Source organism: Prionailurus bengalensis, chromosome C1 (genome assembly GCF_016509475.1).
Source record: "Prionailurus bengalensis isolate Pbe53 chromosome C1, Fcat_Pben_1.1_paternal_pri, whole genome shotgun sequence".
Taxonomy (NCBI): domain Eukaryota; kingdom Metazoa; phylum Chordata; class Mammalia; order Carnivora; family Felidae; genus Prionailurus; species Prionailurus bengalensis.
In genome coordinates, this window is record NC_057345.1 from 165,435,335 (window position 1) to 165,579,513 (window position 144,179).

General features: G+C 40.9%; 1 long non-coding RNA gene and 1 other non-coding gene across 2 annotated transcripts; one reads left to right on the top strand and one right to left on the bottom strand.

Moving 5' to 3' along the window:
• Nucleotides 1-15,265: 15,265 nt before the first annotated feature.
• LOC122481497 lies at nucleotides 15,266-114,514 on the top strand. The gene is made up of 4 exons (XR_006296867.1): nucleotides 15,266-15,711; nucleotides 17,390-17,479; nucleotides 103,147-103,366; nucleotides 114,181-114,514. It is a non-coding gene; the product is annotated as an uncharacterized LOC122481497 (long non-coding RNA).
• On the bottom strand, nucleotides 61,727-61,833 carry LOC122482292. The gene has a single exon (XR_006297090.1). It is a non-coding gene; the product is annotated as a U6 spliceosomal RNA (small nuclear RNA).
• Nucleotides 114,515-144,179: the final 29,665 nt, after the last annotated feature.

Consider the following 144,179-nt stretch of genomic DNA (forward strand, 5'->3'; position numbering starts at 1 on the left):
ATTCATTCACTCAGCATCAGGACACAAAGATGCAGAGTCCAGAAGTCATATCACAGTATCAACATGCTTTACAAGGCGTGGCATTAAAAACAGTGAGCGATGAAGGACACAAGAGGTTTGAAATCTATAGAACCAGAAACTAGTGTCATCAATGGCTAATGAAAATGAAAGTTCTTTTCTGTCAGGCATACACTCAGTGATGAACCATATATCACTCTTCATAAAGCTATTGTTTGAGTTGAATTTTTGTGTCCCCCCACCCAAAATTCTTAAGTTGAAAACCTAGTGCTCAGTGTGATGGTATTAGGAAGTGGGGCCTTTGTGATATGATTAGGTCATGAGGGTGGAGCCCTCACAAATGGAATTAGTACTTTTATAAGAGACCTTGGAGAGCCTCCTTGCCTCTTCTACCATGTGAGATGTGAGATCGCAGTGAGAGGAGGTCCTCATGAAGAAGTGAGCTCTCACCAGACACTGAATCTGCCTTGACCTTGGACTTCCCAGCCTCCAGAACTAAGAGAAATAAATGTTTGTTTTTTAAGCCATTCAGTCCATGATATTTTTGTTTCAGCAGCTCTAATGGGCTAAGATACCCCCCAATTTATTTTTTCTTTTCTGACAAGAATGTGTGAAATAGAACTGATCATGATTCTTGTATTTGTGCAAACGTCTAGCCATATAATAAACAGAGATATGTCTGTGTGCAATGCTTATTGAATCCTAGCTATCACTAATAAAAAGTAAATTTAGTTAAACCAAGGTACAGCAAAGATTGAAAAGTCTTTTTATCCTTTCTATAAAAAATATATCACAAAATCATTGCCATATAAAGAAGTTATCAAGACTGCAGCCAAATAATATAGGAAAAATATTATAGAGGTATGCCGGGCAATTAATTAATAAAAATATTGTGCTGTTTTTCTGGATTTTATGATGCATGTGGCATTGGCAAGTTAAAAATGTGTAATCTGTGGTGATTTCTTTTCTCCTTCTACATAAATACTCACTTTTATTTTGAATAATTTGTGAGCAAGCATTGACTCTTTACTGACTTTGCATTGTTCAAGAAAATAGGTGGCTCAGTCGGTTGAGCATCTGACTTCAGCTCAGCTCATGATCTCACCGGTTCCTGAGTTCGAGCCCTGCATTGGGCTGGCTGCTGTCACCCTGTCAGAGCAGAGTCCACTTTGGATCCTGTGTCCCCTTCTCTGATGCTCCCCCACTCATGCTCTCTCTCTCTCTCTCTCTCAAAAAAAAAAAAATTTAAAACAAAGAAAGAAGGCAGGGAAAGATAACTAAGACGTGGTCCTTTTTTGGCCAAATAAAATGTGGCATGTGTATACTATAGGACCACATGCAGCCATTGAAAAGAACATGTTAGGTTTTAAAGGTACTATATGGAAAATCTCCATGTTTGAGTGTTAAGTGAAAAAAGCAAGGAGCAGAACAAGCATGTATGGTGTGCTGTTTCTAAAGAAGAGGAGGAGACATGCATGGTTGTATTCATATAGGCAAACTCTGGATGAATACACAAAACACTGGTATTCTAGTCTTTAAAGATTGTTTTAACGACTGTAAGAATTCGAGTCCCCAGAAAATATGGATCCACCAGGCCCTGGCTATGTGATATAAGCATATTAATCTTACTTAAGGTGCATCATAGCTGGGCATAATAGAATATATTCATCCCTTTTCCTAAGGAGCAAACTGAGCCTCAAAGAGGTTAAATCACTTTCGTAAAGTGAATTGGCAAGGCCTGGATTCACACCCCGATTCACAAATCTTTCATGCTCTTGTGTGATTTCTTTTCTTACTCAAGGCTGCCTTTGATGTTTTTGACAGGTCCCCTCTGAGCTTTCTCCTACAGCCCTCACAGGAGATTTCCCGTAACTTATGACCTCTCCCTCATTTTCAGCAAACATTTTGTTGTTGTATTTTATTTCACATGGCAAGTAGAAGTGGGAATTTCTCCAACCCTTCCCCTCCGTCTGCCCCCTTCTCCTCATCTCCTGTCCCCTCATCTTAAGGGGGTCAGGACACCCTTCTGACCCTCCCACAAGCTAAGGGTCCTCCTGACTCCACCCACTCACTCACCTCTGTCAGTCAGCCCCAAGACTTGCAGAATTCAGCTCCCAACACCTCTCACCCCCTGTCTCTCCTCCCTTCCCCTCTGCTCCATCATCAGCTCAGGCCCTCACCCTACCTGGCCTCCTTGGTCTTATTCTTCTTTAATCTGTTCCCAACTGTGCTGCCATCTGAACAGTAATCTGATCCTGTTACTCTCCTGTTGAAAACTGTTCAAATCATTCATTCATTCATTCATTCATTCATTCATTCATCTGTCTGATGAATCCTTACTCAGATGCTACTCTGACTTAGGCAATGAGGATCAGCAGAGAACAGAACAAAGTTCCTGCCTCATGGAGCTCACGTTCCAGTGGGGGCTGGGAGAGACAATACATGACATAAGTAAGTTAATATATATGTGTGAGTATAAAATACAGAAATATCTATGTCATAGAGTGATAAATGCTAGGGAGGAAAATCAGCAGAGTAAGGGTGGTAAGAAAGGGTGGGGGGAAAGGGAGTTTGGCATCTTATACATAGTCTGGCTTTGGAAGACCTCACTGCTAAACAAAATTTGAGCAGGAATTTGAATCAAGTGAGGGTAGCAAGCCACGTGTATATGCAGAAGGGCATTGTAGGTGAGGAAATGTCGGTAAAGAACGTGGCTGCTATGTAGGGAAATGGCAAGAAGGGTAGAATAGTGTTGCCCAGTGAGAGGGGGGCACGGAGCAACGGCATGGTGTTGGTGTAACATCACCGAGGGCCTTTGGGCCACTGAGATTACTCTGGTTTTTAGTCTGAGTGGTCAGGAGAGCTGCAGGGGGGTTTTGAGCAGAGGCATGATATGATCTGAGTTATAGTTAGCAAGATCACTCTGGGTGGTGTGCTGAGAAGATTTTGGTGGGGCAAGAGTGGAAGCAGAAACAATCAGGAGGCCATCAAAATGGAGGCAAGAGACGACGGTGGCTTAGACCGGATAGTGAGAAGTGGACAGATGCTGGATATCTTTTGCATGGTTCTCCATATCCTTTAAGAGCAAATGCTGCCTGCGCACCAGTTTATACAAGGTTCTTCATGATCTGCCTGCCCTATACCCCTCAGGTGCCCCAGGGCTTTGCACCCGGAGTTGCCGGCTACTTTCTTCAAGGTGCAAACAAGTGACTCCTCCATTATGCCCCTTCTTCCTCCAAATCTAAGGGGACTATTCCCCCAGCTCCCTGTGCTTAGCTCCACCCCCCTGTGTCACAACTGTCTCTTTAGTGATCTGTTTCCCTTCCCCACAGTGGACTGTGAGCCTATCGAGAGAAGGAACAGTGCTGTTCACCACCATCCCTGCCTTTTTAAACCAGTGCTTGGCACATAAGAGGTGCCCAATAAATACTGTGTCATAGGTGAATATGTTCATTAACCTGGTTTGGCTTTAACTTTCTAATTCCCCAAGGAATAGCCCTCGAGCAGGCTCTCTCAGTGTAGGGACATACAGGGACAAAAGCCCTGGTGGGACTTACCTTTAGAACCTGCCACTTCGGGGAGCTTCTGGAGTAAGGCAGGGTTTAAGCAAATAAATTTTAAAGAATTAACCGTATAGGCAAAAGGAGCGAAGAGTTGGTTAAAAGAGCAAAAATAAAAAGAGTTACTATTTATAGAGTACCTACTGTGAGTCATAGCCTCTCCTAGTCTACAGAATCAGAGACTACAGTGGAGACTTATGGGGCCCTGTGAAGCCAGTTGACTGTGATAAGAACTCACCCATCCTGAATGGGCAGCGGTGACAAGCACGGTGACAATGGCATTTGAGAAAGAATGTGGAAAACGGTAGAAAGAGGTGGGGGCCCTTTGCCCGTGCTCCGTGTCACCATATGCAGGCACTACAAAAGCGCCCCATTCTTGGCCGACATGACTGCTGAGTGTCCTGAGCGGAGTTCGCTTCTGTTAGTCTTCTCCTCAGGGTTTGTATCTCCTTGCCTCGAACGCTTCATCTGCATTGCCTCCTCCCTGGCGCACCTTTTTCCTCTAGCTGCTGTTACTATAATTAGCTTCACGCTGGCCAGATCAGACAGCCTCTCACCTCAGCTACACCGCAGACATCTTGCTTCCTGCCCCCGCAGACATCTTGCTTCCTGCCCCGAGGCTCTTTTAACAACCAAGGCGAGAGAGATGCCTGCGGAAACCTGTTCGGGAACACACAACCTAGAAGTGCCAGAGGGCAAGGCCTCACAGGCAGCTCCTGATCGGTGGTTACGGGAGCTGGCCCAGGCAGGTAATTCTTAGGTACATTCTTGCAGTTTCTCTGAAGGTCCTGGTGAGGGTGAGCTCCAGTCACCCACAGGATTGACCAACTGGACAACATAAACTTTCCTCGACTTTCCCTCCTGTCTTATTGCCTGCAGGGTCTCACTCCTGTTTCCTGGGGTTGCCTCCACCAAAAGCAACCCACTGCCTTAGGCTCTGCTTGGAAGTGGCAGTTTGGGGTAAAAGGTCGATGGGAAATCCTGGCTCGGAAACCCATGCTTAGTACTATTCAGTCATCTGGCCATTAGGGCTCCATCTTGAAGCCACATGACACATCAGCAGACAAAATTCAGAAAAGCCACAGGGCAGAGAAAGCAAAATCATTAGAATGGCTGCCCAAAGCACCTTCTGTAACAGCATTTGTCTTCACTAGATGTTCTAAAAGTTACTTTCCAGCATCAACAGGTCAATCCATTCCTTTTTTCTGTAATATGGACACAGACCCCACTGAGACCACCTTTTCTCAGAAACAAATGACCTCAAGCTGAGGATCCTTGTAAGGTGATCTGCCACCTTATTACCTGATAAATGGCCTTTCACGTGAAGATATCACGGATTCTGCCACCAAGAATATTTTTAAAAGGAAATATTTCTCACTGTGAAATATCCTGTGAAGGCAGTTATCACAATTTTGCTATAAGCTGTTACAGAAAACAACTGTTTTAGAGTTGATGCAGCATTATTTTGTCCAGGCTTTTCATTTCTTAATTATTCAAATGAGGCGGGTTCCAATAGTATTAGTATTGTGTTTCTAAAATGTAGTATTTTCTCATAGGAATTTTCCTAGGGGTCAGGAATCAGGAAAACATCTTCGAGTTTTGTATAAGATGGCTTTGTGTAAACAAAAAGAGAGATAGATTCCAGAACTCACAAATACAAGACTGCCTTATTATCTCGGTGTGTCCCTTTCATTAAAAAAAGGCACACGGGAGCAAAAGTTACCATAACGTCAAAATGTTCATTAATGTTATTCATTTATTTATAAAATTAGCCATCACTTAAAGGTGTCTTTCCCATTTCATGCTAGACTTGCCAAGTCCTCTGACAAAATAATATAAATCTACTGCAAAGTGAAGTTGCAAGTCTTGTAAAAGACGCGGGATTTCGTGAAGTTGATACAACGATGTTGACAATTGTGTGAATCACACACAAAGCTACTGACAGATGGGAATGGAAGAAATAGAAAAATTAGCTGTAAGTAAAAGGGAAAAAAAATCAAGAGGAATGTTGATGGGGTAGTAATTCATCAGAGATGTTTGAAAATCAAATGAGTCAGAGGGCCCCTGAGAAAATAATGAAGTTCTAAAATATTTTACTATTTTTATGAGAGTAATGAATATCACAATGTGGTATTATACTATCATAAATTTGGTAGAAAAATCATGTGAAGAAAATCTCCCGTGTGTTTCATTCTTGGTTCTAAAAAGTAATTTATGCAATTATAACTCCCAACTTAAAATATGACGAAGTTAACCTCTTTTAATAATTTTTAGTTTTGTTTTTCAAAGTCAAGTCTCATTCAAACCTTACCCAGGCTCTGACATTTTTAGTTTCTGCCTTAAATGGATTCACTTGAAGATTTTCCCCATTACAAATGATTCGGTGTGTTAAATCATAGAAGCTTGGATCAGGTGTCTCAGAACGTGGAAAGCATTTTTGAGTAACCACCTGCCTTTATATTCTGACTTTGCAGTTGAACATCTGAGAAATTGGATGACACAGCTGATGATTAGGGGCGTGGCAGGCAGAGAGGAAGGGACAGGGTTCTAAGACTCACGACACCCATACCGTTTCCTTACACTACGCATGTGCGACTTTGTCCAAACCACCTGGCTCCTCTGCATCTCAGATTAATCATACTTGACACGTGATGGCTGAGAAAAGGTGCCATCAAAAATTTAAATATGGTCAGTTACCCTTGATCATTTGGGTTTCTGGATTAGAATACAAGTGCAGATAATTGAAAATAAAAACTATGAAGGCTTAGAAATATTTTAGCTCTGTTCTGTTTAAAATACATGACTTATCCTCAAAATTACACAATACTTAATTTTTACTCTGAACATTTTGAAATGGCTTTTGGCCAAAAGCATTAAAAGTCTGACTCAATAATTTCAAACAACAGATAGCCCAGAAAGCATTTATGTTTAGCTTTCCAAAACTTTAGAGAATATTTCTGGTGGTGAATTAATCTTTTTAAAATATATTTCATTTGGGAAAAATGTTAAAATTGGTTTATCTTTCTTGAGTACAAATCACTAATAAGGGGTGGCTGAGGAAGTCAGTTTTAAATTAAAATTTTGTCTTAGATGATCTACCGAGCCAAGAATTTGCACATGGATGTTATGAGTTGCTTGTATTCCAAATTGTAAACCCATTTGTTTTCCAGAAAATTCTCAGGTGCTTAGTAAAGTAGTGTGAGGTTTTTCCAAATTTAACATTTTTAGGACATCAAGAAAATCCTCAAAATCTAGAGAGAAAATTTTAGACCATTAATAAGTAAAAAATACTTATTATCAATAGGGAATACAAATGGAAAAGAACTCATCTTGTTATTAATTTCATTATCCTTCATTCCCTCCCCTCTTTCCTTCCTGAAATTACAGCTGGTAAACAGATGGTAGGCACAAAAGTTGCAGAAATAAGCAGACACACACACACACACACACACACACACATCCCCTCAATGGGGGGACCTATTTGTTGGCGTGACCAGTGAGGACTTCCGGCTGAGGGAGACCCAGTTGTCAGGCCTCAGTCAGGGCGCTTGTGGAGAGGGAAGTGTTGAAGATATATTAGCTCTGCACCTGTGTCTCCCAGCAAAAGACCTTGGTAAGTCACACATTCTAAGTCCCAGCATAGTGGAGGCTTCTTTCAATTCCTATGTCCTTGAATTTTTCTTCAGGTTCCTGGGAGGCAGAAAAGCCTGAATCGTTTGGAGCAGGAGAGTGACAGGATCAAATTTGAAAGACTGCTCTGGCAGCAGTGAGGTGAACAGACTCTGCAGGGGAGTGGGTGGGGAGTGGGTGGGGAGAGATGGAAGAGGGAGGGCGTAGGGGTGGAGAGGAAACAGGGAGACTAATAGCTACCTTTGGCAGTGGTTGAGGTGAGGGGGATAGAACCTGGGCTAGAGAAGTGCCCAAATTCCAGAAAAATGGAGCTGAATCAATAGGACATGGTGAATTGGCAGTAGGAGGCAGAGGGAGGCATCAGGGAAAACTCCCCACCAAACCTTTGCTTGGGTGGTGGAGTCATATGCAGAAATGAGAAGGTTGAAATCGGTGGAAATTTGTAGGAGAAGATCAAGAGATCCATTTTGGACATGTCAAGTGTGAGATACCAGTAGAACATTCAGGTAAAAGTGTCAGGCCACTCAGAGCTCAGAAGAGAGGTGTGGAGTGCTGGAGGGTACTTCGTGTCGTTCAAAGCACCGATACACGTTTAATCTCATTTGATCATATAACAATCCCTTTATGAAATCAACAGAGCAGCCATTGTTATCCTATTATTTCGCAGACGGGAAAATTGAAATAAAAAGATGTTCATAGACTTGGCCAAATTCGTGTCCCCAAATTCCAGAGGCATCCTCTGAGACATAATCTTTTGGTCCTATTCTTCCATCTCTAAGTTTTATCAAGATTTTTAGTCTGATTTAAGGCTTCTTTTCTAGTTTTTTATAGGTGGAGCAAGAAGCAAGTTTTTCTCCCTTTGCAGACAGTCCCAGACTCCACAAGTATTAATAGGGTGCAAGTCAAGTTTATTGCTGTCTCTTGTCTTGAGGTCCAGTGAGAAAAGAAAGAGGATGATCGCTGGCTCAAAAGGGGACTTCAGGGCCATCGATTCCATCAACCCAGACCGAGGGGGCACAGCAGAAATGGTGGCAGATGTATAGACTGTGGGCTTTAAAGAAAGCCGGTCCTTCTGTGTCCAATGTAGTGACAGCTGTACCATCCATTGGGTCCCAGAAGAGACAACAGCAGACCCATAGACTAAGAGCCTGTTCTGCTGCTGTAGGTAGTTCTAGACAAGTCTCAGGCTCTCCCTCTTATACGGTAGCCCAATGTGGTCCTGACTTACTGAGTGTCAGGGCATCCAAGAGTTCAACCACTCAGGCATAAAAACCCACCAGTTCTTTTAAGACATCTAGCTAAAAGCCAGTCACATTCAAACTTATCTTTGGTGCTTATAAGACACCTCTGTTATGATCAAGGTGCAATAGCTTCAACTTTTGAGGGAAAATCATATGACAAAAGAGAGTCTCATGAAAAACACTGTTTGCTAAGTGAACCCTATGTCCCCAGGGAGGTGCATGTGGCAGAAACAGTACTAAGGCTTCAGATCCCTTTGCCCGTTGTCTCTGGCCAAAGCCCCTCTAGCTTTAACAATTTTTTTTCTGTGCATATTTGAACATTCCCTCCTCCTTTCAGCTCCAACATACCTTTTTCTCCTTTTATTAACTTGACATTAAACATGTCTCCTCTCAGCTGCTACACACACTCTGTTTTCAGTAGAAGGTGAACGTGGTTGCACTTTGGGTTCATCTAACATCTTGAACTATTTTTCAGATGTTGTGGGTAAAGCCAAACCCTAAATAACTTTAGCTGAACACTTTCCCCTTAATTTCTAGCCTCAAATGTATTTAAAGGGAAATATATTCCACATGTTTCTGATTTCATTTATCCCTAATTCCTCAAGAGGTTGAGAACACGGTTAAGGTTCCAGAAGCCTCGTGAACCTTCTTTCCCCCACTCAGTCAAATGCATCTTTCTCAGGCTTAGAAGTCCACTTTGAACCAAGAGTCAGTGACTTGTCACAGTTTTCTTCTGAAATAGGTTTACTTTGGAAATTATGGTCCAAAAAATGTCCACAGTTTTCTTCCTATCTCCAATTTTCCAAGTCTTCTTTGGTCTATGTATTTAGGGCATTAAGAACTGCACACACATGCAAGATTTACTTTTGACTTAATCTTTCAGATTTTACTTAGTTTCCCCTCTAGGTCCAGTGCAGTGCTGAGAGAGGGGCTGGGGGGTGTGGATTATAATAAAATTAATTTTGAACAAGATGCTTTCACAATGTCTGGACAGTCAAGGGAGGTATCTGTGGATAGAGGACAGGTGTGAGGACAAGAGGGCAAATGAGAGGTCCTGAGACCAAGTGGCTCCAGGGGATCAGGGAGAGAGGGGGAGGAGTCTAAGGGGAGAGTGCTGGCCACACCAAGGGTTGGGAAGGATGGGGAATAAAACCTAGGAGATTGGTATAGTGGGAGCAGGAGTCCTGGCTCCCCAGATAGGAGCAACTGTCTTTTGAGATTACAGGTTACTGTGGCAATAGGAGGGGTCCACTGATGGAAGTCATTTTTCACCTATCAGCTTATTTTCCCAGCAAAGCAAAAAGCAGGCAGAGAATTTCTTCAGAACTCACATCCCCATAGGTCACTTGGGACTTGGGACATGCACTGCAAAAAAGTTAGACGAACTAGGTTTCTCTTTCAAAAAGATATTCCTGAAAGAATAAGCAAACTCAAGCAATAGCACTAGATGCTCTAATGAGTCAGGTGGCAGCTATCTCAAACACACACACACTTAAGAAACTTGGGGCGGGTGGGGGGACTGAGGAAATTCCAGGAAAGAAAAGGAGAAGCCCTTGAAAATAGGTGGGGTTCATTTCCTCCATGCATAGAGTTTTTCCCAACCGTTGCCTCAAGGCTCAGTGTTTCTGGTATTAATAATTCACAGGAAAAGGTAATGAAGTCACCCCAGCCGACTCAGGAATGGAGGTGATTTAGAGCCTGAATGAAGCCCGTACCTTACAGGGAGTTTCCCCTCTGGCGTTGTTATACTTTCCCCTAAAACACCCTATTGCATTTGTTCTGACTCAGGTGTGGTTTCATCGATGATACAGAATATATTAACGTTTTGCAAAAGAATTACCACCTCAAGCTTGGGACAGCTGCTTATAGATCAATTCCATTTCCACAGCCAATTTCTGTTGAGCGTGATTATCTGAAGGCAGCTCTTGGCCCATGTATACAATTAGCAGGGTGAAATGAAGATTTAATCACTCAGGGTTCAGTTGTTTAGTTTTCAGTATACCTACAATTCCAACTAATCATTCTAATGCACCCTACTTGGAAGGGACCAGTGTATGTGGGACCTGTTCTCATGGACATGCTTCAGGTACTTGAGGGCCAGAGATGGTGTCCTTCTATAGGGAGTGACTCAGGCAATGTGAGAAGTCAGGGCTGTGGCCGTCTTACCCAGAATGGCCCTGACATAGTGAGTGTGGACTTGGAGCCATTGTTATTATTATTATTATTATTATTTCTAATGTTTATTTTTGGGAGAGAGAGAGAGTGTGTGAGCGGAGAGGGGCAAAGAGAAGGAGACACAGAATCTGAAGCAGGTTCCAGGCTCTGAGCTGTCAGCCCAGAGCCCGATGGGGGACTCGAACTCATGAACCACAAGATCATGACCTGAGCCAAAGTCAGATGCTTAACTGACTGAGCCACCCAGGTGCCCCAGCATTATTAAAATTCTATATTTCTCTGTCCTTACCCTGGTCCCATATGGTAGAAAGAAGGGAACCAAGACCAAAGACCAGGCCCCCTGGCCAAATCAACGAAGTGAGTTCATGACCGGAAGGGATGAACGCTGTCAGCCCCTGCCTCTAGCATGCTGCTTATTTCACTGCCTTAGCCCCTTGCTTTGGGTCCTGATGTTCCCCGAGAAAACCTGCTGGCCTACCTTTGCGGTAACAGAGCCATCTTAGTAGAGGGTGACTGCTTTCTCCCATTTGCCCCCAACAATGACAGCACCCTGTGACAGCAAACAGAGACGCCCCCTCCCTCCCTGCCTCCCCGAGTCCCGTGGCTGTAGAGCGGCCGGCCGGGGCTGACTCTGCTAAAGCCCATGCGGCCTCTGGGTAATGTTACTTGACTTATACATATTTTATTATGTTTGGCTGTTGGTGATGTTTAGATGAAAATTATTTCCAGATTATAATAAAGGCCGCCCTCTATTAAAGGAGTGTGGTTAGATCACTGACCATATTAACATCCTCAAAATTGGGAACTATATATCAAAGCATTGAGGAAGCAGGGGTTTCAAAGGTTGGGGGCGACACGGGGAATCCAACAACCCACATGTAGTGTTCTTGGCTCAAAAGAACTGCTGAACCTTGGAAAAGATTTATACCACATTTATTATGATGCTGCAGCATCACCAAGGATATAAACCAGTCATTGGCACTCTCTCAAAGAACACATCATTGTAACTCGTTATAACAATACTGCTGTGATATGTGCTCGTAATATTTATAAAGGCTAAGCTATGAAAACAGTACATGCCAACTGTCAGCAGTGATGTATCATTTTAAAAAAAAGAGAACATATACGACATAATGGTTTAAATGAACTCTGTAAAAATATGCTGCTCTGCTGAAGCCGTTTGGCCGACTGGACCTCCGGTGTCAAGCACTGCTTTCCAGGATTCGCTGCAGCTTGGCCTCCGGGAGCTTTCTCCTCTTCCTGTAGCTATTTTCAGAAATTCTGCAGTGTTCTTAGCAAACCTTCCCCCCTCCAGTATCTGGTTCCTTAGTGCCTAGCAGAGTGCTCTGCTAAGAATGCTTGCAATCGACATCTGTGGGCTGATTTCATTTTTATGCAATGAGGGATACTTGTTGGCCAGTCAGAAGGTGGGGCAGATGCTTTTGCTTCCTTGTGCAAAGAAAAGTGATTGAGGCCGGCTTGAAGGGGCAGTCGTCTGGCTGATGCTGTGGCTCCTGACTTTGGGCCTGCTGGTAAGATACTCATCGAGCTTTTCAGAAACCAGTGTGATGTGAGGAGCCAACAATTTCCCGGTGAGGTGGCTATTGCTCCACAGCGGCAACCACGGGAGCAAGGAAGAGAAGGGACATTTAATAGTCCACCCGGGAACTAACTATGGGGGATTGGCTTGTGAGGGGTGGGTAAGGCGCTTAGTCCATAGATTATTCTATTTGGTAAAAAGCCAACATAGTTGGTGAAATCCCTCCCACCACTGCAGAAAGGAGGGGGGGGGTGCAGAGAGAGAAGAAAGAGTGACTGCTCTGTAAAATCTGAGCTCAGAACATGTCGGCACAGAGCTTCTTGTAATTAGTTGATCAGCAAAAAATGCGGAAGAAGACCATCCCCTAATGGTGAAGAAGGTGAACAAGACTGATATTGTTTCCTTTGACTAGTATGTGCTAGAGGGCCCAGATATGGAGGTAGTTAAGATACCAAGCATAGGAAAAACTCTAACTGGAGCTTTACATGCATGTATGAACACATGCATATATATGTAAATGATCTATTTAGAGAGCTATCCATAGTGCAGGTTTATTTGTCTCAGCTAAAACTTTGTTCTTTGTCTTAGCCATAAAAGTCTTGAGTCAAAAACAACCTATGGTATTTTGAAGAAGCAATACTTAAATGATTTGGGATCAATCAACCCTTACAGTCAAAATACTTTGTCCAGAATTATTAGCTGCTCTTCCGGAATGATGACAGACCCTCTCCTGCTTTACAGAGCCACTAGCCTTAGGTGCACCAGTCACACAAATGAGATGCAAATGTACCTAGAAGGGCGGTGAGGTAAGAGGATGGAGGAAGGGGGAACAGACTGAGTGGGACCATGAGGCCCTGCCATCGGGTGGGGCTATGGTCCACGTGAGAACCTGGCGGGACTGGGACGGAAACCACTTATGGAGGTAGTCGACCTAGGAGATCAGAGAGCTCAGAGAACATATTTCACAGGCTTGTTCTGGAGGTTTTAGCTATGGTGATGGCCTTGCTGGCTTCTGGCTGATTAGAATGCAATGACCTGGTGACCCCTCGCTTCAGCAAGGTACCATTCCATTACAGAATTCCTAGAGAAATTTCCACTCCTGCGAGAGGCTTCTCAGCAGGGAAGGAAGCTGGGATTCGTGCTTTGAGGACTCTGCAAGTTAAGACGTTGTCTGGGAATGTCATGTCACTCCGGAGAAAGAAGGGCCCAGTTTCTCACGAAGCAATCATTCCTGGAAGCTGACTTGCTTTATCCATGCTCTATCAATCTGCCACCTTTGAGGAGACCTAAATCTAGTCCAAACATTTTTATAATGCTATTTGATAGTTTCAAACCAAGTCATATTTTATCAGACCCACATTGTCATAGTTCCAACAGAGAGGCTAAAGAACTGCCCTCTAAACATGAAGTTTAAAAAAAAACCTGTGTTCCTCATTAGCCACAGACTTTAAATTTCATCACTGGAACCTTCTCAACTTAGACAAACACTAGGTGAAACAGCCTTAATCGCGGACATTCTCACAACTGTTAAAATTTGATGTGCGTAACTGAGAAGTGGTCTTGCCACAAAGTTGGGTTTGTGTCTGTCCGTTGTCCTCAAACTCCAAAACTAACACAACAGTGAAAAGAGGACAAAATACGAACAAAAAAAATTAGAGGCTCAGAAAAATCAGCTACATCCTGGCAGGGTTTGTTACTGGAAAACCTAAGGATTCTAAAGTCTAAGAGCCTCTTCTTAGTGCAGGAAAATGGTTTCCTCTTGAACAGCAAATGATCTCCCCCCATAGTTCTCCCTGGTTGATTTCCATGCTGGGTCTCAGAGGTGACATTGCCTTCTCACTTAGGGAGCATTAACTGTTTTAGATGTGACCTCATGTAACAGTGAATTATCAACATTAGAAACACAAAAGTCGGAAATGGAGATTCAGCTGGATTAAATGCTGTGTTATTTCACTCTTCCTTTAAAAATTTGTATTTCGTGTTCTTCACCCCATGATTGCATCGTGTGTTTAAATAAGGAACGTTCCTCTGCAAATTCCTGAACAGAGATACCTGTTCTAATTTTGGAACTGGAAGGTACCTTGATCCAATCCTTCAATTTTACGAATGAGGAAAAGAAGACCAAGTAACACACCCATGCTCGTATGAAAGAAATGGTTTGTTTTAGGAGTTAAGGGGCTCAACGTAGGTAAAATGAAATGAACTAACCAAGTACCTGCACCATTTCCTATTGTTCCCTGAATGGAGTTTACAATTCAAAGCTAGTGTTTAAAACCTGAGTGACCAGACTCCTATTGCTTCTCCTCCACTTCCAGACTAAGGGAAGTAGGGCTGAAAATGTTCTTGGTGACCTTTATTCCCAGGGTCACGGTCAGTCTTCCCCTCTTTGGTGTCATCAGCAAATGTCCAGAATTGGCTCTGACTGTAGAAGGGCACAGGCTTTACAATTCTATAGGAATACTGGGCAGTCTGGCTGAAACGGAGAGGAAGAAAGCACGACAAGTGAAGAAAGTGGCCATGGTCCCAGGAACTTGCTCAGCGTTGCTAGCTGGGAAAAAAAAACTGTGTTCTTATCACTTTTCCCAAGCCTTTGATCACGGAATGTCTTCTGGGATAGCCTGACACTCCACAGATAAGCTATTGGAACCCTCTGAGGGAAGTGTTGGCTCCTTTCCCCAGGAAGGAGGATCCCTGGGAAGACCAGCGCCTGCCTATCTGTCACGTTAGTTATACCTACAGACCCATCTGTCTGCTGCTGAAATGAGTGGCTCGCTCTTCTTTACCAGTCCACAACCACCCAACGGCAGGGACCCTCTGAAGGACAGTGCCTCTCCCAGGGGACTGCGTTCAGCTTAGACTTGCTGCGTTGAGCTGCCCTTTCTCCCTCCTCTTGCTCTCTAGTTCTATTGTCTCTCTCTCTCTCTCTCTCTCTCTCCCCCTACCCCCCACCCCACCCGCACACACGCTGCCCCACCCCCTCTATAACCCCCTCTCGCTCGCGCTCTCCCCAGGCTTTGTTTGGCGTCTCCCGCCCGCTCCGTCTGCACCCCCGGTGTGTCCCCGTCCCCATCCCCTAGGCGCGCAGGGGGACGCCGCCGGCCAGGAGGGACGGGACCGCGTCGAAGGCCGGACGTGTGGGAGCACACGGAGGCGCCCAGCCCCAGACAGCGAGAGTGCCCGCCGAAAAAGCCCGAACGCGACTCGGACTGCCAAAGACGCGGGTCCTTCCCACCGCCGAGGGCCCGGGCGCGTCCCCCCGCCCTTCCCGGCAGCCGCCCGCGCTCCCCCGGCGCCGCGGCGCGAACAAAGGCCGGCGGGCTCGCGGCGCTCCCCCTGGCGGCGGCTCCTCCCGCGGCCCGGCGCGGCCTTCCAGGGCTTTCTCTGCCGCCCCGAGGACGCCGCGGCGACCCCCGCCGCCCAGACGTGCGCCGGGCGCTGCGTTTTCGCTCGCCGCCCTCCCAGACGGTGCCCGTTCTGACGTACTTGTAATCCAGTCAGAAAAGAAGCCATTCACGAGCCCACATAGTTTCCTCAGTGAGACAAAGAAGTGAGTGATTCCCGTCACTTAGGGGATGGGAAGGGGTTCAGAGTTCGCGCTTCCGTCCCTGCGTTTGGGCGCTGCCTGCGGAGGGGTCACTTTGTCATTTATTTGCTGGAGCTGGAAGCGGGGGCTCAAAGGAAACCCTTGAAGATTTTTTTTTTTTTTTCCTGGAAGGGTGTCAGAATCTACCGGATCGAGGCACGCATGCCACTTGTCAGAGCGGGCTGTGAGAGCCCGAGAAAGAGTCATGGAGGAAAAAAAAAAAAAAAAAAAATCGAAACACCAAACAGAAAACCCCTCCCACCCGGTAACCCCTTTGAAAATGCTGACCGCTGTTACCAACGCCCCTGCGGAGGGTTCTCGTGGCTAGCGAAGGGATGGCCCCGGGGACGGTTCAGAAACTGTCCCGAGCAACCTGTGGGGGTCAGTCTCTGGGGGTATCGGAGGTGCCCCCCCCCCCCCCCCCAGTAACCACCGGTGGAGGAAGAGCAGAACCTCCCATCTGCGGGGTTCTGGCTTGTGAAAATGACTCCACTTGTTTTTTTGGGGGGGGGGGTGGTGAACTTGAAAGTGTGCAGCCCAGATGGGAGGTTTAAGATCCCGCTCGGCCTGACACAGCTGTGGTCTCCAAGTTGCCTTTGGACTGAGCCGGGCCACACCCACAGCTGCAGCCAAGCAGTGCTATTTGAAACCCCCCCAGGGCCAACTGCTGTGAAAAGAACAGTTTATTACACAAAATAAAACAAAATGCCAGCTCATCTTTACAGTTTCACGGTCTGCCTTGGGGAGAAGAAAAGGAGTTTTAGTTTTCACCCCTTGTGCACCAAGTCTTGGGGCCAATTCTGGGAAGATCTGGAAAGTTCGCCCGTGTGCTGTTGACTCACTGTCTGACCACGGGCCTGGCGTTTCACTCAACTGCTTCTCTTTTTTGGGAAACGAGGAGAATGACATTCGCCATTCACCTCGCCGTTCGCCATTTACCTCGCCGTTCGCCATTTACCTCGCCGGGATGCTATAGAGTGCCCTGGCCAGGAGGCTAGATTCAGATGACAGGACTGATATCTTCGAACCGTTTTTCTCCGTCATTTCGAGCAAAGATAGCTGAGATTGGGCCAATTTATTTGCCCCAGTACTAACTTTAGGAAGCCCATGCCACTGGACTCCTGTTTTTCAAGAGCAAGCTTTCAAAGAAACAGATGAACCTGCCTTTATAAAATTGAGATATTTGAAGCAAATATTAAAGTTTTTCTCCTCCGAATGCGACACAGATAAGAGACAGTGAAAGAATCTTGTCAAATGAAGCATCAGAACAATTGGACTAAAGATGAAAAGTTCTCTTCCCATAATATTTTGCTAAGTGGGCTAAATGTTATTTATTTAGTGTTAAGAGGAAAACAGCCCCCTTGTCCCTTTATTATCTCTCAGGCCTCCACTATACTGAATTGGACTCTTTGAGCCTAGAAAAACTAGTTTGCACCCTACAATGGAGAATCCAGCCTGTGAGTGGGTATGAGAGCATTTCTATGGTACTCAAGAATCTGAGAGAAACATGAACTAAGTTGATCAACCAGATGTTTTGTCTACACAATACTAAGCATTAAGATGTTTCCCCTATACGTGGGTACTTGGTGTCATATAGATGAAACACTTGGATGGATAATTGAGTTTTTTTTTCTTTGTTCAGATATTTATGATATGCTGAAACAGCTGAAGAAGTGTTCAGTTCAAAGCTTCAGAGGGAGGAAACAGAAACAGGAGAAACAGGAGACAAGAGGTAAATAAAAGCAAGGACCAGGACCTCCCCTGGCTTCTGTGGGGTCACAGCCCTCTGGGTGCACAAGCAGCGGGCACTTTGTGTGAGGAAAAAGGCACTGCTTCCTAATGACAGCAACTCCATGCCAGAGCATGTGACTTTGCTGTCAGAGCATGGACTGGATTTCAGCTGCATTCTTCCCTCAGCTCTAGGCTTTTGTGCAGTGCACTAACCATGTAACTGTACTTTGTAGCCCTGCCAAGTCATCAAAAAGAGTAGGAAGGATGTTCAGTATTAAGGGACAAGTGGACATGAAGAAAGAGGGATAAGAGTTTTACTTTGCTCACAGGTTTTCCCAATGTGCACAATACAGAGGACACCCCTGCTAATGTCAGTTTTGGCCCAACCAGGAAAATATTTGCACCCCCCGCCCCCGTTGTTGGTATGTGTGAATGTTTGTTTGTTTGTTTGTTTGTTTATTATTTTTAAGTTAAGGAAAGGCTTGCAATTAATTCCAGCCATGTATTTACTGCCTTTTCTATGTGGTACCGTGTCTGTCAAGTTTTCACTTCCCTGGAATTTTAACTCCCATCTCCCTCCCCACCCCACTCTCATGTCTGTAACACAAATGCCTTTTTAAATTTTTGCTAGTTTAATTAGCGCATGAATTCATTTTGATTGATGAATTGATGTGGCTTATTGGCATGAAGATTTTCCTTCCCTCCCAGCACTGTGTGTAATAGAAACGGCTTGTGTGGGGGGTGACACCTGCTTTGATGCCGCAGGCATTCTGTTTGATGCGGAAAGGCCAGCCATTCAGCTGTGATTCTCTAGTCTCTGGGGAGATATTTTTTCATAGCTGTTGGTGGAGTGGGGGGAAGGTTGGTGGTGAGTAGGAGGAGAGAGTGGTGTGGAAAGTGATGGCTGAGAAACAACATAGCTAAGAATTTAATGTTTATATTTTATTGGACTGATTTTGAAATAGTCATTGTTCACACCCTGGACCCAGGAGGAAAGGAGACCTTGACTTTCTGCCATCAGTAGTAAGGCATTGTGAATTAGCACGGCGAGTTGAAAATTTCCAAAGCCTCTTGCCAAAGAATTAAGCTGAAATTAGCACACAGTTGGTAACAATTTGATTTCTGGTCTCACTTTAATCAGTGAGGATTAATGGTTAAAATTTTTATTTCTAATCTCACTTTAGCCTGACTAACAAAAGCTGTCATTTTCATGAAAACTGCTAAATGAAGAGGGATTTATAAGCTCTCTGAGAGAATAAAAGCTAAAGTGCTAAGGCCCACTTTTCAGACCATAAAATTTTCAAATTCCCCCAATAGTCCCTCACATACTGCTAGAAGAGCTGGCTGCTGCTGGGTTCAGTGATGTTTATTGCTGGACAAAGGTGGTGGAAGAATTTGAGTGCATTCTTAATGGCTTCAGAACTCCAGATGAAATGCACTAATCTTCTTGGGGAAAATGAATATTACAGAGCAGAGTAGGAAGTAGGATTTGAATTGTAAAGATATATGTATACATATACATATACATATACACATACACATACATACATATACGTATATACATATACATATACATATACATATGTATCTTTTTCCTTTTCCTTTTCTCACCTGAGTAACACCTTTCTGTGACCTCCCCTGCCACTTGGGTTCACAGCAAAGTTGTACAACTGGTGGAGTCTGTTCTCACTCTACCAAAATTTTCCCTGAGTCTCCTTTGAACAGTTTCTCATTGACTCCCATCCCCCTGGAGACCTGCGTTGTAGACCCTTGTTGAGACTTTACCCTGTTTTATCACCCCACTTTCCACAAAAACTGAGTGTTGTTACAAACGTTTATGCACTCATTTCTCACTTTTTCATTTTGAGGCTCTGCCCTCGCATCCCGTTTGTGACACTGTACCCACATAGTGCCTTGTATGCTGAAGGCGTGCTCAAGTCAGAGTTCGAGGTGCAATGCTGGGGTGCTGGGGAGAGGATTTTAGCATCACATGAGTAGTGGAGCAGATGATCTTCAAGAGTCCCTTCCACCCCCCAGTTTGATGATACTAAAGCCTTACCAGAAGGGGCAACTGGCTTCCTCACTCCTTTTCTCTAGTTTGATCAAAACCAAATATGAGCCTTTTCTCCAAGGCTTAATTATCTTCTGATAAATACAATCCTTAGTGACTGGGTTGCTCCCAATGATTATAATGTAGAACGAACAGCTCTTTAAACAATGGGCTGGGCAATAAGAATGAATTCTCCAACATGAAGCTCTAAGAACCATCAGCTCTCACAATTCTTTGTGGTTTTTTTCCCCCCAGCCATATGAATTCTAAAGTTCTCTTTTTATCAAAATGAGTCCAGTATCGGTTATTTTGGATGGCTTCCTCTACCTCTAATGAATTAACAAGCATCTGAGAATTTAAGTGGTGCCAGGAAACCTTGAAACACCACAGTCCTAGCTCACGGTGGCCTTAATCTTTCCAATGAGGCTTCTACTAAGTGGGATGCTGTCCAGCATTGTCAAGCAGTGCTGGATAGGGCGACCCACAGAGCTGCCTTCACAGTTTTCCCTCACCCACCTCAGGCCACACATGGTTCACCCTGCTAACTGTCAAGGTCATGGTCTTCACCACCTGTCCACTACGTGGTCTCCCTGTGGGAACACAGGTCTTAATCACTTGAGGAACTTGTCACATCCTCTGCCTCCCATCTTGCTTTGAGGGAACCCTTCTGTCCCCTGGATTGGGCCTCATCTACCTCCTCTAACTCTTGGGGTCCCTATCCATCTTGTACAATTGAACTCATCTCTATGAACCTTGGACAAGAAAAACCTCCCTGTTCTTTGTTAATTCTTGCAGCAGAGGAAAAGCCACAACTGTGTTAACTTGTAGAGGATGAGGATAAATTGGGTAGATTAGTGACACCCTTCATTTCTACTGAAATGAAATCTGTATCTATCTATCTACCATCTATCTCCATGTCTACATCTATATATTTAAGGTTGATTCAATATGGGACTGTAACTTCTTTGAAAAACACTATTCTAGTCCACCTTGTTCAATGGTACCATACATGTGTTGCCTGGGGTTTCATGTGATTGTATGCAGCGGAAACTTGACTACAGTAGCTTAATACCAAACGCGGGTTCACTTTTCTTATGCAATAAGAAGTCTCAGGATAGGCAGTCCAGGGCTGGTGCTATTGCTCCCATGTCCTCACTTCCCATGCTTAGTGAGCTCCTTTCATCCATATAATTTAAAGTTGGCTGCTTCCAGACAGGAAGAAGGGAGTCAAGCAAAACCTTTCTCTTCATGAAGCTTTGTCTTTTTATTTAGGAATAGGAGTCTTTCCTGGGGACCTTGCCTCTATCTGTGACCAGATCCATGAACCCTAGTTATATGGGAAGCTGAGTAGATATGTTAATTTCCCAGCCCTTCTGGTAGAGGGCAGAGGAAATCGAGGGAGGACGTAAGGGATGGAGTGGGTACTGAGTAAGTCATTCTGTAGTACCTGTCAAAATGCATGACTTGTCCTACATTATTTTAAAAAAGAAAGAAAAACCACAATTTGTATCTGTGTGTGACTGTGACTACAAAGACACATGCCTACCCAAAGATTACAGTTGGTGTCATTTTTGAATTAAATGATGTCAGTGAAGATTGACAGCAGATGTTAGGTCATAGTCAAGGCACAGATAGTTGGGAGGGGGTCCTTCAAGGAAGATAGCTACAGTCAAAACCACTGTTTGCAAAGGTGGGAGAGAAATGAGAGCTCTAAGCTGCAGTGAGTCTTGTATATTGTCCTGGGCGTCACAGTGGGGGAGTGGAATGGGGAAGTGCCAGTGGGAGAAAGAAGGGAGAACATCCATCATAAAGGCCCCATGACCCTGGCTATATGCTCGAATCACTTGGGAAAACGGTTTTTAATTACGAACATTTTTTAAACCATTTACTCTTAGAGAGAGAGAGAGAGAGAGAGGGAGAGCACAAGTGGGGAGGGTCAGAGAGAGGGAGACACAGAATTTGAAGCAGGCTCCAGGCTCTGAGCAGTCAGCACAGAGCCCCGACGTGGGGCTTGACTCACAAACTGCTAGATCATGACCTGAGCCGAAATCGGACGCTTACCCGATTGAACCACCCAGGTGGCCCAGGAAACTGTTGTTAAAAACTACTAACTCCTGGGACCCATCCCCAGAGATTCTGATTAAATTGGTCTAGGATGTGGTCTGGGGATTAGGATATTTCAAAGCTCCCCAGGTGAGATTCTGATACATAGCCAGGGTTGAAGCTCACCGTGCTATATAATTCTGAAACACAGTACCTGACCTGTCTTAGAATCATGCTTGCTCGGTCGGGCCTTGCCTGATGCCATAGCAAACAGTGAAGGATGAACCTGCCTGAAGGAACCCTGGTTGCCTATGCTGCTGGGATGCTGTTGGGCATCAGCCTGCATCCTCTTCATGAGATGCCACAAGAAAAATGCTCCCAGGTCTGTTTCAGGAAATGTGATTCTCCTGTACATTTGGTTTGTTTCTGTCTTGTTGACATGCTGAATCTTATAAATGACTCTGTTTCCCTCTTTATTTTGGCTCTGAGGAAGCTTGGGAGCAACTCTATATTACCATATGGTCTACATTCCTCTCTGCTGATATCACTCTTGGAGTTGATATTTTCTCATTTAAAATTTTTATTTAGGCTCCTTCAATTTTCAGAAATCATTTCCTATTTCTCTAAGCTCTCTTCAAACTTTGGTAGAGTGGGGGCAAAGGATTAAAAATAAATAAATAAATTTAAAAAAGCCTAATCCCTCACCATCATCCAAGCAAAACTTTTTTAACCCTTCTACCTGCAATTTTTCCAACGTTTGAATCTCTAAAATTTTACTTCTTTTCAAAGTTGTGCTTAAAATTTATTTTAATCTGGTTTCATCTGTATAAAACTGTTCTTAGTTGGAACTTGGGTGGTAGTATCCCAGAGAGTAATTTATTTCTGGGTCTTCACCCTCAACGAATGGCCTTAATTCTTTATGGGAGTACTTTGCTTTTGGAAATTAAAAATATTAAAATTCAGGGAATTGGACATTCTGTTTACACTAACAGAGCTACTCAGCAGATAGTGTAATAGGTGTTGTTAGAGAATGGCTGTATTTGTATTTTTGCCTCCCATAGTTTTTTTCCTGGGTTTATTTTTCCAGGATTTGTTTTTAATGAAAAGGAAAGCAGGATATGAAAAGGATAATGAAAAGGATAGCAGTCCACAGTGAGACAAAGAACCAGAAAGCAGTCCTTATTTCATTTCACAAAGACAGCACTTAAGCTTTGATTTTCACTGTTGTCCAATATCAGTTATTTGTTTACCAGACATGCTTTAGATAGCTACAGCCCATTTGCAAGTCACTTATTTTGTACATTATGGCCTAATGTCTGGCAAAGTGTTTCCAAGTTGCCTATTATCATAAAAGTTAAGAACTCTGACAGAGATATTAGGAATCATAATGATATAATATTTATGAGGCAAACTACCAGGTAATTTCTAGTGATGGAAAAATAGCTAGCAAGCATTTTCAAAATAAGTTTGCTATTAGTCAGCCATTGTTAACTCACGTATAGTTAGAAACAAATCAGATGTCCGGGATTAATTTCTAAGCCCTTGCTATGTATCTTTGGGGAGCACACTTAACCTTTCTGGATTCCAGAGCTCAAGGAGGACAGTTTAAATAACATGGGTATTTTAAGGTTCAACTAAGAAGACAGAGTATTGAACTCACTGTTTAGTATTCTGAATTAAAAAAGGATAATTAAGAACAGATGCCAGATTCCTCTGCTGTTGACTTAGATGCTAATATGAATATGGCCCTGAGGGGAGGTAGCCTTCCTTGAGCAGACCACAGGATCCCTTGCATCTCTTATTTCTTTTTAAAGGCATTGGCTAGTAAGAAAGGACAGATGTGGGCAGAAGGGAGGCATTCTATCTTTTTCCCTCCCCACTTTCCAACCTCTCAGCTACCACCATTTATATGTATTTTGGGGAGGAGGGCACTAGGGGTGGAAAATTTGGTTCCTGCACTTCCTCCCCCAACTTTTTTTAATCATAGAAGATTCTGGAAAGTAGAAAACTGTAATAGTAAACATTAGTTTTCAAAGTATGAAATCATGCTCTGAAAATTGTAGAAGTCTCCAAAGTATATAGCATGGACCATGGCCTTTGTGTAAATTAGATTCCTAGCTTTCAGGGCAGGGACCGTTTCTTGCAGAGTTTTGTCCACCCCTATCGTCATCTCTGGTAAGCCACAATATTTGTTCCAAGCACTGCAGCTTCCCGTTGCCTGAGAGTTCTGTCAAGAGGAAAAGCAGTAATTGTTACACTGAAGTTATTGCATTTTTGTGACACTAGCAAAATGACTTGCCTTATAACCAAAACTAAGAAGACAAAGAAACCCTTTAAATTCCAAAATCCTACCCAATTCCAAATAACATTTTTTTTCAATTGCAGTGTGATGTCCTAGTAGTAATTTGGTAGCAAAATCTCTTTGAGATTTTTCCATTGCATTTTCCCCTACCATGTACCAAGGGAATGTAGAGAGACTTCAACTCAAGTAAAATAAGTCCTCTGCTCAGGCTCCATCCTCTTGCCTCTTATCTTGCCCAGAGCTTCAGGTTTCTGGGTTTTCTATATTAAGGAGCCCAGGAGGTCAGAGTTTCCAGTGGTGAGGCTGCCTAGATGGATAAATGTGGATAGAACGCCCCTCTCCTCTTCCCCCTCCCTGCTAGGTTAATTCTGTCTTGGGGCACATGTTGCTTTGCTAGTCACCGAGACATGACTCAGCCCCTGGCCAACCCAAGCCTAGATTTGAACACATGGAACCAGAAGGGGGACAAGATGGCCACTTAGCTTCCCTGGCGTCATTAAGAAACACGTGGTATATATGGTGTGAGATTTGAAGTGTACTCTGGGAGAACTGCAGGGTGTGGGGTGGTTCCTAAAGAGAGGAAAATTACACCACCCTCTGAAACAGACAAATGATTTCTCTTGTGCAGATTATTTGCACAGGATGCTTCCTGGAAATCTCTGATGGCATGAGAGTAGCAACTGCTAATGGACACATCCTAAAACCCACGGTCTCTTTGGGTTTAGCTTTAATACCTTGGAGGTGTTTAGGTATAAAGAAGTGTCCTTTCTACGGCTGACAATGACCCCAACCACCAGTGTTGCTGGAGCATCTGAATCTATTTCCCAAGCACCATGGCATAGTAGTTATGAATTTGGCCTTGGAGCCAGATGCGGTAAAAATGTGAATCCTGGAACTGGGAGGTGGGGTCAAACTACACCAGAATGTGGAAGGAGCAGCTCCCCAAAGGAAAACTGAGGTTCCCAGAGAGGAAGGAGTAGCAGTTCTGGAATCGGTCAGTCTAGTTCTCTCATATTCTAGTGCTCTAAATTTGAACGTGTTATAGAGCCTCTGTACGGGTCAGCCACAACATAGGGTTAGTAATATCTTTTGGAGTGTGTTCTTGAAAGTACTCAATGAGATCAAATTGTCAAAATGTATATAAAGTACTTGGGACATAGCAGGCTCTCAAAAAAGGGCAATAGAAAAAAAATAGATCTAGCCTATCTTTCTCTCTCTCTTCATATTAGACATTTTCTAAGGTTCTTTGGACTTAGTTCCCCCTTTCCATTTCTTTGAGCCACTGAGGTTTCCTAAACTCAACATAAAGAGCCCCTTCCAGTTATAGCTTCGAATCTGGCCAAGGAATGAAACAATTGTTTGTATGTGTTTATTGTTGTGGTTATGATTATTATTAATTTGCCATCAAAAGAAAGTGCGTCCTTAATGAGTCAGTCCGCATCTGACTGCATCTCCGCATTTCCAAATCAAAGCCCTGAAATGTACAACTCAGCTTGCTGGGGAAGCCTTTAGAGTTTTGTTCGTGTAACTCATGCAAAAAAATGTTCTCCACGATCTGCCTCCCTAATAATTCTTGAGGGTTGAACTTATACTCCGATAGTTACATCTGGTTCTATAGTTAACAAATAGGTCAGAAGGAAAGGGAGGAGTGAAAAAACCATCCAGGCCCCCGTCCCTCGTTTTTTTCTCAGTGTGAAGTCATTTGCTTTTCTTTCTAACCCGTACCAAGTCCTCAGAAGTTGAGCCAGGCAGATGGTGAGGTTATAGCTTGGGCAAAATGTGTTCTAATGTTATCAGCTTTAAAGGAGCACATGGAGCAGAGAGGAAAGATGGTTTGTGGTATTTTTGTTTATTAAATTTGATGGTTGGATTATGACATTTATATTTATTAAATGTACAGAATCTCATCCATCACTGTTGACAGTCAGAACATGTCCTCTGCGGTTGGCATAGCTGTCTTTTCCTGCAAAGAGATCTAACATTTATTCTTATTTGGGAGACTCAGAAGAGGTGGAGAAGAAAGGAGATCCGCCCTTCAGTGCCACCACCCTGGGGAGATGGGAGTATGAGATAAGTGTTATTGTGTTTGATTCTGTCATGTTAAGACGCATTTTCCTTGTTTGGGTTGTGAGCCGGTTTTGATGGTGCTGTGGAGAAAACCTTTGGCAGCATGGGAGCAGCAGAGCCAGGGAGCCCAGTGCAGGAAAAATACATAGAAAGAGGGCTCTCAGCTTTGCCCCATTAAAATCCTGGCATCGGCAACAGTTGAAGAAAATGTCTCAATGGCTTTGTCTGGTGGCTAGAGCACTTTAGCAGCCAGGCATCTTCATTCCACTCTGGATTTTATTACCTACCAGATGTGGGCTTCTTGGATATTTTATTAGAGCACCAGGTGAGCTGATGAAAGGACAGCACTCCAACTGCCTTCCAAATGACTCCCGGTTCGCTTGAGTTTTGTTTACACGTAAGAGGAGACAGGAGCTGGCAAGGCTTAGAAACAAGAAGGCACTGTCACCCACACAGTTTCTCAGTAGGTCTTGAGGTGAAGGAGATGGTGTGCTGGCTTAAGGTTTACGGATCTTTTCCAGAGTATAACTTAAAGATATTTTTACAGCCAATGTGCAAATGAATGAGACACATGGGTTCAATCTCTTTAGCCACATATGAGTTCACAAATAAAAGGTTCATTTAGGTTTGAGCAATCCCAGTACATTTGGAAACCAGTTAACTCAACATGTTGACTGCACAGCCTGGAAATCATGAATTATAAGTATCTAAGATACTAACCTGGTGAAGAGATTAAATCCTTTTCCTTTCTCCCTTCCCACCTCCCTGCCTCCCTTTTAGGAGTTCTAACTCTAATCAATAGTGTCCTAGTTGACATTTTCTAAAGCAGGCCCATGTGCAGTTGCTGTGTCTAAGAAAGATTTCAAGCAGTAGCAAGCACTTATGTAGGCTTCACACAGATTTTGACCGTCAGGTATTTCCCTTCTCTTCAGTTGATTTAGGACCTGGGAAATGGTTTATAAGAGTACCATATACTAATCTCATTCTTTTTTAAACCAGGAAAGTAACTGTTCATAAGTATTATAAGTCATTAGTAGAACATCTTTTGGGTACAGCTCTCGTCTATGCATTATGGGGGATATTAAACAAAGGTAAATGGCAGTTTATCTCTAGAGAGTTTAAACAAAGCATACCAAAAGCCAGACCTCTACGAAGAAACATAATTTCCTGTTAGATAGTGTGTATGTGGGTGTGCACACGCGCGTGCATGCGCGTGCACACATCTGATTACATAAACAGACTGTAAACATTTCCAGGGGTGGGAGAGAGTGCAGGTCCTGGGTGTTAACAAGGCAAAGGTCATGAGTGCACTCCCCACATGGACCACTTGGCTCTGCTCCATCCCACTGCTACAGAGGGCCCCTCGGAGCGGGAGCTGCAATCCCTCTGACTATTCTGCAGTTCACGTGAGTGAAGCCAGAGTCCATTTATGGAGGGGGGTGGATACCCTAAGTCTTTTCTGTCTCTTTCTTGAATGAAAGCAATACTGTGCAAGATACGATTTTAATTGCACGTACAGTATAATTCTAATCTGCTACTTGAACCAATGGAGTGAATATTTGTGAGCACATACTATTGCAACCTGTATATGCATATATATTTTTTTCTCATTTGATTCTCACAACAAGTCTCTGAAGTAGGGGTTTAGCATCACCACTTAACTGCTAAAAGATCTTAAAGATCAGGTATGTAGTAGGTTGCTCAATAAATATGTGTCGAATGAATAGATGAATGAAACTCATATTAAAAATCTTGCTTTTGCTCGTAGCCGTAGAGTAGGCAAGAGGCAATGGTAGGATTGCAGCATAGTTCCTGTGGCTCCAAAGCTTGCTCTCATCTTGGCAGTGCACAGGAGAGATAGTGCTAGTAGGTTACCGCACTGCCCAGGAAACAGAAGCACATCTGAGAAGATGTCTCCATCTCCCCACCTGAGTGTTGTGTTGAAGACGTAGCCATAGCTGTGGATCTCCCGGCAATTCCTTCTTCAACTGGAACCCTGGCTATGGAATAACAATCAAGAGAGTACTGTGCTGGGAGCTGGTCTTCTTCTTGGAAAGACTTGCAGCAATGCCAGGTGAGGGGAAGGAGGTACTGAGGGCGTGGCGGCAGAGGTAAGTGTTGTGGACCCAGGAGCAATCCTGAAATCTTTGATCTGTGTTTGGCTCTGCTAGGGACTAGACTTCTGACAAGCAGATTTCAGGGTTCTGTAGGTTGAAACACAGCGATTCCACACTTGGGAGGGAACTGCTATTTTATTGCCCCAATTAACTGCTTTATTTGTTTATAAATTCTTCCCTTTTCTGTTTTATGATGCAGTTGTGGTGTGTTTAATGGAACTGCAAGATTAAGACTGGCAAGATGACTGCATGTTATGTTTCCAAAGCTAATAAATGGTTTGAATCCAGAATGTTTGTGGCCCTTTCCAAAAATATTTGGTTTCTCTAAAAAGCAACAGCTGTTGGGAAATGGATGGAAGTTTTTACTGTAGTGTGTATAGCATTTTATTTAATGCTTTTATTCCTGTGGGGAATTTGACTGCCTGATAGCAGATGAAACAACAGGGACTTAGCAAAATATAAAAATTCATGATGTTAAAAATCAGCAAGTTGGATGTTAAATTTAAGAGTCACACAAGAAAACTAAGGATCTCTTTCTAAAAATACTTCTTGCTGAGTGGAAATTTTTGCTTCTGTGAGAATAAGTATACATTTAAAAAATTCATTTTCCACTAATATTTCTATCGTATTTTGTAGTTTACAAAGCACATATATATTTAAAATTTAGTTTTACTACAATTCTACTAAGCCGCTTAAGGATAATGATTTTCCTTTTTATAAATGATACAGGTAAGGCCTGGAAGGAAGAAGAAACTTGCCTAAAGTCAGGCAATTCACCAGCAGTATAACCAGGGTTAGATAGAATTTTGCAATGACTTGTTCAGGAATCTTTGTCATATTATTGCCTAATTATCAAGTAGTACCATTATAAAGTGAATGATATTTGGACAATGTCATCTGGCCAAGATATCATTGCTCCTCCAGATCTTGTGGCCACAGCTACAAACCCATCACTCTCCCTGCTCCCTTATCCCAGTGGTGGAAACATCAAATGGTAAAGTGTGATCTTGTGCTCAAGTCTGGCAACCAGAGGTGGGGCCAAAAGAGCTCTCTTATGCCTGAGCTGCCCATGGGATTCAGGCACTATGTCCCACTAATACAACACATAGGGAATGGTTCGTCCCACACAAGAGAGAAAGTTAGATGCTGGATAGAGCAAAATGGAGTGATAGTGCACCTGCCCGATAAGGCAAGTACATACCAAATTGAACGAGGCAGACCAAAATGATGAAAGACGTTTTTTGCTCTCTCCCCCTCTTCTTTCTTCCTTTCTTTTATTCTCCCCCAATTATCAACCAAAAGGATTATGAGAGAAAACTACAGGAAAGAGTTTTCCAATTTTTGTGACCCAAAGAATCACTGGGGAGCTTAATGAACATGCAAACCCCAAGGCCACAGCCCTGAGAGTTTGATTTCATAAATGTTTTTAACACTTGTCAAAAGCAGAGGTGGTTCCCTAAACTAAAATAGCTTGGATATTCTACAATGTCCATCCCATTGCTTTTTTTTTTTCCTTTCCAAGGTTTTGTTTAAATTCAAGTTAGTTAACATATAGTGTAATAATGGTTTCAGGAGTAGAATTTAGTGATACATCACTTACATATAACAGTGCTCATCCCAACAAATGCTCTCCTTAATGCTTGTCACCCATTTAGCACTACCCCACCTCTCCTCCAGCAACCCTCAGTTTGTTCTCTGTATTTAAGAGTCTCTTATGGTTTGTCTCCCTATCTTGTTTTTATCTTATTTTATTTTTCATTTCCTTCTCCTATGTGCATCTGTTTTGTTTCTTAAATTCCACATATGAGTGAAATCATATGGTATTGCTTTTTTAAAGACAAACACAACAAGCTGGTGTCCTAAAGGCAATCACTCCTGACTTGGGCAAGCTGCTAAAATTGTAAGTCTGGAGTGGGGTTCAGCAATCTGAGTTTTTAACGTGATCCGAGGTGATTATGACCCAGGTGGTCTACAGACTTCATTTTGAGAACCCCAACCTAATGAGTCAGAAGGTTCACATAAGGCAACTCTGCTTAATTGATAGCCAGACAAATAATTCAGCTCAGCTTTGACCCCTATTTCTGTGCTCTATTAAATGGGCTTAATCTCACCCCAGACTGGCAGGCTTTGCCTTCCTTTGTTGCTTCCTAGCTTCTGTAGGGAAGTAACCCCAGGCATCAACACCATCAGCTGCTGTGGCCCCTGCCTTGGCCGCCAGTGGCATCGGTGACTCAGCAGTGAGTCAGCTCAGGGGAATTGACAGATTCACTGTGCTCCAGTGGAGAGAACTGGACCCAAAGGAAAGAAGTTTAGTGCTTTGAGTTTTATGTGTGAAACCTGCCACTCTGCCATGTGAGGGGTTGAAGGATTGGTGAGAATAAACAAAGAGGAGTAAGATAATGTAATTCTATCTTTCGTTACTTTATGATTTATGTAGAGTTCTCTGTCCTTCAGAGAGTTTCTAGAAAATGATGGATGTACAGTGAAAGGTCCTGGGCAAAAAAAAAAAAATTAGATGAAGAGCAGAAGAGGAATGGATGAAACCATAAGAGACAAGAAAGCATGCTTGGGTTTTCACAACATGGTGTGTCCTCTTGTGAGATTCACTGTGGCAGCTCGAGGTCATGGTAATGCCCCCCAGCTCCCAAAAGAGGGAAATTATAATATCAGATAATGATAGATTGTCAAATGTACAGTGGGTCCCCTGAGTTGATTATGAAGTGTGAGTCCAGAACTGTTTGTTTTATAAATTTAAAATCCCGCAAAATTGTTATTATCACGGAAAATAAGCACCAACAGCTACCATATACAGGTAACCTGTGATACCACCCTCTGCTCCCAATTCTCTTGATTCATATTGTGCCTTCCAATGTTGTTTCTCTAAAAATTGTTCTAGTTCTTCTGGCATGAGATGGAAAGCAGAGGGCCAGGGGTCCAGGCCCTGTGCCCATCTCCTGGGCTTGACTGGCAACTTGCAGTGTGACCTTGAAAGACTCACTCAACATTTTTGGTTTCAGTTTCCTCATCTGTAAAAAGAAGTGGTTGAACTAGTAATTTCCATACCCCTTCTACATCTAACATTCTGGATTCCCTTAATATATTCAGGATACTTTCAAAAGAACTTGCTCCCCTTTACACGAAAGACAGAATAAAAGGCCACTATTTAGAGCAAATGAGATCTTTATTAGACATGAGGACAATTCTTCTAACAGTAAATGGGCTAATGGGTTTGCTCTCTGTATTAATTTGCTAGAGCTGCATAACAAAGTACCATAGACTGTGCAGACTGTATGGTTTAAAGAACAGAAATTTATTTTTTCATAATTCTGGAGCCTAAAAGTGTTAGTGGGGTGGTCCTTTCTGGTGCCTCTCTCCTTGGCTTGTAGATGGCTGTCTTCTTACTGTATCTTCACCTGGTCTTCCATCTCCGTGTATCTATTCTAATCTCACTTTCTTATAAGGATACTAGTTAGATTGGATTGGGGCCCACCCCAATGACCTCATTTTATCTTAATTGCCTTTTTTAAAGATCTCATCTTCAAATACAGTCACATTCTAGATACTGGGGCTGGGACTTTAGCATATGAATTTAGGGGAGCAAAATTAAGCCCATAATGGTTTCCAAACTGTGGGATCTTAAGGAGTATGGAGAACATTGCCTTCCTTGGCTGGCTTGGGTAAAGCCCTAGATTAGATGAACAAAGAGGAGGATTCGATGAACTCTTAAAGGTTTTTCCAATTCTAGGAATTTGTGATATTGTATAAAGCTCCTCAAAATCAACACCTCCTTACCAGGAGCATGAATTAAAAAGGGGGCACAAAGAGCAAGGCTGCAGGAAAATAAAATAAAACAGTGAATGATTTGTACTTCAGGGAAAGCAAAGATGGAAAAGAACTTTGAAGCATTTTCATTTGAGGCAGTTTCATTACATCATGAGGGCAGAGGTGCTTTATCACACAGCCATTATTGTTTGATCTGTACCTGTAGGTGAACTTTTAGAGAGAATAAGAGTCTATTTCTCATAAATCCCACTTGAAGCAAACACAAAAGCAGGATCCTGCTGAGGACAAAGGAAAAATTCATGATGCAATTGCGTGTATCCTCATGGGTACCTTTTATGGCTGAGAAGGGGGAAGAAGAATTCCTTTCCAACATCACTATGAAGGAATACTTACAGATTACTCTTTCTGATTATTTGGACAGTAAAAGCAAGTAATGAGTCTCACACCACAGATCTCTGGCTTTTATTGCTCCAGTAATCCATTTGTTTCCTTAGGTATGTTTTCAGCAGCACAGAGTACTGGAAAGAGAATAAATGCTTACTATGTTCTGGTGTTCAGGACTGCATCCAGGTCATTCCTCCCTATGGCTTCTTATGGCCAACAGTCCACCGATGATCAGCACCTTTGTTTTCCCATTGGGTGAAGATGTACATGGTATTCACAGTGAATTTCTCATTAGACTTTCGAGGTCAACTATCCTCATCTGCAGAAAATTATACATCTTCCTCAAGGAACTCTAACTACTCCCCAGTGAAAATGTATTTCTTTAATAAAAAAAATAGCCCACTGTATCCAGCTTTAAACACACACACACACACACACACACACACACACACACACACACACAGAGTTTGGATGATTATCTTTGACATTTGCTTGTTTGAATATCATTAACTTTTCTGGAAACCATTTTTTAACCATACTTTCAGCTCACTCTAGTAAGGAGCCATGGGCTCTATATCAGTTTTCTATCACTGCTATAACAAATGGCCACAAATCTAGTAGCTTAAACAACCCAGATTTATTCCCTTACAATTTTATAGGTCAAAGGTCCAAATCAGGTCTCACTGGGCTTAAATGAAAGTGATGGTAGGGTTAGGGGAGAATCCTTGCCTTTTCCAGCTTCTAGTGGCTACCCACAATTCTTGGCTTATACCCTCTTTCTCCTTCTTTGAAGACAGAAAGGCTATATCTTTCTAACTCCTCTTCCATAATCACATCTGCCTCTGACTCTCTGATTTCCTCTTTTAATTTTCAGGGGACTGGGCCCACCTGGATAACCCAGGATACTTTCCCTATCTCAAGATCCTTAACCTTAATCATATCTGCAAAGTCCCTTGTGCCATGTGAGGTTACATAGTCACAGGTTCTGGAGTTTAGGATGTGGCTATCCTTGGAGGGCCATTATTCTGCTTACCACAGCCTCTGACCATTTTAGCTGTGCATTTCGACTTCTTCATTTGGAAAATCATGGTAAGGGATGCAATTTCAAGGCAGATTCTTCTTCTTGAACGACTCATTTTCCCTCTTCTATTTGCTCAAGGTGCAGTGATGTTTCAAATGATGGAAGGAGAGGGAGAGGGGTTTACACTTAGAGCCCCACCAGATAGGGTGTGGAGTCTGTCAGAGATCTTTTCCTGCCCATGCAAACATGCAAGCCAGTGGAAATCTTGATGTCACTTCAGTCATGACCTCTGAGGTGAACCAAATATATATGTGTTTATATATGTATATTTTATGTATTTAGGCAAAGCCTTGCCTGAGTCTCCTTGGCCCCCTGAAACTGGTCAGGTGTCTCTTGGGTCTCATATCACCCAGTCAGTACACCTCCATTAGAGTACTCATCCCACTCTATTGTATTTGCCTGTTTTCTCATCTGTTGAGCTGAGCAACTGGAGGGCAAGAACTCTTGAACTCCCTGTGCCTGGCACAAGGCCTGGCACATGAGAAGTTTAATAAGCATTTGTTGAATTCATGAAAACTCTAGAAAAAAGTTTCTACTCAAAGTTTTTCAAGCCCAGCCTCTGAAGTAAGTGGGTGGCCTGGCAGACATATTAGAGATAGAGTAGAAATCTGAAGACAATTTGTTTTCCTAGAGTTTTAATATTGGATTAATTAAATTATAAAAATTCAGAATTGTTGCTGCTGCTGTGGTTGTTGTGAAACAATTAGGCAGACAAATTATATATATTCAACAATTAAATTTTCAACACAATATTAAAACTTACCAATGGTAAACCAGGGATGCAACATAGTGTTCAGGAAAGCACTGTAATCTAGGACTTAGAATACTTGAGTTCTGGTTAAATAAGTAGCTGTGTGATTTGGAGTAAGTCATTTGCTATCTCTGAGATCCTGTCCTTATCACTAAATGATTCTGTTTGACACTTAAGAGATACTGTCCTTATTGCTAAATGATTCTGTTTGACACTTAAGTGATGGCCAGGTGCTGAAATGCTGTCAGGGTCTCTTTTTTCTAATGTGATATGACTCAGTCTTTCCTAAAGTGTGGAATATGGAATGAGGACCACGAGGGGGGTGTAACATGATTTTATAGGTGCATGAATGAATATTTTAATTTTAACAACTGTTAATTGAATTCATTGAGCTGAATAAATGTACGAATTTATTGAGCTGAACACCATAACATACAATTAGGAAATAGCATTGTTTTTATTCCCTTACTATCTTGCTGCTTGCTCTGTCAGATCTTTCTTGTGCTGCTGGATGATATTCTAGACTAATTTCATATTTTTTTTTAAGTAGGCTTCATGCCCAGCATGGGCCCGAGCAGGACGTGAACTCACAACCCTGAGATCAAGACCTGAGCTGAGATCAAGAGTTGGATGCTTAACTGACTGAGCCAACCAGGCACCCCTTATAACTTTTTAAATTCCTTTCAGATTAGTTTTTTCATTAAGAAAACAGTCTCATGCTCACGTCTTAAAAATTCCAGTCACACAAAAATACAAATTTCAGTCTCTCATCCAATTCAGAGTTTTTATGCTCCACCATCTGACCCTTGATCCTGAAGACTATTAGTAGGAAAAAGGAGTGATGTTTTATTTTGCTCACTTTGACTCTCAGATTCCAATTCACAACATTGCTCTGGCTCCCAGAGTCAAGGCTAGAAGGAGGAGGAGGATTAGAGGAAAATAGAAAAACTGGCTTGTTTGGAGCTGTTGTAAGCTTGTGATCAGTGCCTTCCTAATGACAGGCCCAAGCTGGCCCCCACTGGGCATATTTTTGGAGATGTTTCCACCACCCTGATAAGACCATTCCTTGATGAGCTGATGGACTCTTTCTCCAACTTTGTCTGACACTCCTTTGGCTTCTGTCTTTTGGCAGTGTATCCCAATTAGCCTTTTTCCACTGGGGTTCTCTCACCTCAGCAGGTAGATCTTGGGCAGCAACCTTTCAAGAGAGCTCTAACTCCTGTACTTAGTGGCACAACAAACATGTGACGCATAGGCATTCACATATCTTGCTCTGTCTGTCATTGATAGAAGTGCAGTTTGCTCTGCTTGGCCCTCTCTCCTTGTACTGATGTTTGGGGCAGCACCAGCTAATCTCTTGCTTTCTGAATTCTTCAGTTTCTCCAAGTTCCAGGGAACACAATTTGGGGTTCTCCCAAGAATTTGCTAATGCTTTGGAGCTGCCCAAAGCTTGCATCCAGCTAGGGGTAAGAGGCCAGCCTGTATGTGTGACAAGTATCATCAGTCTCTATGAGTAGTTTTCTTGAAGCTCTGTTTCTTTGCTTAAAGTGGAGGGAAAGGAGCCTTGAGGAAAGAATCAAGATTCCATAACACTGTCTACTCTAATGGGGTATCTCCTCTTGATGAATCTTCAACCTTCTTTTGATAGTCTTAAAAAACCAGGTTGGCCACCTATTGACACCCTGCTTTAGATTGCTGGGGTCATTCTCATCAGTTTTTTAAAGCTTTGAAGCTTTAACCAAAATTCTGAGGTCCCAGAAGATGTCCCCTTTTGTCATGTCTCTATTAAAAGTATATATAACTTATCAAACCTGTGATGTTGTAGACATTATTGTTGAGGATTAGAATAGTTACAAAAAATAAGAATCTTTAAGAAAAATTAAATAATTAATAGCATAAGTGGCTCACAGATATGGCAAAATCCATCATGGTTATATTCTTAAGCCATCGTGTTAAGCAGGAGAAAGGCTGAGGCAGCACATTCTCTCTCTTTCCAGCCCAACGGTGACAAAAACAATGCTTATTCAGTGTTAAGACCAAATTTTTACTCCATTGGAGCTAATCTACGATGGAACATTTCCTTTATCAAATTCATAGTCAGTCCCTCGAAGGTTCTGAGTAAAAGGGAGAAGATGCTAATTTCTAAGAGAGCAATTTGTTTACTCTGTCAGAGTCAGAAATTATTGTAAAGTACAAAATAAGTGCTAAATAAAGCCCTCTATAAATAATTGAACTACAAAAGAAAATAATTGAATTTTTAAAAGTTTGATTTAAATGGTCTTTTTTCTTGATTACTTAAGATAGTATAAAGCGACATATTAAAAATATCAAGGAAAGATTTAAAAACCTAGATTTCCATGAAAAAGAGGCTTTGTAGGTGAAAGAGCACTGAATTTGGAATAAAAAAATTCCAACACTGCAATCTACCTACAGATAGTATGATCTTGAGAAGTCCCTTGACCTCCCTGAGCCATGTCTTTATGGAATCAGACCTCAACTCTACTGAGAATGTGCAAGGATCAAGTAAGATAATGTATGTGAAACAGAGAACAATCTAGAGTCCGGTACAGTGCTTCGTCAGTCAGTAGATGCTAGATATTAATTAAATTTTTTTCATTTAAGTGTAACATACATACAATAAAATGTACCAGTTTTAAGGTACAGTTGATGTGTTTTGATGTTTTGACAAATATATATCCTCATATGTCTGACACCACAATGATGTTATAGAACATTTCCATCACTCCCCAAATTCTGTTGTGCCATGTTAACGTCACTTCCCTCCCATTAAATCCTTGCTTTACTCTTTTATACAATTTTATATAAGTGGAGTCATGCAGTATGTAGTCTTTTGTGTCTGGATTCTTTCACTTGGCGTAATGCTTTTCATATTCATTCATAATGTTGCACATATCAGTGGTTCCTTTTTGTTACTGAGTAGTATTCCATTATGCGGATACATAACACTTTGTTTATCAGTGGACCAGTTGGTAAGCATTTGGCTTATTTCCAGTTTCTGGCTATTATGAAGAAAGTTACAATAATCATTTAATTACAAGTCTGTGTATGGGTATGTTTTCATTTTTGTTGGGTAAATACCTAAAAAGTAGGATTGCTGGGTTGTATAATAAGTCTGTGTTTAATCTAAGAAACGGCTACACTGCTCTGTAAAGTGGCTGCACCATTTTCCATTTCCACTATCCATGTATGAAATTTCTAGTTGTTTCATATCCTCAGCAATACTCAGTATTGTAGGTCACTGTAAATTTTTTTAATATAGTGGCTGTGAAGTGATACCTGTTTTAATTTACATTTCCCTCTCGATGAATGATATTCAGCATCTTTTTGTATGACTATTTGTCATTTATATACCTTCTTCAATGAAGAGTCTGTTCAAATTTTTTGCCAATTTTTAAAATGGGACTGTTTTCTTACTATTGAGTTCTAAGAGTTCTTTTATATGTTCTGGATAAATGCCTCATTGAGAAACATGCTTGCAAATATTTTCTCCTGGTCTGTGGCTTGCCTTTTCATTTTCTTAACAGAGTCTTTTGAAGTGTAAAAGTTTTGGGTGGTTATCCCATAGAAATAGGATCGATTCCTGTCCACCAAATTTGATTTAGGTGTTGAGACCACGCCAGGAAGGTAGGAAAGGATTATTATGCAATAATGAGACTTTCTGGGGAGAGCAGGGCAGGCTCCTAAGAAGGAACAAAAATGGCTTGAGAGAGCAGGGAAAAGAGGCTGGTTTTGTTTGTACTGTGTTTAGGGAATGGCGCTGGAGTGAGGGTTCCTGTGCTTGAGAGGCAGGGCTTGCATGTTTTGAACTTCCTTTTGGCAACAAAGGTAGGAGTCCCTGGGCTTTCTTATCAGCTAGCCCAGATGTGGGGCAGAAGGAGAAGGTGGAATGGTGGGATTTGAAAGCTGTCAGCAGTCAAAATCAAACATCAAAATGGAGTCAGGCTCTTTATTACAGTTTAATTTTTTATGAAACCCAATTTATTGTAGCTTTTCTTCTGTGGTTCACTTATTTTTGTGTGTCTTACCTAAGAAACATTTTCCTAATTCAAATTAAAATGTTTTCCCTATATTTTCTTTTAGAAGTTTTATCGTTTTAGATATTACATTTAAGTAATCTATTTCGAGTTAATTTTTGTATATGGTGTGAGGTGCATTCTAGAAATTTTCCCCCCACAGGATCAATTCTTCCAGGATCTTTTTACTGAAAAAGACTATCCTTCATCCCACTGAATTGGCACCTTGACACATTTGTTGAAAGTCAATTGGCCATGGATATGAGGATTCATTTCTGGATTCTGGGTTCTATTTCATTCATCTATATGTCTGTATTCATCGCAATACCACACCATATTTACTACTATAGTTTTATAATAAGTCTTGAAATTGGGTAGCATAATTACTCCAAATTTGTTCTTCTTTTCAGAATAATTCCATTTCCTAGATCTTCATTTGCATTTCCATATTACGTTTAAAAATCATTTTGCCAATTTCTATTAAAAAAACCTGCTGGGATTTGGTTGAAATTGCACTGAGTCAATAGATCAATTTGGGGGAGATTGACATTTTATCAACACTGTGTTTTCTGATAAACACGGTTTATCTCTCCATTTATTTAGGTCCATTTTAAATTTCTCCCAGAAATGTTTTAGAATCTTGAGTATATAGATTTTACACACACTACATTAATTTTTTCCTAAGACTTTTGTATTTTTTGATGCTATTATAAATAGTATATATTTTTAATTTTAGTTTCTAGTTGTGCGACTTTGTTTCCAGCCAAGATGGAGTAACAGGGCCTGGATCTGTCCTCTCAACTGAAACAACTAAAAAGCTGAACAAGATATATAAAACAATGGTTTTTAAGCCATGGGATGTCAGGCAATGGAAGACAGTGATTTCTGGGTGATAGAGAAAAAAATATAATAAGGTGAGCCCTATCACTTCTAAGCTCATCACCTGGAGAGTGTTTCTAGGCCACAGCAGAGGAGGCTGCAATTCAGACAGAGTCCTGAAGTCTTCTTGAGTTGAAGTAGAAGTGGGAGTTCAGGGAGGCCAAGATAGAGTTTGTAGATCAGTGTATTGGAGAGACTAGAACTGCACCAAGAGACTATGTCAGAGGTCTACAGAGCCCATAACTCTACAATTGACCACTGCATGTTGCAAAGGAAACTATCAGAGGGCAGGGAAAGAGTCACTCAAAAAGTGTAGAGTAAACAATACTTAGAACTCACATAGTGTCGATAATACTTTTGTTCCTACTGGTCAGAGGAGAAAAACCTCATAAAATTCATAAGCCCTAAGCTAAATGCCGCTTTGGGCCTTCCTAACACAGTTTAACAGCAAGACCCAAATGGATCGAAATGTTTCCTGGTAGTATAAATACATTAAAGAACTAAACTCAAGAATATTTGAGAGTGAAAAAAAAAATCCAGTACTCAAGAAGGTAAAACTCACACTGTCTGGAATCCAATAAAAAATTACCAGATATACCAAGGAGTAGAAAAAAACGTGACCTATAATTAAGAGAAAATTTACCCAATTGAAATTGACCCAGAAATGACCCAGACATTAGAATTGGTAGGATAAGGACATCAAAAGTTTTTATAACTCTATTTCATGTGTTCAAGAAACTAGAGGAAAGATGAAAAATGTTAAGTAGTGACACGAACAATATAAAATAAAATACCCAGTTGAACTTCTAGTGATAAAAATAATGCCTGGGTGGAGAAATTTATTAGAGGGAATTAATGGCAGATTGAACACTGAAGAGGAAAAGAAATTAATAAATTTGAAGCAATAAAAACTATCCTACATGAAACTCAGAGATAAAAAAACTGAAGAAAAAAAAAACACCTAAAACAAAAACAGAGCATCGGTGAGCTAATGAGTCCTAATAAATGTGTTATAGATTTCTTGAAGGAGAGGAGAGAGGGGAGAATATAAAAGTATTTGAAGAAATAATGGTTGAATAAATTTTCAAGTTTGATCAAAATTATAAACCTACAAATCCAAGAAGTTCTAAGCACCCCCAGCAACAATATGGACGAACCTTAAAATAATGTTGAGTAAACGAAGCTAGGCCAAAAAGGGTACATAGTCTATGATTCCATATATTTAAAAATCTAGAAAATACAGATTAATTTATAGTAACAGAAAACAGATGGGGGTGGAGAAAAGCCACGGAGGGGTGAGAGAGAGAGATTACAAAAGGACAAAGAAAATTTTTGAGAATGATGGATACATTCATTGTCTTGATTATGGTGGTAGTTGCATGTATATACACATACACACACATGTATAGACATATATGTATGTATAAAAACTTACGTAAAAACTATATGTATATGTAAAAACATATATATGTAAAAACTTATAAAATTGTACACTTTTTCACATTGTACACTTGAAATATATGCAGTTCATTATATATGAATTGTACCTCAAAAAGCTGTTTAAAAGGTCTAATAGTTTGTTGCTAGTGTATAGAACTACATTAGATTTTTATATATCTACCTTGTATCTTGCAACTTTGCTAATCTCACTTGTTCTAGTAATGCTTGTTATTGGTACTATTATCATCGTTGCTGTGGTTAAAATCAACAGCATATTAAAGGAAATATTTAATGCATGTGCTACAGCTTTGCAAACTGTGAATAAAACTATTTTAGCTGTAATAGAGAAATCAAGCTTTTAATTCAGTTGCCTAAGCAGAGGGAGTTTTTCTGTAGATGACTGAGGCCTGGATATGCTGAGATCCTGGTGATCACATGAGAATAGTAATGTACACAGGACTCTAAATACCCAAGGGCCAGGCCACCATCCTTCTCTAACAATCGCAGGAAACGGACTCAGATCCTTTTTCCTTAGAGCTCGTGTGCCAGCTCCTCTGGTGGGGAAGCCCCTGCATCCTGTCTGTTCGGTATTTGATGCTTGGTGATAACAAGCCTGTGCTCTCCAAGAGCTGGGAACTGCCCAGAACAGAAGTATTTATGGGTTCCCTGGAAATGCCTCCTGAACGCACCCTGGGGCCTGGCTGGAGAGCTTTCCCCTCACAGGCATGCTAGCTGCTGCTCAGCTCTTGGGCTCCTGTCAACACCAGCAGAGCAGGGGAGAGACTTTTCTACAGAACCCAGTTCATTTTCCTGGCTTGCTATCCATAACCTTCTACAAAAAACCTCCATCCACTGGGCCTGCCACCACAGTTCTGCTGTTCTATGTAACAGGAGTTAATGTTAGAATAACAAATCCTATTTATCCTTTATGAGGAATTAATTATTCAATGTTGGTAAATATATTAAGGGTTTTCCATGGGCTGCCAACAGCAGAGGATTATGCTAGAGAGCAAATAGGATGGAGCTGAAATCCATACATTTTATGTTCCATTGTTTTCTTAGCATTATGAACAAATAATATTTCATATGGACATCACATTTCTTTTTAGTCCTGTCAAACATTTGATGTGCATTTGAGCTTTTTCTTGCTCTGTGGATGGCAATGTGACAAGTTGGGCTTCCAGCTATTCCTCAGGGGCCCAAGCTAAATTCACATACCTCAGTTTCTTCTGCAGCTCTGATTTCCCCTCTTATGGAACTCATCTTTGCTCCAAATGTCTTCTTTAGCAACACAGAAACTTTAGTAATGGGTGAACTCATTTTCTCCAAGTTCAGAAATTATTCAGACTTCAAGGATTTTGGAATTTAAAGGGGATTCTTGGTTTCTGCATCAGGTCACCCATAACACAGTGCAACTTCTGTTTTTAAGTGGGATAAAAACCCTTTTAAGAAGCTTATTGAAAGGGCTCATATGATTTTGTGGACATCAAATAGTTTTTAAAGGACAATATTTTGATGGTTTAATTATAAGAAAATAGGAAACATGCAGATTAAATTGACCCTAAAACACACATGGTTTTAAAAATTAAGGGCAAAGAATTCTGGCAAAATACATTTTTTGAATCTAAAACACATGAACAAAATCAAAAGGCCTGATATATTCAGATTATAGCAGTTGGACTAATGTGATATGCCATATAGAATCCCAAGGAGACCACAGGCCACTTCTCCATGCTGCTTCTTGTCACTTGGGATTCAGTTTCACACATCATTTTTTGCCTCTGAAAACATACTAAATCTTTTCCTCTTGTGTGTGATTTTTGTTTTTGTTTTTATTTTTTTAACGTTTATTTATTTTTGAGAGAGAGACAGACACACACAGTGTGAGTAGGGGAGGGGCAGAGAGAGAGAGAAAGACACAGAATCTGAAGCAGGCTCCAGGCTCTGAGCTGTCACTACAGAGCTTGATGCAGGGCTTGAACTCACAAATCTCGAGATCATGACCTGAGCTGAAGTCCAACGCTTAACTGACTGAGCCACCCAGGTGCCCCTTGTGTGTGTGTTTTTAAGATTATAATGAAGAATATGTGCTCTTTGAATTCCTCACACATATAAAGTTTTCTTCCAAGTAGTTAAGTTTCTCACCCAAAGGAATTTGCTGTTTGGCTTCTTAATTGTCAAAGATGGCCATGCTGAGTCACGTAATTAAGAAAACCCAGGGTTTATCTTCCCCCAAATACCTCAACAGGTATTTTAATCTTTTCTAGCCAAAGAAACTTTTCATCAAATATTCAGTGGATTAAAGGGCACCTGCTCTCGGGGGGTGGGGCTGGTGTCTTCTTCTCTCCTAGTGATCCTTCTCTGGAGCAAAATTTTGGGATATGTGGCAGATAACAAATTTGCTCATGGTGTCTGTTTTAGTATGTTTGGTAACTTTTGTGTATGTACTTGTCATTGTCTTTAAAAAATTACTGGTGGGAACGTTTGGGACTTTTCACAAAGGCACATTCTCCAGAGAGGTTTTGCTTCTGCCAGACACTTGTGGGCATTACCAGTCCTCTACCACTTTCAATCAAGTTCAGAGTTTGAGGTTCTTTGAAATTTCCAGGGAATGCAAATCCACACAAGGGTTGGCCTATGGGTGCGACATCTCTCCCCTCTCCCACTTTTCTTCCCTTCTCCACAAATTGGCACAGCAATGGCTAGTTCACTTCCGATTGACATGTTCTTTGAGGGTGTAGTCTTTGGGCTCCATTTAATGTGGGGAAGGATTTTCCTTGGGCTCTGCTCTTGCACTGGCCCTGAGCCTTGCCTTTTGTCTATCTCTGTATAAGGCCAACAAAACTCAGAAATGTCTTCTGGATAAAAGCATCTGTGATGCTCAGGTCTTGCTTTCTTCTGTAGCTTCCCTTTTCCCCTTAGATTTTGTTCTGGTGGTTCCTTGTCAGCTTATTGATACATTTATGAGACTTTTTATATTAGTATTTTATCCAATATTTTTGGTTCTTTTTCTGCAGGAAATCTGGTCTGAAAAAAATCTATTCTACTATTTCTGGAAACAGAACTTCTTTAGATATAAAATTGAATTGAGTGCCTGGGTGGCTCAGTCGGTTAAGCATCCAACTCTTGATTTCGGCTCAGGTCATGATCTCACAGTTGTGAGATCCAGCCCTATGTAGGCCTCCGTGCTGACAGCATGGAGTGCTCCTCCCCCGCTCATTCTCTCTCTTTCTCTCTCAAAATAAATAAATACACTTAAAACTTGAATTGAAAGTTTCTAAGCATCTGATAGTTTAAAAATCCTACCTCAAGATACTGCATTAAGTCAGAGTTTCAAGGCTTAGAACAAGAAGACCAATTTTGGCTTCTATACTGGTTGGCGATGTATGTTCTACCATTTTACTTGAATAATATCCTGTGTCAGAGATTTCTTGAGAATCCTATTTATCTGAGCTCTACACCAGGTAGTACATATGGTGGTATAAAATGTGATTTATTTTCATACAGTTCTAAGGAATTTGGGATGCGGTCTATTTTTTTTTTAAGTTCATTCATTTTGGGGAGAGAGAGAGAGAGAGAGAGCGAGAGAGAGAGAGAGCAGGGGAGGAGCAGAGAGAGAGAGAGGGAGACATAGAATCTGAATCAGGCTCCAGGTTCTGAACTGTCAGTGCAGAGCCCAACGCTGGGCTCGAACTTATGAACGATGAGATCACGATCTGAGCTGAAGTCAGATGCTTAACAGACCGATCCACCCAGGCGCCCTGGATGTGGTCTATTTTAAAGGCTAAATTTAATTGGCCTATCCTTTAGCTTGAAGGGAAAAAGCAATATATGTTGAAAGTGAGTTATATGACATCATTAACTTATCCTCAGTAGAAAACTAACTCTCTGATGAAAAAAATAGTGTCAAATTCCCCAATACACAATTTCCCCACTTTGACTGAGCTGGTGTTAAACTTGGCTTCCATGCTCTACCTTCTGTCATAAAAATGAAGAGTCAGAAAGACAGATGCCATATGATCTCACTTGTATGTGGAATCTAAAAAAAACAAAATAGAAACTGAAATGGACTACGGATATGATGTGCAACATGGTGACTAAAGAACAATACTGTATTATATATTTGAAAGTTCTAAGAGAGTAGATCTTTAAAAGTTCTCATCACAAGGAAAAAACTTTATGTGGTAATGAACGTCAACTAGACTTTGTGGTGGTAATTTTATGATTCTGATATATATATATATATATCTGATATGTATATCTATATATCTATATATATCAGATTGTTATCTTGTACACCTGAAATTAATGCAATGTTATATGTCAATTATATCTCAATTAAAAAAAAACAGAGAGAAAAAGGCAAAGATAGTCCAGCCTGATGTTGAGTGATGTGAGCAGAAGCTCAAATGCCCACAAAGAAAGGAAAATTCAAATAGAAAAAGAATGCTCTTTTGCATGATGGTTCTTCATCTGATAATGGGCTTCTCTGTGGGCTCACCCCTGACTATGCCGGGAGTTCACAGAGCAGCTTCAGGGTCTGGCAAGCAAGTAAATGCTTTGTCATAGGTGCTCAGTGGAATATGAAGAATGAAGGAAGGAATGAGTAAATGAACAAATGAGCAGAATGTCCTATCCTTCCAGGTTGGCAATGTTCCCTTCTGTGCTTAAGAGAGCATTTGTCACCCTATTACTTTGTGAAATGCTCTGGACTTATGGGAAATAAATCTTTCTTTCTTTACAATTCATGCCCCATGGCAGTATTTTTTCGAAGTGTGGCCCATGGACCATCTATACCTGGATTACCTGGGATATTGGTCAAAACTGCAGATTCCCAGGACCCACTTCACAGCTACCAAATCAGAATTTCTGGGGACAGACTCATGAATTCACACTTTTAACACAACCCCAGGTGATTCTCTTGTACAAAAAAGTTTGAGGAGCTTTGTATTATGTGAACATTATCACATCAGTAATAATTTATTAAGCAATCACTATGTTCATTCTATATTTTAGCCTCTAACTCTATCAAAATGATCTATGGGAAGTCTGTAATCTATTTTATCAGGTTGTTTGATGCTTTCCAGTGTTGAATATATCTGTTTGCCTTATTGTCACAATTTTCTTTATTTTAAAAAACCCATACACACATTGTGCCATGATGATGTTTCTATAGAATGAGAAAAATAGGTAAAAACATTTTCCTATAGACTCTGGACATTTAAAATCTGAAATATGATAGTATGGACATTGAAGATGGACAGTGCAGAATTTAAAGAGAGAGGAAGGGAGTTGTTCCTTTCAGTTTTCTATAGTTTGGAAATTCCTCCAAATAATAATTCATTTAAGCAAGTTTTGTCTTATCTTTGTCCAGTATGGCTTCATATAATGTATGGAATTTCCTAATTAGCATTCCTTTCATGAATTGACACGGGATGAGTCCAAAGTATTTGGCTTGACTAATTCTCTTTGCTAAGGAAAATCCCATGGCTGAAAATAAACTGGTATTTTTGTTTTGAAAGGAAAAAAGAATTTCTGGAAATAGGTCCATGATCCTAAAAAGTAAGCTTGCGTAAATACTGCTCTTTTTGCCAGGTTCAGGAAATTTCTAATGCATGATAAAAAGGATCAGGTGACACACTGAAGGGAGGGATTTGAAGTTAACTGTTGCATGTGAACAGAAAGGCTCTCCCATTTCAACATAACATGCCATGTAAAAGAAATGTGGATTAAAAACGCAATGATTTAGTGCAGTACATCCTTTGTTGCAGACAATAGGTAGGCAATTGATCAGTTTTTTTTTTATAAAACGGGGCAAGTCTCAGCTGAATTTCAAACCTCATGTTAAAAGCAATAGAAATACAAAGCAGTACTCATATACAGATCCTGGCAAAGAACCACATTGTGGCGGATTTACTACTTCCTTGGTATAGGCCTTAGATTGGAAATCAGCTGAACTTGTAGGTTTTGAGTCCTCATTCGTCATGTATGGTGCTGGCCTGCCAAAGTGAACTGTGTTGCTGCACAAACATGAGGTCTCCAGGAAAACAGGGTTCTGACACAGGCACACCCACGCTGAGCCAGGGAAATGCTTCAGGCGTGCCTTGCCAGGGAAATATTAAAAGCTGATTAAAAGAAAGGCTTCCAGGAGCCTTGTGAAGAAGAGGATATAAAGGTGCACCATTCTGGATCATTTCAGGCTCTTTCACCCTTAGATGAGAAACACTGTAGCTTCCCAGGTGGTGGGTACTCCAAAGAGTTCATTACACTTCTAAAGATAAAAGCCAATTTTACGAGACAGAGGTGAAAGGATTAAAATAAAACATACTATCCTTCAGTGTATGAAGGTGCATTGGTGGATCGTTGCCTGGTGTCGCTGAGAATCTTGCACCCAGCTATGAGGAATATGTTCATTTGTCCAAAAAGAAAAAAAAATATATTTGGTGATCATTTAATAATTGCTCATTGCTCTAAATACAAAGAGTCTGATTTAGCTTCAACTCTCCCCTCTCCAAAGGCAAATAGAAGATAGGTTTATAATCATTTAAAATGAAATCTCCAGGGCAAGTTATGCATACTGCACATTTTATTAATGAAGAGGAAAATCCAAGGCATTTCCTGCTGCAAGTTTCAATTGTGTGAAGGCCAAAGCAACTAGGAGTTGTGTATTACCAGGAGGAGTGTAGCTTGTGTACTCAAATCAACCAGGCGTCCATAGGAAATGGGCGCCATTGATTAGGACTATTCTCTCACCTGAAAGCATCTGGTGGTTGGAAAATTTAAACATAAAAAGTCCATCCACCAGCTGCCAATTCATCTGCAAAACACACAATCTACTTCACATGTAAAAAGGGCAAAAGGAGAATCCTCAAATGGGGTAAAACAAATCTCACCATAGTTTCAAACAGGCCAAGTAGATCTTGCCTTTATCTCCTGGCCTGTCTTATATAAAGATGCTGCCCCTGGTTTATGTCTTTGGTATTCTCTTTCATCTAGCAGTATTTGTGCTGTGTCTTAAGAGCTCTTCCGAACCATAAGTAGCATATTAATTAATTATTGGGTTAGTGTAACAAATTGCACATCAGTGTATTTTATAATTATTCTCCAATTAGATTTGGTTTATTGAGTTAGAGGAGGAGGAGAATGGGATTTCTGGTTAGACTAGAGGGAACAGCATGCAGGGTTATGTTCTGAATTGGGAAACATTTTGAGCTTTCTTATTAAATAAAATCAAGCAGTATGTATACGCACAGCAGCTGGAAGCGTGTCGAAGGAGGGTGAGTCCAAAAATCGGATGCCATGTTCCTTCTTTGCAAGATTTCTCCAACTTTTGCAAAGTCTGGTGTTCAAGTATAAGGGCCAAATACTGTCTGGAGAAGATAATGCTTAAAGAGGAAAGAAAGGGAGTTGACATGTTATTGGCATGGGGTCAAAATGCAAGGGGTCAGGAATTTAGACTATTTCAGATGGCATAATAATTTGGGGTCTGGGGTATAAAGGAAGGGAAACAGAGAAATCACTGTGGACATCATCATGTCCAAACTGTAATGTGCCACAGAGATACCGTTGAAGAAAAAAAACATCCCTTAAACATTTGGAAGTATCCCACTTTTGTAATTCCTGGTATATGTTCAGTATGTGTACTCCTTAAATCTCTAGATACTAATTTTGGACCCTTTTCAATTATAAGCTTTTCTTCCCTACACCAGGGATCCTTCCTCAAACAACATCTTTTGCAATCCCTATAATGCTTTATCTAGGACATTTGTCAATGCCTTATATATTCTGGCCACTGACTCCTTTAAAATGTCACCCTCCCTGTGTCACCTCCAGGAGCCTCTTCTCAACCACTATCATCTGCCCTTTGAACACTCTTAATGCCTTCCTGGGCATTTGCTCAGAGCATAGACCACTCGCTGCTTGATCCTTTGGCTCCTCTCCACTTATCCAGATACTATCCAGCCTTCAAGGACCAGACAATCACTACTTCTCTCAGGAAGCCATCCCTGCTTTCTCTACCCCTAGAGCCCATGGTGCTTCTTTCTAAACCATTAGCTTGGCAATTTACTGACTGCCATTATATATATCATTGTCTTATATTGTCATTAACATTTCAAGGCTCTATGCCATGTCTCTCTTACTGGACTGCTAGTCCCTTGAGTGGAGAGGTTGGTTCTTCTAGGACAATTCCCACTATGTAGTTTGGACTCAATAAATGTATGATGATGAATTTGTAAACAACAACAAAGTTCTAAGAAATATTTATTTCACTCCTTTCTATTAATATTAGATACATTAAATTTAATTTTTTAGATGCTAAACTAAAAACAATAAATTATTAGCATTTAAAATGTATTTAATTTCTATTAAGGAGGATTCAAGACATGTGGAATATTTTATTTTTTTTGGCATAATACTTGTGTTTTCTCATAAAATTAAATAGAATATTACCTTAAATAAATTACATACCTCATCACACTCATATATCTATTCTTTCCCAGTTACCTTCAGAGAATAACTGATAAACTTGCCATGTGACATAAATAAGAAAGGCAGAGGGAGACAAGGGTATCATATTGGCTTTCTGGGGTCTCCTGACAAAAAGGTCCCAGGTTTGGCCTCTTTTCTTCAATTGACACTCACCTATTACTTCTCCTCTCCTTTTAACAGGTTAAGGCTAAGCAAGAAAGAGTCCAGTGTGATGTTTCATTAAGTCGCTGAGCCATTGGAATAGGCTGAGCACCTCTAGAGGGAACTAAGTGGTTAATTGCATTTCATGGACCCAGCCAAACTAAAATGCAGCTCGTTCACCAAACCATCCTTTTTCCCCCCTTTCTCTGGATCAGTCCCAACTCTAATTAAAATATAATATTCTCCTTATGTGATTCCTTGGAAAAGTTTGTGGAATGACCACATAATACAGAGCAGGTTTTCCAGATGTTCCCTGTCTTGGCTGGTATTCGCATGCACAGCATCTCCACCCCCAAATTTTTCTTTTCTATACTTACCATATGACCTCCTCTCCCCTCCCTCTTCTCCTCTGCTGTCCCTGATATACTGTGCATAACTTCCTGAGTCTTATTGTTGTGCCTTCAGTGTATAAGAGCCATTACTGAAGTGCAGTGGGCCAAGAAAAAAGTAATACTTGCCTCCACAGAGCACTTTAATGCTATTTACAATGGAAAAAACAACTTTGAACTGCTTCCAAAATAACAGGCATTAAAATCACTTCTGTTTGCAGTTGAGATGGATTTTGTAGTAACCTTTCCAAACCTGCTTCCTCTGAATGTTTTTCAGTCCATAGAGTGGCTTTCTCAGTGAGAATTTAAAATGGTGCCCACAAAAACACTTGACATATGCCTCAAAAGCTTATTTTCCAACATTCACTCAAGCAGTTTCTTGTGAAATCAGGGTTTGCAGTCACACAATCTCAATGAATATTATACAAATGTGGTGATATTAGGAATCACTGTTCCAAACTGTGAGTTAATAAAAGGGACCAGTATGACATAGCCATAAGGTTTAAGCCCACTTTTGATAATGTGATCACTTAGCACAGTTCCATACGTTCAATTTCCCACACTTTTTCCCACACATATTTTTCACAAACCTTATATACCCTCAGTCATTTGATCTGTGTTCATTAAATGTGAGGATTTCTCAGTGAAAGGTTACAAAATGGCATGCTGTAAGCAAAACCCATAGTTAAAAAAATCGGCATACTTCTTTCAAAATTCATGAATTAATAGCTAATGTTTTAGCTAAATAGCTAAAGTTGGAAATTTTCCCTCACAAGTTGGGATTCCTGGCTTTTCTTTAGTGAATTTAGAGATTTTTAAAAAAACGTTTATTTATTTTTGAGAGAGAAAGACACAGAGCATGAGCGGGGGAGGGGCAGAGAGAGAGGGAGACACAGAATCCGAAGCAGGTTCCAGGCTCTGAGCTGTCAGCACAGCACAGCACAGGGCCCCCTGACGTGGGGCTCGAACTCATGAACCGCAAGATCATGACCTGCGCTGAAGTCAGATGCTTAACTTCTTAACCGACTGAGCCACCCAGGTGCCCCTAGAGATCATTTTGATGTAGCATCATTCTGCTGGCATTTAGTCTAGTGGCTGCCTTGTCACATGGGACAGAAGCCATCTGCTCGCTGGACCTTCTGAGTCCAAGCATTCTTTCCCATCACCTACCTGATTTGACTTCAACACTTTGAGTCAGAATGTTTTCAGTCCAAGATTTTTAGAGACAGAAATTAAGCCAAGCAAGACATGTTTCAAGCCATATGTTATTATTATTATTATTATTTTAAATCTAAATTCTTTCTCTGGAGTATATTTCCCAATTTGTCTATATTCTTGACACTGTTTTCCTAAGTAAACTGAGTCCATCATGCAGCATAACCTCATAGTTGAGAGCAAGGGCTTTGGAGTCATGTAGTCTCGACTGGTTTCTCACTATGTGGTATTGGTAAAATTGCTTAAAGTCTTCGTGCCTCAGTTTTCTTAACTCTAGAATGAGAATACTCCATAGCCTGGTGATTCTCAACTGTCCTGTGTGTCAGAAGGCTTGTTAAAACATGGATGGCTAGTCCTATCCCTGGAGTTTCTGATTCAATAGGTCTGAGGTGAGGCCTCTGAATTTACATTTCTAACACGTTCCTGAGTAATGCTGCTGGTCGAGGAACCTCCAGGCACTTTGAGAACAACTGCCTATTCCATTGGGTGAAGATTAAATGTGATAGTTTTGTAAAACATGGTACAGTGAGCTAGCCATTTGATGGAAATAAAAAGTTATATTTAATTTGTTAGCGATCCATAGCTTAATTCTTTGTAAAACCTGATGAATTACTGCATTTTAATAAATACCATCAATTAATGGATTCTAGATATGAATAAACTGTTTCGTTTCTGAAACCTATATATTTTCATACTGCAGAAGAGAAAATCCACACCTTACCTTATTTTGGTTTTGTTCTTTTACCACTGTAAGGGAAGAATTAATAGATTTGCCTAAGGCATTGGAAGGAAAGGTGAACAAGAAGGAAATCATTTGAGATTGCCATGAATAAATCACCTTCTGTTCTCACATTATCTTCTCTGTGCTCTTCCTGTGCTCTCCTGGAATCTAGACCCAGCAATGGAGCACAAAGCTATCCATGGTCTTGCATGGAACACAAAGCCATCTGTGGTCCACTGGCTGTTTGCTCCTTCCCCTGTCCCTGCATTGCCTCAGTGACGAGCAATGAGAAACAGGATGGCCCCACATCAGACTAAAAAAGTGCGGGAGTGAGTTCCATGCAGATCTAAAATCAGTGGACAAATAATTTCCTCCCTCCCTCCCTCCCTCCCTCTCTTCCTTCCTTCCTTTCATCCTTCTTCCTCTCTCCCTCCTTCCCTCTTCCCCTTCCCTCTCTCTGTCTCTCCTTCTCTCCCTCTTTCTATCCTTCCCTCCTTCCCTCTCTCCCCTTCTTTTCTATATTTGGACATTAAACATCATAGGAATATGCTAGGAACATAGCATGTGTTTTGCAATACTGGCAACTAACTGACACCTATTTCAAAAAAAAGACCCTAGAACCCAATCCAGCTTGCCTGACTAAAAAAAAAAAGTTCTAGCATGGTGTTCAGATATATTTCACTCATAAAAATAGCCTTGGTGCATATGCAACAAATAGACACTATATAAATAACACCTGGAGTGTAATGCATTATACCTAATTAAATATTTAAGAACTCCTAATTTTTGAAAAGCTTGACCAATACATTATACTCCACTTTCTTCTGTGGTAGACAAGGTGGGATTTCACTGGCCCTCGATATGGGAGAAAAAGGAATGAGTGTGAAGTGCAGAGGCTTGGGGAGGTGTAGGGAAACTTTCCTCTAGGATTAGGCTTGCATAATGAACTTTGTTATCAAGGAAGTCTGTGGAAACCTCTTTTCTGAAGTTTTAGTGAATGCACAAGTCTGTTGCCTCTGGTTGATCTCTGGAAGTTCCTTTCAAGACTCTGATTTTGTGAATATTTTTGGTGTACCGGACTGCTCATGCTTGCTGGCCCTCCAGATGCTTATAAAGCACTGCATGTTCTCTCCACTGCAGAGCTAACTGCCATGCAGTCTTTTATGGACAGTTCTCATAAAACACCTCCTCTAGAGAGGCAGACACCATCAGAGTCAAAAGTGGTTGTGACACAGAGCAACCTTTGAGGTACAAGCTCTCAAGTGGTGTTTAAATTTAATACTGCATCATGATTCAGGATGCTAAATCAGTATGTAAAAAAGGGATCAATACCTAGTAAAACTACAAGCAAGGCTGGCATGGACCACACAACTTCTTTTTCCATCTAAACCCTCCCAACTTGTCTCCAGGTCTTCTTGACACTGCGTCATTTGACATTACTTAGGCTATAAAACTTTATACATTCATAATGGGCAACAATAAGACTGGGCAGTTATTGTGGCATAAAATGGAGAAAAAAGTTACCAGACCGTCAATATGGCCATCATTTTCTAGCCAAATGCTTTATTAATGATAAGTTAGCAGTCCCAAATTAACACAGATGTGATCAAATATCAACTCCATCGGTAAGTTTTCATTATGGGCTGTTCCTTCAGGCTCAAAATGAAAAGACTCAAATACTCCAGAAATCACTTCCAAATTCTGAATAATGTTTCATTTGTAATACGTAAATAGGAGGCATTTTAGGAACATCTCAATAAATTTCATCTGGAGATTTTTCTTAAGTAGACCCAGCTGGGTTGGACGACTCATAAAAATAGATTGATTTTTCCTGGTGCCATTTACAGATAGGCCAGGAAAAAAAGCCACAAGAAGCACTTTACTGCTGACATTTTGAAGATCTTATATCCTATAGCTTATTTGACATCATCAGATGATGCAGAGTATTAGGAAAGTATGGGAGAGTGGTGAGAAAATGCAACTGGAGAAACAAGGGCGTATTTGTATCAAAAAATTGGAAGGAAGAGAACGAATTCTTGTTTTCATTGCACCGTTCACCCCCCTTTCTTCCTGCTTGGGAGCCAAGTCAGTGAACAGCTCTTTACAAGACATGGAAGCTTAGAATTACATTACTTTAAAGTATGAGGGCTTCAGAACTGTGGCCTACCGGCTAATCAGTATCTTTTTCACCCTGAGAACAAGCAGTTTGGCAGATCTCTTTTCTAAACTAACTGACCCAAAGAGTTCTCCCCTCAGTGGTTTAGGCCCCTCCAAAGAAAGAAATGGTGCAGTGCAACAGTGGTGATGCCGGTAGTGAGAAACACACCCAGACCTTAGTATAAGATGCTTCTAGGAGACTTGTCCTGTGTCCTGTAATGATAGTTCAAGTTATGTGTTTTGACCTGTTGTTGGATTCAAACACGTGTAATGAGTCATAGAATAACGGGATTTTATTGTCTTGGAATTGGTTTGGAGCAGTCTCTCCACCCTCTTCCCTCCTTTATTCAGAGACATACCCAGGCCCTCTCTGCCTCCCACACCAGTACTACCTCAGAGCATCCTTCTCTCAGGACCCGTGTGCGTGAGTACTGAGCATACTCCCACTGCGCTGCATGGGCGGGGTTTGTGGATAACCTTCCAGACATGGTTCTAGCCCTTTCTGATGAAGCAGTAACAGCCTTGCAAGAGTTTTGCCAGAAAAAAAGGAAAAATGGACTGGACTTCACAATCAACCAGACCCAAGCATGAACAGACCCGTTCTCAGACCAAATCAACCTTTCTATTCCCGTCCTGACAACTATAAATTCAGAAGTCGCCACCACATAAAGTGCTTCATGCACAAATACTTGAACTCTGACTTCCTTTCAACAGCCTTAATGGTGCTGCTTACCATATCATTGTAATGTGCCCTGGTGTTGTAATGTCATAAATGACAATCTCAACTACAATTGTAGCCCTAGCTGCCAAGCCCAACTCCACAACACTTTTGTCATCTAACATGTGGCCCTGACGGGGCACACACAAGGGACCTCCCCTCAAAGCCTTCCGCTGTCCCAAGCTTTCTTTCTCTATTAAAATAAGGAGGCCTGCAAGCCACCACTGCAAAGTATAGACATAATTAACCATCTCTTCTGTTCAGCGGTAACTTATATTCCCAAAGAGGAGGAAAACAGAGGAAAAAAGAAAAACAACAAGGCCTAGAGACCCACGTTTCATTTGGAACACTAGGGGTTCTTGGTAGAGATCATTAAAGTGTGGTTTGAAATATTTTCCTTTTCTCATCAAGTCACTAGCCCTGTAATTGATGTCATAAAAAATATCTGTGTTCAGTTGCAGTGGGTTTCTTGGGTCCCTTCAAGTTATCAATTATTTACATCCCAGTGAAATGAAAGGGAGCTGTAAAGCAAGGTCCTGAAATGCCACCAAGGAGTCTGAGGGTGGCGTCGTTAATCTTGTGCATTGCACCCACGAAGAGGGTGTTAGTACTCTGTTTTGGAAAGTTCATTTCCCCCTCTCTGTCATACATTATCTGTGTGGATTTTATTGCTTCTCCTCATAAATAGTCTCATTGGGCTTTTTGTTTGTTCATATCTTCCACAATTTATACTCTTAAGGATGAGAGGAAAAACACCACCAGTTCCTTCAGCTAACACGGGCCTCTTTTCCCTGGATCTCCGGGGCTTTATCCATTTCCTCCCTTACTCTTGTAGCATCCAGGGGGTTTTGTTCACTTACATAAGTTCGCCCAGTCCAGATTTGACAGAAAATTATATTTGCAAATGGCAGGAGTTTCGTGGTATTAGGAATCTTTTTCCTTCTCTTATTTTCTCCTGCTTTAACTTCCCCTCCCCAAACTTTCTTTCCCAGGACCAAATTCCATACTGTTACTTGTCTTGGGGTGAAGCAACAGAAAACATTTGGTGATAGGTCTGAAGACCCAAACTTGGGCCATCATCTCCTTTAGTGATATATAAAGGCATCATGGTTAACATACAACCTTCCCACATTTCAATAAAGGACTTTACAGGGATTGCAGGTAAAATCTGATGCTGCACTTTTTTGCCATTTCATTATTTTTAGGCTTCTTTGGGATTGTGCTTTTATAGACCCCACTGTAACAACTTGAGACAGTAGATGGGATCAGAGTTACTTCTAAACCCTAGAGTGCAATAGGCTTTAGCTTTTCCATCACTCAAAATGCAGATTTGAATCTACACAAATCTGTTCCTAATCAGCCCATTTCTCTGATCTACAGAGCATGAATTAGCTTGTTATAAATGAGGTGGCAGGAAAATGCCTGAACCCTTTTGAGAGTGGCAGCAAAGCCCTTTCCAGGATTGAGGAAGGTATTATATATATTATTATTCTCCATCTGGTCAAAAGGGAAGTTTTGAGGAATTAGGGGACATGCTGGTTAGACAGGACTGCAGCCACGGTTCCTTCTTAATGCTGTAGTTGTGTGTTCTATATTTACTGTTCCCTAGATATTTAAACATCTAAATTGGCATAGGAGTGTGAGGAAATTCTGCCAACATCCGGATCCTGAAAACCTCAGCAACTTGATTAACTTTGGAGACTTGCAGTGCAATTTGCCAAGAAGCATTATGCCATCCATCCCAAGTTTCACAACGCACTGTAGCAACGTAGATACCTAATATTTCTCTTTCCTTAATTTCTTGAAAAGAAAAGACTGTTTAGAACGTAAGGGAATCTGTTCACTTAATGCTCTAAGGAAGGAGAGAGGGACATTTCTGCAAAGTGATGAAATGCAGCTTACACAGTTAGGTGCCTGGGATGAAGGACCCAGCGGTTATGTGGATTCTGCTCACTGGTGCAGGAAACTGGAGGGGCATCACAGGGCTGAGAGCTCTGTGTTTCCTGTTCAGAGGGAGCAGAAGGGAGCCACAAAAAGAGGGAGTGGGGAAAGAAACAGGTGGGTAGGAGTACAGGGAGGAAAGAAGTCCTCTCTAGCTTTCCCTTGATCCCAACCAAGGGCCAATACTTGACAGTTCTTTTAATAGAATGTGGTCTTGTCAAGGACAAAGCAAGTGTTCCTGAAAGAAGCCTCCACGCGTGATTTCAAAGCTGAAATAAACCACTAAGCGGATAAACCACTCAAAATGTTCTGAAATGTGAAGAGAGAGGGGCTTGAATTTATAAGGAAGAGAATGGGTGCAGATACACCCGAATTAACTTGATTTATTCTTAGCTCTACAGGACCAGTGTTTTCTATTATAGGTCATGATGGATGCTTTCATTTGTATTGACCTTAATGTTTTCCAAAGGGTGTTCACACACACATTTTGTCTCTTGTTCTTCAGGTAGATGGCCTGGTGGGTGTCCTGCTTCCCAGTTTAAGGCTCAGAGGGGTAAGGGAGTTGCTTGATGTCATGCAGTCCCCTCTTGGCTCATATTTACATCTGCTCTGGAGCAGAGGCTCAGTTTTCATAGAGTTCTCCATCCTTCCCTCACTCAGCAGGGCTCAGTGCCGGTCCCTGTTCTCGGTGGCAGCTTGGTAAACACGGATTGATAAATTAATTGGCAACAGTGAAAATGACTGCTCTCAAGTACCTACAACAAAAGTTGTTGTTTTCCTCAGGGGTCTGCCCAGCCCTGATGTACCTAGGGTTGGCATTAGAAAAATCATGAACAATATCAGCGGATATTAGCGACTGAGGAAGCAGGCTCCCATTTAGCTCTAGACGCCACACTGAGATTCACACAATTAGAAGTTTATAGTCAACTGTGGGATGATACAGTCCATTAATCTTTCTAACAGTTACACGGTTCCATTTGGACCAGGCTCAGCTCTTATAAAATGCAGACTCATTACACTGACTCAGATGGGAGCCGGGGGAACATATTCAAGGGCAATGCCACCGTTTGCAAGCATATTTGAAGAACTATTTTGGTATCTTAAACATGAAATAGAAGTTAGGCAAGTTCAACAGAAAATCAGCCCTTGTCCTTTCCTGGCTTGTTCTTTGCTTTCCTGACCCGCTTGCCTTGTCCATTAGGATTGAGGGTTCAAATACAAAGAGAAGAGAAGGAGAACGTCTGTAATCACCTTCTCAGAGAACACAGCCAAGGGATTTTACCAAAAAGAGTTTGAGATGGGAATTACCCTGTTTGTGATGCAGTGGAATAGGCAGCCTGTGTAAATACATTTACTCTTATCATGAATTGGGTAGGTTAGCCTCTCAAATTCTCTTTGGAGTTTGAAATATCCAGATGGACTATATTAAGGAAATGAACGTACAGTATTTGAACCTCCAGACTTAGAATAATTAGCAGAACCCTATTCCATCTAACCCAAAGAAATGCCTCTTGGTATTAAAACATTTGTGAGTATAATTTCATTCCTTATCCCCATTTTTTTTAATGACTGGGCAACTACATCTGAGAAAAGTAAAATAACTCACCCAGAGCCACCCAGCTGTGAGGTGACCATTAAGGATATGTAAATGAAAGCCAAGCTTATTCTCACTAAAAGCCATGTTCTGAAAGTTACCTTGAATCTGGCTAGATGTCATGCGATAAACTATTATTAGTCACTTTAACCTGGAGATTCAGAGGGAGAAGGGGGTTGAAGGAGACAAAATGGAAAAGTTGGCAGATGGAAATGACTCACCACCAACATCACCATCAGCCTGGACTGGTTGTGCTGTCAGAGATTAGGGGTGGGGTGGTTCTAGGATGCTTAGGGATGAGAATTAGGACTGATTTGAGGAGGTCATGTTAGCAAGTAAGCACCCTAATAATAATTAAGAATGCATGTGAGTCTGGAAAGTATACTGGATCTAGAAGAGAATGTAGATGTGCTGTAGGGCTGTCCAGTCCCAGGCATTATTACTACCCTGCAGTGGTTTTCACCCACATGGAATTCAAATGCATGTGCTACTGGTCTTTCCACTTAAAATCACTTCCAGGATCTTTTATATTGTCTTCTTATGTTTTCACAAACTATAACCACTATGATCAATATTTCCTATCAGTATATTCTGATCATTGAACACTGAGTCTCGCCTGAAAAGATGATTCCTGAAATCCCTAACAGTGATGAAAGTCAATTCTGGATCATCAGCATACAGATTGTCCAAGGCCAGTTTTTATTACCAGGCTGACTTCTGTCTGCCACACAGATCCTTCCAAGCCAGCTCCTATTACATTCTGTCACTGGGTGCTCAGGGAGGGCACATTAATTTTAATATTGGCTTTAGTCAAACCTCATTAGGAAGGTCAATATACTGCCCAAACCCCATTAAATAACATGTTTAAAACACTAAATAAATAACACTGAGACTTTTCATAGTTTTGGATCATCAAGGCAGCTTTTTTCTTTCTTCCAGCATTGCTGCTAATTTAAGACTGCAAGGAAGAAGTTTTAAGCACATTATTTTTGGCTTAAGCCCAACAGTGTTGCAATGTGATATTTAGGGCTCATGAATCAAGAGACAAACATGTATGGCCAGGTGTGGTTTGACATAAAAATTTCTGCAAGACAATTGGTCTCTCTGTATGATAAATGGTCAAAAATCTCATTCATTTCTAATGTCTTTGCTTTAAACAGTAAGGTAAATATATAGAAAGCTTCATTTTCTTTGTGTGACATTTATCTTCTCAAGTGTGGAGGTCTGTCTGATTAATGTCTAGTCATTCAAGGAAAAAGATGTCATCTCTAAGTTGCATGAAACGTGGAATGATTAGGTCATGCTTCTGGGGACTTTTTACATTCAATTACTTAAACTTTTTTTAAACTTTTTTTTTTTTAATTTTGTGTTGTGCCTGCTCCACGGAGACCCTTCTATTTCTGTGTAATTTAATAGATGAGGCTGTTTCCTGATGTGGGTTCTTCTTTAGCAGGAGTCTCCATCTGCTGGCAGTGATGGCTCTGAATTCTGGCAGTACTCAAGTACTTGTGGGTAAGGGTCTCATCCAGTGGGCACCCACATACCAGCTTAGCACTCATTCATACTTGCATTATGAAATTATGAAAGAAAAATGTCCTAATTTGGAAATTACATTGTTGACCGTTTATAACATCAAGGCTGTTGCCTTTTATTATATTACTATGTAGCCTGGGTTTTGATTTTGGTGTGTGTGTGTGTGTGTGTGTGTGTGTGTGTGTGTGTGTGTTGCATTTTCCCCTAGTAGACTACGATAGTTTCAAACATCATATAAATAACCCAGTTCTATTTGCTAGTTTCCACAATTCTTTAAAATCAAGATACCAGATAAAATAACGTTTTGATGGCTAGAGTCTATTATCAGCATATGACACAAGCCTGGTCTTTGAAAAGACATAAATCAGATAACACAGTTCCAGTGATGCTGTGCTCTTTTGATTTTTTAAAGCCTTCTGTCAAGGCTGCCTTTACCGGCATCTTTTGATAGTGAGAGAATTAGATCATTGGCGTCATCACAAGATGCATCTGGCAGCAGCTTTTCTTCATCATTATCATTACCAGGGGCTTGTGGTGTTGGATTTCCTTCAGTTCCATTTGTTTTATGTCTGTATGTTTCTGGGTTCTCACAGCCTCTATGTGTGTGTGTGTGTGTGTGCGTGTGTGCGTGTGCAAGCATGCATGTGTGGTGTGTGTGGGGGTGTGTAAGGAGACAGAGAGATTGGGAGAGACTGAAAGAAGTTGGGGGAGAGCCGGCAGCAGTGTGTGGAGGACTTCTTCTGCCCTAGTCACATCTCCATTCTTTATCTAGTAGACAACAGGCTAAGTCACCTACTTCTGGCCTTATAATTCTTAGCAGAGGGGAACTGTGGCTTCCTTTGGAAATATTCTTCCTTTTTCTATCCTTTCTCTGTCTATCTACTCACCCTCTTTAAGGATCAGAAGCTCTGGGATGTGTGGCATAGTGGATATCTCACACAGGAAAGCACAGGTTTCTCTGCCTGTCTTTCAAACAGCACATTCTAGACTTAGTGGCACAAGAGGAAACACTTTCTCTTTGTTTCTGATTAAGTTGTCGCTCATTCTTCATGGTATCAAAGGTTCTGCTTTTGTTCAGCCGAGACAAGCAGCAGATAATTTCTCATATAAAAATCCTTAAAGAGGATCTGACATTTAAGCATCAATATTCCACTTGGTTATAGACTGGATGACTCATTCATTTCTGGACCTCATTAATTAATTAAGAAATTAAAATATTTGTTGAATGCTTGATATCTACTAAGTTCTGTGCTAGATACTTGGGATGCAACAATGAAGCTAAACAGAAGTGGCTTCTGCCCTCACAGAGTTGACAGTCTAATGTTAACTTTCCAGGTTTAAATGGAAGTAAGCTTAAGCAGGGAAGTGATCTGTCAAAGAACATTGGGTAACCAGTGGAAAGATGTAAACTGGGCTCAGGAAGCGCTGTGGCGGGGGTCTAGGTAGTAGGGTACAGAGAGTAGGAAACACTTGGTGGTCTACAATGGTACCCTCTCTGAAGTGACCATACGGGCACCAACCATTTTCCCCACTCTAGCATCACTCCCCTCAAGATGCAGAGTCCTAGAAGTGAAGGCCTTTATGGCATATGTGGGTCACTTGTCACCTTAGCCAGAAGGTCACATGACCCCTTGGCTAATGGTTCCACCAGAATGTGTGTAATGCTGAAGGCAGAGTATTTAATTTTCCTTAAGAAAAGCAGGGTATTGCCATCAGAAGAAAAGGGAAGGGATGATACACTGCCAGAAAGAGTTCTTTATCATCCCCTACTGTACTTGGGCCCAGATTGAACAGAACCAGTAGATGATTTTCTCACATAGGCAGCACATAAATGGCAAAGAAGAGGTTAGGGGGAAGTAGAATCTTGCAGGAAAGCAAAGGCACAAGTCCTCTTCATTCTCGGTGACCTGTTAACGTGACATGTCACATTAATTTAACTACATTGGGTGTTCACCTACTTCATAACTTCAGGTTTGATCCCTGTATAGAAAATATTATTTCAACTTCTAAAAATGTGCCTGCTATATTTTCTAGACCTGAAATTCATAACTGTAGCGATGTAACAGGATGAGTGCAGATGCGTGGGAATTGTGTGATGCCACATAAAAGGTGGGTAGCTTGGGACAAGTGATTTAACTTTTCTGAGACTTCACTTTCTCCTTTGAAAAATCTGCATAATAATGCTTTCTTATTGTTGTGAATATTAGAGAATTAAAATTAAGAATATAAATGAAGAGGTCCCTCACATGTGGTAGATACTCAGTATATTTTTTTTTTAATTTTTTTTTCCACGTTTATTTATTTTTGGGACAGAGAGAGACAGAGCATGAACGGGGGAGGGGCAGAGAGAGAGGGAGACACAGAATCGGAAACAGGCTCCAGGCTCTGAGCCGTCAGCCCAGAGCCTGACGCGGGGCTAAAAATATGGAACGCTTCACGAATTTGCGTGTCATCCTTGCGCAGGGGCCATGCTAATCTTGATACTCAGTATATTGTAGATATTGTTGTTGTATTGTTATAGAAACCTTCTCCCTACTCTTCTGTCAGCCTCTAACAATTCTATTGCCTTTAAGCCCTGTCTATTCCATTCAGGCAAAAGCAATGTAAACAATGAAATAATTTGTCATCTAAATAATAACTTGGAATAAATAAATGAAGGTGGGAGTAGGATAATTGCAGTTAATAAATTCAGCAATTGATTGATGTCATCAAGGCTCCAGGTTCTAACTTTCATTCTGCCATTCTGTGTTGGCTTTGTTTCTTCAGAGTTACAACATGGCTGCTCCACTCCAGCTATCACATCCTCACCCACGGTGGCCAACAGCAAAATAAGAAGTTTCTTCTTGTGTGTTACTTTTTGTCAAGGAGTAAAAATTTTCCCAGAACCACCTCCCATATACCCCAACTCCTCAACTGAAGACTTTTCTTCAGGTCCTATTCACCAGGAGTGAATATATTCATACATGTGCTTTAATTACTAGAGAGGTTGGGAAAGTGATTGTTCAGCATTTTCAGGCTCTGCCTGAAAGAAGAAGGGAAACGTTGCTAGATAGGAAACCAATAGTACCTTTCACAGTGGCCACATCACCTGTTTCCATAAGGACTTTGTGTTGCAAGTTACCAAAAACACTTTCAAACCGGCTTTACCAAGAATGAAGTTAGTTGGCACAAAACTAAAAAATCCAAAGGCATCTGGCTTCAGGAGAGGATTAATCTAGGGGCTTAAGCAATGTCACCACAGATATAATTTCTCACCAGCTTTCCATTATGAATTTTATGGTGAAGCTTTATCCTTGGGCCCTATCTGGCAGCATCCGCACAGCTCTGAGATGTCTCCTTATGACACCAAAGTGACATGGCAGTCCAAGATCTTACATCTTCACTCTCTTCTAGGAAAAGAAGGAGTATCTCTTGTAGTACCACCTGCTTCCAGATCCACTGTCTCTTTCTCTCTCTGTAACCTTGACAGGATCAAGTGCCTAGACTTGCACCAATCTGTGTACAAGAAATTTTGATACAAGACAGTTGATGTTTGCCTCTGAAATTGGGTGTGGACAAACCACATGCCTAAGAATGGAGACATTTCCCCACCTTAGGACACCACTTGGTGAGAGATGGGGAATAATGGCTGTGCTGGAGAGACAGCAAATAAATGTCTATTATACCACCTTTGTAGTAATCACTGAGCTTAGAGGACTTAGTAATTAAGGTTAGTCAATGTACTTCTCTGTACTATCTGTTATAGTCCATTTAATTAAAGTCAACCACATGTATCTGTGCCAACTTATGCCATGATGTGTACCTAGTGTTGGGCTCCCCAAAGAAAGCCAAATCCCTGTCCTTAAAGCTCAGAGTAATATTGCCTCATATTATTAAATGGTGTCTGGGTATTTATCTTTCCATATATTATCTGTTTAACTCCTCTGTAATCATCTTGATGGCAACAACCTTGTCTGAGTCAGGAAGTGTTTACCCAAACCCTCCCTTCTCCCACAGCACCTGAACCACACACATAGGGGCCACTCTGAAGATTTGTGGACTGTTTGATTGCTGGCCAACATTCACATGTGTTGAGTGGCCCCCAGTGCAGAACCCTGCCTATTCTCCAGCTCTCTTCCAGCTTCTTTTTTTGGGGGTTGATTTCTGTATTGTGACAGAGATCACTAGCGTTCACCAGTCTTATTTCTTTCTCCTTCTGGAGCACACTGCTCAACTATTCTTCTTGCCCCTCTGGTGTCTCAGTGGGACCATGAGACTGAGTTGTGGCCAATGGCATGTAAGTAAAAGCTACTTGAGCTACCACCAGGCTTGGCCATAGAACCTTCTATGGAATCTTTCAAGCTCTCCCCCTGGCTCTCCTTAGGGCCGAGAGTGAGATCCTTTGAGATCGTAGGAGATAGAGGATCCTCATAATGGAAGGTTCCAGCCTCTTGACTCGCTGCTTGGAAGAGGTGTTCCTTGGAAGCTTCCTTGCCAGGGATGTTCACATTGTCTCTGAGTGAGCAAGTGCCTGAGGTTTAGGGTAGGTTGTTACAGCTCCTAGCATCACACCCTGACTTTTTGTTTTTTAAGAGAGCAAATATGGTTCTGATAGTTTTCAGAAACATCTTTTGATTTACAAGAAACTCTAGAAAATTGCTATTTTTGAAAAGAGACATTTGAGCAAAACATTAACATCTTCAGATATAATATTCAATATTCTGAAGGATGGTCAATTTTCAAGCAAATGTATCTTTTCAGTAATAATCAAAACATTTGCATTATCTCCAAATTTGGGAAGAAAGTATTATAAATGGTTTCATCTGTACATTAGCAAAATCCCTTAATCCCATTGTGTGTTTGTCACCTAACTGCTCATTTGGAGGTATTCAACATTTCCAATAAGAGTATTCCCTTACCTGCTTTTAAATCATTACTGTTTTTAAAATGGCTTCATTATTTCTTAATTTTCTTAATTTACTTTCTTACCTATTCTTGTTAAAAGCTGATTTTTGATGAATAATTTTAGCATCCCAGGATCTCTGGAAACAAAATGAATTTCAGGTTTACACTCATTTGTCAGTGAAAGCCAGAAGAGGAAGGCAGGATGGACAATTATAGATTAACCTCAACTGAATTTGATTATGCCCTTATGTCACATCCTATGGCACTCAGAATTTGGTAACATGAGAGTCAGGAGGGACTTTAGTGATCATTCAGTCCTCCATCCTCAGTCACTGATGAGGCAGCAGAGATCCACAGAGGGCTGCACAGTTGGCTAGTGATGAAGAGACGATTAATTCAGGGATAACGGTTTCCATTAAATGACTTGTGTGGAATTAAACCCGGGTATATAAGTGAGTTTTCACTCTCTGTCATCTGTCCCTCTGGTTTCCTCCTTTGTTCCCAACCTATGGGTACAAACTAAAGGCACTAACGAACACCACAGAATTACTAGGAGGTTGATGTCCCTAGATACTTCAGCCCAAACAGGGAGTCCAAATAATGCTTTTGATAATATATTTGTGGAAGTTTCTTTTTATCACCACTGTTCCATTCTCTGTTCCTCAGTTCACTGGCTGTTGTTGCTTGAACTGTCTCTGAGTAAAACAAGACAGGAAGGAACCTTTTATTTCCTGCAATGATTGAAGTATCACTCTGTTCTGTGTGGCAACCATCTTCTAATCAATTAGAAGAGTCACTATCATCCAGTGTACTTTTTCAGACACATGAGAAATTTCTTCCTCATCTCAGGAATATTGAACACTTGTCTTGGATGCTCCTCTAACTAGCTTTGTGACTTTGAACTAAACTCATCACCTTTCTGCCCCTTAGTTTCTCATTGGTAAAATTAGGGATAAGTTAAGAATGCCATTGTCACTTCCAGTTGGAATTAATTAACCAATGAATTCAGCAGTATTTGACAGCCTCTGTGGAAGGCCCTAGGAATTTCAAGGAGAAGGAGAAGGATGAGGAGGAGGAGAAGGAGACAGAAGAGACAGAGAAGGAAGGGGAGGCAGAGGAGGAGGGGAAAGCAGAGTGGAAGGAGGAGAAGGAGGAGAAGGAGAAGAAGAAGAAATATCTCCTGCCCTTGAGAAGCTCACAATCTGGCTTGAATCCATGCTTTTTCTGGATGGGGTAAAGAAAATGGACGTGTAAGTGGTTCTCATAGTCACACTGGACGATGTGGAATCCAGGGACATCTGAACCTGTCTGAATTATTGTAATTTTATTTTATTTTATTTTATTTTATTTTATTTTATTTTATTTTATTTAAGAGAGAGAAAGAGAGAGCACACATGAGTAGGGGAGAGGGGAAGAGGGAGAGAGAGAATCTTAAGCAGGCTCCACGCTCAGCATGGAGCCAAACATGGGGCTTGAGCCCATGATTATGGGATCATGACCTGAGTTGAAATCAATAGTCAGATGCTCAACTGATTGAGCCACTCAGGCACCCCAACCTGTCTAAATTTTTAAGCTTCCACTGGAACTTCTTTTTTTCATCATCATTCTACATCATGTTCTTGAGACTTGAATTACCTCTCACCTATATTAAAAATCTTTCTTTTTTTTATTTCACCTGTTCCTATCTATTTTTCCAGTTTTCTTCTCTGTAGGTGGTCAACATTTAGGAATTAGGTTTTAGATTTTATACACAGGTCACCCTTTGATGCACTTAACCTGGCCTCCAATTTTTCCCACACAGACCTTTGTTCTTTTGCATACACATGTATGATACACATGTATGAATTTAGTACACTAAAATTCTGCTTATATTTTTATTTTACAAAGCAATCCTTTCTTAACATGTTGTTACAAAACTGTGTGCGGTTGATCAAAGGAAAGTAGTTCTTTCTCTCTGCCTCTATTCAACTGTAAAATTCTGGATACTCGTGATTCATATCAGACAGGGGTCAGAAGGAGCTTGATGGAATGATGGAGGCAACCCAGGAAAACCTGTCTATCAAAAGCTTCCTGGAAGTCTGTGCTTGGTCTACTGATATAGAACCTCTACAGTCCATTGTGTTCTTTCATTGCAGACAGCTCTGATGCTCTGCAAATCCAAAACATGTCCACTGGCTGGTCTCCATTTATGTCTTCTCTTTTCTTCATTTGCTGTTGGCAGTGGATAAATCAGATATTACTTGTTTCAATTTAGACTTTAGTTTCTTAATTGTGTCAAATCATCTTAGCCTGGAGATGGTTTCTCCCCAGTATGACCACTGTAATCTTTCATGGGACACTTCTACCTCTGGCTGACTCTGTCTTTGGCACATGGATTCAGCAAGTGAAGGGTCTTGGTTCATCTGGGGCACAGATGGGAGTTCTTCTATATCATCTGCCAGAATGACAGACTCAGACTTCATATTCACTGGCCCACTATAGTTCATGCTCATTTATTCAGGAATATCTTGGTTATAAGAGCCCAGAAACTCACCCCTAAGCTGACTTATGTTAAAGGAAAAAGAATTTAATACATAATATAGTAATTTAAAAATCTAGGTGCATTTAGGCATGGCTGGAACCTGGAGTTCAAATTTTTTGCACTCAGTCTCACTCTTACTTATTCTCCCATTTATTGGTTTCACTCTTGGATAGATCCTCTTCATATGATGGCCCCCAGCTACTTCAGACTTATATCCTCTTCGATTTGTGTTCAGGTCAGCAAAGAGCTGTAAGGCCTGGTGATGACTGGTCAAACTGGAGTCCTGTGCCTATCCTTGAGACAATAATTATGGCCGGGGGGACAGAATATACTGATGGTAGAATCTCGGATAACATCTCTACCTCAGGAGTGGCAACGTACCCACTGTGCCCAATGTACCCAATGTACCCAATCTCACTGTGCCCTGAGATTAGGGGAGGGTGGTTTCCTCACAGAAAATTCAAGGTATGGTTGTCAGAAAAAAAGGAAAGGAAGTTCTGGGCCGGCCAGAAGGCCTACTGCATGAGGACAGTGTCTGACAACCTGTGTGCTTGATTCATGTCTTTTTATTGTTAAAATTATAGGTTGGGATTATTGTCTCATAAACTTTCCTCTTGCTGGTTTTCCAGGTGTGTCATTACCTCTGGTTCTAACTCGAAGGCTTGATACAGTGGAGGGTGCCCCATTTTTTTAGCACTTCTACTTAGATTAAAAAAAATCAGACATAACTTATGTTGTTTCCATTCTGTGAATCAGTGGAAGAAAGCCACTGCTGTGCAAGGTTTCAACTGTTTCTCCAATCTAGCATGCACGCGGCAATGCCTTCGGTGTTTACTGGCTATTAACACAATATTATATTGTACACGAGGCAAAGAACATATTTTGTACTTCAATTTCATAAACTCTTTTCTGATTTATCAGTTAACTTATTCTGTGTTCATCAAGAGACTTTTAACATTTAACCCTGGGAAAAAGCAGGCATGCCGCATCATAAAATTAGTAAGTTTGGTAAAACATGGGAAGGAAGACATTCATTCCCCTTCGCAATTGTGTAAATAGTCTACAGATGCTTATGAGCTATTGCCAACTGTATTTATTTATTTACTTGCTTAATAATATGGGCTCAATGCATGAAAACATCATCACATACATACCATAAAATATATTCCTATGTTAATCTGTTGGTTCACAATATCATGTTTTTTTACTATACTTCAAAATTCCTTTAGCACATCTCTGATACTCAGTATATATTTATTAATAGTGACTCTTCCTTATGATTTCACATAAATACCAAACAAAAAAGAGCAATGGGAGGTGGGGGGACACCTATAGAAATAGAGTTGTTATGTTATTCTTGGTCCTTCTCAATAGGCCAAATGGAAGTGAGTAGGTTCATCATCCCTTTTCCCTTTAAAGACATGATGTGATGTGTTCATCCATTCTAGGTATGGTTTCTAATTTTTACTCACTGATCTTACTCTTTAATCAAGGATTGAGTTTCTAGTTCCAGAAGTGGAACTTGAAACAGGTTATTCTCCCTCTTTTTTTTTTTAATGTTTATTTATTTTTGAGAGAGGAGGGAGGGAGGGGCAGAGAGAGAGAGGAGGACAGAGGATCCAAAGTAGGCTCTGCACTGATAACAGTGAGCCTGATGCAGGGCTAGAACTCACAAACCATGAGATCATGACCTGAGCTGAAGTTGAGCACCCAGACGACTGAGCCACCCAGGCGCCCCCAGGTTTTTCTCCCTCATAATGAATGGGCCTTTACCCTGAGTCACAGACTCACAGACATAAAGCACAAGACGTAAAGCTCCCACTTCTCTCCCATGACCCATTGGAGAAGAGAGAATGTCTATTCAAAGAGAAACATGAAGGGTTTCTCACCATCCGGGCAGGGTACTGTGCATCCTGATGAGTTATTCCAACTACTTAGGTGCCCCCAGGAAACTGGGCCTTTCCTGTTTAGTCTAGGATGAATCACAGAAGGTATAACCGTAGCAACACAGGCAGTGCACCTCCTGTTGCCTCATGCTATCCCTGAGTCAGCCACCAGTTCCTCTTTCATGGGACCAGCTGAGTGTAGCTCTGACTTATACAGTTACCAGTCTTTCAAGTGTTAGATGGCCTAGGCGCAAAATCTAGCAAACCCTTTTAAAAAACAGTTAAAACCCAATCATGTTCATACATTTCCAACATGGCATACTACATTGCCATATTAAAATTAGGTTGTGTCAGCCAGTTTTATATTTAAAGCCCATGGGATTCAATAGTTTATAAGATAATCTTGTAGCTAAAAGAATAGTCTCATTACAAATGGCCTTTGCTTGGCAGGTTTGGGTCCCATAAAAGGGATTGTTTTTACCAAGATAGTCTCTTAGACTGAAAGAAAAGGACCACTGCTACAAATGTTTGCCTCAATCCCGAGTCTTTGATTTTATTTCCTCAGCTATAGCATTGTTATGGCAATGCTTATGATGAAATGTATTTAACCTCACAGAATGTTCTGCCAGCTGATGAAACAACTCCCTAGGTCCCCTGAATTCTTTGGCACTTCCCTAAAAAGCACCCAGAAATGAAACAATGTCTGAACAGATATAAATTACACATATCCTCTCTGATTATATGAACAAATGTAAAAGACTCAGAAGTACAGGAATATGGACAAAAACAGAATCTACTAATCTATGGGGAATGTTTCTAGGCAACAAGCATTGCACGATATAGAGATCATTAAATCTGTTCTATTATTATGTCTGGTGTTCCCAAGGGGTTCAGAGATCTCAAAGCATTCCAAACATTTTACTGAGTCTTCCTTTAGCCTCATTAATAGGAACTGAGGACATTTTGGATGCAGAGACATTGCTAGTGCAACTTCATTGAAAGATAAAAATCTTACACATTTTGGGCTTAACTAGTAAATTAGCATTGTGATACAGATGCTATGTCTCCCACATTCCTGGAATCTCCAAATGTGTGTATGGGTGTATGTGTGTTTTAATTTCAGCCGAGCATTAGAATTCTCTTAGCTTATGACTATAAACTATGAACATCCCTTCCATATGGGTATTATTTCCTGCCAAGTAGCACAGGTTGTCATAACCACCACATAGGCCCAGGGATTCCCCCAAGTGGCCTCTGCATCCCTTCATTTCAGTGGCTGAAATTTGTGAATTCTGGCTTTAGAATTATAAGAATTCTCATTATGGGGTCCAGACTTCTTTTGGCTGAAATTTTGATTTCACACGATTTCTGTTGGAATGCAGGCAGATGTCAGTCTTGTTCATCACAGGAGGTCTGATGAGTTCAGAAATCCTTTGTATTTCATAGTTTTGGACTCTGATTTACTGCTCCCAGTGGGCCAGATGTCCAGTGCCTGCAATAAGTAAATGCACATTCTCCTGTTTCTCTGGAATATGGTCTACTGCAATTCTCTGGCTGTTTTAAATAAGAGACTAGCTGTACCCAGCCAGGAGAATTTAAGCTATGGGCCAGGATGACCTCTTGAAGTCCTTTCCAACTCTGTGTCTTTGTGATTCTGATTTCCTCTCTGGAAAGAAGATATTAACATTTTACCAGGTTCCACACTTCTTCACTTTTTCAGCTTTTATATTTCAAGTGTCTATTGATCGTGCAGTTGCACACTGTTCCTTTGTTCTTTACATCTTTATTGATGCAAAGCAGTGCCAGAAACTGCTTTTTAACAGTTATTCAATCCCTGATGCCCTTCATGTATCAGATTTGGGATTTCATTTCTTAGAACTACTGGGCTGGCTACACAATTAATTGCTTCTTATTAATAAGCCATTAGACTCACTTGACCAACCATCAACAGCTGAAGAAAAGAACGCCTCCCCCTCCTTTGCCCATATCTTGCTCTCTTTTGATGTTGAAGCTGTTCTTCTATGTAATGGGAGTCTTGCTGGAGTGTCTGGAGGTCTCTGGCTCATTTAAGTGACAGGAAATGTAATCTCCTGATAATAAACAGGTTTCTGTGGCCATCACTGTGACCTTTATCACTTCACCCTTCAGAGAGATCCCAGAAGGCCATTGGCACTTAACTCTGGGTAATCACATGGCTATTAAGAAAAGGAGTTGTATGTTTGTATTTGTGTGTGTGTGTGTGTGTAAATATCCAGCCACTGGCACCAGCAATCTATGTTCAGGAGGAAGCATAGCATACAGGGAGCAGGGCCACTCTGGGGACAGATAGATGTCAGTTTGAAATCCAGCTCCACCACTAATTGGGTTTGTAGGACCTTGGACAAGTTACTTCTCCGCAGTAAGCCTCAGTTTCTCCTTCTGAAAAATGGGATCAAAACACACCAACCCAGCTTGATTGTTTTGAGAATTAAACGAAGTGCCTGCATGTAGAAAATATTCCATAGGAATTTGCTATAATTGACCTTTCTAGCCCTCAGCTTATTGACTTGTATTCAATGAGAGACTTCCATGTGTAATGGGCAATGAATGGGCTTTGGAGTCACACTCTTGGGATATGATCCCCAAATGTGCCATTGACTCTGTGATTCTTATTTTTCTCTTCTCAAGAGGTTGATGTGAGGAATAAAATGAGGTATTGTTGTGCCTGGCCTGCAGCAGCCCCTCAAAAAACATAGGTTTCCTGGCTGGAGACCATTAGGGACCCTTAAGCCTGCCTCTTACAAGAATACAGAGCTAGGTTCAGCCCCAGGCTGATCCATAACCCCCGATTGTGCCTGCAGACCCCATATGTGCTCCATGAAGGTGGATGTCTTACCCAGGCTGTGGTCGCTGTGTTAATCATCCTCATACAGTCAGGAATACGATCCTCTTGACCCCTCCCCATGTAGATCCACAGTGTTTTATCCAGATCCTTGGGGCCAGATGTGTTTCAGAATTCAAAATTTTCCATAATTTCAGGTAGATAGCTCAGTGCCATCTGTATTACAATGCCTAACACCCCAGTGGAGTGTGGGCAGCACTCTGTAATCAAACACATTAATATTTCTGCAATAAAGTATATGACTATTCACCTTGAAGTGAGATAATTGTGAATATTTTTACATCTTTTCAGATCAGGTTTTGCAGCCAAATGTGTTCAGGTCAAGTCAGAATTGACTGCCAAATAATTTAGGGAAAAAGTTTCAGTTTTCAGAGCTTTTTCAATTTTGGGATTTCTGACCAGTGGTTGCAGACCTGTACAAACCCTGAAGCTAGAATTGACTCCTCAGTCTCTGTTTCTGTCCCTCTAATATCTAAGCCTTTCCAAGTATTCTACTCCCCTTGGCTATAATTATCCTTCCTAATCTGTGCCAAACAACAGAGTTCTCACTTTAAAACCATTTCTCCAGAACCCTCTCCTTGGTAGATTCATTCCATTCACCCAGTTAATCACCCCTGTCTTTTATTGGTCCTTTCCCCCCAAGTCTGAGCTTTTATCTGTCTTAGGAATAGATTTGTATTAGTGACCTTGGGTGAAAGAGCACTTCCTTGATTTGTCCTTAATGTATACATTTGCTTTTCCTCTCCCTCTGTGTCCGATAGCCTGCAGAGTAGGGGATCCTGTCATCTGATTCCTTATTCACTTGCTACCCACACCTGGAGATTTCCACTGCTGATGGGAACAGAACAAAGAGGGCCAGACATCAACCCCAAACAGATGCCTTAGTCACTTCCATGACCATGGGCTGCACTCCCAACCTATGTTCAACCTTCTTACAAAAGGGATTGAGAGTGAACAGACCAGTCTGCGCATCTGTCTTTGTTGCCATAAAAACCATTCAAACTCTTGTTCCATCACAGGCGAACATCATTTTTAAAAAATTTTTTAATGTTTATTTACTTTTGAGAGGGACAGAGAGAGAGAGAGAGAGAGAGCAGAGGAGGGGCAGAGAAAGAGGGAGACACAGAATCTGAAGCAGACTCCAGGTCCTGAGCTGTCAGCACAGAGCCTGACACGGGGCTCAAACCCACGAACCATGAGATCATGCCCTAAGCCAAAGTCAGACGCTCAACCGACTGAGCCACCCAGGTGCCACAAAGTGAACATCATTTTAAAAAACAATGAAAAACAAAGTTTTCAATAGTGCCCTGAGTAGAGTTACTCTTGATGGTGATGGTGATCTTTATGTAGAAGAGTATACTGAAGGGAGCTTCTGACCACTGCTAATGAGAATGGCGACTGAGGAGGGGTAGTTGGCAAGGGAAATGAGGTGTTGCCTATACTTGCTGGCTCCATTTTACACATGCTGGTTGCTGTCCAACTTGGTTTAATTTGGCTTCCCTCGTCATTGGAAACAATTCTCAGAGTCACCAGTGGCCTCCATGTGGCTAAATTCAAGGGATATGTTTTAGTCTTCCTTGAACTTAAGCTCTCAGAAGCACTTTATGCCTTGAACTTAAGCTCTCAGAAGCACTTTATGCCATCGACAGTCCTTCCTGCGTGAAATACTCTCTGCCCATGGCTTTTATGACACCACACTCTCCTAGTTTTCTCCTCTATTTTTTACTCTTTGTATTTAGTCTGTCTTGGAGGTTCATCCCTTACTACTTAATCAGGAAATATTGGTGTGCACAAGTTTATATTTCCAGTCCAGAGCCCTCATTTCAACTCCAGGCTTGTGTATTCAGCTGCCTCTTTCAGATATCCTCATGAGTATCAGCATGTCCAAAGTGGATCTCATGACTTCTAATCCCAAACCTGGTCTTCTCTCTGTGTGTCTGGAAACAGCATCATTATTTGCTCTCTTGCAAATGGGACGCCTGGGCGTTGTCTTGGTCTCCTAGAGTGTCTCAGTCTCCATATTCATTGACCACCAACTCCTGCTGGTTTTACCTCTTAGGCAGCTCTCCAGTCCACCACACTGCTTCATCTCCATCACCACAAGGCTAATCCCAGCTTCTAGCAACCCACGTTAAGAACTGCATTCCCAATGCTATGGAGGGAGGAAAGAATGGAAGTTAGAATGAAACCAGCGGTCTCTGTTGAAATAGCTATAGATCCCTACCTGTGAGGGTAGTATAATAGTCAACATGTTCCTCAAATTTGCATGTTATTATTTAATAGTAGTCTATTTGGAAGAGCAAGGAGGGGTCTCACATCCTTAAGGCTTTTGGCAAAAGCATTCCTCATCCTATGTCTACCAGACCATAGTGGTGGTGGCACCAAGTCTATGGTGGGAGAAACAAGTGAAGCCTAATTCCCCTCTACAAGCCCCTTATGCCCAGGGATCCAGAGAAAACTGCTACCTCTTCCAGGTTTCTTGAGTGATGTATTGGCTCAGATTAAAGGATTTCCTCACCTCATCTGTGACCCTGCCCTTCAGTGTGGTGGTGAAGTTTGGACAAGTTTGTGAGCTGTTCTTTCCTGATATTCCCCTGATAGTTGCCCAGCAGTGGATACTTACCCTGGAAGTAGATTACCAAGAGGATCCTAATCCAAGCCTGCAGTAGTAACCTACGTCCAAGAAGTCTGACTGGAACTGTGCTGGTCTTCGTGGTTTTTGTCATTTATCTTCATCACCTACTGAATATGGTATGCATGATATGTCTGAAATCTCACCTCAGAGAATAGTCTCATGGTCAGTCTCAAGATCAGTCTCACAGAAGCAAGTACAACAGCAGTTCTAGACAGTGGCTCTCACCTCCCAATTCTGTTCCTTTGCTAGCCTTCCCCATTTTGTAAATGCCATATCTGGGCATGAGTTATTCACACTGAAAGCCAGAGAGTCATCCTTAATAACTTCTGCTCTCTAACTACTTTCCTCCACCTTTAGTGTATCACCGAGTCCTTTTGTTTCCACCTACAAAGGACTCCTGGAATCTGTTTACTTCTAACCTATTTTCACAGACACCACCCTAGCTGAAGCCACTGTCTTCCTGTCCCCTGTCTCCACGCTGGTCTTTTTGCATCAACTGTCACCCTCCCCCACCCCATTTATTATCTGTACAGAAGCTCCAGTGATATTTTATAAATACGAATTATATTGTGTCCTTTTTCTTTGCTTATCATTCTGTAATTCCACTCACTTCTTTCAGTTATTTTAAAATCAACATCCTCTTTCCTGCCTCAGGGCCTTTGCACATACTACTGTTTCCTCTGTCCAGAACTTTCTATCCTTGTCCTCATCTGGTTAACTTTTTACTCATTTCTAAGACTTAGATTAAGTGTCATTTCCTTAACCTCCCAAACTAGATTGAATTCCTCTCAGTTTTTCAAATTACCCCCTTAACTGTTGTATTTCACTGTTACAAATAATAGCTATACTCTTATTTTTATGATTAATTGTTTAATGTCTGTCACCCCAACAAGACCATAAGCTTCAAGAGGGCAAGGACCATATCTGAGCTGAACAACATTGTACAGCAGCAAGCAGTAATATCTTTGGCACAAAGCAGGAGCCCATATTAGTCAGCTCAAGTTCCCGTAATAAATTACCATAGACTGGGTGACTTAAACAACAGGTATTTCTCTTTCTCAAGGCTGGAAGTCCTAGACCAAGGTCTGGCAGCTGATGAGACTTCTTCCTAGCTTGCAAAAGGCCACCTTCTTGCTGTGTCCTCACATGGCCTTTCCTCAACACAGGCTCATGGAGAGTGAGAGAGAGGAGTATCTCTTTTAAGGCCACCAATATTATCATATTAGGACCCTCTTCTGACCTCATTTAACTTTAATGACCTCCTAAAAGCCCTATTCTCAAATACAGTCATGTTGGGGGGTAAGATCTTCAATGTATACATTTTGAGGGGATACTATCCAGTCCCTAGCAGAACCCAAAAATGTTTGTTGAAAATATGAATATACGATATAGTATATTGTATATTCTAGTGAAACATTTCACAACTAGTGAAAAATTACTTCTGATAAATTAACGGTTGCTTATTGTGTTATGTTTCATGAATATGGAGGAATTTATATTTTGGAACTTTGCATTTAAGTGCAATCATCTTAATAAACATTTTGTGTTTACTTCTTTAGTTTTTCCTTTTCTATGGTAGTTTCCCATAATGTGGAAGGGTATCTAGATATGTATGTGGCAAAGTAAAAAGGAAAACATTTTCCAAAAATTGATCAGATTTGAGAGGGGATTTTGAAAGTTAGGTTTCTTTGGTCACTTGAATTGAAGGCAGTTTAATTCTAAACTTCCCTTAGTTGCATAATTGGCTTCCTAGACATATCATGAAATAAAGCTGGCCCATTAAAAGTACAAAAGGAATGAGAAATCTGTTGGATGATTCCATTGTTCATGCTTAGTGTCTGTCCTAAAAGTAATACAATGAGAACCTCCACAAAACATTTTGTGCTCTGATACTCGTTTTTACTTTACAGAGCCAATGATTCCTCTGGGTTTGTTTCCTGGGATTGCTTCTCCTCTTTTTTTTTTTTTTTTTTTTTTGGAGGGGGAGGGGGTTATCTACTAATAGTGGCTTCATTCCAACTAAGGAAACTGGCCTCCCCACATCCATTAATGACAAATTGCAATACTGTTGCTGGACTAGAAACTATCCATTAGAATCAGTGCAGCTCCCAGAGTTATTAGGGAGCACACGTGTTTTCTTTGTCTCTCCCCCACCCCACTCCCACCCCTGCTCAGTGCCCGCAAGCATTTTGTGAAGCTTCAGCTATTTTGTGTACAATTACACAACTGGTTTAAACTTATTTTGGCAAAAGCTTAGTATATATGTGTGTGGTGGAGAGTAGGCATTTAAAACCTCTTGGAAAAGATGTGTTTTCATACCAAGTACTGTTACGTAGACTTTCTGGAAGTCACTTTCAAGTAGATCACAATGAGAGGTCGATATATAGTCTCATAGAGCTAGGCGTTATGTGGAAATGAGACCGTAAGTGACAGAGATACGTCATGAGGGCTTACCTGAGGTAGTGTTTAAAGTGTCAGCCAAGAGAGAGGCATGACGGTCAAGGGCCAGCACCTCCCAGCACCTCCCACTCTAGTATGCTTTTCATCCTTCACCACAGTATTTTGCCTGAATGTAGCTAGTGAGAAATCCCTCTGGGCAAACATTCTGTGGGTCTCTGACTTTGAGGAAGACATTTCACAAGTCATAAGATGGCAAAAAGTAGTCCAATAAGGAGAGACTGGGTGATCAGGGTCAGAACTCAAGCTCCAGTCTTATGACTGCCTGGATGAGTGACCATGGAGGCAGACCACCACTTACAGGCTCTGTGACCTTGGGGAAGCTATTTGACCTCTCTCTGCCTTAGTTTCTTCATGTATCATGGAAATAATAATAGTACTTTCTTCATAGGGTTGTTGGATGATTAAATGAGTTAATACTTGGAAAGCACTGAGAGTAACACCTAGCATACAGTTAGCACTCAATGTTAGCTGCTTATTTTCCTCTTTTCTTCATTTATTAAATGATTATCTCACTAACTTGCCTCCAGTAAGTGTGGTTAAGAATAAACCGCCAATACTGCCCTGAGAAATGTCTAAAGCAAAGGACAGAAATGATCACTTCATGCATTAGCTTATAACATAAATGAGTAGGGAAATATTTTCAAGTATGAAAAATCGGGGGCCATGCGGTCAACTTCTCTCTCCATTTAAAAAAAATTCTCCTCTGGATGCTCATTAGGGATTTCTACCCTTCATTTGGGCTCTATTCTCCAACTTCACTTCTTCCCAACTCCTGGTTTTCTTAAACTTTTTTTTCCTCTTAGGAAAGTGAAAGAATAACAGCTCCAGCTAGAGACGCTTGCCTGAAATAGCACTGGCACATAGCAGCTTCCTTTGTGGGTTTCTGCCAATGAGCCCAGCAAGCCTGTAGATCCTGGGTATGCCACTGGGTCCCTAGGAACAGGCCCCTGACCTTGAGGCCTGGCAGCAGGCCCGGGCTGTTCTGAAGAAAAGGACGATCTCCCTCCCGAGACCAGACAGGCACCACCCATCTTGCTATCGCTGGAGTCCTGTGCCAAGCAAAACACCAGGAAAATCTCTTTTTCATTGTTTGATTTTCCATGGGCTTTGAAAAAGTTCCCATTTCTTGTAGCCAAGTCTAGAATTAAATTATACTTCACTGATAGCTGAGGGAAAAAAAAATCCCATTCAACTTCCTGAGGCTCTTCCAACAGGCTTTGTTTGTGGCCTCGTGGATGATGTTTCTGACGTGCCTCAATAGCTTCTTCCTCGAATCCCCTTCACACACTCTGACCCTCACTCTGCTTTGTGATATAAATTATTCATCTAATTTCTTGAGCACCAGGCAGACATGACTGAGGAATGCTTCCCTTTCTGAACATGAAGTAATTGATGTTTTTCTGCTTTCCTGCCATGTGGCTAGGGAATTATTAAAATGGGCTTGTGTTTAATAGTCAATTTTTGTTGGGTATTCTAGCTCCATAGTTAAGCCACACACTTCCCATCTCCTAAAGTGATGTGATGGCCCGTGATTTTCTAAGAGCTCTATCTTCATACTTCTCTATTTCCTTTCCACCTCATCTCTCATAGCACAGATAAGCAAAATGGCAATAATATGAGCATTTTATGTTTAAAAACAATCTCACAACCCAAAAAAATCCCCTAAGAGATAGCTTTCAATTTCCCCTCCCCCTCCTTACAGCCCAGGCCACCACCAACAGTGACACCTAGTGGTCAAATATAAGTCAGTCCCTTCATTCTGAGTTGAGCCGCTTTTTACAAAAAATAGAATTTCCTTTGGAAGCAAATGGACTGAGCTTTATGTTTTTCTGTGACTGCACAGAAAGATAGTTTTCTTATAATGCATGGCTAAAATATATTACTTGGGGATGGGCAAGTGCATAATTTTCCTTAAGAACATTAGATCTTTTTATCACTTGTGTTTATGAAGTTCCTATAGACTTGTGCTTGTTTCTTCCCCCACCCCCACCCCCGCCTTAGGTAATGACCACTTGATTTTATTATAACTTTAATAGTTGGCAGCTGTTAGAAATATTTTAAATTTCAACACCTATAATGTATACTTAAAGATAAAGTATTTTTAAGTGAGTGGTATTATAAATCAGTTATTTGCATAAATCTATCTCAAACTCATGGAACCACATTTACTGGCAAAAATGGTTTCCATTTAAATGATAGTAATTTCCAGGAAGAGATGAGAGTTTTTCCCTTAACCTTTTTTTAATAAGTGAGGAAACATAAAAACATCTATATTATTAATGAAATCTTTCAGAGTTTATAAAAGTATGGGAAAACCATGAATCCTTTTTTACAACCTTTTTATTTTTAAATAATTTAAAATAATTTCTAATTATTTCAAAATATTTTAAGATAACTTATTTCATTTTATAATAATAGATGCCGAGGCACTTGCAAAAATAGTGCTGAGAGGTCCTCTGTAACTTCCCCCCAGCTTTCCCTAGTGGTAACATCTTACATAGCTATAGTACAATGTCAAAACCAGGAAAATGACATTGGTACAATCAATTTAATTTATTCAGATTTCATCTGTTTTACTGGCACTCGGTTGTATATGTGTGTAATTCTATGCAATTTTATCCCGTGTGTAGATGCATGAACCACCACAAGATATAGAACTGCTCTATCACCACAAAGATATCTCATGTTACACCTTCATAATATTAAAATAAATGATTGAGCCCAGACCTTGTCGATGGCAGGAAGAAGGCATTTGTATATCATTATTGTTATCACCCACATTTATTAAACTCTATGGCCTGTGTTGTTTTAATTGCTTTATATAAATTATGTCATTTAGTTTTTGCAGTGATCTTAAGAGGTAAAGATTCTTTACCTTTTGTGTGTGTGTGTGTGTGTGTGTGTGTGCGCGCGCACAACTGCATTCATTTAAAAGGACAGCAAGGGTATAATTAAATCAAGAAAAATGATGGTTCTCTGATCTTTTGTCCCCTAACACACCAAATAAAGTTTGCTCCAAGCTCAGTTTTAAATTTGATACAGACTCAATTCAATAAATATGGGTACTGAGCTAGGTGGTGAAGGGATTACAGGTGTTGACAAAGTACATTGCTCAAGGCCAGTTCTCAGTTCCCCAGGTTGGCCTTCTGAGATCCTCCTATTGCCAAGGCCAGCTTCAGCTCTTGACAGAACCAAAGACAATGCTGGTTTCTCCTGAATGGCTTGGCATAGAGTCACTTTTGACAGGAATGGAAGGGAAACTGGGTTCAGTCTTTTCAATTACTCCTTCCTGGTTATGTTTTTGACATTTTACATTTTCAAATACTTGAGTATCTGTAGAGTCATAACATGCTGGGAAATAGAACATCGTGGACACCAACATGGTTTGAATTAGTTACTTTGGAGTAAGAAAAGCTGAAAGGTAACTTAATGATTGTCTTCATCTGTGCAAGTAGGCTCTCTGGAAGAAGAGGGGACCGAGAGGATCACTGGATGGGGAGTTAGAGGTTTGCAAACTTCAAGAGTCGTAGAGTTCTCAAGTAAAAATGCGGGGATTCTGCAGATTATGGCTAATATGGATTGAATGTTTGTGTCCCCCCAGATTCATATGTTGAAACTTAATCCCTTGTGTGATAGTATTTGGAGTTGGGCCTTTGGGAGGTGATGAGGTCACAAGGGTAGAGCCCTCATGAATGGGATCAGTGCTCTTATGAAAGACACTCCAGGAGCTCTCCCTCACTCCTTCCACCTTGTGAGGACAATGAGAAGATAGCCCCCTATGAACGAGGAAGCAGGCCCTCACCAGGCACTGAATCTGCCGACACCTTGATCTTGGACTTTCTAGCCTCCAGGACTGTGAGAAATAAATATTTGCTATTTAAGCCACTCAGTCTGGTATTTTTGTAATGGGAGCCCGAATGGACAATGACCAAGGTCCCTTTCAATGCTATCTTTATAAAGTAAATGGTAAAAGGGTTTCTTGATGGTACAGGCTTCTAATTATTGGGTAGATGATAAAAGTTAATTAGAAATGTTCCGTGTGGCTTAAAATAGACTTCCATCTCGAATGCTTTAGAAGCTGTGGATTCTTATAAATCCTTGTAAATCCTTTAGGGTCTTGACTCAGTCTTTACTCAACTTTGAACATTGGAAATTTAATGAAATTTATTTACTAGTAAGCAATGTGCAAATGCATAGCACTATTCTAACACATTTGTGGCAAACGGAAACCTTACTAGTGAGGGGATTGTGATGCTGAATTCCTAATTTAAATATGTCTCTTTCCAGCTGCATGATCTTCCAGTAATTCTCCTGACTTGTGTGAGTCTCATTTCTCCTTCTCAGTTTTCTGTCTATATACCAAGTTTTTAAAGCAATCTTTCAGAAAACTTACTAGATAAAGCTGAGAATATAGGGACACACTTTGTAGCTGAGGGCAAGTAGCTTACTACCCCAATACTATCTATAAGGAAAACATAACTCAGATGTATAATATATTATATATGCAACAGAAAAACAGCCTTTAATAGACTTTGAAATATTTGTTCCTATCCACCAAAATTTAGCACTTACTTTATTAGTACTGGCCGTACCCTGCTTTGGGACACGATACATTTCAAAAACATGCATGAAATTGAAGTGTGTAAAGGTAGAACAACAGGCTTCCTATTTTGAGGGAGGGGAATATTCATTTCCAGAGCATTAGCATTTTTAATTAATTTAGTCAGTTGCTCAGTCAATATATTTTTGTTGAGCATATCCTATGTGCCAGACACTATTCTAGGCACTGGGGGAAAAGCAAAGAACAAACAAAACCTGTAAAAAATCTCTGCCTTCTCCTACATTATAGGGAATGAGTTGAGGAGAGAGAAGTAGACAAAGTGAAAGAGCAGAGTATTTAATTCATTAGAAGCTAATACTGAAAGAATCAAGTGTTGGAGGAGGATGGGGATGAGGGTATTTATGGAGGGTAAACAGACATGGAGCAGCTTGGGCAGGCCTCTGTGAGGAAGACATGCACAGGGGTCTGAAAGGCAAAGATGGCTGATGGATCCCAGTCACCTTATATGCAACTGTTGCAAGAAATACCAATTTCTGTACAAAGAAAGCCTCATACTGAGAAAGTCCCTAGAACTCAGACAGTCCCTACTCAGAAAGGAGCTGGTACTAAATCTAAGTGTTCTTTTTCATTCCCTGCCAAAGCTGGTTGGCCAAGCGAGGCTGCTAAAATGAGTTTCTCTTGTGGGGGAGCTCCAATGGATACCAGAGACCAAGGAATCCAAAAAAGGCTTGTAACTTAGTTAGCATAGGGGTGTTTTTGTAATACGGGGGAAATTAAATACTCGCTCCTCCAGCAATTTGTTTTCTCTTAGCTAGCCAGCTTGCTTGCTTGTTTGCACATATCCACCGTTCTCAATACATGGCCCGTGGATCTCTGTCCAGTCAGGCAGTGGCCTGTGGTGCCTTCTGTTGTTTCCATCAGTCACCTCCCCTCAATTTCAGTAGATGTTGGGTTCCTGGCTCTGAATGATGACCAACCCATTGATGTTAAGAGGGAAAATGCATTATTAGAACTCTGGGTCACTCTCTCGTCTTCTTTTCCTTATTGCACAGTCAAATAATAATGCCATTGTGCAGTATAAGACATAAAAATATAAAAAATGGCATGAAGTTTCAGCTGGTAAGAGCTGTAATCACAGTACTGAATGGTTAGCTCCAGGTATAACTTTTTCGAAATATGAGATCTGCTTATCCACCTTTACCACCTGGGAGCCTAGCCAGTGGTGCAGAATTATTTAGTCCCCTGAATTTGCTCTCCTACTTAATGTCATAGCCAGGACTAGCATTCTGTAAAGGCAATCTTGTGGTTTTTAGCATGCAGGGAATAGAGCTCCCTAACCTACTTCCTGAGGCCACTCATTCCATTCCTAGTTACCTAATATTTTTTAAATGTCCCCAGAGAGGGTAAAAACTGACTTAAAATTATACTTATGTGTAAATGACTGATATCAAATAAGAGGAGGTTGTACAGAGAAAAAAGGCTAGATGAGGGTGGGAGGGAAGAGGCTCCAAAGGGGGAGGCTGGGGGATGGGACATAAGAAACAGTGGTGGCCCGGAAGAACAGCATCGCTTCCTCAAGGTTTTGCCCCAATCCAGCTGTTTATGCAAGGCAGGTAGGAACTCTAATTAGAGGGAGAAAGTGACAGATTTTGGAAGGGAATGTACAGGGGATAGGGAACGTTAGTTCTGCTTCTTTTCCTCCAGGCCTCCTGGAGTCTGTAAGCTCCTCAGGGCACCTCAGAGCCCCATCAAGGATGGAGGTTGCACAAGACATATCTCTATCAGGAGTCTGGAAGTGAGGGGGCGGGGGGGGGGGAAGACAGCTCTTTAGTGCAGCCACTGGATAATCAGTGCAAGTTTGCCTGCTGAAGGGACCAAAGGGGCTGAGCAGGGCCTCATGGAATGAGTCATGGCTCTGAAATCCTGTGTTGGGGAGCACAGGAGAGAGGGTTGTTCAAGCATGAGGAGTGCACCCAGGATTGTAATCTAGGAGGACCCAGTCAGGGTGAGAGTCAGTGTTGTCCCTGGGACAACTGACAGGATCTTCAATGTCAAAGAGTAAGGCTGAAAACAGGATGGAGCAGGGACAAGGAAGAGCCTGATGAAAAGATCAGAACTAAGTTGGTTATAAGAGACAACATGATAGGGTCTTTTGGAGAGTCAGGAAGAGGACAGAGAGTGAGTACCAGAATCTCTCCCAAAGAATTTTCACAGCATACTAGCCCGGTGAGATGAGGTACTCCATCAAAAGGTTCCCATGGTCCCCCTGCTAAAAAGAAATTGAGAAGACCACAAGCTATACTCTTTTACACAGATCAATTAGCTTATTAAAAGCTTCAAGAAGTCCTACAACCTGCATAGCTTTACTTAACCCCCAATTTTTCCAACTAATCTGATCTTGGACTCCTTTTCATATGTTATACCTGATCTATTCCTAGGAACCCACTTTGGGAAATACTCTTCTATAGTTTTTTGCTCCAATCCAGTTACATTGGCCACCACCCAAAGTCTCCTTGGCCACAGAAGTGGTGTCCTGCAAAGCCCTTTCTGTAAAGCCAGAAGTCTCTTCACCTCCTGACCCACAGTCCACTGGACACCATTCATATCCTCTCTGGCCCCATGCTGAGAATGTTTGGGCATCTGTTGAAAGGTAGTTCAGAGAACATTACCAACCTGTTATATTGACTTGAAAACTGTTGTAACTATACCCTGGAACATCTTCAATCCACTAGGTGTTTTTCTTCTAGCTGGAGAGAAATGCCCTTTGAACCGAACTTCCCCTACCTGTACATTTCAACTCTGGAAGGTTTTTGTTGTTGTTTTACTGTGAGGCTACCTCAAGGCACAGCTGTCAGTTAGTGGCACTTTATTACAAGCCAGTGCTAGCTAACAGACCATGAACCATTCATTGATAGCTAATATCCTTAGTTACACCTCACCCCTACTGAATAAAGAAGCCAGATTGCTAAATTTGTTTTTTCAAAGACATTGAGTAAAAAAGTTGACAAAGCCACTTGAATGCAATTTCCAACCGTCTAAAATGAAAAGCTTTCTCGATCTTCATGTCATAGACTGGAGAGAAGGTTTATTTTCCTACTGTGTGTAAGTAATGGATTTCGCCTTTTCTGGGAATCCATCATCGAAGAGTATGTTGAATACTCAAACAATGGCAGTCTAAATTGTCTTGCAGTGACACTAACTAGCTGGAACTAATTCAGAAATGTGCACGGAGCATGATGAGGATAACTTCGTGTGCGGGATAAAAGCAGCACATCTCACCTGCTTCCATCATAGCTCATCTTAGGACAGATGCTGGCTGGGCCCAGGCTGCCCAGAAAATATAGGAACCTTGTTACAGATTGCATCCAGCTTTTCTTTTTCTTTTCTTTTCTTTTTTTCTTTCCTTTAAAGGGGCTCTTTGTCAGAGAGAGAAAGTAAAAGCTCAAATACTTTTTACTCATTTTCTTGCTGAGAGCTGCAGGCATAACCAGCAGCGACCACCAGTAATTAATCATAGCTCTGGATATGGGAGCACACGTTCAAAGACATTTTCAACCCACTGAAACACGTCATGGGTTTAAAATTTTGCCATAGAGCAGAATCTCTGGAATGAAGCTTTACATTCTTTCTGATTTCGATGTACCTACTGAGTGCAGCCAAAGGCCACTTTTGTAAAGTCATCAGGAATGGCAGAATTCCTTCCTCCCAAGGAATCTAGGGCAGGCAAGCATCTCCGGACCACCCTAGAGACACACCACAAGATGGGCAGAGACAAGCCTGTGACACTGGGCAAAATATTAGGTGAGTGTTTGGGGAATGCTTTTTTGTTGCCATGAACAGAGACTCAAATTACAGAGGCAATTTATTGCAAGGATGCTTGTGGAACAGCATTTGAAATAGAAAATGCTCAGGGCTAGAGATAGTTCTGGAAAATACCTATGCTCTCTGTTGCTCTCAGGAGCCACAGGGATGCCCTCTATTGGTTTATCTGCTTATTTTTGACATCTGTTCCATCCTATCCTCTCTGTGGACTGACTATTGCTTAGTCATTACTTCCTCTTCCCTATAACTTCAGCTTGCACATGTTCCCCCTTGCTTCATCCTTTTAAAAACTTCAGCTCTTATTACTAACTGACTCATTCTCTTGGCATTTTCATAGTTTATATTCTCAAGAGAGCAAATTTAATTGGTACGGACTACAGTGATGGGCCAGACCACATCGCTGGATGCTGGTCAGCCTATGGATGGCCTGCCTTTGGGTCAGGTGCTTACCCCTGGTCTTATCAGCTGAGACCAGGTGGGGTAGGGTTACCCTGTTTAACACAGGCTCCTGTAGACCTGTCCCTTCAGCAGGGGCTGTGATTGGGCAGACACCATGATTGACGTCGGAGGTCACTGTTGTATTCCTGTTCCCTAATTAATGATTCCTCTCAGAGCAGCCCATGCTTTTCTCATACACCAGCCCACACAGCTATCAGATGGCATTTCCACTTCTAAATAAGTCTCTACTCTGTTCAGATTTTTCATCCTCACTGCCACTACTCTTGTTCACATTGTAATTATTACCACCACTCACTGTCTCTTAAATGGTCTCCCCACTGACACTCCCATGTGCCCTTCAGTCTTGTACCCATCTTTCTACAGTTCAAATCTGATCACACCACCCCCTACTTATGACATTCAATGCCTCCCATTTGCCACAGGATAAAGTCTAATTCTTTGATGTGGTTTAGAAGGTCTTAAGGTTTCCATGACCTGGTCTCTGCCAGGCTCCTCTCCCATCATCTCTCACCATCCCTCCTCCGTTGTCTACGCTCTGGCTTTACCGGGCTCCTCTCAGTTTCTCTCGACATGCTGCGTTCTTTCTTGACTTGGGACCTTTGTACCTGCTTTTCCCTGTCTCCATCCCCAGCTCTCCCTCTTCTCAACGGAAACTTCTCACCTCTGACTTCTCTGACTCCTTTGACAAGTGTGGTGGGGACAGAGCACATCTGCTGTTTGCAGCTGTACCCCAGCCCTGGCCCTGGGGTGGCACTCCGTAGGGGCTCTGTAAACATTTTTTGTTGGTGTGTTGCTGAATCCCAGAACACAGAGAGGTTATTTCTGTGTGGAGATCAAAAGTGAAAAGTAAATAAAAGAGTGATTTGGACAGAGGAAGAGAGAAAGAGAGTACAGGGAAATAAAGAAGGACATGGTATAAAGATTTTGAAAAACTCACGGAGTATAGATAAACCCCTGAAGGAGAAAGATCTATGGACTTCGATTAGTGAGAGAAGTCTGCAGCCCCCAGAGGGCCAGTGAGATCAAAAGACTTGCCGAGGAATCCATCTCAAGGATATCTGGCCATTAACAATAAGCAGGATTTAGGATCTGGATTAATTTGTTTAGCAGAGAGAAGTTTAACTCCCTTCTATTCCTTTGGAATAGCTGTGGTACTTCAAATGGGATATGAACCTGGGCACACCTGTTTCCTGTGGTTTATCCTGGGACAGTCTGCATTCCAAGGGGTAGCCTTCAGCTCCCTATGTGTTCCCAGCATCAGAGCTCTCTAGTGCTTCCTGATAAACTTTCACAGATGCTGTGACATAGTTTATTTGCCCTTTGAGAAACCTGGGCTATGCTCTCCTCCTTGTGTCCTGCCCACACTGCCCCCACAGAGAGCTCAGGGGAAACAAAAGAGCTGGACAAACTTGCCACACTTCTGTGAAGGGTCATGTACATCCCTCTCTGACGTTAGCCTTCTCGGGGAGGATCATGGAGTCAAGCAGCCACAGTTATCTCCACTCCACTGGCATCAGGTAGATGGTACGTTTTTACAGTGACTGCCAGAAGCATACAAGTGACACACGTCTCCACGTGTTTTAACGTGAGAGCTTAAATTTCAAGACACACTGAAAGCCAAAAAGAGAGTGGCCGCCTCCCTGTATTTAGCAAGTGAGAGATAGAGCTGGAAAGAGAACTGGCAAATGGCTAGTCAGCAACGTGGCATCAAGAAACTAGTTCCCTTCCAGCACACAGATTAGCTACAACCTCTCATGGAATCAGTTTCCGGCCGATAGCTGATGGTAACCAGGGAAGAACACAGGCTCGCCACAAGCCTGAGGAAGGAAAGGATGGCCAAAGTCAATAGGCACTGCAATAACCTGAGGGCTCTCTTTCCCTCTGAACAGGGTCAAGGAGGGAAGAAATTTCTCTTGAAAGCTCACAGTAGTGTTATGGTCTGAATTAGAAAGGCTTGTAGATCACACCTTCACTACCATGTCTGTCCTAATGATCATGCAAATGTCCTGCCATGCCTGAGGCTTGGACCCAGATGTTGGTGGGAAGCAGCTCTTGTCCTCACATCCAAAGACAATGGGTGGCCCTATCAGAAAAGCAGGGATCTTAGTTATCTCTTTTCTTGATAGTTCAGTCTGAAGAGATGTAGGATTCTTACCTCCTGGCCATCCAGTCTGAGACCGATATAAGTAAACATTATCTGCATCATTTAAGAGTCCCCCTCCCCATTTTCTCCCTCTGCAAAAAGCAAGCAAGCAAGCAAGCAAACAAACAAACAAAACAAACAAACAAACAAACAAACAAACAAAAAAAGCCCCAAACAGGCTGAGTTTTCTTGATCAAGGCACCTAACCTCTCTGAACCTGTTTTTTTCAGCTGTAAATTTAGGAGATTGGACTTTGTTGAAAAGCCCCTCTAATAAAAGTTATGACATTTCATATAAAATATTCAGAAGCCATAGGAAAGAGGGGAAAACACATTCTTTTCCTTGATGGGCCATCACATAAGAAGAATAATGAGTATTTGGGTGTAGGGTTCACAAGAAGCCTGACGTACAGACTTAAGATGCCTAATTAAACAGTGGCCTCCCCAAGGTCACAGCCTCCTTCCTGTTCGTGTGTCTCTCCACTCAGTGCCTCGTACTCCACAATGCTGTGCAGAGCATGGACTCCCTGACAGCTGTTGCCTTAACTCTTAACAGACTTTCTCTCCAAGGTGGGTCCTAGACCCGTACCTAAGGCCCAAGGCAGTGGAGGCATAGTATTGCTGTAGACGTTTGCATTTGTTCTGTTCTCTTCCTCAGTGTTTGGACCAATGTGTCCGATGGGATCTAGATTTATGAAGGACTGCTTTCGTTTCGGGTGCCTGGCTTCCTTGCTGACAGTCAGGCTGCCTTGGGATGTTGATTTTTGTTCTTTTGCTCATTGTTTCCCTGCTCCCTATTTCTAGTTTCTTTTTTTCAGAGGCTGACGCAGTTATTTCCACCCCAAGTGCTTGGCCCCACTCTCCAGCTCTGGGCTCCGTAACCCATGGCAACAAGAGAAGGGAAGCAGGTGATCACACACCACACACACATTATTTGCTCTCTCTCTCTCTCCCTCTCTCTCGTCTCTCTCTCTCTCTCTCTCTCTCTAGCTCTGGCAGCCTAGGGCACACAAAGGGAGGAGACTTAACTGGCTGCAGTGCCAATTACAGACACAGGCCTCGTGGCTGGTGCTGAGCGCTCAGGGCTTCCGGGTCATGATGCAGCAGCTGCTGGGGAGCGGCGTGGCCTCTCCTTCTGTTTGCTGCAGCTCCTCGTATTTCTCCAGGGCAGCAAAGTAAAATCTGACCTTGCATACACAGTTAAAAATGTCTTCGCAGCAGTCCATTCCCTGCTAGCCCAGCCTGGAATCCTATTTTATGTCACTATGGAGACTGGCAGAATTGTGCCTATTAGTAATAAGTGAGCTTACATATATTTGAAATGAGAAGAAAGTCTTTCCACATAATTTTCCAAGTGGAAATCATAATTAAGTCATTTAAAATCTAAACTCTCACTCCTGCCCTCTCTCATATTGGTGGGTTGTAGGACGTTTCAGCCCAGTGCAACAATTTCTTTGTTCCTTGCCAAATTTTCTAGTTGGTTTGACCTAAGGATCAGAAGAGTCAAGTGATTGACCTGTGCTCAAGTGGTAAAAATCCCCTTTCTGTTCAGGGGCTAGAAATACATGGTAGACACATTCTTATTCTACTTGCTCAGAACTAGTAGTTGTAGGTTAATAAAGAAGTCTTTTAAATAGGCATCATAAAAGTGATACATACAGAGTTGCGGCAAGATGGCGGCTTAGGAGGACGCTAGGCTCACCGCACGTCCTGCTGATCACTTAGATTCCATCTACACCTGCCTAAATAACCCAGAAAACCGCCAGAGGATTAGCAGAACAGAGTCGCCGGAGCCAAACGCAGACGAGAGGCCCACGGAAGAGGGTAGGAAGGGCGGCGAGGCGGTGCGCGCTCCACGGACTGGCGGGAGGGAGCCGGGGCGGAGGGGCGGCTCGCCGGCCAAGCAGAGCCCCCGAGTCGGGCTTGCAAAAGCGGAGGGGCCGGGCGGACTGTGTTCCGACAGCAAGCGCGACTTAGCGTCTGGGAGGTCAGAAATTAACAGCTCTGCTCGGAAAGCGGGAAGGCTGGAGGACAAAGGGAGGGAGAGCTGCTGAGCCCCCTGACAACAGAGCTCAGTTTGGTGGGGAACAAAGGCGCTCGCCAGCGCCATTTCCCCCGCCCATCCCCCAGCCGAAATCCCAAAGGGAACCGGTTCCTGTCAGGGAACTTGCTCGCTCCGCGCAAACACCCAACTCTGCGCTTCTGCGGAGCCAAACCTCCAGCAGCGGATCTGACTCCCTCCCGCTGCCACAGGGCCCCTCCTGAAGTGGATCACCTAAGGAGAAGCGATCTAAGCCTGCCCCTCCTGCCCCCGAGCACCTTGCCTACCCACCCCAGCTAATACGCCAGATCCCCAGCATCACAAGCCTGGCAGGGTGCAAGTAGCCCAGACGAGCCACACCACCCCACAGTGAATCCCGCCCCTAGGAGAGGGGAAGAGAAGGCACACACCAGTCTGACTGTGGCCCCAGCGGTGGGCTGGGGGCAGACATCAGGTCTGACTGCGGCCCCGCCCACCAACTCCAGGTATACACCACAGCACAGGGGAAGTGCCCTGCAGGTCCTCACCACACCAGGGACTATCCAAAATGACCAAGCGGAAGAACTCCCCTCAGAAGAATCTCCAGGAAATAACAACAGCTAATGAGCTGATCAAAAAGGATTTAAATAATATAACAGAAAGTGAATTTAGAATAATAGTCATAAAATTAATCGCTGGGCTTGAAAACAGTATAGAGGACAGCAGAGAATCTCTTGCTACAGAGATCAAGGGACTAAGGAACAGTCACGAGGAGCTGAAAAACGCTTTAAACGAAATGCATAACAAAATGGAAACCACCACAGCTCGGCTTGAAGAGGCAGAGGAGAGAATAGGTGAACTAGAAGATAAAGTTATGGAAAAAGAGGAAGCTGAGAAAAAGAGAGATAAAAAAATCCAGGAGTATGAGGGGAAAATTAGAGAATTAAGTGATACACTAAAAAGAAATAATATACGCATAATTGGTATCCCAGAGGAGGAAGAGAGAGGGAAAGGTGCTGAAGGGGTACTTGAAGAAATCATAGCTGAGAACTTCCCTGAACTGGGGAAGGAAAAAGGCATTGAAATCCAAGAGGCACAGAGAACTCCCTTCAGACGTAACTTGAATCGATCTTCTGCACGACATATCATAGTGAAACTGGCAAAATACAAGGATAAAGAGAAAATTCTGAAAGCAGCAAGGGGTAAACGTGCCCTCACATATAAAGGGAGACCTATAAGACTCGTGACTGATCTCTCTTTTGAAACTTGGCAGGCCAGAAAGAATTGGCAAGAGATTTTCAGGGTGCTAGACAGAAAAAATATGCAGCCAAGAATCCTTTATCCAGCAAGTCTGTCATTTAGAATAGAAGGAGAGATAAAGGTCTTCCCAAACAAACAAAAACTGAAGGAATTTGTCACCACTAAACCAGCCCTACAAGAGATCCTAAGGGGGACCCTGTGAGACAAAGTCCCAGAGACATCACTATAAGCATAAAACATACAGACATCACAATGACTCTAAACCCGTATCTTTCTATAATAACACTGAATGTAAATGGATTAAATGCGCCAACCAAAAGACATAGGGTATCAGAATGGATAAAAAAACAAGACCCATCTATTTGCTGTCTACAAGAGACTCATTTTAGACCTGAGGACACCTTTAGATTGAGAGTGAGGGGATGGAGAACTATTTATCATGCGACTGGAAGCCAAAAGAAAGCTGGAGTAGCCATACTTATAGCAGACAAACTAGACTTTAAATTAAAGGCTGTAACAAGAGATGAAGAAGGACATTATATAATAGTTACAGGGTCTATCCATCAGGAAGAGCTAACAATTATCAATGTCTATGCACCGAATACCGGAGCCCCCAAATATATAAAACAATTACTCATAAACATAAGCAACCTTATTGATAAGAATGTGGTAATTGCAGGGGACTTTAATACACCACTTACAGAAATGGATAGATCAACTAGACACACGGTCAATAAAGAAACAAGGGCCCTGAATGAGACATTGGATGAGATGGACTTGACAGATATATTTAGAACTCTGCATCCCAAAGCAACAGAATATACTTTCTTCTCGAGTGCACATGGAACATTCTCCAAGATAGATCATATACTGGGTCACAAAACAGCCCTTCATAAGTTTACAAGAATTGAAATTATACCATGCTTACTTTCAGACCACAATGCCATGAAGCTTGAAATCAACCACAGGAAAAAGTCTGGAAAACCTCCAAAAGCATGGAGGTTAAAGAACACCCTACTAACGAATGAGTGGGTCAACCAGGCAATTAGAGAAGAAATTAAAAAATATATGGAAACAAACGAAAATGAAAATACAACAATCCAAACGCTTTGGGACGCAGCAAAGGCAGTCCTGAGAGGAAAATACATTGCAATCCAGGCCTATCTCAAGAAACAAGAAAAATCCCAAATACAAAATCTAACAGCACACCTAAAGGAACTAGAAGCAGAACAGCAAAGGCAGCCTAAGCCCAGCAGAAGAAGAGAAATAATAAAGATCAGAGCAGAAATAAACAATATAGAAACTAAAAAAACTGTAGAGCAGATCAACGAAACCAAGAGTTGGTTTTTTGAAAAAATAAACAAAATTGACAAACCTCTAGCCAGGCTTCTCAAAAAGAAAAGGGAGATGACCCAAATAGATAAAATCATGAATGAAAATGGAATTATTACAACCAATCCCTCAGAGATACAAACAATTATCAGGGAATACTATGAAAACTTATATGCCAACAAATTGGACAACCTGGAAGAAATGGACGAATTCCTGAACACCCACACGCTTCCAAAACTCAATCAGGAGGAAATAGAAAGCTTGAACAGACCCATAACCAGCGAAGAAATTGAATCGGTTATCAAAAATCTCCCAACAAATAAGAGTCCAGGACCAGATGGCTTCCCAGGGGAGTTCTACCAGACGTTTAAAGCAGAGATAATACCTATCCTTCTCAAGCTATTCCAAGAAATAGAAAGGGAAGGAAAACTTCCAGACTCATTCTATGAAGCCAGTATTACTTTGATTCCTAAACCAGACAGAGACCCAGTAAAAAAAGAGAACTACAGGCCAATATCCCTGATGAATATGGATGCAAAAATTCTCAATAAGATACTAGCAAATCGAATTCAACGGCATATAAAAAGAATTATTCACCATGATCAAGTGGGATTCATTCCTGGGATGCAGGGCTGGTTCAACATTCGCAAATCAATCAACGTGATACATCACATTAACAAAAAAAGAGAGAAGAACCATATGATCCTGTCAATCGATGCAGAAAAGGCCTTCGACAAAATCCAGCACCCTTTCTTAATAAAAACCCTTGAGAAAGTCGGGATAGAAGGAACATACTTAAAGATCATAAAAGCCATTTATGAAAAGCCCACAGCTAACATCATCCTCAACGGGGAAAAACTGAAAGCTTTTTCCCTGAGATCAGGAACACGACAAGGATGCCCACTCTCACCGCTGCTGTTTAACATAGTGCTGGAAGTTCTAGCATCAGCAATCAGACAACAAAAGGAAATCAAAGGCATCAAAATTGGCAAAGATGAAGTCAAGCTTTCGCTTTTTGCAGATGACATGATATTATACATGGAAAATCCGATAGACTCCACCAAAAGTCTGCTAGAACTGATACAGGAATTCAGCAAAGTTGCAGGATACAAAATCAATGTACAGAAATCAGTTGCATTCTTATACACTAACAATGAAGCAACAGAAAGACAAATAAAGAAACTGATCCCATTCACAATTGCACCAAGAAGCATAAAATACCTAGGAATAAATCTAACCAAAGATGTAAAGGATCTGTATGCTGAAAACTATAGAAAGCTTCTGAAGGAAATTGAAGAAGATTTAAAGAAATGGAAAGACATTCCCTGCTCATGGATTGGAAAAATAAATATTGTCAAAATGTCAATACTACCCAAAGCTATCTACACATTCAATGCAATCCCAATCAAAATTGCACCAGCATTCTTCTCGAAACTAGAACAAGCAATCCTAAAATTCATATGGAACCACAAAAGGCCCCGAATAGCCAAAGGAATTTTGAAGAAGAAGACCAAAGCAGGAGGCATCACAATCCCAGACTTTAGCCTCTACTACAAAGCTGTCATCATCAAGACAGCATGGTATTGGCACCAAAACAGACACATAGACCAATGGAATAGAATAGAAACCCCAGAACTAGACCCACAAACGTATGGCCAACTCATCTTTGACAAAGCAGGAAAGAACATCCAATGGAAAAAAGACAGCCTCTTTAACAAATGGTGCTGGGAGAACTGGACAGCAACATGCAGAAGGTTGAAACTAGACCACTTTCTCACACCATTCACAAAAATAAACTCAAAATGGATAAAGGACCTCAATGTGAGACAGGAAACCATCAAAACCTTAGAGGAGAAAGCAGGAAAAGACCTCTCTGACCTCAGCCGTAGCAATCTCTTACTCGACACATCCCCAAAGGCAAGGGAATTAAAAGCAAAAGTGAATTACTGGGACCTTATGAAGATAAAAAGCTTCTGCACAGCAAAGGAAACAACCAACAAAACTAAAAGGCAACCAACGGAATGGGAAAAGATATTCGCAAATGACATATCGGACAAAGGGCTAGTATCCAAAATCTATAAAGAGCTCACCAAACTCCACACCCGAAAAACAAATAACCCAGTGAAGAAATGGGCAGAAAACATGAATAGACACTTCTCTAAAGAAGACATCCGGATGGCCAACAGGCACATGAAAAGATGTTCAGCGTCGCTCCTTATCAGGGAAATACAAATCAAAACCACACTCAGGTATCACCTCACGCCAGTCAGAGTGGCCAAAATGAACAAATCAGGAGACTATAGATGCTGGAGAGGATGTGGAGAAACGGGAACCCTCTTGCACTGTTGGTGGGAATGCAAATTGGTGCAGCCGCTCTGGAAAGCAGTGTGGAGGTTCCTCAGAAAATTAAAAATAGACCTACCCTATGACCCAGCAATAGCACTGCTAGGAATTTATCCAAGGGATACAGGAGCACTGATGCATAGGGCCACTTGTACCCCAATGTTCATAGCAGCACTCTCAACAATAGCCAAATTATGGAAAGAGCCTAAATGTCCATCAATTGATGAATGGATAAAGAAATTGTGGTTTATATACACAATGGAATATTACATGGCAATGAGAAAAAATGAAATATGGCCTTTTGTAGCAACGTGGATGGAACTGGAGAGTGTGATGCTAAGTGAAATAAGCCATACAGAGAAAGACAGATACCATATGGTCTCACTCTTATGTGGATCCTGAGAAACTTAACAGGAACCCATGGGGGAGGGGAAGGAAAAAAAAAAAAAAGAGGTTAGAATGGGAGAGAGCCAAAGCATAAGAGACTGTTAAAAACTGAGAACAAACTGAGGGTTGATGGGGGGTGGGAGGGAGGAGAGGGTGGGTGATGGGTATTGAGGAGGGCACCTTTTGGGATGAGCACTGGGTGTTGTATGGAAACCAATTTGTCAATAAATTTCAGAAAAAAAAAAAAAAAGTGATACATACAAACACATGTAACATTTTATTTTCACTTAAAATTACAAATATACCTTAATTTCCTCACTCTTTTAATGTAGGGCCAAGGTCTGATGCTTGAAGGCCAACTCAACATTCTTATAGTATAAGCTATAGTAATAATAATAATAATAATAATAATAATAATAATACATCATCTACAACTTCCAGTCTTGGTGCTGTAAGAATTTAAAGACATTGGAAAATCCATCGGAGCCCAGGATCTGTCTATATTTTTATGGTTTTCTGCAATATTGAACAATAATCTCATTTCCATTTCATTTGAAGGCAAAGAAACTTGTCTATTCTATCCAAATAATTCAACCAGTTTTTTAAGAAAAAACTTCATTTCCTTTTGCATTCATATTGCATTGGTTTACACATTGTTTACTAAAATTATGAACGATAAAAAAAACAGATGCAACTGGCAAAAAATGGTTTGGGAATAAATCCAAGTGCTCTTGATAAATTGGATACCCAACTGGTGGGAGCAGAGGTATGTAGAGCATACCTCAAGAGAGCAGCATCCAGCATCACAGAGAAACTAGGAACCTCTAGCCACTTTCGCACATGACAGTTGGATGTGATTACTAATATTAGAAATGTAAGAATGTGATTACTTATACTAGAAAGCTGGTATTGCTAATACCAGCATGGAACGAGGGAACCCATTGCACTGATTCGCTCCATACACACTCTCCTTAATCTGTATCTTCATTTCTAAGCTCAGTTCTTCATATTTAACATTTGGACAACTTCACCTGTCCCGTTCGCTTCTTAAATCCAGTGTGTCCAAAAACAAGCCCTTCTCTTCTTTTGAGATGAAACAGGACATGCTGGTTTTGCTAATAGGAAAACTCTTTTGCTAAAGGAAATCTTAAGCTAGGCGAAAGCCAAGAAGGGACCCCAGAGGTGTAACCTCCTTCATGCTCCTTCAGGAGATCCCAAGGAGCCTCTGAGGATTTCTAGAATTCTTTAGAGCACAGATGGAAAAATCTCTGGAATAGAGTATAAACTTTGGAGCCAGACAGAATTGACTTCAAACCCTCACTCTTTCATATGCTGTCTATGTGACTTTGGGCAAATTGGTTATTACCGGAGTCCTAGTTTCCTCAGGAATAAAGTGGAAATAATACAGTTTCTAATAAAAATTGTGACTATGGGATAAAATGCTGCATGAAAAGCATTTGACGTGCTGAGACACTCCACAGAGTTTCCCATCAGTTCCTTTTCTCTGTGGTCTGGATTTTTTTTAATGGCACCCAGTTCCCAAGGTTTGAAACCTCAGTTGCCCCCTGGCCCTTCCTTCCTCCTTAACTACCACCCTCCAACCACATCACCCAATTATCTGGGAAGTTCTGCATTTTCTAGCCCCTTAACACCAAATCCTCAGTTTAACTTCCATTTCATTTCATGTTACCATCTTCATTCATGCCTCCATTATCCCCTAACTTCCTGTTAAACTGTACCCACAAATTCAACCTACGCATTGATGATCAATGACCTTCTTGAATTACTGAACGGACTGGACAGACTGTGCTCAGATCCCCTCAATGGTGGGACACCCCTCAGGGTGTAGTCTACCACATAATATCTATATGGTAGAGCTTGGCATTCAAAGTGTTCCAAGCTTTAGGCTCTTTTCTCTTCCAGGCTTATCTTTGGGCTTGTCCAGCCCAAGCGACTTTTTTTCTGTTCTCTCACTGCAAGAATTTCATTCTTCACCAAGTCTGTGCTTCTGCGCCTGCTATTTCCTTCACCCTTCCCTCACCATATCTCTGGCGGGGTTAGTTCCACTAAGATTTCAAGCAGAAGTGGCCTTTTAAAAATAATGTTGTCTCATCATTTCCTCTTTTAAACACCCTCTTTTGGCTTCATCCCCTAAAGTTTGTGTCAATCTTCCTATATTGTTAATATTTGTAACTTTATTGTACTCTCACTTATGACGTCTCTTCTGTGACCTTGACTCAGAATTTTGCCATAGTAAGCTTCAGAAAATATATCTTGGCTGAATACTTTTGATAGATTAAACATTTCAAGGTATAGATAAGATCCAAAAGAAAAACAAAAACAAAAGCAGAAACTAAGACTTAGTGTAGGTTCATAGTGTATGTATGGTCATCTCCTCAGTGGCCTCTCAAAAGAGGGCATTGCTACCCTTGAAGTTTTGATCTCCCTCCCAGGAGGTTGGGCATGAATGTAAAGACAGAAATTAATCCAAAGGAAACAGGGTTTTCCTTGACTCTATGTTTTATTGTTACAAGTTTATTCATTGTGTTTTGAAAAAAGAAAACAAAACTTCTGTAAACTACTACATTGCAAAGAAACAGAGGAAAACCCACATGTTCTTCCATGTGCTTTTTGCTGCCATTTTATTTTCTATCAAGCTTGTAGTGGGGTATCATTGGCCAAGATTTCCTGAACACTTTAACTGTAGGAAATTCTTACAATTATAGGAAATTGTGATCCCAATAACAGTTTCTAACCTGTCTGCATCCAAACCCTTTTCTTTTTTCACCACCACAAATCTAAACCTTCATGTGATATTATTCCATATTATAACCATGAAAAATACAGAACAATGCACTGAAATAGTAGAAGGAGAACTCAATTGGCATTACAAACTGAGGAAGCTCAAGTTCTCAAGATCTCCCTTACCCCTTTTTGTTAAGCCGGACAGACTGTTAACAGAGTATGGGTATTGGGCTCTGACCACTGGAGGAAACTGCCATTATCAAACAAACATCTGCTTGCTTCCCTCTGTGGTCCCTACTAGCTGTAGCCGAGGCACAGTAAATTACTCTGCTAATTCTATTGGCTCATTCCTGCACTTCTCTAACGTAGAATATTGATTTGTGCCAGGGATCCTGGGCTTGCACAGATTCTAAAGATGCAATGGGAAAAATCTGATATTTTTAACACCAGAAAAACCTGTGATATGGGGAACTGGTGCTGGAGTTGAAAGACACCCAGTGACAAGCTAAGACTGAAAACAATGCATCAGTTCATCGAAGGGGTTCCCTTTAAAGGTAAAACACTGGGAACCATATAGGAGAGGACCACCCTTTAGTCATTAATGGAAGGCAGGGTGATGTTGGCCCATTTTGAGGGATAATGGGAATGAGCTGGAGGATGTGATGAGGAAAAATAGTCGTCTTTAGCTGATTATTTGATATAGAAATTCTACTCATAAGGAAGAAAAACCATCTATAGCATGCCTATTCTTAGGCTGTTCTTGATTTTCAGAAGAATCAGGGTATAATAACAGAGAAGTCCAACTCTGGAATTCTCTGGTACTTAGTGGTGTGACTTTGGTAAGGCTGAAGTTGTTTCCTCATTTCTAAATGGAAGTGATAACTCCCGTGGCCCTGTGAAAATGAAGTGAAATATTACATGGAAATCATTCATCAGAGCCACAAGCTTATTGTTAATTGTTAGATGTACTTTCAGGGCTCTATGTCCTTTCTCCAGAAAGCTGATAGGCAATGGAATTCACTCTGAAGGCTTATGTAGGAAGAGCACACTGGGTGTTGGAGACGAGGACTGCACTGAGAAGAAACCACCCACCAGCATCCTCCAGAGTTTGATAAGCACTTGCTTCTCTGGTTGGATGGGGTGTGAAAAAGCTTACCCCAAAGGAAATTAACCCAAATATGTAAGGCCAGTGGGATTAATACCATCAGGCATTGAGGAGTTATTAAATTGCTTATGAAATGTGAGGGGCTTGACATAAGCTCCCCACCCACTCCACTTTCCAATTTCATAGCTATTGAATTTCAAAGAATTATTCTCTGTGTTTTCCTGGTGATTTTAAATTCTACTGTCCCTGGCAGAGTGAGGTGTGGAAACAAGATTCAGGATATCTTTCAAAGATGAAGCTGACATTGATTCAAAGCAGATGTTTTGGTGGGATGCCCTCACCTATATGGACAGCTGGCTTGTGTTAGGTGTGGCTTCTCTGGAAGGTGCCCAGAAGCCCAGAACACTTAAAATAGTGGATTATCTCAGAAGATTCAGTAAAACCTTAGGGTCCCTCCTTTCTCATTTAGAAACTATTGACTTTGATACAGACCTTTGGGGAACTACTTTCATTAGGTGGGGACAAAGCCCTATACGAAGAACTGTATGTGGATTACTCATCTAATCTACACAACACTCTAAGAGTAGACACCACAGTGCCCTTTACCTAGGTGAGGATACTACAGGAGAGGTAAAAGCATGTAACTTGCCTAAGGGTTCATAGATAATCAAGTGGTAGAACTAAGATGACATCCAAACATGCCCATTTGACTTCAAAAACTATCTGAAATTGTCTACATTACAACATGTATTAAGATACATGAACCACATGGAATTGCTAAAGGTCAACCAATTTTGACCTACAAAATGGCAGTTTCATATGGTTTAACCAAATACTTCATTTGACCCACAGAATATATTTCATTTGACCTACAGCCTTAATCTAAACATAATGTTAACCAAAAAAGAATGCAAGTAAATGTGATTGGATTTGAATTTCATTTCCTCTTTTTTCTGCTTGCAAAATACAAGAGGAGCTGACTAATCCTACCTCAATGATTCATGTACTACTTGATGTTTTTCTAATAATTTTGAAATTAATCTTTGTATTGTATTTTTTTATTAGCTTTTTTGTATTCTGACCAACTAAGCTTATAATTGTGTTTCCCTCTCGTTGGTTGCTGAACTTCACACATTTTGCCATTATGACTTTTATATTTTTCAGTTCTTTCCATGCTCAGTAGATTTCCAGAATAATTATTGCTGTTTATACCCTCCAAACAAGATTACAGGTTTTTTGAAAAAAGCATAAATTATATGAAACTTTATTAAATTATCTGGGGTCTAGGAAATATTCTCAATGAGGACAAACCCGGCCAAAATTATATGTACCTAAGATGTACATGAATAGACATTTTATTTAAAAAACTATAACAGCATGAGACGGTATATTTTACATTTATATGTAATATATATGTGTAGAGATGAATGTTTGAAAATATAAACAATTTGCATAGTACTGTTTATTATCTATGTTCCAATTTTAGTCAATTAACATGTGGTGAATTAAAATTCATCAGCTTTTCCCTCTTCTTCCCCCAGAACTCTGTAACTTTACCTATCACTATGGCCAGATAGTCTTTTTAATTTTTTAAAAAATGTTTATTTATTTTTAAGAGAGAGATAAAGTATGTGAAGGCAGGGGAGGGGCAAAGAGAGAGGGAGACACAGAATCCAAAGCAGACTCCTGGCTCTGAGTTGTCTGCACAGAGCCCGACGTGGGGCTCAAACTCACAAACCATGAGATCATGACCTGAACTCCTGAACTGAAGTCTTATGCTTAACTGACTGAACCACCCAGGCGCCCCAGATAGTCTTTTTTAAGGGAGTTCACCATCCTTCTGACGCATGTCTTTACCTCCCATTCTTCTCAATAAACCTTTTGCCCTTGTTTTCAGTGCTTTTGAAAGACATATTTTCTCAATATACACTTATTGAGACATTAATGAGATGAATCCAGTGATCTTTTTTCCAGCTCACCCAAGGAAAATGTTGGTGAAATGGTGCTTTTCATTTGCTTAGCACTTTTTGCTTTTCCAGAGAATTTTCCACTGTCACTGGTATTTGTCATGAATATTGCGTGTATGTAGTAGCTATGCCTCTGTACATGCTTTTTAATTTAAAAAGTTGTCTGAGTGTTCAGCAATGTCTGGGTTAGACATTGATTTCTTATTAGGGGATAATTGCTCAGTTTGGGGATCTTTTTGGTTTTCAGACTTTGAACCTGCTCATGAGAATGTTCTTTGTCATGTTTTGCTTGTTAATAACAACGCAATAGGATCTAGTACTCTTCCCCACTTTATACCTATGATACTATGGAAATAAACTTGTTCTGACAGATGCAAACATTTTCCTGTATTGACAAAAACTCCTGCTACCGGGTATGCAGACCACATTGTAAGGAATGGTTACATGAGGAGCTGTAAATTTCCAAGAGGTCTGTCAAAGCTGAAATGTTTTCAGGTGGTCTAAAAGATCATTTAGATTTAGGTATTTGAGAAGAGTCTTCTAGAGAAAAAAATTGTTTTTTTTAAAACAAGCAAATCTCACCAATGATGGAGAGGTAGCCAGAGAACTCTCAAAATCACCACCACTCCTGCAATAATTTTCACATCCTGTTTTTGTCTCTCTGCTCCAGCAGCCGCCTCGGTAGTTCCAAGGCGCGTTCCTGCATGCTTATTGCAGGATGTCACAGCCATTTCCTCATTTTGTGTAGATGTTTTTATTAGGTTGCGGACAATGTGCACGCTGGTTTGTGAAGAGTTAACACTCAGCTGTGCTGTTGATGTGCCTTTACTCACAATATGTTTCCTTTGAAGCAAGGGTGCAGTGTTTCAAAAGACAATCACTATAATTCTATGCAGATTTTTCTTGATTAATGAATAGGAATTTTCAACTGAATCTTTAAATAAGTCAGAACAGTGTAAGAAATGGGTATAATCCTTATTTCTTTTATTAAAAGTCATTTCAAATTTGAAAAAATTTAGGCATTGTATACATATCTGATTTATTGTCATATGTGTGTCTTGACTCATAAAGCTGTTGTGGAAATTATATAATGCTTGCAAAAAATAGTGTGGTCTCTTTGTGAAGCTAAATGAAATAAAATATAAAGTTTGTGATACATTAAATCACAAACATAAATATGTACTTTATGGCCAGCTGTTATTTCTAAGTGTGCACATTTTAAAATAGAAACATTTACCCAACATGCTGATTAGCAATTTCCCACTTCCAAAAGGCTCAATCGCATTTAAGATGCAAAAGATTAAAATGCCTAAATGGATAAAGTTAATAGTTCATCTTCGTAAATGTTTTTATATGTTTTAAGTCTTACAGTCCCTTCCAACCCTGTAGACTCAAGAGCTGGAGCTACTTTGATGTGGATTTGTGTTTTATGCACATGCTTTCATTGGAATAGAATCTGACTGCGTCCCAGACACCGGGAGAAATGTTCTGCATATGAACGGAGGCCATGTGGCTCCATGCTACTTCATACTGTGTGTGCAGGTTCTCGGAGAAAGTGAACTGCTTATCATCATATCACAAAGAGTCAGCCTTAATTTTGGCTAAAGATCATCTCAGTTGCGAATGTTCCACCTCTGAGTGATTTTACTCTTCCCCCGCATAAAAACTGGTCAAGGAAGACATGCAAGGTTATGTTGACTCTAAATGCAATTCCCTGGGAGACCTCATTGGCTCGTCCATGTGGCATCTCCGCCTCTGTAGGTAGATCAGAATTGTTAAATGCCTCTAGTCCTTTAGAACACATTGGCAATTGGCAGTTCAAAAGTTCACATGATGCCATATGTCCTAATAATTTTTATCTACATCTAAAACAATATGAGACTGTCAAATAAAATCCTGCATGCAAACAAATGATGGAATGCAGGGGAACCCTCTGCTTTAGCCTTTTCTCCTTTGTCCAACAAGCTAATGCAATAAGGCCAATAATAAAAGGTTGTGTACTAGGCCTAAAGCCTGTGACAGATAAAAAAGAAATGTTGGAAACCAATGAAGCTTTTGCACAATTAGATTTTTTGAGGCTGTGCTGTAAGGATTGCCCAGAGCCTGTTCAGTCCTGATTGATGGTAAAATCATAACTACATCATATTAGCTGTAGAGTTCACTGACAGGTTACTACAGATTAATATTGCCACTGCTGTTCACTTACCATCAAACCAGGAAAATATGAATTGAGCTGTTCTTCTAACAAACCCTGCATATTAAAAGGTAAGGTGTCCTACTGAACAGTCTCCCCTGTCACTGAGGAAAGACACAAACAATGTCTATTTGAGAGATATGCAGATATGCTGCAGCATACTAATTAGTCTGCCAGGAGAGCCCCATCACATCCGGCTGGCTAACAAGCCTTCATGTGTGCTTGTTCCTTCAGAGCTCTTGGCTACAGGACTGCAAACGACACCCTAAAACGTGGAGCTGCAAACCTTGGTGATTTAAATGCAGGCTGCCAGGCAAATTGCAGTGACATAAATTTGGCCCATGTGTTTTGCATCGTGTGAATATGAAACAGGGGAAGCCATGGAGCCGAGTTTTGTTGGCATTGGACTCAGGAGGTTTGGTGGGCTCTTTTCAGACATGCTGCCCACAGCAAGGTGAGGTCTTTTGCTTACTTTGAAAATGTTGAAAATGCAGGAAATAAACATGTGCTGATGATAATGAGATCCTAAAATGAAATCATTTTAGCCTTTTAGTGCCCCAAGCCTTGGGTAAGAAGTCCACCGTGAAACAAAAACAGGACTCACTCTACAGGATGGGCAATGGAAGGGTGAGTCAGTCCTGACATAAGGAATGTCGATAAGGAACGGCTGGAGTAACAGACACTTTCACAGCGTGTCTGATGTGCTAAGAAGAGCCAGCCTGGAATCAGGCAGGAGACCTGTGCTTTTAGCCCTCAGTCAAGGCACTTGTTCTTTTGTGAGTTGGAATGTTGTGAGGGGTTTGAACTAGGTGATGTCCAAGGTCCTTTTCAGCTTTATTACCCCATTCTGCAGGCCCAAATGTCTTATATCCTAGGCCATGTTTCGTGTTTCCTATCGATCTTTCTGTTGTTTTATAGAGAATATGCAAAGAGCTAGAGAGTCAGCCAGAACCTGGAGAAGAAGATAATAGTGTCTTTTTATTTTTTAAGAGAAAATGGTGACCTTGGCAACTGTAAACCATAAGCTTCATAAACAATGTTAATGGACAGCTGACAGACTGGGAGAAGAATTTGCAATGCTTGAAACTATCTCTTAAAAAAATGACATTGGATTATTACATAGAATATACAAAGAACTCTTGCAAATTGACAAGAAAAAAAGACAGGAAACCTCAAAGAAAAATGCGTAAGGGATATGATGGGGTAGTTCACAGGAGAAGAAGCTCAAGTGGTGAACTGGTACCAGAAGGGGTACTCAAGTTCACTGGTCATGGAACAACACAGACCATTTCAGACACATTAGCATGTCACAACAGGAAAGTTGCATTATGCCAGGTGTTTACAAGTTATGGGGTTATGGGAACTCTTTGATTGTTGGGAGAAGAGTAAAGGAGTACGATCATTTTAGAAAGCAATCTGACAATCTTAATGGAATTAAGGCAAAGATGACAAGAGGTCCCGCTTAGCAGGAAGGCAGGGAAAACCTGAGGTTTGGGCATAATATACTACTAGTGCGCCCTTTACTTCCCAAAATGTTCCTCTTAGGAAAGACAATAAATTATATAGTCATCCTGCTTCTCCAAGCCCACTTCTGGACACATCCCAGAGACATTTTCGCAAAGGGATAACACACAAAGAGGTCTTTTTAGCACTGTTTGTGGTAATTTGGAGTTGGAACTAACATGTATGCCCTTCATAAGACAATAAATAAGTAAGTGGGGTGGTTGCATTCTATGGAAAAGTATGCAGCAAACAGAGACAATATTTTCAATGTTTAGATATGCAATATTTTTTTAGACATGCAATATTTTGATAATGCAACATGGATACATTTTAAAAGCAAAAATTTTGAGTGAACAAGTAAGAGAAAATGAGATGTACAGTGTAATGCCATTTGTCCAAATTTTAAAAAACAAATTCAAATTTGTTAAGTACAAAACAACACTAGATCTACAAAGATACATGCACATATTAACAACATCAGAATGCCTCTGTGGGGACGAGAGAAATGGTGATGAGGGTTCTGGGGTGAGGAGGAGAAAATAATGAAATGAGAGATGGGCCTTGTGGGAATAATGTGGCGATGTGCTATAAAGTGAGGTGTAGGATTATTATAGGCCTCTGCCCTTGAGGTCAAAAATGAAGAATAAAAGATGATAATTGTAACATGTCTCTGGGAATGTGATGGAAGGACCTTCCTTCAAATCAAGTATGATTGTTAGCAGGAAGCAACAGTTCATAAATAGGAAGGCTTTTGAGTCTGTCCTATACAACCTGTTCACCAGATAATTCCACTATCTAATAATCTCCTGGCTGACAGTATAGAGTCTCTGGCATTGTCATCAATGAATGACTCAGATTTCACAGCAAGATGTGTGGTAAATGGCATCTGCAAGGCACATAATTGTAGCTCTCTCCCACAACTTTCAATGGCTCCCTATATAATATGAAGCCTAAACGCCTGAGCTTACAATAAAGGCTCTCCACCGTCTAATATCAAACTGCCTCTCCCATTTTATTCCTACTTTCTTTACATCCATCTTTCACTCTGCTGCAAGTCCTTCTGCCTCTGTCATTGCTCACCCTGTGTGACCCGCCTGGTGGGTCCTTTCATTCCTCTTCTTGTCTAAGTCTTATCTACTTTCAGGACTAGTTTGAGGTGCAGCTCTTCTATAGAGGCTTCCTCTCCCATCTCAGACCCAAGGGACCTTGACTTTCTCCTTCATGCAGCTGTTAGAGTGCACACTGCTTGGCACCATAAGTATCTCTTTATACATGTTCTTTCTCTGCAGGGATCATGTTATATACTCTCAACTCTCATGAATATAGGCATACCTCATATTATTGCGCTTCACTTTATTGTGCTTCCCAGATACTGTTTATTTTTCTTATTTTTATGAATTGAAGGTTTGTGGGAACCTTGTGTCAAGCAAGTCTATTGGCGCCATTTTTCCAACAGCATTTTCTCACTTCATGTTTCTGTGTCACATTTTGGTAATTCTTGCAATATTTCAAAATCTTTCACTATTATTATGTTTGTTGTGGTGATCTGTGATCAGGATGAGACAGTATATTTAGTAGATACATGCTGTGTGTGTTCTGACTGCTCTGCTGAACAGCCATTCCCCTGTCTCCTTCCCCTTAATATTGAAATTAGGCCAGTTAGTAATCCTACAATGGCTTCTAAGTATTCAAGTGAAATGAAGAGTCAATCGATGTAGCAAACTAATAAAGTTTCCTATTTTAAAATAGGGATCCTATTTTAAGAAATTGCCATAGCCACCCCCACCTTCAGCAACCACCACCCTGACCAGTGAGCAGCTGTCACCATTCAGGCAAGACCCTCCACCAGCAAAAAGATTACAGCTTGCTGAAAACTCAGATGATAGTTAGCACTTTTTAGTAATATTCTTAAGGTATGTACATGCCTTTTTTTTTGTTTTAGTTATAATGCTATTCCTCACTTGATAGACTACAGTATAGGGTAAACATAACTTTTATTTGCACTGGGAAACCAAAAAAAATTCTTTTGATTCAGTTTATTGCAATAGTCACTTTATTGTGGTGGTCTGGAACTGAACCCCCAATATATACGAAGTATGCCTGTAGGCCTAAACCTTTTATAAAGTATCATAAAATAAACATTTATTGACTCCCCGCTTGGATACTGAAGGAGGACACAATAACCCCTGGATACTGTCCCTGACTTCAAAAGAGCTTACAGTCCATTGGAAAGGTGTGTCAATCCCCAGAGAGAATTAGAAAGTGAGCGATGTCAGGAGGTACAGGAGGAGATGGGCTGGAACTGGGGAAAGTGATGCCTGGAGCTGGTGTGAATCAAAGCAGTTTCTAATTTCAGAGCAGAACTTAGCCTCTTCTGTATGCTGTCGTCAGTCCAGGCCTGGCATGTTAGGTCAGGACACAGGAGAGTTAGGTATATAGAAATGTTTCAGCAAGGTCTGCTGGTGATGGTGATTATAGGATCATGAAGTCATTTCCCTACTAGAGAACCAATGCTCCTCTTTTCTTTCTGGTGTATTTTAGGGCTAAAATAATTATTGGATGAATCTGATCTTTGCAGGGGGAAATACTAACTGATGACTGAAAACAAAGAATGATGTGCTTAGCTAGTTAAAGTCTGCAGCCCTAATCCTTATGGCAGCCAAATTTGTCAGTAGGTTGTGTTGCTGTATGAGATGGGAAGACATTGAGTCATAGGAGACCCACCAAAAAACGGGCTCAATAATAATGATATTTAACAATCTTATAAGTAAGAATGTTTGGGATAGGGTTCTGCCATGAATGATTTAATGATAATCCTATTAGTGAGGACTCAGGTTCCTCCTCCACTTCAATCTGCCATCCTTAGCAAGTTTTTGTCTCATCCTCAAATTTATTGCCTCGTTGACATACAATGGCCGCCATACTTCTAGACTGTACACCTTCACAAAGCTATGCTCAAAGGTAGGGTGGTAAGAAAGCTTCTCTCCAAGATCACTGCCAAAGAAGTACTTATTTTCCAGAAACTCCTAGAGACTTCCCCTTACATCTTATTGTCTAGAACTGGGCCATGGCCAGAACTAACCACAAAGGAATATTGGGCTGGTTTAGCACTATTATAGTAGATAAGCTTTGCTAGCATGGAAGAAAGGGGAGGGGATTAGTGGTAGTGTAGGCAATGGAGAGTTTTCCACAGGCCACAAATGTATCGGGTATTCAATAAACTTTGAACCTTTTCTAAAATTTCATGAAGAAAAGTTCTATCTTGTGGAATAAAAGTATGTTCATGGGCAGCAAGTTCTCACAACTCCCAGACCTGGAGCCTTCTTTCTGTGCTGGATCATAGGGAATTTTCTTTCATTTAATTTATTTTCTTTCATCCATTTAACTGTCCAACTAATCATTCATCATACACTTACTGAGCATTCAGCAGAAGTTCTTAAAATTTCTTATGCTACAAGGGCGCCTGGGTGGCTCAGTTGGTTCAGCGACTGACTTCGGCTCAGGTCATAATCTCACAGTTTGTGAGTTTGAGTCCTGCGTCAGGCTCTGTGCTGACAGCTCAGAGCCTGGAGCCTGCTTTGGATTCTGTGTCTCCCTCTCTCTCTCTGCCCCTTCCCCACTCACACTCTGTCTCTCTCTCAAAAATAAATAAACATTAAAAAAATTTAGGGGCGCCTGGGTGGCGCAGTCAGTTAAGCGTCCGACTTCAGCCAGGTCATGATCTCGCGGTCCGTGAGTTCGAGCCCCGCATCAGGCTCTGGGCTGATGGCTCGGAGCCTGGAGCCTGTTTCCGATTCTGTGTCTCCCTCTCTCTCTGCCCCTCCCCCGTTCATGCTCTGTCTCTCTCTGTCCCAAAAAAAATAAATAAAAAAACGTTGAGAAAAAAATTTAAAAATTTCTTATGCCACAGACTCCTTCAACAGCCAGATGAAACCTAAAGATGCCTTCTTAAAGTAATGTTTTTAAGATCATTCCAAAAAATAGAATTACAAAGGAAACCAATTAAATTGAAATGCAGTTTACCTTTGGACCTTGTGGCCAGAACCCATGCTGGTGCTGGTATATAAAATAATAGGAACTAAGCAGGGACATTATCCTTATGGGTAATGTCTATCCATTAGAACCCAGTGGAAGTGACAGCCAAGCAAAAGGCAATTTAAAGCTCTGATAGGAGAGGTACCTGGTGCCATGGCAACACACGATGGGGGCCCAGGTCAGTTTGAGATGGTGTTGGAGGAAAAGACAAAGAGTCCTGGCTATCTAAGAAGAGAGTCAAAGGAATTAATAATGAAAGAGTTAGTGGGAAGATAATTTTAGTGAGAAAGAAAAGTAAGTGCAAAGATGTACAGATGAGGGGGATTGTGGAGGTTTTGGAGAACAGTTACTATTTCACTATTGCTGGACACAGAGGTCAAAGGGGATAGACAGTTCTGGGGAGTTGAGCAGAGATGAGCTCATGACAAAACACTCCTAAAAGAGTCTGATGCTGTGCTGAAATCCACTCTGAATGAGTTTATTATATGAGGCAGCTTTGACCAGTAAAGACATGTGACCAGACTATAGTGACCTTGTTGGGTTTTTGCTCATTGTAGAGTCTGCAGGACTCAGCACAGTGCTGTATTAAATGAGGGTGAAATTAAAGGAACTCTAGTTCTTTGGGTTGCTAATTCTTAATGCAGCATGTTTACAGCACTTTCTGTGAGGCACCCACTGCCTTGAGAACATGCTCAGTCAACCCCTGAAGCAGAGTCTTCTATGACTCTTATCTGTCTCCACCACCATGTTCCTGGCCAAGAGTGGCTGCCTAGTTTTCTATCTGCAGCCAAAAAAGTCACATCCTGGCTGCATCTGTGGCGACTAAGATCTACAGGTATGGCTGGAGCTGGAATGGTAAGGGTCACCCAGGACAAGTGGGAGACTGAGTGTGGGCACTTGCCTCCCAGCCAGGGCCACCACGCAGTCAGCCAGGCTCTCTGTCACCTGACTGTCACCCACGCTCTACAGCACCATCCAGTGGCCGCTCCTTTGGACCAGTCCTTGGCCCTCTTGTTTCCTGGAAAGATATCAAAGCCACGATCTGTATTTCTAGGATGACCTTGACCCTTCTATCCACAATCCCCACCAATAAACCCAAGAGTTCACAATAATGTGGCTTGTGATGTACCTTACACATCATTCTTCATGTGTCTCCCAATGTTCAAAAAATGAAATAAGGACGAATAGAGCATCAAATGGGAAACAGGGGACCTGGATATTCTCTGATAAGAGGTAATGACTAGTTGGACATTATAGTTAGAAGGGAACTCAGAATATAGCTAGTAGAAACTTTTCTCCTTATTGAGGCCCAATTTATAGTTGAAATGATACAGATGAACTTGACCATGTCAACAGTGACCCTAATTAGGATTAAAGAAGTTAAGTTGTCTAACCTGTCAGAATTTAGCCTACTCATCCCTAAGGTGAATGGTTGGAAGTACATCTTTAAAAGTCCTGGCTAAATATAACTTCTGTGGTTTTGAATCATACCAAATATTTTCCCTGTATATGAGTCTAATTCTCACTAAAAATGTAGCCTTCTCACTTATTTCTAAGATAGATTGACATATAGCTGAAATTTAAAAATTGACCTACTTTTTGTCATTTTTTAATGGTTACTCTATGATTCATGAGTCAGTCTGCCACACAAATCTCAGATAATGTGAGTGAATTATTCACATTTTGTAGCAGCAACATAGTAGTTTTTCACTTCCCATATCATTTAAACTATCTTGTAGATTCTATGTTTGCATTTAAAAAAATCTAAAGAGCATTCACATTTTTTTTTCCTGTTCTGGAGTGTGCTTGAGAACTTTGCACTGTGTGCAGTGTGTTTAAGAGAAATTAACTGAACTGGGTAGAATTCACATAACTTGGCATTCTCTGTCCCAGAAGGTAAGAAGTGGCATTCTGAATGATGGAAAGATCCTGATGTCAGCAGCCTCTTGATTTAGTTTTGTTGGAGTCTTAGCTCATCAGTTAACTTCACCATGTCTGATACTTCATTAGTAAAATGAGAGATAACCTATCTGACAACCAGATAAAGAGGAATAAAGTTTGCAAAGCACTTAAGACATCTACAGGATGATCTAAAGAGAAAAAGATAATAATCCACTTGGACTTTTTTTTTGATGACATGGCAGATGGTCCTGATGACACAGTTTATAGGCCCCTTTCTTTGTCCACAAAGGGTTCTCAGTACCTGGGACAGTGTTTTCCTGGAACTGTACTAAATTTTGCTACACATCAGGCATTGGCCATAACCTAGATTTTGAACACAAAATCAAGTGAGACCACCAAAGTTCTCCTCTTCATTTATCTTCTGATAAATGCCACAGCACACAAACATTCAAGAACAAAACCATAAGAAGGTGTCTTTAAAGCAAACTGACATTTTGAAAACTTCATCCAAGAACTCTTGCAGATGGACACTGAATACAGGCAAGGTGAGCTGTTCTTTTGTAGCGTGGTTTATAAAACATCAATGAGAATATGTGTATATTGAAATTACAAAGAAGGGATTTTACAAAGTCAGGCACATAAGTATGGGTTTCCAAAATATAAAAGTCATTGAGTACAATAGTGCAAAAATTCTACAAGTTTCTATTTAAGTTTTTCGACTGTAGAATTTGCATTTGCCTGAAGCAAGAAGCCCAGCTGTTTTACAATGGGGTCTCTTGCCTCCTAGCAAGAGACAACACAGCAGACAATGTGTGCCTCAAACAGCAAATCTGTTCTCAAGACCTACTTCTCTTGGTTGTCTATGGTTTCAATAAAATATATTCTGGACTTATTAATTAATGTTGCACAGCATTTATTTCTTTTATTGTTTATTCAAAAATTTTGACCAGTATTAAGTTCTTATGGTTTTTATTTTTTGATGCATTAAATTTAATTGGAACACAGGACTCCCATTTTGAGGATTGGGTATTTAAAAAAAAAAAGCATTGGTTTTTAAACTGAAAGGTTTGATGGAGTATTAAATTTGATGAATCATAGCAAGTGTCTGTGTTTGTTAGCTTTTATAGACCACATTAAAGCATTCATTAATAAAGTCACACTACATTGCTTTGAGTAGGTCCTAAAAGGTTAACGACTTGATGCAGGCTGGTGTTCTTAAGCCTTACAGTTTGAGAGCGTCATGTGTGAAACTTAGTTCACTTTGAAATTGGAATACAAAAGAGATTTTTATTTTCTCTCAAAGGAATTTCTTATTCCTCTTTCTCTTTTCCGTTTCTTCTTCTTTTCTTCAGCCATCACCCCAAATCTTGCTCACTCAGGTGTATGTATGAAGCCTGTGGCTTGTTAGCTGCAGGATGACCCTGAGGCGTCGCAGGAGAAAGTCACCCTCCCTCTTGGCTGCTCCTACGGTGACCTTCCATCAGGGAGAAGCTGACTCAATTATGAATCACCCATTTTGGAAAAGGAGTTGTTACTTGAGAAGTATATTTTTAACTGTTTGATTTCTTTCCCTCGGAGAGCCTGTTTTGGAAGATAGGATATAGAAATATTTGCAGTGTTTGAACTAGAATAGCTCATACAACCACCTATTATAATATCATGTATCCAGAGGACACTGGATATTTATTTGTTGACTGACTGGATAACCACAAGACAAGGGTCAGGGACCCACATCCTCCTGTTCTGAGGCTAGGAGCACTTGGAGTAATATTACATTTGAATTGTTTACCCTGGATAATTTCTGAGTCAAATCTTTATTTTACATGTCAGAAACAGCATCAAATCAAACTAGATTGGAATTGTGAGTGTCCTGTGAGAAAATTGCCAAATTAAGGAATTGTGCAAATCCTTAATATTAAGTATAAGCTCTATAGACACTTCATGAAAGTGCATGAAATCTGTGTCTTTTCCAGAGGAAACTTTCTTGGCAAAGTCACATTGTGTGAGGGTAAATTTTTCTTAAAAGGGGACTTTGTGCAGTGTCTTGATTCTGTGGGGAGTTGTTAGTAAAATAAATGACTCAAATTGGTTTTGTGTGGGAGACAAATCAAAGCATTTCCATGAGGCTGCAGGGCTGACCTGTAGTAGTTTAACCATTTCCTGAGCAAATAGAACCTGCTGGATTGGATGGATGATAGTTCCCGTGTTAGTCATTGTGGAGAGAAAAATAACAGTTCATATAAAAGAGGCCACCAAGGGTTATATGGCTGCAATTGTTTCCAGGCTGAAACAACTTTGTATCTGTTTATTATTGTCAGTATCTTGTTATATTGTTCTTTCAGAATCAATAAAAGCTAAACTCCCTCCATGATTTTACTACTAGACTCTCCTGGAAGGATGTATAGTACTAAAAGTCAAGAATGCCAGAACAGGGGAAGAGACAGAGCTAATGATGAGTCAAAGTTAAATCCACTTTATTTAACAATATTTTTTTTCAGAGAGGAAATTGTTTCATTAATGTAAAACATATGGGAAGATTCTTGTTTTTTTTTAACGTATGAGGAAAATTTTTTCTTTAGAAGGAAAAAGGAACAAACACACATACAGAGATATTTTTATTTTGATTATAAAAGTTGTTTTCAGAAGATTCATTACTCTCAACTTTTCCACACTTCTACAAAATCCTAGTTGTCCGTCATCACCACGTGAGGATCAATTTATCCTCCCTAATAGTAGTTTTTATATTTAATAAATTTAAAAAACCTTTTTTAAAGAAAAAAACTAGATTAGCAAGCATAATCATTTGAATTTTTCCTCCTTGGTATCCTATCATCCATTCCTATCTGTTTAAGGCATGAGCATAACAGATACTATTCAAATATCTAATGATTGGTGTCCACAGAAATAACCTTCTCCAGCTTTAGGGTCCAGGGCTGAATCCATGGCCCTGTTAAACCCATGGTACTTGATAAATACATAGCAACCAGCTCCTGGGAAGGTAGGAGGAAGAAGCATTTTCACAGTGTTCAAAGTGTAAAAGTGCCATGCCTAATTTGATGCTACCAAAGTGGGAGGAGATAGGACCAGCTGACTCTGCCACCAGTCACACATCGGCTTCAGCACATTACCATAGACCCCTCTAAATTACATGATTCTGATTCTAGGATTGTTTAATAGATTGGGAAAGGAGGGCTCCATTTGGTTTAAAATTTTTTCTTTACCCCAAAGCCCTGAGAGCAATTTTATCTAAGGCCCCTAGTTCTTGATAGGTGCTAACCTTATTCAAGCACTGCCAGAAACCAGTGCCAACATATTTCTTTGTCCGGAAGCTCTTGGTTAAAACCACTTTGTTTAACACAATGTTGTAGGGGGAAAAAAATCCCCACGTGAGGAAAAATAGAATGGTAGATTATAATGCATAATCCAGTTGTGTAATTTTTTTGAAGTTTATTATTATTTTTTTAAGATATGGTTTCATTCTTGGAATCTGAATCTCTGTAGAATGAGGCAGCTTTGCAGGACTCATTGTAGAGTCAGTAAACAATGGAGTGAGTCACTGAAATCTCTGGACCTTCCACACTGAAACGGGGAAAATAGGGTCCATCACATGTATATATACGGTTAATCATATCGCTAAGGTACTTTGAAGAAAATTATGTAGAGTAAGGCTTATCATTTGCAGCTGCTTAGGAGGAATGTCAGCAATGCAAGCAGGCCAGTTTTGAAGATAATAGATTTATGCCTTGCAGAAAGCCAAATGTGTGATCACTCAGACCAGAATCTGTTAAGTATCATGTTGCTATTTCTCCTCTTTCTTCCCCATTTCAGGTCACATCTCAAATATGAACGTCACCCAGAGGTTACCCAGGTGATCCTAGGCCATCCTGAGCATGCAGCTGTGCAGGGCTTGACCTTGAAGGACAGATGGCATCAGGGGGAATTCTTTTATACCTTGTATTGGCCAGGGCTCAGCTTCTGACATTTCTGTCTACAGACGACAAAAGGCTTTCATTGTAAGCTGCTTTCTGATGCGTGCTTAAAACCAAGTTGAACACATTAAAAGGGAGAAGAAGCAGAAACTTGCCCACTGTGCTCTGTGAAGAATGAAAAAAATTTTATGGAAGTCGATGAAAGGGAAATAGATTTTTGAAATCTTTATGCCCTCTCCCCTCAAAATTGGACTTAATATTTATTTCAGGTTAATTATAATTCTTCATTCATTCCAATATACATTTATATTATGTTCCGTAATATATTTCCTTTAAAAAATTGACATTTAAAATGTTTCACATAAATTATATTTAGCTGAGTTTGCTTTCTATTTCTGATCTGAATAATATCAGGATTCTTGCAAACCTAAACCTTCCCTTAGTAAAATTTACTGTCACTGGGGTATGATTTGCTTTCATGGGTTCCCCTCTAATTTTTTTCCTTTTTCAACTATAATACTTTCTCAGACCTCCTTCTCTATAATGTTACCAAGATTCTTTGAAGTATTATCTGATTTCAGAACTAAGGCTTAACCATTCTTCTTCAGGAGACTTTAAATAACTCTCTATCCTTCTAATTTAGTACTTCAGTCCACCATGTACCCACTTTAGTCCTCTTGACCCAGCATATTTCTGGAAAGTGCAAGGCAAAGTTTCTGAAATTTGGCTGTTGATCTGATTACATAGCGGCTATGTGCTTGAATGAAAAAATAATAATAGCTAACATTTATTGAGTGGTTTTAAAGTCCCTGGCATTGTTCTAAATGTTCTTTCTACACGCATTCCTCACTTAATCTTCACAATGACCTGAGGAAATAGATCATATTATCATACCCATTTTCCAGATGAACAAAATAAGGCACAGAGACACATCAGTTGAATCAGGATTCTAATTCAGGCAGTCTAACTCAGGAGTCCTCATTTTTATCCGCTATGCCGTCCTTCACAGAGCAGTCTTACGATCTGTTTTGAAAGCTATATTCACGGCTGCATGTGTGGTGGAAAGAACACTGCACTAAGGGCCAGAAGATGGACCTTTAATGCAGTTTTGCCACTAATTAGTTGTATAAACTTGGACACGTTGGCCTCTCCGGAAAAAGCTAGGCAGAAATCCATTACATTAAGTCCTTTTATAAGCAGCTTATTTATTTTAAATAAATACTATGGCTCTCAGTGGGAGGCCATTTAAGCAGAGCCATTAAGGCCAACATAGAATAGTTTCTGGGGCCAGACTGTGAGGTTGACACAGGGCTCCATGCAGGACTTCCTGGATTGAGTCCCTTTTCTACCTCTTACCAAATGTGAGATGGTGGCAAGTTTTTCAGCCTTCCAGAACCTCCATTTCTTCATCTGTAAAATGCAGATAGTAAACGGTTGTCCACCTAAGAGGGTCACTATGGGTAGATGAAGAGTGCACATAAAGCATTTAGTGTAGCATTTTATGTGATTCTCTATATGGTCCTATGAGGTTACCATTATTATCCCCATTACACAGACGAATAAAGCGAGGCCTGCAGAAGTTAATTAATTTGTCCAAGAGTATTTATATTGTAAGTGGTAGAGTCAGGATTCTAACCCAGGCAGATGGGTATTTAACCAAACACCATCTTTTTCCCAGTCCAAGAGGATTCTCTGTGTCTGATACTGTATGTTATCTATTACCTGAGCTAACAGTCCCTCTCCAGTATATCCTCCACCCTCCCACGGTTCAGCAGCCAAAGCATTTTAACTGGTACTTAAGGCAGAGTTTTGGGATACTGCCGCAGCACTAGACCCACAGTTCATTCTGATTGGTCAGGGCCTGTCTCTGTTCTGATTGGTCGGCATCCCTCAACCCTCCTCCCCCACACACATACATACTCTATCACCAAACACTGGTCTCTTTTCTGGAAGACAAAGAGGGAAAGCTGGAATGGTCTCTCAAGTATTTTCTCTAGATGTCAAGTTCTATAGGCTTATTAGGCATCCACTCTCCCTGGTCCATCCCACTCCCCACATGCTCACATAAACTTGTTTTGCTAAGAGCTAATTTCCAACTTAACACGAAGTATTGAGAATTAAAGTTTCACAGAAAAACTACTGGTAGAAATAGATTTCAGATGTGTTGAAATTTGCTTATGTCATATGTCAATTGATTAAGAAAATTAAATGTTGTACCCAGGAAAATATAACAATGGACAGGCAAGAATAGCATGTATCTTTAGGACACATGTTAGAATACAAGATAGTGCCCAGATTTTGCTATATGTTACAGGTGCATTTATTAAAGGCTTTGGAACTTTCTAACCTTGAACTACCACGCCCCATCCATAGAGAGATGCAAAGCCATTTGTGACATGTAGTGGTTGCATCGGTTTCTCTGAAAATGCCTTTTCTTCTGGATTGATAGCTAAGATACTCATTTTCTCTGAATAGTAGGATTCCTATATTCTGATACTTGCCTGATTTCTCAAAGCCCCCCCAAAGTGCCTTATCACTAATTGATTCTGAAAGACTTTGGTCTATTTGGGTTCTCCTTTGTTGAAGAATACCAGCAAGAAAAGTTACTGGTTAGCACTTTCGGGTGGACACCTTCCACCCAGGAAGCCATGTCGTTTTTGGGTTTTCCCAGTGATGCTGACCTGAGTCTGGGCTACTGAAAACATGGCTCTTTTGTCAAATGCCCTAGAGTCCTAGTCATCCCCACTGCTATCTCTTCTGCCCTGAACGTTTCTGGAGCAAAAACTGAGAGCTTTGTGTGGTGGGTCGGGCCCACAGAGTAGCAACACTCAGGTTTCCCCTCATGGCCTATGCAATTTATTTCTAACTGGAGCTCTCTTCTTAACTCCCTGTTATCTTGCATTTCGAGAACGCTGCTCTTTCCTCTGTGCTGTGTGCCCTGGAGCTCACTGGGGGGAGCACCCAGAGAGGACATCTTGAGCATCTGTTCTTCTCCATGAGCTACAGATTCCCATCTTGACTGAGGTCTTCCAGTTTTCAATCTGGTGATGCTTGATAAAAAAAATAGCAAAATAATATGAGTTGGTAAATAAATGTTAATATATGCTTCAAATACAAAAGCAGTTTCTTCTGCAGTAGATAATGTAAGAAAATATACAATGTTAGTATTTGATTTGCATCAGTAGGTGAGAGCCCTGAATCCTTCATTACGAGGTTAAATCTGATTTTTGTTTGTGACCAGCATGAACGCTGACCTCTGCCCTTTGAATGATCTTTCCGTCTCCCAGAAAGTTCATGAAAAGGTCATGGAGCTGCACTGACTTCCTCTGTGTGTGCATGGACGTGTCTTTGCTATTGATCTGGGAAAAGACCTTGCTTTGTCCATTCAGTGGTTTTGTTCACTTTATTTTTAATGGAAACCTGATCAGTGATTATAGAATTTTTCCGCAGGAATTCACACCTGAGTAAGTGCAGAAAGCTAACCTCTTTTCATGTTGGTTATTTAGTCTGTGTTTTACCTTGGCCATAACTCCCAATTAAATGCATTTCTTGAACTCTTAGCAAAGCAAAATATGGCACTTACTGGTCACAAGTTCAAAGCAGGAGAGAGAGGGAAAAAAATGGCTTAGTAGCTGGAAATAAAAACACCAGTGAATTCCTCTTACGGATTCCTTCATGTCAAATTCATATCATGAGTGACTTTCAGTTTTCCCTCTAGATCATCTTGGCATGATCGAGGAGTAAAAATAAAAATGATTTCTAGTATATTCCTGAAGTGATTCCTTCTTTTGATGCTGCCTGTCAACGTAAAAGGGGTTATGAATCTCTGGAAACCTGCTCTACTGACACCATCTGCAGCATAGGCACCAGTTTTCAAATCAGCCTGCAGTAAGTGGGACAGTTGGAGGGTTTTAAATCTCCACTAGAAAACTATTGCCATTTACAAACAACAAGCTTTGTACTGAAATGGTGAAAAATGCACTTGCGTCATATTTAGAATGATTGTGGAGGGGGATATAACAATACTTTTCAAGACTGTAAGCAATACGTATATTCATATCTTGCGCTATTTATCTTGTAGATATACAGCACTGAAGTTCTTGGCTGCTAGCTGTTAGGTTAGCATCGAGAAGGAAAGATCCTGAGGTTTGTCACTGCTGTATATCACTGCAGCTGTGCCCTTTGATTACACTGGGGCACCACCAGTCATTAATAACAGGGAAAGCTTTTTGTCTGGCAAATGCATCGTCGTACAGTCCTTTCTTAACACCTAAGCATCTTGGTGTGGTAGTGAACGTAAATTAAAGGTGAAGATTGTTTATTTTATAGCCACACTTGTAAATAGAGGTGGCCTTTCCAGAGCCGTTCAAGAAAGTGTATTTTTCCTTGCTTTAAGACTTGAAATGTTCTCATATTTGGCAATTCGCTCAAGGGAACTCAGTCATTAAGTCTCACTCGAACAAACAATATGAGCACAATGTAATTACAATTTTAATTTCATCACTGTCACACTCGTGTGGCTACCAGAGGGTTACAAAACAAGCTATCATCCAAGACAACAATTGCTGTACAGACTTAAAAACCCAAGTGTGCCCACGGTTGAAGATTTCTTGAAGAGCATGATGTGAAGGGAATATGCAAATAGAAAGCTTTCCAACATAAAAAAAAAATGCTCAGATTTGAATCTGATCGAATGTGTTGCTTTGCAAGGTTGATGCCACCAGCCAATTTTCCCAGAAGTGCTAGTTTCCCATCAAAAGTCACCCCAAAGTTGACCAATTGCTAGAGAGCTCGATCACATTAAACTAACTCGCAATAAATGGATTTATAAATTCCACCGCCCTATGGGAAATGTTACAGTGTTTTAAAGGCGAGTGTAATCACACTGTCAATTTTATCTCTATTTCATTTCTATTGCCACTAGCATCCAGTAGGACCCATCATTTCTTGCTGGGATGATTACAATAGCCTCTTTTGTTGTTTCCTTACCACCAGTCCTTCTTCCCTTAATTCAGAAATATTCAAAGTATGAGTTTTTCACAAGCCAGTTCTGGGTGGGGGGGGGAGGTTGAAATCAATTTAGCATTCCACGATCAACATTTTAAAAAAGAAAAAAAGGAAAGACAACAACATGGGATAAAGCATACTGCAGCACGGTATACAGAGTAAGGGTGACTATTATTGCCTAAATTATCTTTTCTTTAGTTGTGCGTGTGTGTGTGTGTGTGTGTGTGTGTGTGCATGCTCTTATTCTCATTGGCTCCAGATATAAAATGTATTTCTTCTATAGGTCCTGATCAAAGAAGTTTTAAAACTCCTGCTCTAATCCGTGTTTCCCAAAGTGTAAGATGCTTCCAGGCAATTTGGACTTATAACTGGGTCATGTGATCAGAAACTTATTGCCTTTTCTGTTCTTTACCCAGTTTATCTAACTGGATCAAGAAGAAAGTCTCATGCTGTTGCTAGTATATCTGTCACATCCATCTGACACGTGCTGAACTAATTTTTGTTCTTGTCATTTTTTTTTCAACTGAACACTCACTGTAGGCAACTGCTAAGTTCTCAAAAATACAAAGCTTGCAACACGCAACTTCACTGGCAAGGACTACAGAGACATACCAGCTATAAAAACAATTTTGTGGAAACACGTGGGAGAGAACAGTAATTTGGATGAAAGAAAGAAGACACTGGAGGGTTTGGGATGACTGTTTCAGCAGAAGCAAAGGTTCAGAGGTGTGAAAATATAGTCCATGTGGAAACCTCCTATCCGTTAGCCCCCATGCCTTGAACTGTCTTTTTGCCTCCTCTATTTCTATTTTTCCCACTTCGTACTTTTAGCTTCTTCAACTCCCTCGCCTCTATGTCACCCATCTTTCTGCCCACTACAACTTTTCTGGGGAGCATTTTAGTGAAGCTACTTTGCAAGCGTTAAAAGACAAAATTAGAACAGTCTTCAGACTCAACACTTTTGAAAAGTATCTGGATCAAATTTTATAATATTATTTGGTTAATATGACTACCACTGTGTTCACTTTTAAGGCAAATGACACTGACTTCTCACTTATGCCTGTGATATAAAGCTTATTTTAAAATAATTTTGAGGGGGGAAAAAGGCAGCTAATTAAATGAAAAATATTAAGGAATTTAGAGTACAGGAGATACATGTTTAAAGACAAAGGTTGTGATTGGCATATGCAAATCACTAAAGTTGTTACTGAAGTTGAGATGACACTATTAATCAATTTTTAAAACTATTGCCAAAATAATCTTTCTAAAAAGCAAATTAAATTAAATCTAACATGAGATAATTAAATTAAATCAAATTAAAACTACATAAAGTCCCTCAGCACTGTTCTACTGTCTACAGGATCTGACCCCTGCCTCCTTTTCCAAATTCATTTCCTGCTACAATCCTACTCACAACCATGCCAAATAATTTGTTCCTTTTCACTTCTATGCTTTTGCTCATTCTGTGCCTTCCTTGGGAATGCCAGCCACTCCCTTCCCCTGCCACCTATGAGGTCCTGCTCACCCCTCAACACTGAGTTCAAATATGAAGATCCCAAGCCCCTCCCATCAGCTGGCACTCTATTCTCCATTATTCTATGGTGACTCATTTATACCACTGGGATACCATTTATTACAATGACCTCTAAGTCTTTTTTTTTTCCATTTTTATTTACCCTAAAGCACAAAGTGCTTTATTCATCTTTGTCTCTTAAGCATCAAAGATAGTTCTTGGCGCATACACACAGTAAGCACACACAAAAAATTTGAGAATGAACAAATTCCTCATAATGAAGATATACTTGGCCCAAGGCCAGAACGAGCCAATTACAAATTTTAAATTTGCTACATCAGCTCAGACAAGGCCAAAGGGGATTTGAAATGAGTAACAACAGTAATAATAATATAAACCAAAAGTGCTTACTAAGTTGAGGGCCTTCTACAATGCATTATCTCATTTAGTCCTTAGAACAATCCCTCAGGGTAGAAACTGAGGCTCGGTGAGGCTAAGTAACTTGTCCAAGGTCAACAGCTGTTCAGCAGTGGAACTGGGATCCAGAGCTAGGGCTGTCTGCCCACAGAGCCTGCCCCTAGCCACCAAACAGTGTGAGAAGGATGGGTCAGTTGCTTTCTGTTCTCTAAGGATGGTGAGATTGGCATTAAGAACCTACTTCCGTTGGCTTTGCCCCTGTTGGTCCCCGCTGCACCTGTGTTTGGTGAGAACAGTCTGCATCTTTGCTTCCGTCAAGCTCTGTGTGTCCCAGGCTTCCCTAGCACTCTGCCTCCCGGGCTCCTGGTCCAGAAGTCATTCCCCAAACTTGAATCTGCCCCATTGGCCTGACTGCCGGCTTCCCTCATAACTGTTTGGTTCACAAAAACAGCAGCAGGTCCTGGTCAACAGCAGGAGTCTGCTGCCACACTGTTTGGTTTGTGCAGTTCAGCTGTTGACTGCAGGCAAGTTATTCAACCTATTTGTTTCCTCAAGATTAAATATGACTTATTATTTTAGAAGTGCATAGAATCATGCCTGGTACATAGTAAATATTATTGAGTGCTAATTAAATAAAGTGAAACCCCTCTGGATGATGCCATTTCCTACTCTTCCAGGTAGACATTTTGCTGCTGCTATTTCCTTGTTCCTTTTAGGTGCCCCGTAGAGGCTGTCAGAACACTTGACTGTCTTCTGATATGGCATAATGTCTTTTATTCTCAGACAATCCCCGCTTTGGGGCCAGCACTGTGCTAAAGGCAACAGGACAAGAACAGATGAAAAATGTAGTATTTGCCCTCAAAGAGCTTAAGATTGGTCACAAAACAAAACAAAACAAAGCAGAAAACATTGTCTCTGTCATATGGCATGCTGAGAGTCCCCAGTAGGGGCAGGAGAACAAGTTTGGGCATGTGGGATGGGGTGGGCACTTGGGGGGGGGGGCATGGGAGGCCTACAGACAGGCCCCTTCCTGGGGAGAAGTCAACAGTTTAATCTGCTCAATGCTAGAGGCACAGAAAGCTCAGATATGACCTGTATAGGGTCCCATTTGAGGGGTCTGAGCCAAAGGAAGGTGAGGAGGCAGATCCTGCCAGTGGGGACTCCTGAAGGGAGCAGTTCTTGGGTAAGGTAAGATCCCAGAGGTCTGATGAGGTTGGGAAAAGGCCAATCATTACATAACATCCCTCCTATTTATTGGTTAGCATAATGGTTAATTTCATTTGTCACTTTGACTGGGCCACAGGATGCCCAGTTATCTGGTTAAACATTATTTCTGGGTGTGTATGCAAAGGTGTTTAGAAAGGAGATTAGTATTTGAATCCTTAAACTGAGTAAAGCGGATTGACCTCCTTAATGTGACTGGGCCTCATCCAACCCACAGAAGGACTGGATAAAACACAAAGAGGGAAGAAGGGAAATTTTCTTCTTTCTGACTGACTGTTTGAGCTGGGACATTGGTCTTCTGCCTTCAGACTGGAACTTAAACACCATTGATAGGATTTTCACTCCCAGGCATTTCAATTTGGACTAGAACTTATGCCACAGGTTCTCCTGGTTCTCGGGGCTTTGGGCTTGGACTGGAACTCTACCACTGGCTTTTCTGGATCTCCAGCTTGCAGAAGACAGATCATGGGTTTTCTCAGCTTCCATAATCATGTCAGTCCCTTATAATAAAGACATAAATATGTAAAGTATATAATATTTTTTAAAGTGAGAAATATTTTGTTTAACTAGAAGAGAAGCTACCACTATGTTTTTCATCTTATAATAGTATTAAGTATGTAAGTATTTTCATCTCATAATTGGTATTTGCTACTTTGGCAATGAATTATGAATCATTCCAATAACTGTGTATTGCATACTTACTGTGGAAAAGAAGGCAATGTGCCCAGAAAGCATGAGATATAAATGAGTATGACATAGTCCCTTGCCTGGAGGAACTCACAGTCTAGTGGGAAAAATGTTTACGCAAATAGGCGAGGCAGTGTGGTGTAATGGTTGAGAGGGCAAGCTTTAGGCAGTGGTGTACTGGTAGATGTCTAACAACTGATGGTCTGGAATAAAATGAGGGCTGTAATGGTTTGTGGCTCATGCCTTTGCCATGGTGTAGATATTCTCACTACAGCCTATGTGAAGCTACCAGTACGACATCACCCAATGCAGAGCTGGAAGGAGATACTGTTGGCTCTCTCAAGCTGGTCCAAGCTGGCACCTGCACATCACTGGTTCTAGAGGTCATATGTCTATTCTTGAGTCAACCGTGGCATGTACTAGCTATGTAGTAGTTCATAGCTCCTTTTCACTTCAGCATCTTCATCTGGAAAGCGGAATTACAGTAGTACTTATGGAGTTATCTGAAGGCTGTAGGATAAGCTATGGACAATATTTAGAACAGTGTTTGGTGCATAATATCAATAAATGCAACTTGTAATTATTATAATTAAATACAAAGATGATGGAGAGATGGCTTCCAAGAGGAAGACTGTAGGATTTAAGAAGGAGGTAATTTTTTTGTATAGGAGGGATGGTGGGGGTTGTAGAAGGGGAATCTCGAGTTGGGGACTGCATGGCAGAGCCAGGCAGGTAAGAGAGTATCAGACATATTCTGAAAATTCAATTCACTTTGGCTGGAATATAGTGGTTACACATAGGAGCAGAGACATCATGTGCTTAGGAATTAGGCTGAGCCATGTTGTGGTGTCCTGAGGGCCAGAAGATAGGGGCTGGGGGAGCCACTGGCTATTTAGATGTAGAGAGTGACATGAGGCCTGGTATTCCTAACAAAGTTCTCTGATGAATGTTCTAATGAGCGTTCAAGTGAAATGAGGTGACTGCTTCAAATCAGTGCTTGGGAATCATTACACACTTGTTCTATCATTAAGATAAGTATTGACTGGCTCCTGCTAAGTCTGGCAGACCACTAAAGAACATCTAGGCAGACTCTCAGGTTCCATTTCTTGTCCAGTACTCCATCTGGAAACACAATTGGGCCAATGAAAGTTTTTAAATGGGTATGTCTTCTATAATCTTGAACTCACATCAATGCAGTTTCATATCTGGCAGATATTACAGAGATTTATGATCTCACAGAGTGGGATCTGCAGTTCACAGAATCACTAATACAAAATAAATTGCTGCCCTTTAGAAATGACTTGCAAATAGAACTACCTCAAATATTATAGGGTAGGGGAAGAATATTACTTTCAACAGAGCCGATTGAGGGAAAAATTACTCTGTTGGTATTGTTTTCTAGAATATCACCTTTTTAGAAAACACTTTGTTTCAAAATGGTTCATTTGCTCTGGATCTAATTTTTATCATCTCCAGCTTTGTTTTGTAAACAATGTTCAAAGAGCCGAATTTTGTTTAACAGTTTACAAATTGCCCTATATCACACTATTTTTAAAATAGCCTTAACATTAGTTTACTGTTTACTAGCTTAAACGCTTACATATATTACCTCATTTCATGCACATAGTCACCCTATGAGACAGAAGTCATAGGGTTTTAGAGTTGGAAGGGAACTGTGAGATCAAATTTGAGATTTTCATTCATCATTCATTCACTCAACAATATTTGTTGTATGTGGACTTGACAGAAACCATGCCAGAATTACCCATGGCGAATAACAGAGAAGAAGTCCCTGTGCTTAAGAAATTTACATTCTCAGTGGGAGTCAGACAATAAACAAATAAATAAATTATCAAGATAATTAAGGGCCTGTGATATATGCTCTGAAGGGAATAAACAGGGTTCTATAATAAATGGGGTGATAGAGAAGGTTTGGGTGGAAGATTGTAGTTTAGATATCATTGCTAAGAGGTGACATCTGAACTGAGAAATGAACAATAAGAAGAAGCCTGTCACTGAAGATGTTGGGGCAGAACATTCTGAAGAGGGGGGCAAGTGCAAAGGCCAACAGTGAGCCTGAAGTAGTTAGGGAAACAAAGGAGGCCAGTGTGGCAGAGTGAAGGAACAAAGGGAAGAGTGGTACCAGATGATGTGGGAGACATAGACAAGGATAGATCCAGAAGACTTTGGTTTCAACCCAAGCCACTGAAGATTTGTGAGCAGTGGAGAGATATGTATCTGTTAGATGGAGAATGGACTTGAAGAAGTAGCAAGACTGTAGGCAGTGAGACCAGTTAGGAAACTGAGGCCCAGAGAGGGAAAATAACATCATTGGTACCAGAATCAGTTCCAGAACCCAGGTTTTCTCCTCAAGGTCCAGTGTGCTTGTCATTTTTCAAATAAGAAAATGTCCAAGGAACTTTAAATTTTTTTAATGTTTATTTATTTTTGAGAGACAGAGAGTGTGAGCAGGGAAATGGCAGACAGAAAGAGAAAGACACAGAATCTGAAGAGGCTCCAGGCTCTAAGCTGTCAGCACAAACCCCAACGTGGGGCTCGAACTCACAAGCTGTGAGATCATGACCTGAGCGGAAGTCGGCTGCTTAGCTGACTGAGCCACCCAGGCGCCCCTGTCCAAGGAACTTTAATTACTGTTTATACAGGAGCATCTGGAAAGTTTATCATCTTCGTAGTCTTCAGAAAAAACATTATGGAGAGCTTTGCTCTGTGTGTGTGTGTGTGTGTGTGTGTGTGTGTGTGTGAGAAAAATTGAGAGCATCATCTTTGCATCATCTATAACTCATTTCAACAAACACATATGGCAGAGTTACCAGGTACATGGCTGTGGCATACAATGCACCATCTACCTAATCTCTGGTCCTTTCCTTTCTCCTTGCCCACAGAACCTTATTTTGTTCATGATTGCATTATACCCTTATAACATCTCTGTTTTCCACTCTCCTTTGTGGTTAAGGATAACCTAGTTTTGATGAAGTAGAATTTTGCTAAGGATTTCTGGGAAAGGTTTCCTTTTCCGAAAAAGGCTCCACTTCTTCCTACATCTCTGTCATTTTCTCCTTCCTTGATGAAACCCTGGGGATGAAAGCCACATGTTAAGATGGTGGAGCAAAGAGCTGGAAGGGGCCTGGCCCTTGATGGTTTAAAGTGAACATACCAATTGTGCAGATACTACTTGTGAACTTTGTGACATATGAGAAGATATTGATCAAACCACTGTATTTATATATTTTTTAATGTAGCTGAACACATCCTAACAAAGTCACTGTCTCGGTGGGAGACAGAGATAAATCAATATATGGTGGCTGCAACCCAATATCAATAGCTCATGAAGATGACATGGGATATTAACTAAGTGCTAGGGTGAGGCAAAGGAAGAGTTGATTTTCCTAAACAAAGGGACTATTTTTCTAAATAAAGAAATGTGGTACTTTCTTCAGGAGTAATTAAGCCATCAACTTATACAATAAAATTTCCCACCCACATAAGGCCTGAAAATCAAGGAGACACGGGACAATGGGCATTTGAATTACACCAAGAGAGGGAGCTCTAGAGGGTGTCCAATTAACTTGCAGTCAATCACCCGCAAATTAATTTGAAGAGGTGTCAGGAGATTGAGGCAAGTTGGAGCTTTCCTTGTGGATTGTGGATTTCTCTCTAAGGTTGCATCTAGAGTCAGCTCCAGGGGCTCTTGGTCCCTTTTTTTGGATTAGGTTCACAGCACATCTTCCTTCCAGCTTCTCACACCCAAAAGGGTGATTGGTCTTTGAAGTTCACCCCATTCTCAATCATGGCATCTCCATGGCTAACCAAAGTAGATGTAAAGGAGAGCTTTCTGTGTCATTTTTTTTTTCATGTCTACCTGAAAATACTGTCTGGCCCCAAGAGAGGCTTTTAACAGCTTATTCAAAGGCATAATTTGAATCAGGAGCAAAGAATGTATTCATGTGCTCATTTTCCACATTAACATTGCTCTTAAAATCTGTATTTTCTGGGGCGCCTGGGTGGCGCAGTTGGTTGAGCGTCCGACTTCAGCCAGGTCACGATCTTGCGGTCCGTGAGTTCGAGCCCCGCGTCAGGCTCTGGGCTGATGGCTCAGAGCCTGGAACCTGTTTCCGATTCTGTGTCTCCCTCTCTCTCTGCCCCTTCCCCGTTCATGCTCTGTCTCTCTCTGTCCCCCCCCCAAAAACAATCTGTATTTTCTCTCTTACACATAGACACACGGGGACACTGGACTGTCAACTTGAGGGAAAAGTCTATTTGTAATGATGACTATGTAATTTTAAAGCCCAGTGCAGCATAAGTATTATGTGTTATTCCATAAATACTCATTGTATTTCTGACTCATGGACTTAGATGGTGTTCTCTCACCTTCCATAGAAAAGGTTGGGTAACAGCCAACTTATTAAGTGACTTTATAGGGACAAGAGGAACCCTAAGCTCTCCATCCTCTTAAAATTGCCCCAAATGTATAACCACTGTATACCATCCATAACATCTAGTCTAACCTTGGACTAGATCGAGAAATCCAAGTGGGCATTATCCATAGTAATAAGTTCTGACGTGGAAAAGCATTTTACTTCATATGCTTCTGTTCTTTTGTTATCCAGCCATCAATGCATCCAGGTGTAGCCCACATTTATTGTGTCCTGATTTCAGTTATTCTGAAGTGCTTTTAGTTTGCAAAGTATCTGGGAAAATACATTAGGAAGGTTACAAAGAAAGCCTATGAATGAGCAGTCTCATACAGACACAGTCCTGGAGGCCAGACTGTTGTTCTGAGACCAGGCATGGGGGTGGCTGAGTTACTTTCTGGGGGGTCACAATGCTGATGATGAAACACCTTTATAGGTTCTGGTGGTTATAGTATTCCCTCTCAAGCCACTTACATTTTGATGTTAAAACATTATTTGTCAGAGATGTGAAAACTGGTCATGGCTCATGTTAGGGAATATAATCTTGGCTTCTTGTCCAAATGATGTCCTGAGGAACACTGGCTTTGTGGTCATTGCTGGTTGCAGGGTAGGGACTTGCAATGATTTCCAAGCTGGGTGGGAAGAGAGGAAGAAGAGATCAGTGAGTTTGTTACCAGGCAGCAGGGATATACTTTTCACAAACGCACAGTGTCTTGAAAGTTTGGTTTCCCATCACCATTTATATTCCTGAGGAATAGATGTGTCTCTCACTCCGCAGCAGTGTTTCGTGACATTTGGATTTACAATGTTCAAGTTGAAGTCTCTAGCCCCTTGCAGTCTGTCAAAAACAGCTTCTTTGTCCATTTATTTTTGTCTTCCACACCCAGTCTGAATATCTTTTGTAAATTTATACTTGACAACCCTCGTATTTCAGTAGCTGGCTTTGGTTTCACAATCTACCTTGCTTGCTCAGTTACATTAGCTGAAACAACAAATTTAATCCATGATGTCAATAGTAAATTATAGCAGAGAAGTAATATATGTCTGACATCATAAAGGTCAAGGCCATGGTAAAAACACTGCAAATTCTGGAGCCATTGTGTTTGAGCAAGCAGTGGGCTCTTACTAAACACTAACATCATGAAAATCAGATTAGCACTAAAAGCTGCATTTGGCTAATCTTATTTTTTTTTAATATCTCCTTTTTTAAATGGAAAATTTCTAAAAGCAGAAAGCTCTTCTGCTCTACACTGGGCTGTGGATTTGTTCCCATGGACATTGGCTGTGTAATTATATTTTATATTTGGTAGTGGATAAATAATTAAAACTAGAATTACTTTTCTGAAAAGATTCATTTAGAGCACACGTTTTCTATTACCATAGCAGTCGGATGGGGGAGGGGACATCGCCTCCTACCTACCTAAACTACCTTGCCATTAAAGTATCTAAATTACCTCGGTGAATTCTGAGCGCAGAAGTGGTTGATGAATTGCTTTTGCATAAATGCACTTTCCCTTTGCTAGAATCTAATTTTATGAAACACACTCGTGTGTGTGTGTGTGCGCACACACGTACACACACATACACACACACACACTCACCAAGAGACACACATATACCAAAGCAGCCGCTGAACCCTCTCAAGAAGAAAAATTGAAGGCTGGAATTTTCTCTATATAATGAAGTTTTTTTAAACGTTGCCAGTAATATAAGCATCTCTGAGGAAAGCCCAAATGGCTTCATCTCCTATAGGGAAGAGCAGCTCATGAATCACTGTTTCCATGAAGAAGTGTTTCATTCCTTAAACTGGTGCTATCAATTGTACTGGCTGATTTTTTTTTATCAGTATCAAAATTTGATTTTGGCTTAAACTCATTTATTACAAGTAAAGAAAAAATTCTTCTGCAGAGTGAACTAAAAAGCCATTCCGTGGATACGAGTCTGAAAATCCCATGCCTTTTGTGGTTATAATGTGTTTAGATGGTTTGATCTGTCATGGGCAGCCCCAGCAGCCAAGGAGGCCTCTTAAACAGCTGACAGCTCTCACTTGGCTCAGATGTATTTTCATTTGTTAATTAGGAGCATTTATTTTAGTTTCCATGTGTTCTTGCTGTGTGTTAGACATAAGAAAGATCATATATCTGAGTTCCAAGATACAATAATGTGGCACTAGGTGTGTGCGTCAGTGACAAGGGAGAAAATGTCATCACGCCCCATCTGTGCCCAGTGACAACCAGCACTTTATGAGACTATTTCTTGTGGGTCTGGAGCAATGGCTCTAAAGAATCGGAAGAAGAAAAGCTGAAAAGGAAGTGGCCTCCAGTGAGGTCTGAAGATGCCCAGCCTCTCCTCTAGTCAGGCCTCTCTGTTTTGCCTGCCTCCATTACTACCTGGAGTGATGAGTTGGCCTTGGGCCAGGGGGGAGAAAGAGTGTGGAGGCCAAGGTGCCCAAATCCCCTATTTCTAGTCCAGTTTGTTTGCCTCACTTGTAATCACCACAAGCAAGCTGAAAAAACCTAGCCCTCAAATTGACCTTGGACTATATGAACACCTGCCTCAAGATCATATAGCACTTCGAAGAAAGAAAATGTCTCCTGAAAACTGAGGTTATTGCAGTGAAGAGCTGTACATTTTTTATTTCCAAGATTTCCTTAATTTGGTAATTGATACCCATAAATATACCCTGGAGAACATGAATGAGATACAGTTCCTGCCTGCGAGAACCTTAAAATTGAAAATCATAACAAAAATACATAGCCTCTAAGTAATCTCTCAGCCTTTAATCCCTCTTTATGTCACACTGTTGCAAGGGAGATGGGAGCGTGGGGAACAGGTGCACGTCATTCACAATGGGCTTGGGAAATCTCTCACGGTGCCCGTCGATACACTGGCAGCATTGTCGGCATTAACTTACAAGGACTTACACATCAGTGCAAGATTGTTGGTGTATGTTATGCATCTTGCCTTATATCATCAACATGTGATTGCGATATTTTCCCTTCATAATCAAATAGAAAAATGATTTTCTTTCTCTAATTTTTGTTACAAAATAAAATATTATCCTACAAACTAAGTTTTGATAATTTCTGAACGGTGATTAGGTTTTTCTCTATTAAAATTTTTTTATTTTATAGGTTTTTAAAGTTTATTTATTTTAAGAGAGACAGAAAGAGAGCATGAGCAGGAGAGGGGCAGAGAGAGAGAGAGAGGAAGAGAGAGAGGGAATCCCAAGCAGACTCCTCAGGGTCAGAGCGGAGCCGACATGGGGCTCAAACTCACGAAACTTGAGATCATGCATGACCTGAGCTAAAATGAAGAGTTGGATTCTTAACCAGCAGAGCCACCCAGGCACCCCTTTAATTTTTATTTTAGAGAGAGAGCGAGGGTGGGGGGAGAGGGAGAGAGAAAGAATCTCAAGCAGGCTCCACACTCATCCTGACACAGGGCTCCATCCCACCACCCTAGTATCGTGACCTGAGCCAAAATCAAGATTCAGATGCTCAACTGACTGAGCCACCCAGTTGTCCATGTCTCTACTTTAATCCAAGAGTGTATTTTGTTTCCTGAATGACTGAATAAGTGAATTGTGGTCTGCCCACATAAACTAATGGACTTCTCTTTCACTCTAATAGTGACTAGAATTTGGAAAAATCTGCCCTCCTAGTTTGGCTTTAAAGACATGGCTTTTTGGCTTCTGGGCTATGTCGCTGCGTCTTTGGCCACATGTTAGTGGTAACTAACAGTTGTTGAGTGTTCGTGTCCTAGGCACTGTGCTTGGCACTTCGCTTGCTGGATCTCAGACAGTATCTAGTCCTTTGAGTTAGGTATTGTTATTTTCTCATTTTACAAAAGAGAAAGTGGGACTTAGCAAGACTAGGAAGGCTACCCACACAATAGGTCAGTTGCTAGCCTATGGACTAATTTCCTTTGGGTTAGGGACCCAACCCTGCTCCAAAAATCTGTTCATGAATCCAAACCCAACTGCCTCCAAATGTCACATCCCTAACTTCTACTAATCCTGCCTTAGTGTGGGTTCACATTACAAAGGCCCCTTGTGTGGATTATTCTCCCTGTTGCTCCTCTCAGTCCTAGAATGACAACCGCACTTCCTTTAAAATTTAGAAAACAGTAGTTTCCTGGGCTCGCCTCATCACCCCAAGCAAGCCTGTTAGCTGCTGCTCTTGGCAGGGGAACTGGGAACATGACGAATGATAGTGGTCTGCTCCAGGAATAAACAAACTCTTCATTATTCCATTAGCTATTTTCCATTTCCTGCTAAGCCTAACAATTTATTAGCACTATTTAAGTTAATGTATGGCTGTATTATTTTACGTATTTACTTTATATTCTTCACATGATGACATATTTAGGTGTTCAGATCCTCTGTGTGGTTTTTTTGAAGACTAAATTGGATGAGTTTGAGAGGGTAACTCTCCCAGTACTGGTAGGACCATCACTGATTCCTCTTTATGGAGCACATTTTTTTTAAAGGGCTGAAAAGAGATGATCTCAAGGCCACTGGTAACCAAGTAGGTTTGGAATGTAATGCCATGCGAGGAGAACACATGTACCCTTGCTTCTCAGTTATCCTATGCTGCAGGTAAATATTGTGTGTGTGCTGAGAGCAGCATTAGACAAGACTCAAGAAGCCCTGATTTCCAGCCTTCTACTATTTGGGGTTTTGTGAAAATCAAAAGGGTATGTAGGTGGTTTCTGTTAGGCTGTTTGGATGAGGAAGAAGAATCTCTGACTCTAGCAGAAAAGACATTTATTGCAGGATCACATGTGGACGGATAGATTGGGAGGGAAAACAGAGTCCCAAAAGGCAGAGGGCACTGTAGGGTCACTTCTGGCCATTTCTTTCTTGCTCTTCTCTCACACGCAGGTGACATGGTCTTGCCCTCATGGTATCTGTTCTCTGTGACCTTGCTGTTCTCTTGGTGTACCCAATGCTCTTTCCACACCAACTGGCTTCTTCCTTCCCTATCCTCCAAGGCTTAGAAAATGGAGGCCAAGAAGCCAAATACAGAGTGAAGAAGTGCTTTATTTGACTACCTCAAACATTTAAATTTTTTAACACATTTTTGAGAGAGAGAGAGACACAGCGTGAGCAGGGGAGGGACAGAGAAAGAGGGAGACACAGACTCTGAAGCAGGTTCCAGGCTCTGAGCTGTCAGCACAGAGCCCAACGCAGAGCTTGAACACATGAACTGCGAGATCATGACCTGAGCCATAGTCTGATGCGTAACCGACTAAGCCACCCAGGCGTCCCTGACTACCTCAACATTTAGATCAAATTTTGAATATGAATGTTTTTTGGCAAAGCATGTGCTATTGTCATATAGTTACAAGTTCACACAGTTACTTCATTCAGATGAAAACATTTGAGTTTGCAGCCACTGTCCTCTGTATATATTTTCTGTACTTCCTTCTGCATATTCATAATTTTTTTCTGTCTCTTAACTTTAACTTGGTTTTCTATGACTACTCATGCCCTTGACCCCTATCCAAATAATATGCTCTGCAATTTTTTTAGCATTTACTGTTTACCTTCATATGATCTGTTTATCTCCATTTACAGTCTTGAGAAAGAACCCTCCTATACTATACTACATTAATAGGTCAGTCCAAGGTACCTCTACTGACATGTTTATTATAAGTGAGAAAGTACTTTGTAATATGGACAGTGGTATACAAATGCAAGGTGTCCATTATCATTATTGTTATTTTGTGACAGTATATATAAGGGTCATATAGATAGATCAAACTATCACAAAAAATTCTCTCCTGGCACGTGTGATGATTTATTGCTTTGGAGTTTATCCAAAGACCTTAGCTAAGAAACACAGCAGTTAAGCTATGGACCAATTTTCTTACTGAAGTGAGCATACCCATGGGTCTTCTCTAAGCATCTATGGGGGAATAATTTCAGATTCAGACAAATGGCTCAGAGTCTCGGTTGAGTTGTGTAATGTGTAGGCACAGTCAAGGCACCCTGGAGAGACGTGGGCAGGAATGGGTCATTCAGGGGCACCTTAAAAAGAATTTGTCATTTTTGGGTACTACAAAACCATCAATGTTGAAAAACGTCAGGTGGCCTTCACTTATGCTTACAAATTTGGTCCTTTCCTTATCTTTGATACACTCAACACCTCTAATGCCATGGCAATTTACCTGTTTCACTCTGTTCCAATGTCTGTCGCCCACAGAGGTTCCAATTAAAAATAAATAACAGAAGACAAAATAAGGAGAAGAAGCTCTTCTATTTCCCACAAGCTTTGGGATTAAGGCCAGATCTTTCTCTCTCTCTGTCTCTCTCTCTGTCTCTCTCTCTGTCTCTCTCTCTGTCTCTCTCTCTGTCTCTCTCTCTCTCAATGTCTCCTTTTAGAAAGAGATAAAAATAGTCATTATCAAGGAAGCCAAACTAATAGATTAGAAGATTTTGTAAATATTTAGACTTAGCTAATAAAGTAGCATATATTAACAAAGAATATACTCTTAGAGATCTCATAACTAGAACTAATTAAGGTTGGTAATTAACTTTGGAAAGAACCCAAAAACAAAGAAAACAATTAGACAAATGATCTGTTAGTTTAGAAGATGCAAAACTTTGAAAGTGCCAATGACTCAGTCGAATGTCTCTTAAACTTTCTACCAGAAACATTGGAAACCTGATGGGCTAGATCCTGGTGTGTGTGCTCTCTGCTTTAGCCCTTTCCACAGGGATGTCGTGAGGATAGAGACCATAGATGTGAAGACACATCAAGCATTAGAAACAGAGATGCAAAATATACCCAAGTTATTATTATCATTCTTCAGATTGATTGTTCTAGCAGGACTTCTTCATAAAGGATACTATGGCATTGGATCCATTCATAAAAAGCCCAATAAGCAAAAGACAGAAAACAAAAATCAAAACAAAAACAACACAAACAAAGCAAATGGCAAACACCTGGAGTAAGTTCCGGAGTGCCCAGCTAAGCATCTTTCAATGGGTGGGGGAGCTCTGGCCTGTGAAGGCTGCTCAGGGCTGGACCCAGAGCTGAAGAATAGCATTGCAAGGGGACTAAATCACTGGGCTCATGAAGTTGTGTGTTGTGTGTCTGGAGGGTTGTCAATCAAACCGTTCTGGTACTCACAAAATGATTCAAAGAGCCCTAACATGAGAAGGACTGAGTCTCTGTGGATGCTGAGAATTGTAGGTAATACTGCCAACTGATGTCTGCCAGGTCTTCAGATGGTAATGCTTTTATGCCAACTCCTACATCTTTCCCTCCTTCTTTTCTTTCTCTCTCCTCTCCTTTTTTTCTTTCTACCATATCATGTTCCTGTCTTCAGCTGAATTTGTCATCTATTACCATCTAATGTTTACATGATTTACTGCCAGGCCACTGTCTTCACCTGGTGCAATAGATTGAGCATTAAGGCCTCCCTGAAACCACCATGTCGAAACCTAATCTCCAGTGTGATGGTATTTGGAGGTAGGGTCATTGGGATGTGATTAGGCCATGAGGGTACCACCCTCATGAATGGGATTTGTGCCCTTATTGAAAAGACTTCAGACTTAAGTCTGATAAGACTCCCTTATCCCCTCCACCATGTGAGGATACAGTGAGAAGACAGTTTTCTATGAACCAAGAAGGGGGCTCTCACCAGACACCGAATCTGCCAGTGCCTTGATCTTGGTCTTCCTAGCTTCCAGGAATGTTACAGATAAATGTTTGCTGTTTAAGGCACCCAGTCTAGGGACTCCTGGCTGGCTCAGTTGGAAAAGCGTGTAACTCTTGATCTTGGGATTGTGGATTCAAGCCCCGTGTTGGATGTAGAGATTACTTAAATAAATAAAACTTAAAAAAAAAAAAAGTCACCCAGTCTATAGTATTTTTGTCAAAGCAGCCTGAACCGAGACACTTGGATTTTTCCAAAAGTAAAGTCTGAGACAAGAACTTGTGTGCAGAACTTGTGTGGCTGGGATCAGAAGCGAGAACCAGGGAGCATGAAACGGAGAGGGAAGAAAAGCCAATCAACGGTGCTTTATGGAGTGGTCCAGGCAGCAGGCAGCTGGGACTGCATCTTACTAGGACCATCTGAGACTGTAGAATGCTGACCAGAATTGCTCACAATGAAAGTACTGACAAGCAAATTTGTCCATCAGCTCTTATTTCCAGTTTGTTAAGAGTTTTCTCCAGTTGCTATTGCATGTAACCTGAGCAGTCTTCTCCCTGTGTGGTTCCTAAGCATTGCAGGGCAGAAAGGTGGGTTCTTTACAGAACTGCAGGTGGTCTGCAGTGTCTCTAAGGACACGTGCTGCAGTAGTAGATGGTATTAGAGGTGAAGCTGGAAGGATATGAGGTGATCCTAAGGGACTCTGATGTGCCAGGCCTTCCTCAACCATCTTTTCTATAATTGACTCATGTTAATCTATCTGATAGAGTGCATAACTTGTTCTGGGAACATGCTTGTAATCCAAAGCACTTGTACATCAAAGTGAATTTCAAGAACCATTGGCTCAGTGATCATGTGATGTTGGGCGTCACGTACTACTGGTATGGCAAGACATCGTTCGTTTATCAAGTTAAAATTTATTAGAAATGTTTGTTCATCTTGTGGAACACTCACAGAATAAGCTACTCACAACCCAAGGTTTTACTGTAATTGACATTTATTCCTCTTAAATTTCATAGTATTGATTTTTTACTAGCAAATTTGCCTAGAGAATACTTTAAATATTCTGTTTCTTTCACTTACAATTGTGCCAGTCATGGTGAGTTGGAAGGTCTGGATATGGAGTAGGCTGGCTTGAACTCAAATCCCAACTCCACACTAAGTAGTGCTAAGTAGTAACTTCCTTGAAGAAGTTACTATAAACCATAAATTGGGGATGATTGCAGTACCTACCCAACAAAATTATTGTTCTAAAATTTAAATAAAATAGGGATGTCTAGCTGGCTCAGTCAGAAGAGTGTGTGACTCCTCATCTTGAGTTATGTGTTCAAGTCCCATGTTAGGTGTACAGATTACTAAAAAAATAAATAAAAATTAAAAAAAAAAGACTGAATAAAATACTAATCGTAAAACAGTTAGCTTGGTATATGGGTCACACAAACTAGTGCTTATTATTTTAAAATATATATGTACACATATGTACATAAGTCAGATGAGTATAACTTCATACCTTCATCTAAGTCATTGGTAAAAATGAATTAAAAAGGTTCAAATGAAGAACGCAACAGCAATTTTCGAAGCCTTCCCTTTAGGTTAACATCAATGCATGGGATCATAAAATCTCAGGGTTCTTTTTCATTTTTTTTGTTTTTTTCTTTCAAGTTTTATTGAAATTCCAGTTAGTTTACATATAGTGTAATGTTAATTTCAGGAGTAGAATTTAGTGACTCATCACTTACATATAACACCCAGGGTTCATCACAACAAGTGCCCTCTTCAATGCCCACCCCCCATCTAGCCCATCCCCCCACCCACATCCATTCCAGCAATGCTCAGTTTGTTCTCTATAATTGAGAGTCTGTTTTATGGTTTGCCTCTCTCTCTCTCTTTCTTTTCTTTTTGACCCTATGTTCATCTGTTTCATTTCTTAAATTCCACATATGAGTGAAATCATAATGTATTTGTCTTTCTCTGATATAATACACCCTAGCTTCACTGTGTCATTGCAATTGGCAAGATTTCATTCTTTTTGATGGCTTAGTAATAATATTCCATAGTGTGTGTGCGTGTGTGTGTGTGTGTGGCATTTTATTTATCCATTCATCAGTTGATGGACATTTGGACTCTTTCCATATTTGGCTATTGTTGATAATACATCAACCCTGACACATCAGGGTGCATGTGTCCCTTCAAATCAGTATTTTTTTATCCTTTGGGTAAATACCTAGTTGTGTAATTGCTGGATCATAGGGTAGTTCTATTTTTAACTTTCTATGGATCTCCATACTGTTTTCCACAGTGGCTGCATCAGTTTGCATTCCCACCAATAGTGTAAGAGGATTCTCCTTTCTCTGCATAATCACCAATATCTGTTGTTTCCTGTGTTGTTAATTTTAGCCATTTTGATAGGTGTGAGGTGATATCTCATTGTAGTTTTGATTTGTATTTCCCTGATGATGAGTGATATTGAGCATCTTTTCATGTGTTTGTTAGCGCTCTGTATATATTCCTTGGAAAAGTGTCTAATCATGTCTTCTACCTATTTTTTAACCGCGTTATTTATTTTTTGGGTGTTGAGTTTGATAAGTTCGTTACAGATTTTGAATATTAACCCTTTATCAGATAGGTCATTTGCAAATATCTTCTCTCATTCCAAAGGTTCCCCTTTAGTTTTGTTGATTCTTTCCTTTGCTGTGCGGAAGCTTTTTATCTTGATGAAGTCCCAATAGTTCATTTTTGCTTTTTGTTTTCCTTGCCTCCAGAGATGTATCTAGTAAGAAGTTGATATGGCCAATGTCAAAGAAGTTGATGCCTGTGTTCTCCTCTAGTGTTTTGATAGTTTCCTGTCTCACATTTAGGCCTTTCATCCATTTCAATTTATTCTTGTGTATGGTGTAAAAAAAAGGGGGGGGGAGGATCCAGTTTCATTCTTTTGCACATTGCTGTCCAGTTTTCTCAACACCATTTGTTAAAGAGACTATCTGTTTTCCATTGGATATCCTTTCCTGCTTTGTCAAAGATTGGTTGACCATATAGTTGTGAGTCCATTTCTGGGTTTTTTAAATCTGTTCCACTGATCTATGTGTCTGTGTTTATGACGGTACTGTACTGTCGTCTTAATTACTACAGCTTTGTAATGTATCTTGAAGTCTGGAATTATGATGCCTCCAGGTTTATTTTCCGTTTTCAAGATTGCTTTGGTTATTTGGGGTTTTTGTGGTTCTATACAAATATTAGGATTGTTCATTCTAGCGCTGTGAAAAATGGTGGGGCGCCTGGGTGGCTCAGTTGGTTAAGCGTCCAACTTCGGCTCAGGTCATGATCTCACAATTCGTGGGTTCAAGCCCCGCATCAGGCTCTGTGCTGACAGCCTGTGCTTCAGATTCTGTGTGTGTGTCTCTCTCTGCTCCTCCCTGGCTCACGCTCTGTCTCTGTCTCTCAAAATAAATAAATGTAAAAAAAATTAAAAAAAAAAAGAAAAATGCTGGTGGTATTTTGATAGGGATTGCATTAAATCTGTAGATTACTGTGAGTAATGTAGACACATAACAATTTTTAAAAATATTTTAACTATATTTGTTTTTCCAATCCTTGAGCATGGAATATTTCTCCATTTCTTTGTGTCATCTTCAATTTCTTTCATAAAGTTTTCAGAGTGCAAATCTTTTACCTCTTTGGTTAGGTTTATTCCTAGGTATCTTATATTTTTTGGTGTAATTGTAAATGGGATTGATTCTTTGATTTCTCTTTTTGCTCTTTCATTATTGGTGTATAGAAATGCAACAGATTTCTGTATGTTGATTATATCCTGCAACTTTACTGAATTTGTGTTATCAGTTCTAGCAGTTTTTTTGGTGGAATCTTATGTGTTACCTACATACAGTATCATGTTGTCTGTGAATAGTGAAAATTTGACTTCTTCCTTGCTGATTTGGATGCCTTTTATTTCTTTTTGTTGTCTGATTGCTGAGGCTAGGACTTCCAGTACTCTGTTAAATAGTAATGGATAAATAATAATGGTAATAGTAACATTACTATGTTAAATAGTAAGACATTCCTGTCTTATTCCCGACCATAGAGGAAAAGCTTTTAGTTTTCCCCCCATTGAGAATGGTATTAGCTGTGGCTCTTCTGTATATGACCTTTATGATGTTGAAGTCTGTTTTCTCTTATCCTTAACTTGTTGAGGGTTTTTATCAAGAATGGTTGCTGTATTTTCTTAAATGCTTTTTCTGCGTTTATTGAGAGGAACTTATAGTTCTTATCCTTTTTTAAAAAGTATTATTAATGTGGTATATAATATGTTGATTTGAGAATACTGAACCACACTTGCAGCCCAGGAATAAATCCCACCTTATCATCATGAATTATTCTTTTAATGTACTGTTGGATTCGATTTGCAAGTATTTTGTTGAGAGTTTTTGCATCCATGTTCATTAGGGATATTGGCCTGTAATTCTCTTTTTTAGTGGGGTCTTTGTCTGGTTTTGGAATCAAGGTAATGCTGGCCTTAGAGAATGAATTTCTATTTTTCTAGAATGGTTTGAGAAGAATAGGTATTAACTCTTCTTTGAATGGTTGATAGAATTCTCCTGGGAAGCCATCTGGTCTAGGACTTTTGTTTGTTGGGAGATTTTTGATTACTGATTAATTTCTTTGCTGGTTATTGGTCTATTAGAGTTCTCTATTTCTTCCTGTTTCAGTTTTGGTAGTTTATGTTTTAAGTTTCTAAGAATTTATCCATTTCTTCCAGATTGCCCAATTTGTTGGCATATAATTTTTTATAATATTCTCTTATTAATTGTTCATATTTCTGTGGTGTTGGTTGTGATCTCTCTTATCTCATGTGTGGTTTTATTTATTTGAGTCCTTTCTCTTTTCTTTTTGATAAGTCTGAATAGGTGTTTATCAATTTTATTAATTTTTTCAAAGAACCAGCTCCTGGTTTCATTGATCTGTTCTAGTGGTGTTTTGTTTCTTTGTTTGTTTCTATATCATTTATTTCTGCTCTAATCTTTATCATTTCCCTTTTTCTTCTGGATTTAGGTTTCATTTGTTGTTCTTTTTCTAGCTCCTTAAGTGTAAATTTAGGTTGCATATTTGAGATTTTTCTTGCTTCTTGAGGTGGACCAGTGTTGCAATATACTTCCCTCTTATGACTGCTTTTGCTGCATTCCAGAGGGTTTTGGACTGTTGTGTTTTGTCACTTGTTTCCATGTGTTTTATTTTATTTCTTCTTTAATTTGATGCTTGACCCATTCATTCTTTAGTTGGATACTCTTTAACCTCCATGCATTTGTGGTCATTTACATTTTTTCTTGTGATTGACTTCAAGGTTCATAGTTTTGTGGTTGGAAAATATACATGGTATCATCTCAACCTTATTGAGGTCTGATTTGTGGCCTAGTATATGTGATCTATTCTGGAGAATGTCCCATCTGCACTTGAAAAGACTGTGTATTCTGCTGCTTTAGGATGAAATGTTTTGGATATATCTGTTAAGTCCATCCGTCTCAGTATGTCATTCAAAGCCATTGTTTCCTTGTAGATTTTCTGCTTAGGTCATCTGTCCATTGATGTAAGTGGGATGTTAAAGTCCCCTAACATTATTGTATTACTATCAGTGAGTTCCTTTATGTTTGTTATAATTTTTTTATATATTTGGGTGCTTTCAAGTTAGGGCATAAATATTTATAATTGTTAGATCTTCTTGTTGGATAGACTCTTTTATTATGATACAGTGCCCTTCTTCATCTCTTCTTATAGTCTTTGGTATAAAATCTAGTTTATCTGACATAAGTATTGCCACTCTGGCTTTTTTTTTTTTGATGTCCATTAGTATGATAAATGGTTCTCCATCCCACTTTCAATCTGCAGGTGTCTTTATGCCTAAAAAGCAACATATATATATAGGTCTTGTTTTGTTTTTTTTTTATCCATTCTAACACCCTATGTCTTTTGATTGGACCAGTTAGTCCATTTACATTCAGAGTAATTATTGATAGATATTAATTTAGTGCCATTTTATTACTTTTGTTGTTGTTTCTGTATACTCTTTCTGTTCCTTTCTAGTCTTTTGTCACTTTTTGGTCTTTCTTTCCTACATAAAGAGTCCCCTTTAATATTTCTTGCAGGACTGGTTTAGTGATCTTGAACTCCTTGAGTTTTTGTTTGTCTGAGAAACTATTTTTCCTTCTATTCTGAATGACAGCCTTGCTGGATAGAGTATTCTTGGCTGCATATTTTTCTCATTCAGCATGTTGAATATAACACACCACTCCCTTCTTGCCTGCCAAGTTTCTGTAGAAAGATCTGCTGCTAACTTTATTTGTCTTCCTTTGTAAGTTAAGGACTTCGTTTGTCTTGTTGCTTTTAGGATTTTCTCTTTTTCTCTATATTTTGCAAATTTAACTGCAATATGTCTTGATGCTAGCCTGCTTTTGTTGATTTTGATGGAAGTTCCCTGTGCCTCCTGGATTTGGATGTCTGTTTCCTTCCCTAGGTTATAGAAGTTTTAAGTTACAATTTCCTCAAATAAATTTTCTACCCCTTTTCCCTCTCTTCTTCTGGGACTCCTATGATATGAATGTTATTATGCTTTATGAAGTCACTGAGTTCTCTGAGTCTACATTTGTGATCTAATTTTTCTTTCCCTCTTCTTTTTAGCTTCATTATTTTCCATAGTTTTGTTTTCTAAATTATTTTCCATAGTTTTATCTTCTATATCACTTATTTGTTCCTCTGCTTCTTCCATTCCTGTCATTACATCCAGTCAGTTTCAAATCTCGGTTATTCCATTTTTCATTTCAGACCGACTAGTTTTTAGGTCTTTTATCTCTGTTGTAAGGGACTACCTGATGTTTTCTATGCTTTTCCCAAGCCCAGCTACTATCCATATGATTGTTGCTTTAAATTCTGGATCAGCCATATTACTTATATCTGTTACAATTAGATCCTTGGCTGTGACCTTTTCTTGTTCTTTCTTTTGGATTGAATTCCTCCATGTTGGCATTTTGTCTAAGTCTCTTATTCTCTGTGTTGAGAAAGCTTATGTTTCTTGCTACTGAGAGTAATGGTTTTATGAAGAAGAGGTCATATACTGTCCAGGGCCTGGCACTTCAGGAAGTGTCTCTAGCGTATGCTGTGTGCACTCTGCTGTTGTGTTTTGGCTGCTCTTTCCCTCAGGTCAGTTCTCTGCAGAATTTTTCCTTGCCTGCTGTGGGGAGTGCTGGACCTTGGCCAGAGTGTGGTGAATTTTAAGTAGGTGTGCTCTGGTCTGCTTGTTAAAAGAGACCCGATGCTGTTTCCACTAGAGCTGAAGCTTTGCAGCACTCTATGGTCAGTATATGTAGTGTGTGTGTGTGTGTGTGTGTGTGTGTGTAGTGGGGGGGGGGAGTTGTGCTGGTCTTCTGGGGGAGGGACCTGCTGCTCTGGATCTCAGGCACACTTGCTGAAGGAAAGCAGCACGTGCAGAGCACAGGTGGGTGGGGCTTGGTGCAAGCTGTTTAGGCACACTGTTGGCATTGTGCTGGTTACTGAAGTTAGTAAGGGAGGGGCAAGGGAGAGAAATGGCACCAGCTCCCCTCTCTCATCCCTGGAGAGGGGAGTTTGCACCCTCCGCTGTCTAGGAAGCCCACCCGGAAGAGTGAAAAATCTCTCTTCATGTGTTCCAGGCTTCTCTCAGATCCCTGCCTCCACCTTGTTTGTGTCTGAGCTGTCTGCCCGTCCAGTAGCACAGTACACCTGTGGTCTATCCCAGGCAGGCCAGATGAGTTTTAAAACACCAAATTTTAGAGACCTGGCATGGTGCGAACTTGCTCCGGTCCTCTGGGGGAGGGTCTCACTGCACTGGGATTGATGAAGGTTTGTCCCAGAAGGGCATTTGCACCAAAGTGCGGGGGGCATGGAGTTTGGAGTAAAGCACAGTGAAGAACCAGTGTCCAGGTTAGCCACCCTCAGCAGGTGTCTCTGCACCTATGCTGAGAGGCATGGGAGTGCAATGGTGCTCACCAACTCTTTTGTTCACTGAGAAGCAATGCCGCTTCTCCCAGATACACTCCAGGAAGGGGGAACTGTCTCTCCTAGTGCATCCCAAGGGATCCTCAGATCATGCTGTCTGCTCCCAGGCTCTGCCTTCCTTTACCACAGGAGCACTGCAGCACCCTCAGGGCTTTACAGCAGCCATGACACAGACCTGTAAAACTCCAGTCTTTGACCCCTGCTGCTTCTAAAAACTACAAAAATCTGTCCCTCTCATTTTCCCAAAGGCTTTAGGCAAGTGTTTTCCTTGTGTGATCACCCGTGTGTTCCTCTCTCTCTCTCTTCTCTTTCCATGACCAGGGCTCCCTCCCCTCCACAGCACCCACAATCTGTTTCTCCCCCAAATCACATCTCCGCATCTCCTGCCTTCCATGATGTGGCCCTCTTCTCCCCTCTAGTTATACAGTTTGTTCTATTAGTCCTCAGGTAGATTTCTTGTGTATTCAGAATGATTTGATGTTTCTCTAGCTGTGTTTGAGTGACAAAGCAAGCGTAGGGTCCTCCTACTACTCTGCCATCTTAGCTCCTCTCTAAAATCTCAGTTTTTAAAGTCCAAACACCCATCTTATGCTAGTGTTCATCTCAAGAGATATTTCAATTGGTTTGATAAGTTAAGGAATGCTATATCTACATAGTAGTGTTACTCAAAATGTGGTCTAAGAATCAGTGCTGGTCCCTCAACTGTTACTGGTCCACAATGAGATATGTACAGAAATTGAGAGTAAGTGGGTACAAATTTGTATAACAATTTGGCATTGCCTTGACATTCAAATGCACTTGCCAATGAACTCATTTCATTGAACAGCACATAGGCCAGATCAGAAAGTATTGAACTTGAGGGGCACCTGGGTGGCTCAGTCAGTTGAGCGTCTGATTTTGGCTCAGATCTGATTTCTGCTGACAGCTCAGAGC